This window comes from Acartia tonsa, chromosome 3, assembly GCF_053477335.1.
Source record: "Acartia tonsa isolate MP-2025a chromosome 3, ASM5347733v1, whole genome shotgun sequence".
Lineage (NCBI taxonomy): Eukaryota > Metazoa > Arthropoda > Copepoda > Calanoida > Acartiidae > Acartia > Acartia tonsa.
This window is the reverse complement of record NC_137262.1, coordinates 34,344,533-34,488,711: the sequence shown is the minus strand read 5'-3', so window position 1 is coordinate 34,488,711 and position 144,179 is coordinate 34,344,533. Positions and strand designations below refer to the sequence as shown.

Below are 144,179 nucleotides of genomic sequence, written 5' to 3'. Positions count from 1 at the left end.
AAAGAAGAAAAGATGGCGATATAGTTAGAATAGAGATAGATAGAGTGAGATATATAACGATGGATTGATGAAGAGATAGTGAAAGAAATGTACAGAAAGAGAGATAGATGGATCTAAAGTGGGTTATAGGCGGAGATAAAAACAAAAAACGAGATAGTTAAGAATTTTAACATATTTATAAACTAAATGCTAAATAATAAAATTTATAAAGATTGAATGAACACAAAACCGTTTATAAAATTAAAGAGATGATACCACTTAGAATTTCTTCATTTATAATTTGCCGATTGAATAAACCAATCACGTGTTACCTTACCCAAATACTGGCGTTTTATTGGTTGTCTTTTGACAAAGAGACATATGATTGGTCAATTTTAGCGGCAAATTGTAAGTTTATAAATTCAAAGTTTCGGCATCAAGTACAGACTGGTATAAATGGATTTATTATAACTTGGATCTTACACCAGATTATCATGAACTCTAGTAAGGTAAAACTTGTAGCTGATTAAAATAACTATTACCATAAACCACTCCCTGTACCCCATCCTTTCCCCTCTTACGGGATGAAAGAAGTGACTAATAAGTGATGTCCGTGCTAGCAACCTAAATTGACTACAATACAATTTTCCCCTGTCATAATATCCACTTGTATTCTGTATCCATTCTGGTTCTGGTATATTTATCATATTTTCAGTTATATAACCATACATAGGAGAGTTTCAGTGATTTAGGGAGTGGAAAGTATAGAAAAAATTTAGTTTATGAAGAAAAAAAACTCTTTTACCGATCGAGTTATTCATTTCAAAGATTCTTCACATATGTCTCAGGATGGTTTCATGCAATTTTGATTCTAATTTAAGCCTTTTGATGTTACAGGCTATTTCATGTCTCAAATTAAAGAGCCCTTAGATATTCATTAATTTTTGGGTCTAGTCGTTTCAACCACTAACATTAATCTACAAAAGAGGTAATTTTGTGTATTCATTGCGGATGTAATCAATTTATCAACCATCGTCTTATCCCTTTAGATTCCTGAAAGAGGGGACATTGGATTGTACAATCAAAATTATTCATCCAATACTTAAATCTACATAATTTTGTTTATTGTCATTGGGGAGGAATATAAACTAATTGTCCATTTTCCAATCCCTGAAAATCCCTGGATAATTCTCAAGTTAATAGTTCAATATAAATGTATTCTTTTTTATCTTTAAAATGAATAAATTTTCATTCTTCTAAATAATTTCGTCAATTGTTGCAAATATTATATTTTCTGATATTTAAAGTACTTGTAAAAAAGGAAAATACACTTTGATGAAACCTTTTTTACTATGTAGTCTGTAGAAAGAAATTTTCCTTTTAAACTCCAATCCGGTTAATTTCCGCTGAATCAAACCAGTTTTTAGCATTAATGTTATTAATCAATAAAGGTACGGAAAGGGCCCGATTTTCAAGAAGGGTTAATCAATTGGCAAACCCGTAGCTTAAAGGCCGGGGCCAAATAGAGAATAAAAGTATTTACATAAATGAAAACATATTCTAATTATCTATCTATCTTTTGATATGGTAATCTAATTTCGGTTTGCTTTGTGAAATTATTTTTAAAAAAATAATAATTTGATTTTTTGCAACTAATTTCATTTTAGTTCCTTTTTCCTATTACCTTTCTTATTAAAAATTGCTTTTTTCTGTGTGTATTCTTTTTTTTTCTTTTTTCATCTATTGCATTTTCTAATTTATTTGTAGGTCCATTGAATTTATGTATATTTGTGAGTTTTTTTCTCCATAAAAGGGTTATTTTATGTTTTAAAGTTTCTATACAAACTAATAGATATTGTTCTTTATACTTTGCAGAGAACATTTAAATCAGGAAGGGAGGGAAGATTGGGCTGTTTATTACACTGGTCCCCAAAGTTTTATACTAATGTTATCTATTGATTGGCGTAGAAACTTTATACTTTTTAAATTTTGTATGATTGTTTGATTAAGGTAATTTTCCAAACGTTCCAACCACACATACAGAAGACTTAATTTTTGTATAATCATTAAGGATGTAGCTCAATTTATAGGCCATTGTCTAATCCAATTAGATCCCTGCTAATACATATTATTTTTATGCTTTACAGAGAACATTTAAATGCACTTTTCTTGGTTGTTCTTCAAATCAATTACAATTAGGTCCACTTTTGTAATACACAAAATCGAAGTTTCTCTATAGGTAATCATATCCACAGCAGGTCTCCAAGGTTCAAAACCTCTGACTAATATAATAATCCAGGTAATTGAAGTCAAATGGCTTTCTCTGATGGCTAAGAGAGGCTAGTCCACCTTTGGATTGGAAGGCCTGATCAAGAAAGTATAACCATTAAATGAGTTAATTCATTATCTACTCAAAATAAATAATATTTTATCAATTATACTAAATATGAATTATTATAGAAAGATCATTGATTATTGATAATTGAAACGCAACTCTAATCAGAATAGGGTGCCTAAAGTCCTTTGTAGATAATATAATTACCTGAAAGCGACTCTATGTTTTATTGGCCGTTTGAACATCCCTGTAACACATTACCCAGGTTAGATAACCAAATATACCTTTGTCTGTCTGACAGTGATTTGTACCTATTTTTTTCAGAGTACTTTACTACAATATCATGCTCTAGACATTATAGGCTCCTGTTGATGTCTTTGGTATGATTCAGTATAACCATGATTTTGCCAAAGACTTTAACTGCGCCGGTGGATGCTAGTGAAAAATATGATCCTTGTTTGAAGGGCAATAATCATTCTTGAAAGTACAGAAACTCTGTAATAGTTTAAAAATGAAAATTGACATAAACTTTTCTAAGAACTCTTCTGTATCCGTCTCCTTTTATGGTTCCTCTAGTTTTTATTTCCAATTTCTAATTGTCCATTCTTTGCAAATACGGAAACTTTAAGGGCCCTGCATTTCCTCATTTTTAACAAGGACAACATTATTCATAGGTAAGAAGCTTTAGAATCGAGAACGAAAGAGAGAGAGAGAGAGAGAGAGAGAGAGAGAGAGAGAGATAAAGATGGATAGATAGATAGATAGATATAAACAAAGATAGATAGATGATATATAGATAGATTAGATTAGATTAGATTAGATTTATTATTCTTGGGTGTACATACATAGAAAAAAAACTACAATCATAAATTAATTAAATAAATATTATATACATTTATATATACAGTCAAATTTTATTGATATGGTTGATTTATAAAAATATTTTCTTCCCAAATGGCAGTTTCCTAAAAACTAGGAGTATGCAGTAATGTGTATTCACACATTGTTTTCATACAGGCCATATAAATAAGACAAAAAAATACAAAAAAAGATAATAAGCAATAAATAAAATCATATTGGAGAGGAAAGAATGATAATAGGAAGGATTGATTAGGGCATACAAGTCTCACACCATTATTGCAATAATAGAAATTTTAAAAAAATTTCAACAAATAAGTTTTGATTAATTTATCAGATTTCAAACAATATTGAAAAGAAATATAAATTTATCTACATTCTACAAACTAGAATTAAGCTTGATAACAAAGATTCTTTTAGATTTTTAATCAATTTTTTTCTTGGTTGATTGTGGGTTAATAAATCATTATTACAATGGTTATTCCATAATTCTTAAAAATGATATTTAGGAAATCTTTCAATAGATTTACAGACAGACAGACAGATAGATAGATAGATAGATCTATATATAAAGATAGAGAAAGAAAGAAGTTGAGTTTAAAAGAAGATTGGGGTAAAGAGAAAGAAGAAAAAAATATTTTTTTTAAAAAGAAGAAAAAAAGAAAATGGAAGAGCAAAAATAAAACATAAGAAGAAATTCAAAGTTAAGACAGTGCGGGAAATATATACTTAAAGATATGCTTTGCAGAAGTATTAGTATTTAGGTATTTGTTTCATGTTTCCCGTGCACAAATAGCAATAAAATCAGTTTTTGCATTTGTAAAATTTTCAATCTAATAAATCACGAAACCTTGCATGCAAAAGTATTATTATTTTGCTATGAAAGAAATAATTTTTAGGTAAAAAAGTCTGAATTTAATCTTATTCTTTTTTCTATGCGTTTTTTAGGAGGGAGGGGAAATTGGACTGTTAATATCACTGATACCCAAGGTTTTATAGTCTCATTATCTTAGATGTTTTGAGTAAAAACTATGGATAATTTTAATAGATTTTGACAAGTTGATTCCAAACTGATAGTGCATGTCCTGTCATTTCAACCGATAATTTTAATCTAAAAAAGGGGTAATTTTGTATATCATCATAGGATATGTACAACAATTTATTGGCCCTTGCCTTATTCCTTCAGATCCCTGTACTTGTCAAATTGGACATAGCCCTTAGAGGCGTTGGGCGATCACGTTCAAATACTAAAGAAAATTCGCAAGTTTTAAAGTAAATTAATGTCTATACTTTAAAGTACACGCAAATGAAACAATGCAACCTTGCCGAAGGGCTTGACAAAAACTTGCTCTAACTTTCATACAAAACGAAATATGCAGTATTTAGAATGCTAATTACTATTTACTACATGTTTACAGTATGTTTACGAGATCTTGAGGAGCATACAGATAGAAAGATAGGCATCCTGTTACTTTAGTGTGTAAGATTGCTGAATTGTCATTACTACGCTACTTATAGAAAAAAAACAGGAATACATTAATTGGCCGATAAGTTAACGTATATACCCAATGATGATACACAAAATTAACCCTTCTGTAATTTGCATTTAGTGCCAATGAATAAGAAAACGTTATTTTAAACTTTGAGAATGGTGTAATAATGTCCCCTCCCCCCTGGAAAAAAAGTCTTTGTTTTGAAAAAATTGCTGGCGAATTTTACATATTTTTTGCTTAAACGTAAATTATATTATCCCCCTTGGCAAAACATTAACTTATTAAAATAAGAGAAAATTAATCATAAACGTAAAGCAACGGTAAAATTTGCAAAAGAAAAATTGCACCATAAAAGTAATAAAAAACAATTGGGCGGGGTTTGGACTTGGTTCTTTTTATGATGAAGAAAGATTGGGTTATTATATATTTAGGAATTCTTAAAACTTGTTCTACCCCCTCTCTTTTTCGTTCCCCCTTTTTTTGCGTAATATTGATTGTCTACGAGTGTTTATACAAATGCGCCAATTTTTCATTTCATTTCAATTAAGCTTTTTTTTAGGTACAGGGAAGGTTTTTAATTAATTTGGGAGAGCGTATCTAAACCTTCCCAATTTAAAATTCTTCCCCCAATTTTTTTTTAATATTCCTTATTAAAACTCAAATTAAAAAGTAGAAAGGCGGTTGACTTATCCCCCTCCCACCTTAAGAACACCTAGAGGCTTCTAGTGGGCGTTGCCCCTAGTCTTTCTTAAAATAAAAGCTATGTCTTGCATTTTTTTCAATTAGGTGTTTGATCACGAATTGCATATGGTAAACATATTTTTCTTATTTAATTGTTAACCTAATAAGATAAAAGTTATGCTTGAAAATTGTTTTAATAGCTATTATTATATATTGCATTTTTAAAAAAAAACATGAAAATTGAGATCAAAGTTTGCGTATCTTTTGTACTCATTTGCGTCATTTCTATCTTCGGAATTTTCTTACCCGTCATCCTTTTTATGCAGACAATCTTTCAATTTAAGCTATCATAAAGCTGATTACTATCATAAAATTTTTAAGAACCATTAGTAATTAGTGTTTCTTATTAAAAAAAAACTAGTCTATATTTAATAGAGATAAATTGATGTACATCCATAATTACCGTATCTTTAGATTAAAATTATTGCCATTTAGAAGCAATTAATAAGAAATACCCAAAGTCTTCATGCCAACGAATGGAATAACTTGTTTATAAAAGTTTGATTATCTTTTTATTGTAATTTACAGTCCATTGTCCCCTCCCTCGATCCCGTTTGGGTACCAATCCAATAAAACAATATGTATATTCCATACCTCACTTTTACGTCAGTTTTTTCTTTTGGTTCATGAGCTTCGCTTCTTATGGATTATGTCATATTTGTAAATTAAATAATGCGAAAAGATTTATGTAATCGAATTAGTAAATATTGATAAAAAGCATTATTCCAAGCAGTTGTACTTGTATAAGGAGAAAACTCGTTTCTTTTTCTTCATATTAGATTATTGTGTTGTAATGTTCATTGACCAAGTACAAAGTAATTTATGATGGCTACAGAAAATGGATATAGTGTATCTGGATATATTAACAGGAGAAATTTGTCTAGGAGAAATCTAGGTTGCTAACATGGACCATTTACCCCATCGTTATTTTAGCTATTTAAGAGTATCTCTTTATTTAGAGTACATGAAAATGTGATGAAACATCCAAGCAATAATATATTGATTCTGCAGATGTACTTAAAAATAGATCAAGAGTACATTTTGATGATATGAGATTAGATTTTTATCTCCTCGTATTATAGACAGCTTTCCATGGATATAAAAAATAAAAAAATATATGATTAAACAAGTTTTATTTGCCCCAAGGGGCCAAAGGCCCGGTCAACAAACAACAACAAGCAGAAAACAAAACATTTTCTCGAAAAGATAATAATCTTTTTAGCAAATATTGTTTCCACTTTGTTTTGTTTTGATACTATTCGGCTACTCGACGACAGGCAAATTTTGGGTATGCTTTCGTATAGCAAATATTTTGTACTAATTTGTGTTTTTTGAGTTTTTAAGCAAAAAAGAATATGATTGTATACGAACTTAAACAAAGAGATTTAATTAATATAAATATTTTTGATTTGTATTTTTTAAACTTGAGGATATTTTCCAACTACTTGGTTTCTCTTAACTCTGATCGACCAACCAATATAAAGAATTTTAAGGTATCTTTGCTTCTACAACAAGGATGACAACATCTATAAAAGCGGAAGCTCTGAAACGGTAGGGCAAAGGACCATTAACACAAAGTATCAGAACTGAATGAGCAGAATATAAAGTCTTAACAAATTTGTAAGTTTGTTGCATAACTGCTTAAAAACAGGATATTGTTTAAGGGCATACTAATTATTTTAGGACCTGATCATAGAGATTATTCTCTTATAACATTGTTACAGGAATCATAAGGCAAAGTTTAAAATCGATAGGACAAACCTAACATGCTTATTTTAACGAAAAGAGCTTACCTTGACTAACGGACGGACCCTAATTATAGAAAAGCTTTGCTTCTAAAACGGTTGTTTGTTATTTTAAATTTTTTTATTAAATCACACAAAATACACATAGATTATTATCAAATGAAATAAAATGAATTTTTAAGGTTGTTTTTTAAGATTTTACACATAAATAAGAATTTGTGATTAAATACTAATAATCAAATATTTTGAATAAATATTATTTAAAGCTAGTTAGAATAGTAAATATAATGATTTAGATAGAAAATATTGACAATAATGGTCTTTTACATGTCTTCTTATTTCTTTTTACTGGGGTAGAGGGGGTTTCTCGTTCTGAGGAGCCTTGAAGAAGGTCACCTAAAATACATTACAATGAAGTCCCTGCACCGTTCATAATTTTTTCATCCTAATTTTGCTAAGCATACAATAGCTTACACATATTGATGTCATTTTTTTCACGTATTCATTCGAAACCAATTAATATCCGGTAGGTAAGAACTGGTTCTCATCCATAAGAAAAAAATTATTGTTCTAGCATCTTATTCTTAGTATCCAGTTGTCTACGACCAGACATTTTTATTGTTGCAATTTCTCTTTCATAATTTTTAGTGGGTAATTTTTACGACATTTGTAAATACATTTGTTATATCTTACATTATTAATTCCTACCTCTCCCTTTTCAATTTTTAATAGTTATTTCTCGCATCGTATTATAGTTTTCTACGAATATAAAATGTACGTAAAATCATAAGATTAAAACCATTTTTTTAGCAACGTGATGCCAAAAGCACAGACTAAAAAAAATTGGTTTTAATCTTATGATTGTATATTTTTATGCATTGAAAACTGGATATAATACGATGCAAGACATATTTTTTCGTAGAGATGAAAACCGGTTCTAATCCACCGGATTCGAATGAATACGAGAAAGACAATTGTTTACCTGAGCCATGATTTCTCTTCCCTTCCTGATGTACCTCTCTGCAGGAGACTCCTTGACAAAAACAAAACATGTTTAGTTTACTTTCTTTGTTTTGCAAAAACTATATTTTATAAAAACCCATCTTTTTTTGCTATAATTGAAATCTGCTTTAACTGCTCTGATAAATAATTTTCTTTCGACGGTGTATTTTTTCTGGGGGGATTTCTCTTTGTTACCCTTCCCCAAATTATATTAATTTTTGGGTTCAAGAAGACATAACTGCACTGTAACATTCTCTTATTTGACCTACAAAGAGATAAACAGACCAAAAAGGCAAAAAAAACTTCTGAGGTGTGTAAGAAGCTTCAATGTAATTTTCTATCTTTTTACATGAATAAAGCTGACCTCCTGGTATGTATTGTTGTTTGCGGCTGGGAGAGGCAGTTCAATATAGACTAGTTGATATACATCTTTCTTTCATCTTTTAAATAATTTTTCTACTTATGTAGAAATCAATTATATACATATCGATCTACTTACATGGATAAAGCTCTCATCTTGCTAGTTATTGTTGGTTGCAGCTTGGTGGGGCAGGTTAACATATTTAGGCTAGTTGATATCTATCAATCATTTTTCTATCTGTCTACTTATGTATAAATCTATCTGGCTATCTATTTATCTATCTACTTACATGAATAAAGCTGTCATCCTGGTAGGTATTGTTGTTTGCGGCGGGAAGGGGCAGGTCAACATAGGCAGGTGGCTGCTGGGTGGTGGCGTATGCTGGGGGCAGGCTGGCACGACGCTGTCTTTGCTGCTGGTTGCGCTGTCCTGGTTAATAATAAAGGTTGGCAACATATGTACATAATGATAAATTCACTGAGTAAAAAAGTCGTTGATACTTCTTAGTTATTTATTGAAATATATTTCAGTGAACATTGCACCCTCTTCAGTCTTGTAGTTTAGCTGGATGTTAAAAGTAATATGTACATAAGTAGTAAAATCATGGATGTAAAAATAAATTCACGAAACCTATTCAATTTATGCAAATCCTACTATATAAACTAGTAGCAAGCTTTTTTTGTCTGTAGTGAAGGATATCGCTAACCACTGAACCGATATGGTTCTTCTTTACAGTGAAGCTTCTTTTAGATCCAGAGAACTATGTTGGGGAGGGTTCCACCACTCTCCTAAGAGAAATTGCCCCTGAAATAAATAAGCCCTCCCCCCAAAAAAGTTATATTTTTTCTTAGAATCAAACTTAAAAAGGGAGGGTGTTACTTTTTCTTTATAAATCTAAAATAAAAATTGAGTTATCTATTTAAACTACCTCCTCCACAAATGCCCCCTAGAGGCCTCTAGGGGCGTAACCGCTAGTGTATAAACACTAAAATATAAATGTCCTATGTAGCATTGTTACTAATAAAGTAAATTATTATACTAGATGCTTCTTTTAAGTGACATTGCCACATAAAAAAGTAACTAAAGTTAAAAAGTAGCTGAGTAAATCCCATAGTGTTACAGACTAAAGGATGGATTTACAGACAAAGAGAATTATAGAGTATCATCATATTTTCTTCTTATCATCTGATTTTATATCAGCTACGATCACTTTTTATATAGTCGACGTAAAACTATAAAATATCAGAATTGTAAATTAATTGTGCCCTTTTTGATGAGAATAAGAACAACTGCCATCCAATCAAAGGGTTGGTTGTCTACTGGCTGATAAGGTTACCTGCAGTGTGTCTAGCTCCACCACGACCTGGAAGAGGCTGGCCAGAACGAACACGGGTACGGAAAAACAGAGCCTAGAAAAATATGAAAACTTGTATTGCATTGTCATTTCTTTTAAAATAGATGTTATTCAAATTCCCCCAGGCAAAATTTAGGTTGGTGGATACACCTCTATAGGGCCAACACCCCCTTGATATAAGTCTAACCCTAAATATTTCCAATGTATCAATGATTTGACGCTTGTTTGACTCTTGAGTATGTTTATAATGTGATAGATACCAATACAGGGGGTGTATGTAAGGGCTGCTGCCGCTTCTACCACTAGCAAAATATAGTCACTTTGTATTTGACAAAAAGTGAGAGTGTTTTTGCCAATTTTGTTTATTGCTGTATTTTTGGCAATATTTTTTTTATCAACTGTCAAAATTTGTCATTTTCACACCAATGAAATATACCCAACTGACAATATAATTATTAGGGTTGGGCCGGATATCCGGTGAGGCCGGATATCCGGCCGGATATCCGGCCATTTTCAATATCCGGCCGGATACCGGATATTGAAACTATCCGGCCGGATATCCGGCGATATAATATTTTATATTTTGCAACAAAAATTTCTGCTTTTTAAATTATAAATGGCTGTAATTTTTTCATTATTAAAGTAAAATTTTTTCTGAATATTTTTATCTTTATGTAAATTTTATATTAGACATATAAAAAGCCTAAGTTTAAAATTTAAAGTCTCCAAGTCAATAATTGCTGTCACAGGAACCGTTTAAAGATTTCTGGACACCTGGAGGTTCAGGACTTGCAGGGCTATACCTGGAACCTGAAATCGACTTGAACACCTATATTTCGTATGAGGATGTACGACTATAGAATATTTAAAGGAAGCCTGCAAGAAATACCACGCTTTAACTGCTGAAAGACTGCCACAAGTAGACCCAATACCCCAAATTTGAAGCCTCCAGCTTCTAAAACAAAAAAGTTCTAGGCATTTTAAAATGACATTTTATATACAATGAAAATTTTGAAAGAATTGCAATGCTAATGTTAGAAATTTTGAAATTAAACTACGTGGCCTAGAAACAAAATTATAACCTTATTTTTGTCATAAATTTAGGCAACCAGTAACTAATTATATTTTTACAATAAAAATACCCATTTTTATAGTCAAAATCATTAAAAAAAATTAAGTTTAACTTGCGTTGTACCGAATGTACTGTGGCCAATCAGAAGGCTGAATCAGCTAAACAACCAATCACAGCTGAGCTTGTCTTAGTTTCCCCCTTTGTTTCCGTATGATTTTCGTTTAAAAATGCAATTTAAATCGAATTTTTTTCATGGATTTTGACTATGAGATGTGGTGTTTTTATAGTAAAAATGTAATCAGTTACCTGCAATCTAAGTTTCTGACAAAGATAAAGTCATAATTTTGTGTCTAGGCGACGTAATTTAATATTGTTTTTTTCTTTTATAAGCATTGTAAATCTTTCAAAATTTTCATTGTACATAAAATGCTATTTTGAAATGCCTAGAACTTTTTTGTTATTGAAGCTGAAGGCTTTAAATTTCGGGTATTGGGTCTATTTGTGGCAGTCTTTAAGCAGTTAAAGCGTGGTATTTCTTGCAGGCGTCCTTTAAGTATTTGATAACATGAAATGCTTTGTTAAGTAAAAAAAATGTTTTTACTTTTTACCTGAATGACCTTGCCAGGTTTGCTGGCATCCTGTGCCCGCCAGGAAGGAAGTATTCAAAAAAAATTCCAACTCTCTGTTATGTGTCATACCCATATTTCGAAAGTCACTTAGTTATAGCCCTCGACCTTTTATACATAGAAAATGCACAGGGAGTGGGGGGGGGGCATGCTTACAATGCCACCTCCTCGCCCAGATAGCCTGATATCTAGTTGCCGAAAGTGTACGCAGTTTCCTGGGTGTTTCCTCATCCTCGCTCAATATTTACTACTAGCTACAAATCTTCAAACTTCCCTTAAAAAAATCAAAAATTTGAATGTGTAAACGATTTATACAATATACATTATAAATTTGAATTTTTTAAATTTTGATTTTTTTTTTTTGAAGTTTGAAGCTTTTTTAGCTAGTAGTAAATATTGAGCTAGGATGAGGAAACACTCAGGAAACTGCGTACACTTTCGGCAACTAGATATCAGGCTATCCTCGCCCATCCTCCAACAGGGGTTAATATTACAGATTGAGGGTAGTAATAGTTTATTAGATTTATTGCTTAGAAGAAAGATCATTTAATAGTTACATAATTTTTAAGTTTTAACCTGAATCCTTATAATAAAGTAATAGGATGTCTATCTGTTTGTCTGTACTGAAGGATCTCGCTAACCGCTGAACCGATCGGGTACTCCTTTACAGGGTAGCTTCTCATAGGCCCTGGGAAGGTTTATAACTATTTTGGGGGAGGGTACCACCACTCTCCCAAGAACAATCGACCCTAGAAAAAATACCCCGTCCAAAAAACATATTTTTATTTAATTTTTCAACTAAATATAAAAATAAGGGGGCGTCAGCCCCTCCCCCTAAAAAAAAGTCCACCCCCCCAAATTTTTTTTCTTCCTTAAATAAAAAAAAAATGGTTATCAAATTCAACTTCCCCCCCCCCCTCAAGTGCCCCTAGAGGCCTCTAAGGGCGTAGCCGCCAGTTGTATATAATAAGATGCCAGTAATTTGGCCGGTTATCCGGCCGGATATCCGGTAGTATGCCGGATATCCGGCGTTGGCCGGATATCCGGCCGGATACCGGATATCCGGCATTTGAAACCAACCGGATATCCGGTATCCGGTATCCGGCCAAAAAACTATCCGGCCCAACCCTAATAATTATACCCCTCTTTTTAACTGTATTACACCCCCTCACACCTTCCTCGATTTTGGTTTTTAAGGGGTGTCAAAAAGAGTGAGGGGTGGTAAAACCCTGTGCACGCCACTGGTATGCTATCATAAAAAGCGGTAGGCTTATTTTCTTCCGTTCTCATTCTTTTTTATTAGAGATCGTCTGCATGCTAGGGTCGCACCCGCTAGAATTTAATATACCATACAGTTTTAATGAAAACAATACAAATCTATCTTTAAATATATTCAATCAATGATCTAAAAATACTAGAATTTATTTATGTAAATCATAAGTGAAGGCCCGTTAGAGAGTTTAATAACATACACATAACTATGTATATGAAGGGATAGGGCAATTCAGTTAAATAATAAATTAGGGGAATTATACCGCTGCTTGTCAGACGCGTGATATTAATTGTTAGATTAAGATTCGACTAGAGCAAAAAGTAGGCTTTGCATCATGAAAACATTAAGCAAGTTTAGTTCAATTAAAGGGCTATATTCTATAAAAATACTGAGTTTACATTTTCTCGTATTCATTTGAATCCGGTGGATAGGAACCGGTTCTCATGAATACGAAAAAACTATGTCTAGCATCGTATTATATCCAGTTTTCTACGAATATAGAAATGTACAATCATAAGATTAAAACAAGTTTTTTTTAGCCGGTGCCTCCAGCACCTCGGGGCTAAAAAAACTAGTTTTATCTTATAGTTGTACATTCTATATCCGCGGAAAGCCGTTTATAATACGATGCGAGAAATAACTAATACAACCCTTGTTAGCTGGTAGGGAGGAGACACTTAAAAATATGATTGTTACCCAAAGCTTTTAATCCACGTTATGTTTGTTGGCTTAATATAATTTAAGGTGATTTTATTGAATTTGATTGATCGATTTCCAAACCGTTATTGTCCAAGCTAATTCTGTAACCAATGAATTATAACAGCAGAAGAGGTATTTATTTATCTTCCATCGTCATATCCCTTTAGATCCCTGCCTTATTAGTACGTTGAATGCGTACATAGATAAGATCATGCTAATCATTTTTTTAAACTTAAACTAATTGAACTAGCTTCTTTTTATGCGAGACATGTAGATTATTTCTTTAAAACATTTACAAAAGAAGACCAAAAAATATATATTTTATGGCTATGTTAAATGTATAATCATTGTAAGTACGTATATATTAACCAACTTTTAATAAGATTATTAATATTTGACATTTTTTTTCAACTAAAATACTTTTTGTATTTTCTGTCCTTGTCTATAAATCTACATTTTTAGTCAGTACACATGTTTTTGCTAGGGTTATGCGCGAAGCGCACTCGAGTTTCGACACCCCTATTAAACTAAAATCGAAGGGGGGGGGGGAGGTGTGATACAGACAACAAAAGGAGGGAGTGTTGATACACCCCTTTATATGTACTCAAAAAAGACACCTGACTTGCAAATTAAGTGGAGAAAGGGAATTTTCTCCCTTACCTACTTGTATTTTTAGGGGGATGAAGACACTCTCTTACACCCCCACCTTTATGCACGCCTCTGATATTAGTTTATGAAAAAGCGCACCAATCACGCACTAGCTAGTTCAGACAAATAATTAAAAGCTGCAAAAAGTCGGCAGATAAGATAAATAATAAATAGGCATGAGAGAATGAAAAATTAGACGGGCACAGTGGAATATTTGTGGAGTTTTGATTTGAATTTGTAATTCCTTCATTGTTAATTTTTCTGTCTGTAACGTTTGGAGAAAATAGTATTTTTTTCGGCTGCTATTAAAGATCGTCACAAACAATTTTGGTAATAATACTAGTAACTTTAATTTTACTGGATGCTATTATGCCATGTATGGCATCGTATTATAGACAATTTTTAACGAATAAAAAAATCATAAAATTAATACCAGTATTGTAAGACAAAGCCTTTGGTCCTTTGTGACTAACAAAACTTTTATTAATCTAATATTTTTATTTTAATATCCGCGAAAAAGCTGTCTATAATACGATGCGATAAATAACTATTATAATGTTATTTTTCTACTGTAACTTAGTGTTGGATTAAGGCATGATTTTGCCAATATATATTGAATACTTTTTTGATTGGATAAATAAATAAATCTGTTAGGATATTATTGTTTAACTGTTACTGTAAATTAGTAGATGAGCTAAATCACAGCAACGGGAATAACAATAAGAAATAAAGCACAAAATTCATGGAACGACATACTGGATAAGTTTTTTTATGAGTACCCAATATTTCTAAGACAACTAATGAGAAAAAGTATTGATAAAACTTTGGGTACAAGTATAATTTACAGTTCGAAGTCACTTCCTCCATCATAGATTCGTCTTTTTAAGCTTAACACTTATGATCCACTATAACAGTTTAGGGCGGATGTGCTGTTTTAAATTAATTCCCAAGTTTGTAGAAGTACTTTGGAACCATATTGATGACTTAACAAGTGTGCCTTCTTATTATTATTATTTAACTGGCATATCATTCCTTTTTCTACGATTACATCAGGATCAGGGTTACTGCACCTCAAAAAAAATATTTTGCCTGTCTTATAAATGAGATTAACCTTATGAAACAGCATATAGTACCTAATAAAAATGATGTCAAACAATACAAATGACCAAAGATATGCCAATATACATTTTACCATTGGTCAATTACAATGTATACTGGCCTATTATTGATGACGGTTATTCTTATCTAAAAAAGTTCATTGGTGTCTAAAGTCAAGACAATCAAATGAATGAATTTTAGACCCATTGTCTTATCCACTCCTTGAAATTTTTCTATAATACGTGTAAACATGAATTATCAAAGTAAAAGAATAGAGGTGGCATTAACCATGTTTAACTCTGTCCACAAGGCTCCCCCTGTCCTGATTTTGTATAATAGTATAAGGTCTTTGAAATCAGCCAATAGCGTCGGAATTATAAACGCAGCCGAGTCCCTACTGTAGAACAATTTGGTAACAAAAAAATGGGTCTCCACCACTTGGGCCAGGTGGTCGTCTGGATCGTAATGTACATCTATATTTATACATTTATTCATGAATTGGTTTTAAGCAAATACAAATGTAAATGCAACGTTTAATTTTTTAGTGAGGATTTTTTTCTTTAAGATTTTAATTAGTTGTGAAATTAATATATTGCGCAATTTTATACTTTTAATTCAAAGTTTGCCTTAAATGTATTAAATAAAATTATTTTAAAAGACACTTAGCAAAATTGTATCTTCTGCTCATAACAATCGAAACACAAAAAGTCACTATTTAATTCTAAATGTCTGTCCATCTGTTTGGTACCTGGTCAAAGTGTCTAAAAAAATTAGCCTTGTGACGTCATAAAGATGGGGGATTATCCATCTCTTTCTTATTACGTCGCATGGCTGATTTTTGAGACACTATGTCCAGCTACCTATTTTGTTAAAAAGAAAACCATGCTTTGGCGCTCGTTTGCTATCTAAGTTTTTTTTAATTAGTTGATGATTCCCCTGACAAATGTGAGTATATTTATAATTCTACGTCTACTATGTTGTGTTTGGGATTTGCATTTAAGTTAGAGAAATAATATTTTCTCGCCTGCTAATAGAGATATGTTTGAAAATGCTTTTAGAGAATCTCACTAGTGAAAATACAAGTCAATATCAATGAATTATTTCATCTACCTGTCTGTTTATCTTAGTAAATTGTTTTATATTTGTACCCATTAATATTGCCATCCTTGTTTTGTTAAAGATTTCTCTCCTAATATTTGAGGCCCAAAATGGGATGTAATAATGTAATTACCCTGAGAAGCAGTGCATGCAGGGAAAGGACATTGTATTGTAAATTATATTTGTCCCAACGTTTCAAAATACATTTTCTCATTATTTGATTAAAAACTTGTATGTTTTTATCAAATCTGTCTAAACTTTTTCACCAATAATTATAATCTTAAATAGGGGTGTATCTCAGTTTAAACTCCATTGAATTATCCCTTAAAAGCCATGTATAAACAATAATACTGTAATCCTTCAATATAAATGTTTCTACTTAAAGATTTCACTAAAACTTTAGAGTGATCCTGGGCAGGTTTTTAACAATTTTTAATGAGGGTTCATAAATTTTATAAATGAAAAATTCAATAAAAACCACTCAAAAAAATATAATATGTTCGATTTAATATACTCCTATAGGCTTGGGGCGCGACCGCTTGTACTCAGAGAAAAGCATATTACGTGTTTAAATATGATTACGCAATTTAGAAATCCTATTAAGCATACCATTATAACTAACATTAGGAAAAAACTACGTTTTAAATTTACCTAGTTTGCTTTGTACACCAAAGCTTGTAGCATCATCATGAAGTTAGGCCTTTTAGTGAGAATCTTTAAGTGAAGCTTTCTAAATTTAGGGTCTGTCTGTTTTTCCGCCCCTAACGGATAGTTTTGATTGTTAACTTTAGCATATGTTAGAATTGTGCTATCGATTTAAACTTTCTGGTAAATTTTCAGAGTTATAAATAAAACTTAGTATCTCAAATAACAAATATGCTGTTACTTTTTTTTGTTTATGCGCATTTGTCCGAGTTTTGCTTGAATGGGGGCCCCGCAATAAAGCATATAAGCAAAGTTACTCTATCAATATGGCATGTTAGTCCCTTCTTTGACGTATAGGCTATGTTACTGATGATATTTTTTTTTGAATTTTTAAACATTCTAAATAAAAATTAGGGATATAAAAATTTGCAAAAATTTAAAAATTTGTTTTTATATTTGGATTTTAATTATATTTAATTTTTTTCTGACAATCCTTTATTTTACTGTATAATACTCTTATTTTCTTTTTTTTCGCGGGAAATGTAAGAGGTACCCTATATTATGAAATAACTCATTTTTTTTACTTTTTAGTTTATTCTTTTGTGTTTGATGTCTTGTGCCTTTGGACAGCCTTATACTGATTATTCTAGTGGAGAAAGTATGTTTTATTATTATTTAGTAGCGCAGCTACTCTATAAATAGGGCTTATACGTATGTGCGTCCATTCACCTTACATAAGGTAAAATACATAACTTGTTTATTTATTGAGAAAGTGAATAAGAATATTTTTTTTTTGGGGGGGGGGAACCTTTTTTTTAGAAAACAGTAATTTTTCACATCCACATAGTATAAAAAACAAGAAGCTTCAATTGTTGTAAAGGAGAGCCTTATCTATCCAGAAATTAGTGATATCTTTAGGTAGAGACACAAGACAATCAGAAAGACATCTTTCTACTTTAGTTGTATGAAAAATTTGGGTTGATTTGAGCCAGCCTAAACAAGATATCATATAATACATTTACATTTTTGTTATAAAGGTAATATTTAAGTTTTTGGACAAACAATTTTAATGTTTAGATTTGTATTGTTCGGCTGATGGAAAATGCCCGGCGGGATTCCAATGCTGTGGGCAGCCTCGCTCCTTCGGGGGCTGGTTTCAAGCCTTATATTGCCTCCCAACTAATTTTAGATGTGAAGATATTGGAAAATTGTAAAGATTAAACAAATACAATTACTTTGAATATTATTTTGTAATTTACTTTTAAAACTTCTTTAAAAATGAGCTGTGAAATGATTTTTAGGGTCAAGAAACTTATTTCGTATTCATTCGAATCGGGGGATTGGAACCGGTTCTCATCCATACGAGAAAACTATGTCTAGCATCGTATTATATCCAGTTTTCTACGAATATAAAAATGTACAATCATAAGATTAAAACCAGTTTTTTTTAGCACGTGCCTTCGGCATCTCGGGGCTAAATAAACTGATTTTAATCTTATAATTGTACATCTTATATCCGCGGAAAGCCGTTTATAATACGATGCGAGAAATAACTATTATCATATTTTTAGAAACTTTGAAAGATTTTCAATACTAAGATCTACGCCCCTAGATGCATCTAGGGGCACTAAAGTAAGGGGGAGGGGGGGGGGTAAGTAGACCCCCCATTTCCTTCTTAGTTAAAAAAATAAAGTATAAAGTAAAAAATCTTCCCTTGACCTATTAGAAGCTACAGAGTTTATGAGGAAAAAGGTAGGTATAGCAGCTGATACCAACAATAAAATTAATTCGGAAAAAAATCACGAAACCTACTCATATTTTCAGTTGTCGTTGGGGGTCAACGCATAGTTAAATTGACGACCTCTCCATCTGCTGCCCCCAAAATATTATTTTATATTTATTTCGCTTGGTGGTAATACCTTATTCCTGTATACATAGACATTCTGTTACTTTTATACATGGATTATCATAATGAAGTGAAGTTATCAAAAATTACGTTATTTAAGTGGTCTTTGGTCATCTTGAACAATAAATTTGAAACTCAATGGATAATTGAGAGTTACTTTTATTACCAATATTATAACATATTGGATACCTAGATAACTGTAAATGCAATTTATAGCTTATTGTTTTTTAGCTTTTCCACCCTTTTTATCTGGTTGCAAATGATTTTAATTTTATTTTTATTTGAATGAGATATTAACAGCTGCACATTTAGCCGCAAAATGCCGTCTTAAAACGTCTGATAAGTGAATCTGGTACCATCCTCCCAAAAAACTTATAAAAACATGTGAAGCGTCATTGTAAAGAAGAACCATATCGGTTTAGTGTTTGGCGAGAACTTTAGGTACAAACGGATAGACATATGTACAGACATTCTGTTACTTTTATATAAAAATTTGTTTCAAATAAATGTAGACTTTCCAAGAGGAAAAGTTATTATATATTAGCTACTCTATAGGCAGTGTTTGTTGTTCATAATCATATATGTATTGAGACGTTCAGAGCTATGGTTGTTTACCATGGCGTCAGCATAATTAAGACTTACAGGCGAGACTTGAGAATTAGACGCTTTGCCCTAGTCTTAGGCCTGCTACTCAAACAAACCCCAAACTGTTATACAGTATGTTATGTGATTTATAATTTGTTCATATGAAAAAAATCTTACCTGGAATAGGCAGCAGGCAGACAGGATCAGGAGGAGCATAGCGACGAACAACAGAACCTAAAACAAAAATAATATAACACCATTGAACATTTAACCCTTAATCTTCATTTTTTGTTACATTTACTTTTAAAAATACATGATATCTTCAATCTAAAACAAAGAATTCACTCAAACTACCGACTCCCAATCCATTTTTTTATGAAACAAAAATACTTTTAGTCCTTTCTGGGCATATAACACTGTGGTGAGTTATATACCGATGGGTTACTATCCCTGTGGGACTCTTGTAACTTTTTCCTAACCTAAACTAAATTGAGCATCATAAAGTATCTCAACGAGTTCATGCGATATGTGGAAAACCAGCAGATAACTTATTTCCATGCATAACAAATTGCCTACAATACTTATTTGTAAAATTAAAAGCAAACAAGAAAATTGATTAACTGATGGTTTAATTACACACCTCTCACCCTTAACTTATTTTCAAACATCATTATTCTTTTTTTAAGTTGGTTCACAGCAGCATCAAAATTTAACAAATTTGCTTTTATGATTATAAAGTTTAATTTTTAATCTTTAATCTTGTACGTTTTTTCTTTATCTTTTACAATTTTTATTACTTTATTTCTATTACTCTCTATTTTTTTTTAGTATTTTCACCTTTTTTTCACTTTTCATCAGTTTTTAAAAGCGAAGCTTTTCTATAATTAGGGTAGGTCTGTCCGTGCGTCCGTGACGAATAGCTTTTTTCGTTAATTTAGGCATGTTATAATTGTCCTATTGATTTCAAACTTTGCACGATGATTCCTGTAGTAGTTAGGTACGATTTAGAAAGCGTAGTATCTCTATAATCGTTACCAGTATGTCCGTACGTTCATTTTCAACATGTTGTTTTTAACACTTTTTTACAACAAACTTTTATATGATCTAATTATCCGATTGATTTGATTTTTGGTATACTGATTCCTGGGACAACAAAGTACAATATTATTAATATTAAGCGAAGCAACTCTATAAACAAGTCCTAAAATGTAAGTATGTTCTTAAACATTATCCTGCATTAAGCAATTTTTCAACAAATTTACTTACAATTTTGCTTTGACTTTTATACATTTATATTCTGATTATTCAGTTCTGACACTCTACCCTTTTGTCCTACCGTTTCAGAGCTTTCCTTTTATGGATGTTGTCATCCTTGTTTATACTACAATCATAAACAAATTGCTTTTTAGTTTTAGCTATTAATTTCCCATCCCCCTTATCTTGAGCAAAAAATGCATAGGATAATTTGTTTGTAATTGGTTTTAAATAGAGACATTTATAGATATAGTAGCGTATCACAAAGGATTGCTAATTATAGAGAAGCTACTCTTTAACTTATGTATTTTTAATCTAATAAATAATATGGAAGCTTGATAATTATGACAGTCTTTTAGTAATTTGTGCCTCTAGGGGCACTTGGTGTGGAAGAGAGGGGGAATGGGAAGTAGACCTGGAACCTTTGTTAGGCTACATATTAATCGAGAACCTTCGGTATAAACAGATAGTCAGACAGACTTGAAATTAAAATAATACCACTTTAATAAGCAGTCATTGACCATTTTATATCGACTATATAACATTTTAAAAGTTACCCAAACTGACATTATTTACTAAGTTTATTTGTGATTACTTTTATTTAAGAGATTTTTCCAATTTTTAACATTTACAAAAGGGCCTGCTTTATTGCTTCAAGATCCATGACAGATCTATATAGGAAATAAATGTCTATAAACGAGCTCAAGTTTTCCAAGGAATAAATGTTTAAAACTCATAGTGCTCCAATAATCCATAATAAACTCTCATTGCCCAGAACAATAAAACCCAATATTTTACTTTATTAAGAATAAATTCATTCTTTTTATTTCATCTTGCTATCTACATAATATTGAAGTATTTTAATTCTATTATTAAAAAAGAAAATTTATATTCATAATATAGTAAATTTAAGAAAACTTAGTTTTAAAATGAGTTGATTCTAGCGCCCCTCCCTAATGTGTCCAAATTTTGAAACAAAAATTAAAAACATTTTAACCCTTTCCTGACAGTTATAAAAAAATATATATTGGAAAATAAATTCCGCAATTTAAATTGCATTTTTGAAAGAATGAAAATGGCTTTATTATAAATACGTATTTGAAGATTAAATTAAGAAATCAAAAGAAAATGGAAGAAAAAGCAAGTGTTAGAGAGTTTTTTTTTAAAAAAAAAAACAAGAAAACGCTAAGACAGAATGTTAATACGTTCATAGTATCAAAGGCTTTTTTTATAAAATAAATAACTAAAACCAGCCGGACAGAAATTCTAACGTAAGTAGTTGAACTTGAAGTAATCTTTATGTGTAAGTTAATATATTTATCTCTTTCTATTCTAAATGCATAAGAATATTTTAAACTAGCAGATGTGTACCTAGCATCCAGGGGCTCTCAATTAAAAGGGGCAGAAACAGGCTAGAAAAAATAGCTCAAAATCATCTGAAAATGAAATAGCCTAATACCATCATGAGACCTATTTAAAGCTTACCTAAAATAGAGAACCCAATTGCTTCAGTAGTTATTGAGATCTTAACCTTCATAAAAAAAGTGGAAAAACATATTTTTGCAGACAGACTGACAGGCCAATTGAGATGCAAAGTAGATGCTCATCACCCTGTAAAATTTTACCAGGAAAAAATTCATCTTTCTATCAATCAAATGACAATCAGAGCATTACCGATAGACTGACAGACCAGGTAAATTATATAGTGGATGCTTATTTGTAAAGGAGAACCATATCGATTCTGCGTTTATAGAGATCTTTTAGTACAGACAGACACACACACACACCAAGATCCATTTACTTTATTTTAAGGACTATAGGCTAGACTTCTATTTTCAATAGAAGAAAAGTAACATTTCCCTACAGAAATTGATGTCATCTGGAGGGTTACAGACAGACTAACCGACTAAATAAGGTAGAAAGTAGATATTCATCTATCAGGAAAATCTTCTCTAGAAAAAATCAGTCGTGATCGTCTGTCTAATTTAGAATTTGATTAATAAAATTTTTACATTTTAAATTAAATGCCTTGCAGGGTATTTTCGACAGGCTGATGGAATAAGTAAATCACATATTGGATGCTTAAAGGTATAGGGTATATTCTCAAAAATTAAAACCGTCTATCTTTAATAGCAGATGGTGAATTATGTTTTACCCTCAGACGGACATTTCTAAATAAAGAGGGGAAAAAATATTATATTTAATAAAAAAGCAAGGTCAGCCAAAGTGAGGATTAGGGTGCTTTCCCATATTGAGTGCATATCGAGCATTGAAAATACACTTCCATATTTTAGAAATAAATTGTAAATTAGAAGGGATAGTTTTTTTTGCATAAGCCTAAATGCAGGGGGCCCTAACCCACCAAGGTTTACCCTTGATGTGCCCTTACTCTTGATAAGATATTAATTATAGAACATATAGAATTTCTAAGAAATTTTAAAGCTAAACAAGGATGACATCATTTATAAGTCCTTAGTAAAGCTAATAAACATGGAAATCTTTACAATAGAATTTATATAATATCTTTGATAGTAGATGCATATCAAAGCATTCCAACGGACAAAGTAAGTTCATCATTATGGGGATGTTTTTAATTCCAGCCATTGATCTTTTATAACTGAAGAGAAATTCACGTTTACTTCTTTACGGTTTCTTTCAGACAGACAGACATTTCAATTAGAGTTCAAAGAAACATATGATAACATCCATAAACTTTGTGAAGTTCATAAAAATCTAATAAAATAGACGGACAATATGGTTAAAACATTAGATGTCAATAGAAATATATACAGTAAACTTAAAACATAAAATACCATAAAATCTAATTACTAAAACTTTGGCATAATGGACGGACTGACTGACAAAGTTAATTAAATATATATGATGCTTTTTAGTCAGCGAAATCCTCACAGACAAATTTGCTTTTAATTTTTAATTTTCAGTAAATCATAATTCTGATTTTGTACCAGACAGACTTACAAAGTTCAAGTAAGATTTTCTGCTAAAATATTTTTTAGTAGAGATGCTACTCTATAATTTATAATATAATAATTTTTCCTAATAACTCGGACCCTAAGGCGGCCTGAGGCCGCTTCGTCAAATCTTAATAATTGCATTAGCCTTCTACCTTTCCAGTACGGATATTTAATATTCTCAAGAGCATTACAGACCAGCAAACAACGTGAGCTGTAGGCTAGTTATCGATATAACAAACTTTTAGTGATATTGTTACACATATATTTTAAAAATATTTTTTACAGACATGTCCTTTTAAAATAATTTGTGTTAAAGGATTTTTTTTCATGAGACGATTTAGTTTGAGTCAAAACAAGAAAAATGAGATCTTTTGGTTTTATTATTTACTGTGTAATTGTTTGAGTTAGATTTGTGACAGGGTTCTAAAGGGATGAGACAATAGCCGATAGATTAATGCACATCCCCAATGAAGATACACATAATTACCTGTATGTGGTGGTTTAGTGGTTGAAATGTTTGAAAACTCAACTTAATAAACCAGCCAATCAATCCTTATACTAAAGTAACAGGATGTCTATTTGTCTGTGTGTTTGTACTAAGGGATCTCGCTAACCTCTGAACCGATCGGGTTCTCCTTAACAGGGTAGATTCTCATAGGTCCCGGGAAGGTTTATAACTATTTTGGGGGAGGGTACCACCACCCTCCCAAAGAGAAATCACAAAAATCAAATTTTTTTTACGTTTCTCGATTTAACAAAGATAGTTCAACGAAACATAAACGTCAAACGCAACATAGACATTTTTAAGTATAAAAAAAACATTTAAAGTGCCACTAGAGGCCTCTAGGGGCGTAGCCGCTAGTATTCAATAAAGTGCCCAAAGTTGTTAAGCCAACGAATAATAAAACTTTGGGCACTAGTGTTATAAATAGCCCAATGTCCCCTCCCTTCCTAGTAATTGTTTGAGTTAGATTTGTGCAGTTAAAGAATTATTTTTTGGGCTGCAGTCTTTTACCCAATTGTATTGCAATGGCTATTTGACATGCAAACAAGAATAACAATATTCATTATAAATCAATTATAAATCTTGTTATATTAAGTGTATTTGTCTGTGAAAAAGGATCTCGCTAACCGATTAGCTGATATAGTTCTACTCTACAGCAAAGCTTCTCATTGGTCCAGGGATGGTTTTATATATTTTGGGGAAGGGTATCTCCATCCTTCCAAGAGAAATCGCTCTAGGAAGAATGACTCCCCCCCCCAAAAAAAAAAATCTTTCCTTTTCCTTTCTAAAACGAAAATATAAGTGAATTCACCTCATTTCTTCAAGTGTTCCTAGAGGTCTCTAGGGGCGTAGCCGCTTATCTTATATAATTGAGTATTTTACTTTCTAAATTGGATAGTCCACATTTTTTTGTTTTGGGAAATGGATATAGAGAGAAATTCTCGCATTCCATGGTAAAATGTTTTTCCTGGCTGGCTAATATAACGTTACTCCCCATCTCTCTTTTTGACTTTACCCTACCTCCTTCCCCTAATCATGGAGAAGCGTAGTGACCAATAATTGGGCACTATATTCGCAACCTAAATTGATGAAAAAATTACCATGTCACAATATGCACGTATTATATATCCATTTTTTATGGATTTCCTTCACTACTAGCTTACATTAAATGATTTTTCACCAAAAAAAGCCCCTATCAGCTAATTTTATTTTCAAAATCGACCTCTGATTCTTGTTGACTGCCGAGCCCTGATTTTTATGGCAAAAATATATAACAGAGTGGCTTTGGTCGTCTAATTTCAAGCAAGCACACATACTAACTCATATGTGCTAAAAAGGTAAAAAAGGTTACTGTATATAATTTACTTTTCGTGCACTTTAGAAAATGAAATATCCTGTCATTCAGAATCCACACACCCCTCCTTAACCGAACTTTAGATTAAAAAAATTTTCCAAACATTTGGACAATTGGGCGTTCAAATAGGACCTAGTGGTAGTTAGAATCAGTTGAGAACAAAATCCCAGCTGTTCCTTCTTGCCAGATATCCCCATTTTAAGATTTTAAGTAAAATTACACTAAATATCCAAATAAAAACTTAAATCTTCTTTCTATTTTTAGTATAATTTTAGTGAGACAGTCCCAAAACAGAGTATCTTTGCTCCTGTGGCCAAACTGACTGCCTTGAGTCCCTAACAGAGAGTGCCTTTATGTGTTAACACAAGTAGGGATTCGAACCCATTCCCAAACTAACCAAGGAGGAATAGCTGTGTATTACAGCATAAGGTCAGTATTTTCACCACTGACAGATGGAGGGCAAGGCCTATCCTAATAAGAAACAGGATCATTCACCCACAGGCACCAGTGGAGCACCTTGGAGGTCTGCACCACATGTTTTCTGGGGTGTTGTTCACCTGGTCCTGCACCCATGAATTGGGCAGTTTGAGACCTAATGGTGCCCTCAGACTCCCATTAACTCTGCCATTTATGACAAGCTTAGAATAATGTCACACACCTGGCCCCTGAAATGGTCTGTGAGATGCCCCCTGCCAATCACAGATCAGAACAGCTGCCATGGAAGGATAGCTGCAGGTGGTGGGCCGCATACCTTCACTCAAGATGCAAGTTAGCCCTATTCTGATCTTGATACTCTAGGCAATCATGGTAGTGTGCATCTTGAACTATGCCCTGAGTCTTGGAGGGTTCTTTCTGAGGGAGTTGGGGACACCATAACTGTTTGACAAACTCAAGCTGATGGTAATAATGTAATATACAGCTATTCCACCGTGGATAGTTTCAAACAGTAACTGTGTCCCCAACTCCCTGAGAAAGAACCCTCCAAGGTTCAGGGCATAGTTCAAAATGCACACCACCATGTCTCCTGGAGGATCAAGATCAGGGTAGTGCTAACTTGCATCTTGATCGAAGATATGCGGCCTATCACCTGCAGCTACCCTTCCATGGCGGCTGTGCTGATCTATAATTGGCAGGGGAGCATCTTGGTCAGCTCTAAAATGACCTCATGAAATTTGATGGGGACAAGGGCTGTGGCTTCATGAAAGCTGCCCTGGCCAGACAGTTGATTGTATGACTAGAGTGTTTCTTGTCTTAAGCTGCTGGTTGTGGGAGGGACCCTGGGCCTTCCCCAGGGTTGGCAGGGCTAGGACCACTTGCTTAATGTGAGTGGGGGCGACCATGGCTTCTCTCCCTATTGATCCATACCATCAGCTCGGGTTTGTCAAACAGTTATGCTGTCCCCAACTCCCTCAGAAAGAACCCTCCCAGGCTCAGGGCATAGTTCAAGATGCACACTACCATGATCTCCTGAAGGATCAAGATCAGAATATGGCTAACTTGCATCTTGAGTGAAGGTATGCGGCCCACCACCTGCAGCTATCCTTCCATGGCAGCTGTGCTGATCTGTGATTCGCAGGGGGCATCTCATGGACAGGGCACACGCCAGGTGTGTGACATCACTCTGAGCTTGGCCCAAAAGGCAGGGTTAAGTGGGAGCCTGAGGGCACCATTGGGTCTCAACCTGCCCAGTCCTTGGGTGCAGGTGAACAACACCCCAGAAAACATGTGGTGCAGACCTCCAAGGTGCTCCAGTGGGGCCTGTGGGTGAATGATCAGGTTTCTGGTTAGGATTGATCTTGCCTTCCATCTGTCAGTGGTGAAAATACTGACCTTATGCTGTAATACACAGCTATTACACCTTGGTTAGTTTTGGGAATGGGTTCGAATCCCTACTTGTGTTAACACATAAAGGCACTTTCTGTTAGGGACTCCAGGCAGTCAGTTTGGCCACAGGAGCAAAGATACTCTGTTTTGGGGCTGTCTCACTAAAATTCTACTAAAAAATAGAAAGAAGATTTAAGTTTTTATTTGGATATTTAGTGTAATTTTACTTAAAATCTTAAAATGGCGATATCTGGCAAGAAGGAACGGCTGGGATTTTGTTCTCAACTGATTCTAACTACCACTAGGTCCTATTTGAACGTCCAATTGTCCAAATGTTTGGAAAATTTTTTTAATCTAAAGTTCGGTTAAGGAGGGGTGTGTCCAGTTTTTACAGTTTTAAAAACCTAGAATGCAGGCTAGAACAGGGATCTAAAAACTTTTGTGCACTCAACCTAATGAACCAACACAATCAACATTCAGTAAAAGTTCCCAAAGTTATTAAGTCAACTAATAAGAAAACGTTATTATCATACTTTGGGGACCTGTGAAACAAACAGCCTAATGTCCCCTCCTTCCTGAGGCGGGGGTCAGGATTTTGAATTTTTAGATAATATCAAGATCTTATTATAGGGCTGTAAATAAATAGATAATATTCTACTGCAAAATATTATGCTTTTTTTTAAAGTGATGCTTTTCGATAATTTGATTGTTTACGTCTGTGAGGCGTGATGGATAGCTCTTATCGTAAGTTATAAATGAATCGTCCAATCTAGTGCAGCTGGTTAAGCGATTACTTGGATAATTAGGCATAATGCTATGATTACAGAAGCTTCATAAATCAAGGAGGGAGGGGACATTGGACTGTGTATTACTCTAGTCACCAAAGTTTAATAATAACATGTTCTTGTTCGTTGGATCAACAACTTTGGGGACTGTAATTGAATTTTGATTGTTTAGTTCATTTATTTGAGTGTTCAAACGTTTCAACCGCTAATTGTAATCTACAGAAAGGTTAATTTTGTGTATCAACAGTGGGGATTGTCGGCCATTGTCTTATACCTTTAGATCCCTGATAGACAGCACTTCCATATGATTATTCTTTCTTTATGATTGACTTAAAACTAATAAACTGATTTTGGATTTTGATTATTAAGCTTAGCTTTTATGGATGTTATCATATTGGTTTTTCTAGGATCCCATGGCAAAATTGCAAATGTTACTACTTGTTTGACTTGCATTTTTATTTACTTTTTATTTAACACATAATCTTAAACAAGTTTAAGATGATCTAAAATAACACTTGTTTATAGCCGGATCATAATAAAATATTAGAACCGACTATATCATTAAATTGCGGAAAAATTTGAGGCAAAATATTTTACCTACAAATGAAATATCTCTTCTTGACAGAAAGTACGTTTATCCACAACATAATAACAAGGATGACAACTTTAATAAAAGCGAGCACGACATATCAGGCGGACAAATGAACATAGACAAACATAAAGTGAATATAATTCGAATATTATATTGACAAACTAAAATTTAAGATTCTGGAGTGTCTGAGCTTATTTTATGATGTCCAATCGTCTTAGAAATCACCTTCTCAAAAATAATGGTAATAGGACAACTACACCATGAAAAGATTATTAAATGTTGTACAGATGATATTTTCTTAATTGTACCCCATAATTGTTTTATCAAGCATCATGCTAAGTTTGACAAAATTAAGAAATTTATAACATACTAAAATCAACCAACAGATATAACCTAATTGTAGAACAACTTTGAATATAAACGGCATGCATGAAAAAAAGAACTCTAGACAACACAGCTCAATACAACAACAATATAGACCAGCTCATTTAGTAATAATTCAAGATTAATAGGTTGTGATATGAACATGATACTATCTAAATGTTTATATTTCACTTCGTAGATAGAGACTGACATTTTGAAATTTTTGATCGGAGTTAAGTGAAATTTCACAAATAATACGAAGTAGCTTTCTCTGATTTTTTCTCTAGCTCAGGTTAGGTTGCTTTAGGTGATTGGTAGCCCCACAACAGAAGGCCACTTCAAGTTAAGGCCCGGCAGTATTGGTAGCCGCCTCACTTGTTGACCAATAACGGCATGCTTAAGAAAAAAAAATAAATTTAATCAATCAATCTAAATTGAGGTTCACCCAGAGTAAAGCTGCGACCAGCTGTAAGTGAAAAATCAGTAGCTTAGTCGCTTATAAATAACTAGCGGATACGCCCCTTATTGGTTCAGCTGTCAACGAGATCCTTCGCTACAGACAAAAAAAAAGCTTACCACTTTATAAAATAGGATATGTAATAGGATAAATAAGATAAGGCTGATCAACTGTTTTTATAAATAAATGTTTATTGTGCCTGGACAACATATTTTAGGTTGCATTTATTTCAAAGACAAAAATCTACTAAAAATGCTGAACAAATAGAGTTGTTTGTTGTACTTTATCATTTAGATTGGTTTTGAAAAAGTCTTATATCTCAATATCTCAATCATCCAATGCACATTCTTTTCAGTTCATCTATTTTTTACATCTAACGATTGCTAATTATGCCTCCGAAATTTAAGTAAGTAAAATTTGATAAATTTGTATGACAACATCCAAAAAAGTACAGCTTAACAAATAAGAAAGTCAGACAAACGAACGTAACAAAATATAGAGTAACAATGCATTTTATATCCAACATTATTTAGATATAACAAAGTAGATAGGTAAACAGATAGTTGGATAGATAGTTTTATAGTTATATCTAGATATGTTTGCACACTATTGATAAAATCTACACAAATTTTTGCAATAGCAACAAGGTTCAATAGGTGTTTCTAAAACAGTTTGGTTTGCTTCTAAAGTCTAAATAGCAATTACTTCTAAAAAAAGAGTAATATTTTGGCATGTTTTTGTAGCCTATAGACCTTCACAGTTTTAGTCAACACCGAAACTCCCTCTATATTTGACAAATTGGATTTAAAAACTGGTTTTAATCATATAATAATACATTTTTATATCCGTGGTTTATATCCGTGTTATTATACGATGTGAAAAACAACTATTAAAATAACACCTTCATTTAGATAATTAGAAAATTAGTTTTGAGTTTAAAGGAATGCACCGCTAAAAAAATACACACATTCATATTTTATGTATTTATGGTTAACTACCTTAGATCTTTTTAAATAGAATCTAAGACGACTGGCAAACATTATTGGGGTAATAGGAAAAAAATAAAGGATTCTGTAATTTATGATTATTCTATGTGTATCTAATCAAGTGCAAGTTGCAAGAGAATCTGGGATACTATCTACTATGATTATTCTATGTGTATCTATCTAAACTAGTGCAAGTTGCAAGAGAACCTGGGATACTATCTACTATGATTATTCTATTTGTATCTATCTAAACAAGTGCAAGTTGCAAGAGAACCTGGGCTACTATCTGCTATGATTATTCTATGTGTATCTATCTAAACAAGTGCAACTTACAAGAGAACCTGGGATACTATCTACTATGATTATTCTATGTGTATCTATCTAAACAAGTGCAAGTTGCAAGAGAACCTGGGATACTATATACTATGATTATTCTCTGTGTATCTATCTAAACAAGTGCAAGTTGCAAGAGAACCTGGGATACTATCTACTATGATTATTCTATGTGTATCTATCTAAACAAGTGCCAGTTGCAAGAGAACCTGGGATACTATATACTATGATTATTCTCTGTGTATCTATCTAAACAAGTGCAAGTTGCAAGAGAACCTGAAATACTGTCTACTATGATTATTCTATGTGTATATATCTAAACAAGTGCAAGTTACAAGAGAACCTAAGATACTATCTAATATAATTATTCTATGTGTATCTATCTAAACAAGTGCAAGTAAGCAAGAGAAGCCAACCACGACCCTTTACCATTGGAAGAGCCATGTATCCTGAAATACTGAGTATAATCATCTTAGGAATTTTTTTTCTATTTTGTAAAAATTTTTCCCATGCCCCCACCCTAGATATACCACACTTTTCTGGGATCTTGCTGTGTCAAGTATCAACTGTTGGGAATATCAAAGGATGACTCCATGCAAAATTTGAGCCGGATCCGGCCAAAACCGGCCGTGAATTTTATAAAAAAAAACTCGTTTTTTTCCGGTTTTTAGGGGGTATCTGTAAATCGATTCAACTGGAGCAAAACCGGTTGGAGGTACAAAAAATTTTACTTCACATGAAATTTAGCCAATGCAATTGCCTACAAAAATGTACTTCATCATCAACTTGATTGGACAACTATTTCCCCTCCTAAATGTCCATTAAAACCTCGGAAACGGCAAAAATCGCCAAAAATCACGCCTTCGGCGGCGAATAACGGCTAAACGGTCAGTCGGAGGCGAATGAAACATAAATAAAGAAATGTCCGCCTCAAAAAGTTGTTAAATATCAAAGAGATGCTTGAAGTCTCTAAAACGACTCCTTCCCCTCCTTTAAGGGGAAAAACTGAAAAAACGTCATTTTCAAAAGTATGCCCACTTCGTGGGTGTGGGGGGCACTGAACCCGTCACCCCTGGGTCACCAAATATAAAGTCTAGGCGGCTCACATTGCTGAATTTTCACCAAGTGAAAGTCTTGTGTCATTATCTCTTATGAGAAAAAAGTTATTAAAGAATTAAAATTTCAAATTGTGATTTTTGGATCTACTGCAGTTCATGGTAAAATATTGCTGGTAACGAATGCTTCCTGTTTCCTGGCAATGTTAGAAGATTCCTGGATCTAGCATAACAAGAAATATTTCTGGAGCCACCAATGTTTAACTTTCCTGGTTGCCAGCAATTTATGCATATTCCTGGCCACTGCCATGTTTGAAATATTCCTGTTAAAAAGCAATATTTCCCTTTTTAATTCCAACTTCCCTTTTATTACACTTACCCCACAATTAAAGGTTGATAAGATTCACACAACTCAAAAGTGGCTATTTTGGCATGTTTGTCTGATATGGTGGGGGTTGGGAGGGTAGTGGTGTTTTTCTGTTTTAATTGAGGGAGTTAGGAAATGCTATAAATAATATTGCTACGCTCTGCTACAATTCACAGTATATTAAAAACCTAAAACTGATCAAATGTAAATAATGAATTAGAGAGGGGGGGGGGGGGGACTGAGACAAATATCATAAAAATTCCTTATTTCTGATTTTTATCAACAGTTAATAATACAACGTTTACGTAGGTGTAAAAAGTAACAATGTAAAAGTAGTCAGGAAAAACTTTAAGGTTAATAGGTCCTGGGAAGGTTTTTAACTATTTTGGTTGATTTGAGGGTATCATCCACAATCCTCCTAAGATAAACCGCCACTAGATATTATTATAATTTTTTGGTTTATCGGTTAGCAAGATCCCTCTGAGTACAAAGACAGTCAAACACACACAAAAGCGGACACCCTGTTACTTATAAATAAGTATGAAACTCATTATGTAATTGTAACTTACTTTTCCTAAATATTTTACTTTAAATTATAATCCTTCGCTACTTTATATTGTAGATTATAGCAGTTGCGCCCCTAGCATCATGAGGCTCCGTTTTAAATTGATAGAAAGGGGGCAGAAAATAGCCTAAAACCATCATGTGACCTTGTGAAACTTCTCTAAAATGAAGAACTCAATCGAATCAGTGGTTAGTGAGATCTTAATTGAGAAAAAAAATATTGCTATATTGTCAACCTTGCTTGCTTGAGTTTACAAAGTATAAAAAGGAGGGAAGATAATTTGAATTTAAAACACCCGCCAAAAGTATCAGAGATTGAAATTTAAAAATGGTTAACCAATTAGCTTTTTTTGTCAAGAGGTTACGTTATCTTAACTCGAATACCCACCAATTAAAACCCCGTATTTTATAAGACGAAATAAAAATGCCATTCAAATTTTAACGTGAAAGTGTTCTTTCCCGTAAAGTTTATACAGCCTCAGGCGTTAATTGAATTTAAAAACTCGCGCTATGAAATTTTGGCGCGAATTTAATCATATGTGTGTAAAGGTTTATTGATTTAAATTTGAAAGTCTAAAAAAGAGAGGAAATAGAATAATTTGAAATAAAGATCTCCCGCCATAATCTAATTACTTACATGGTTTCATGGTCTGTACTTCACAGTTACGCCACTCTTTTTGTTTATTTAGGCTAGAATTGTTGGCGTTATCCTCATAGAATTTTTTTTTCAATTTTGATCCCCTCTCCCTGGCCGCGGCACTTTTTTTATAATTAGGTTAGTTTAGGTTATAGGGGCTAGTATTAAGTTTTGGTATCTATAGGCGTTCAAGTTTGTTGGTTTTACTGTTGGATTTCAGAGCCTCACTTAGAAAAAAAATAATTTATCAATACGATGAAAATTACAAATTTATCTCCCCCACTTTTCAATATATTATAAAATAAAAAGGCGCGCCAAAATTTTGGCGCAAAATTGGATATAAAGATAGAAACAGGTAAATGTAGTAAAGATCCAACTCTCCTATATCCTTCCCCCACCATTATTAATAAAATAATTGAAGCAACTGTCCCTTATTAATCATTGCTGTTTACCCCCTGAGAAAATGTGATAAGGGGTATGGGGTAAAACTCCTGTAAGCCAGTAATCATCTCTCATTGCTGGTAACCTGGAAAATTTGCAGATTGCCAGCTAACAGGAACCTAGGATTTAGGGGAATATGCGTGCTGCTGGATCCAGGTATCTTGTAATATTGCCAGGAACCAGGAAGCATTCGTTACCAGCAATATTTTACCATGAACTGCAGTAGATCCTGATTTTTTGATGGATTTCTTTGATGAATGACAGGCCGGTCAATTTTTAGGCCATTTTTTGCGGTTTTTGGGCCGTCACGCCCAAACGGTTTGAGATAATCTCACGGGACCTTTTGCCCAACCTAAGTCTGGTTATTTGTGAGGTCTAAGAAAAAAAATCAGACTTATGCAAAAGATTATAATTATAATCTTTACACAGAAAAATGGCACGAGGTGAGGGTTTGAGGGGGCAAAATGAGCCAACCAGCGTTTTTTGACGGCGCACAGCGACGTCGTGCTTCATCCAATCCGGGATTTTTTTACATACATTTTTGTAGGCAAATGCATTGGCTAAATTTCATATGAAGTAAAATTTTTTGTACCTCCAACCGGTTTTGCTCCAGCTGATTCGATTTACAGATACCCCCTAAAAACCGGAAAAAAACCGGTTTTTTCTAAAATTCACGGCCGGTTTTGGCCGGATCCGGCTCAAATTTTGCATGAAGTCATCCTTTGATATTCCCAACAGTTGATACTTGACACAGCAAGATCCCAGAAAAGTGTGGTATATCTACCCCACCCCCCCCCCCACAACCAACGACAAAATAATGTCCGTGGCCACAGCGCTCTGCCACCTGGCATGCCTAGCCGCAACACTCGGGCCCCTAGCCTGCCTAGCCGTGGGCGCTCGGTCCCCAAGCCATATAACCTAACCTAAATGAAAAAAAAAATTGTTTTGTCGCGGTTTTTTTTGTTTTTTTTACCCTTTATTGATTAAATGCTTTAGACTTTCTTTATTTATATGAATCTATGTCTCTAATCCATGATTTGAATTGCTTGATTATAACTGACCTAAGTTGAAGCTACCTACGACCAGACCGAGATATCGTAACTTATCTAGTGCATAGTTGTCACAAATATAGGTATATACACAGAGAAACAAACTTGAGAACGAAAGAAGAATTGAGAAATAGATATTTTATCCTTATAAAAAGGAACAAATGTATTTCTAGGTGTCCATGTATGTGCAGCACTGAATTAATATGTTATATTCTCCTTTACCGCGAAGCTTTTTATAGGTCCAGAGAAGGTTATACCTTCTTGAAGTCGCCCCTAGAAAATTTATCATAACAAAAATTGAGGTTTCGTGAATATAAAAATACATAATTCCTTTATTTGTGAGGCAAACTGTGTGATAAATATAGTTTAAAGATAAGACTAGTAGAGTCCACGATTACCTCTTTAACAAATAGATAAATAGACAGATAAATCTAGATATATATTTATATGGATAGATAGATAGATAGATAGAAAGAATCTAGATATAAATGGATAGATATGTAAAAAATAAATTGATAAATACATAGATAGAAAGACATTTCGACAGATAGATAGATAGTTAAACGGATAGACTTACAGAGAGATAGACATATTACTGATAGATAAAAAGAAAGACATATCGACAGATAAATAAGTATATCTTGAGGTAGATACACTTACAGATTTGATAGATAAATAGATATTTAGGTAAACATATAGATAGATAGATAGTATGCAATAAATTTAGTAGATTAGACTGGTGGTAGCCACGAATTGGCTTTAGAACCAAGGTGGTTAGTTGCAATTCACATTGCAGTATGGTCTTGGAATAATAAATATAGAATTGACACGAAGAAATAGGAGCACAGCTACTCTTGGACTAAGCTGTGTCTTTTATGTTAAAATATACAATCTCTTGTTCAGGGGGGGGGGGGGGTTCATTTTTTTCTATGGGCATTTTCTTTTATGTGGGAGGAGATTCCCTTCCTCAAAATAGTTATAACCCAGGGCTTTACAGTATAAACAAAATCGTTTCAGTTAATGATTTTTCTTCTGTTTGCTTGTTAACTTTTTTTTTATTAATGTATGTATGTAAATTAGTCTTTGACTTATTGAACCCAATTAACACCATTGCATTAAACAGCAAAGTTTTCTATTGTTATATCCCAACTCTTATGACTCTAAAAATCACCTTGGTGTAATATATAACAGTGATAATTGCCAATTTTTGTTGGGTTTAAGGGCAAACCTAAATTTTATCTTTTCTATTAGAGGAAACAAAAATAGACTGATCAATTGTTTTTTTGTCTAGCAAGTATACCTACTATACGGAAAAAATGCCTTTCATAAAAATGATTTTTCCCCTGCTATTACACTTAAACAGATGTTTTTGAGAAGGTTTCTTAATCCTAAAAATACTAATTTATAAATATAACATCATTTTATAAAGCTGAAATAGAAATGTATAGTTTTGTCTATGACAATTTGTCTCTTTTTTGGCTTATATAAAAAGTTATAAATAAGACTACTGCTGTTTAAAGCAATCTTTTTAATCATAATAATATAAGAGTGCATTCAAGGGTTAGGTAAGATTATTCTAAAAACAAAAAAAAACAAGGTTGACAACATCCATAAATAGCGAGGCACAAAATATAATGAATGGGAATACGGACAAGGATATTTAAAGATTAGTTAAATCAAGAATAGAAATATATTAGAGATTTAAAAAATCTTGAAATCTTTTATTTTTTTTATATTTATATTTTGAAGCATTATTGAAGACAGAGGGACAAAGTAAATTATACACTGTATGTTCATTGGAATCATCACAAAAAATTAGCCGTCTATTATTAAATAGCAGCGGGGAAAATGACATTTTCGTCATACCGTTACGGACTTAATGACGGACGGACAGACAAAGTTAATTACAGAATAGATTCGCTACTTTAAATGGAAATATATCTATTTATATGTACTTGACAGTCTATACTTTTTTGGGTTAGGTTAGATTTAGAGAAAAGAGGGCCTCACAGGGTTAATGATTAAATAAAAAAGTTACGGGTTGTTGGGGGAGGGGCTTCTTATCCCAAAAGCTAATAGGGAGATCTTTCGTTACACATTCATAAAAACATTTTTAATTGATTTTTTATTTTCTTTGGAATAGTATTCCCTAGCAATCTGAGTCTAATTATTATTGCAATGGGCAACAAAAACGGCAGTCTATATATGAAGTAATTTAGACATTACGATTTTACACCTTTTTTGCAACTGTTTGCCTCATTTTAAGTCCAGTTATTGTTAAGCACGATTATTTAGATTAAACACCATGGAGGAATATATTGACCAACATCTGAAGACTATATTAGCAACCTAGCAAGATGTAAATATTTGTTGAATATGAAAATTAATCCTACCTGAAGCCAGTTAGAGTAGAACCAAACATACCAAGTCTGGGTGTAAACATGAGCCTACAAGAACAAAAGTAATATTAAATAAAGGATCCTAAAATGGGTATAAATTGTGTAAATTAGTTACTTTGCTGTTAATTAAGAAACTGATATGAAAAAGTTTAAACAGGGCTAGCTTGTACTGCCATTCATAATTAAATCAAATTCATGATTCCTTTAAGTCAAATAATGAAAGAACTATAAAACCAGTACAATGTCTCCTCACTCCCTGCAATTATCAAATATTTAAGAAAAATATTTAAAAAACTGAAGAAAAAAACAATATCAACACCCTCCCAACCCTTAAATTTGCCCTATACTTTTTAGGTACTTTAATTGAATCTTGATTGGTTGCTTAATCTATTAGTGTCCAAACTATTTAATTCATCGTCTATTGGCTTATACCTTACGAAACTTGGAAATTCGTACGTCAATTTTGAGAAATGTGTGCTATTTTAAAATTTCCAAACAAATATGTACAGCATTGCATTACTAAAACCTATATATTATGAATTACATTTGTGAATGTAGAAAGACTTGGGAGGTTGAATAATATTTTATTCTAGTAAAAATATTATCTACATGGAGTCCCGAAAAAAATCCATATTATATACCAAGGTTTTTTGTCTGAAGAATAAAGATCTTATTAACTACTGAACCGATTTGGTTTTCTCTTTTAGGTATGCTTCACATAAGTCATGTGCTGGTTTTAGGCTATTTAATTTTAAGAATTAGATCGAAGCTTTTTTTCTAGCCCCCCTTTGCCAAATTAAATAGAGAACCACTAGATGCTAGGGACGTGTTCGCAAGTTTGATATAAATTAAGATATGAAATAGTAATCGTTTAATTTTTTTTTAATACTAAAGATAACATTTCAACCTCTGAACTACTTTGTATAATAGAGAGGTCGAGATAAGGTTAATCAAGGTAATGGAACGTGTTAAAACCTATATGCAACACCCTATATTATTAAATTTTACTGCATTTAAGACCCGCAAAGTCATTAACACATTAATAAAAAAGATCAAAAACTTTTATAATATTGCTTTATTAAGGACATACTTACTTTTTCAGGCTTGATTATGGAAATGCTTTCAACAAGTTAATTTAGAATATTAAAAGGAAAACACGAATTATCGCTCCTTTTTTTGGGGGGGGGGGCAGGAGGGGGGAGGGTTGAGTTCTTAAACGGTCCAAAACAAATAAAAAGGAAATGGCCAAACATATTGCTTCACGCCTAAATGTAATGCCTCGATGCAACTATTACTTTGCACTTTTTATGGGGGCATTTTTTGAGGTAGCGAAGCTACTCTCTAAAGGTACTTGTGTCTGGATGTCCTTCTGTTCTTTTGTCTGTCGGCAATATTTAATGGGTGGCGATTTTTTACTTTCAAAAGTTATCAAAATTACGCAATTTTATTACTTCACAATTTAATTATAATGAAATATATATGAATGTATGTTTTCTTCGGTTTGTACTAGAATAAAAAAAATATGAAAGGACAATATTCACATTTTAAAATTTTCTCATTTTTTAAAACATATTTCTCTTCTCTAATGTGGACTGTTTTATTCTTGTTGTAACCTATGCATTGATTATCATTGTATACAATATTGTGCATAATTTTCTTGCATCTAAAGTTTCTCTGGCTTTCTTAGAAAATGCTTTCGTTATCTAATATTATCATCCATTTATCTCATAAAGTAATAAGCTTTTTTGTCTGTAGCGAAGGATCTAACCGCTGAACCGATATGGTTCTCCTTTAGAGTGAATTTTCTTATAGGTCTCTTAATAATTTTATAGAAAAAAAAGTCTTTGTATGTTTTTAAGCCATTTTTTACACCCTTTCATATCCCTTCTAATATCCCTAGATAAAAAGCAATAACATAAAAGTTTAGTTTAAAGAGCTTTTATCTTAATCATCTACTTTTCACGAAACTTTGTTAAAAACGTATTTTTAAAGTAATTCATATTTGAAATTAATGATAATCAGATCATAAACAACTTTTATGATATTGATATTAGGTATTTAACTTGTTTTTTAATAAGCCATAAAAATAGCAATATCAATATTTGTTAATTTGATAAAAAACTACTTTTTCGTGAATTTATGAAGATCCTTGTTAGTTTTTAATTAATCTTTTAACAAGGATGACTACTTCATAAGTAACAAAGAACAAAAAAAACATGATATAGACAAACGGACAAAGTTAGTTATAGAACAGATTTTCAATTGTTATTACAAAGAAAAAAAAGAGCGAATATGCAAAAACTCAAAGAAATCACTAAAACTTTAAAAAGTATAGTTTATGTCTTTAAAGCAAGACCGACATACAAAATGATGCAACAATGCATAGGCTGGATGCTTATATGTATTTGGAATCTTTACTAAAAATTTCAGTTCACCATCTTAAATAGCAGCCGAGAAAATTACAATTCCCACATAGCGTTTTGGACTGACTTATAGATCGACAAAGTAAATTATAGAGTAGCTTTGCTACTAAAAAAAACAGCAGCTGCAAAAAAGTTAACACAAAAGTTTTATCCAAAAAGGTACATTTTGCCTCACCATATTTGTACATAATTTTAAGGATTTTATGGCCCTTGAAGATTCTTCACTATTAGAGTAAAACACTAGAGGGGGAAGGGATAACTGTATATCCCTATACTAATGACCTTGTGACGACTTACAATAGGGTCCTTGAAGATCAACCAATGGTGTCGGGAATATTAACACAGCCAAGTAGTAGAAAACAATTTGCTAGCAGACGAAAAAGGTCATTGGAAAAGGGGGGAGGTACTTTTCTGTATATACATTCCACACTATACATCTGTTGCTTCACTAAGAAGGCGAGCCATATTAGTACAGCGGTTAGCGAGATCTTTTAGAACTGACATACATACACACATGGACTTTAAATATTTTGATATTGGATGTAATTCATTATTAATTTTTTGCCGTTGGAACAAGGAAATATATGTCAATAAATAGCACATCATTGGAAGTAATATTTTAAAAATTACGAAAATAAATAAAAATCACTTAATATGTGTTTGTGTTGTCACAAGTGGACAGACGAACGGACATATACTAATAATAGAGCAGCTGTGCTAAAAAGTAAAACTATACCTCGCACAAAGCTAAATCATGTTCTTGTTCGCAAGGAATCTGCTCAAATCTTAGGTCAACATGGTTGAAACTCATGTTCCATCTAAAAATATACGTGATTAATTATCAACAAGGATGACAATGTTAATTGCAAAACAGAGCACAAAAAATTATGGAATGGACAAATTGACTAAGTTTTTTATAAAGCAGACGTTTATTCTCATAACAATGGGAAAAGAAGAGAAAATATGCAAAATCTCGAAGAAAATCACGGAACATCAAAAAATAACATTACATCATGAACGACAGACGGACGGACAAAACAACGTATAGATTAGATGCGCATATGTCATAGGAATCTTAACTTGACATTTCAGCATCTTTCCCTAAAAAGGACCTACTTTTAAATTACAGGGAAGGAGGGGATATTGGACTCTCAAATATACTAATACCCAAAGTTTTGCTTTAAAAAAAGCGATCTTTTAAAGCATAATTGGTTAGTTCAAACTAACAGTGTCCAAACGTTTCAACCACTGATTATTTTGACTGTCCGATTGGCGGACGTACAGACAACGTAAATTATAGAGAAGCTTCGCTATTAGAAATACCTCATAACAAGACACTGAACCTCTCCATCTTCAATATTATCATTCTCCAAGACAAGTACAGAATCATCAAACTGGACGTCTTCAAATGAATTAATTGGTGAGGTTTTAGTTTCAATTAGTTGGAAAATTTCAATTTGTAGAGCTCGTATAAGTATCAATTTACAATACAGTTTTTGCTTTTAAAGTATCTATGCCGTTTATTGATTTAAGTGTGATTATCAATCTCATTAAATTTTGGAATAGATCATTATTAATTACGGTACTTGTGGAACGCCAGACACAGTACTTGCCCTAAAAGATTCTAGCGATCACAAAAATCATCTCTTCCTTCTTATTTTGTGAAATAAAATGAAAATAAGTGGTTGGGAGGGGGGGGGGGGAGTATTTTTGTACGCCTAACCCTGTTGATGCCTATTCTTGCAGTGCCCTATCCCTTTGGGGCTACCCTGTATCCAATATAGCCTAAACTTTCATAAGGTAACAATGAACACCAGAAAAAAACTACTACACTCCTATATTTTCAACTAGCGGCTACGCCCCTAGAGGCCTCTAGGGGCACTTGAGGAGGGGAGAGTCTAATTTGATAACCCAATTTCTTATTTTAGATTTTACAAGAAATTTTTTTTTTTTTAATTTGGGGGGGGGGTGGGGTTGGGGTGTCCCACCCCCCCAAGAAAATAGTTATAAACCTTCCCGGGACCTATAAGAAGCTACCCTGTTAAGGAGAACCCGATCGATTCAGCGGTTAGCGAGATCATTCGGTACAAACAAACACACAAACACACAAACACACAAACATACAAACACACAAACACACAGACACACAAACATCCTGTTACTTTAGTATAAGGATTTGAAAATAAAGGAAAAAGGGAGGGGTTCTGTTCTCACTAGGCACTTTGAGTTAGGAACCTTAAAGAGCAGTGTAAGACATTCGTTAATTTTTTTCGTTCCTACCTGCGCCGAACCAGGTCCAGTTGTAGGTAGAGAACTGGATTCCAGAGGTCAGAGCTCCAGAGCTGGACAGGGTGCTGCGAACCTGAAAAAAAGAGGAATTTTAGCTACAATTAAAAGTCCTAAAACTTAATCTGTTAAATGATAATTTGCAACTAATCTTTTTGAAAGTAAAAATTTGTTTTGTTTTCTAAATTTGTAATCAAGGATAAGGAATAATAGATTCGAAGAAAAACTGTTTATTACCTTAGCCTTTCGCCAGTCAAAACTATAGAATTACTGTCAATGTCAATATAGAATGTATAGAATGTCAATATTGATAATTTTATTTCAAACAATATCATTTTCAATTCGTTTTTAATGATAAAATCAAAAAAACTGTATTTTTCAAAAATCGAAAAAAAAGTTTTCTTTTCTATAAATTATTCCTTGTGCCTGGTTTAAAATAAAAACAGCATTATTTATAATGCAGAAAACTTATACGTTTATCTCAATATTTATTTTTATCAGCGAAAAGTTAAAGGCAAAAAAGTTTGGGTATAGTCCCTTTCGTGGCACCGCCTCTTAAGAGCGTTTCGTCGTATTTTCACAGTATTTCTAGCTCCTGCCAATTGCCTAACCCTGCGGGGCAATCACCAATCAAAGGCTTCTGTGAAAATACGATGAAACGTCCCTGAAGAGGCGTTGCCACGAGAGGGACTATATTCAAAAGTTTTTCTCCTAATTCTACAATACATGTCCTAAATTCCTAATGAAGTTAAATGGATTTAGATTATTTCTATAAATTATTAGATACAATAATATTATAATTACGGAATAAGTTTTAGTCATTAACATTTTTGTTTTGTGTTATCTCTTATCTTTGGAATGCTTGTTTTTCATAATGCTATAACAAACAATAAGTACTAAGGAGAAAAATAAATCATTTTTTGTCTAAAGTAATTTCCAGCTTTTTAACCTTGTGTTTTATTAAATAGTTATTTATGGCATTTACAAATTCCAACTCTTTGGATTATTCCATTAATGAGAAATCCTGTAAAATCATGCATGTTTGCCCTTAATAAAAATTGGCTTATTCTAACCCAACCAAGTTTGAATTTAGAGCATTATTGTAGTATTAGTAGTATGTAAAAGAACTCTCTAACGATTAAAATTGAGAATACTTGAAAATAGCTAAATATATTTACTAATTGAGAAGTTTGTTTTTGTTTGTGTAGTATAGCTTTTTTTAGACCTATTATAGAAATCAAAAGAGTTATTTTGAAAAAACTATAGTTACATTTTTTTAAATCGTTTATTATTTAAATTTAATCAAAATAGAATTTGGAATTTTTTCAAAGATACGAAATAACTTATATAGAGAATGTATTAAAACTAACTAGTTTTGTCTTTTTTAAAAAGCGACATCAAGTTTAAATATTAAAATCATAACGTACAGAAAGGTGTAGTTTAACCCATTAAAGCCGAAATAAATTCAAGATATAAATTTAACTGCTTTGAAAATGGGTTTGAATTTGCATCATTTTTATATTATTGTAATATATACAATATCGACCCTATAAAGTTGGGTGGGGAGGTATCCTCTACTCAACTTGCAACTTAATTTCCTGGGGCCGTATCTATAAGACATTGAATAATATGTATTTGCAAGGGTGTTTACATTTATCATCCCCTTCCCGTAAATTCCATTAAAATTGTCTTCTGCATACGCAAACTTTAAAGCATATTTCTTTGTTGATATTTTAATTAGAATATGTTAACTTTTTTACACTAGCCTCCAAAGTATTGTAATAACATTTTCTTATTCGTCGGCTTTGAAACTTTTAATTAGTTGACTTTTTTTCGGTTAAGTGTCCTAACGTTTCAAAAATTATCTGTAAAAGGTGTAGTTTTATGTATCATCATTGTGGATGTACATCGTTTATCAGCCATTGTCTTATCCCTTTAGGTCCCTGAGTGTCTGTATTTCTGTGACTTTTACAATTTAATATTTCTCAATAATTACTTAATTTTATTTATACAAATCCTTATTCAGATCTTAGAAGTGTCTTTATTTTCTAGGTATTTTTTGACAAATTAAATCAAGAAGTTATATTGGCGGCTACAGAGCTCCAATTTAGTTAAAATTTTCATTGTGAAACAATGTATATTAAAACAAAGTAAAATTATGTATGTGTGTAAGTGAATTATAAAATTGTAATTGTATCTGTGTTATTATTTAATTTGATGCAATTCTAGATGAGAAAATGTGAACAACAAAAAAACTGCATTTCCCTTAGGGCTGTATCACACAATTGGGAGTCTAACTTAGATTCACAACAAAGATAATCTTTTTATGAGGGTGGGGGGATGCTATAATCTTAAGATTTTGTCAGAGGGGAGTTAGGAAAGCAAGATGTTAAAATTTTAATTTTGTTGAACAAACGAACATTAAGAAGGATATAGACGCAGCGGGAAAATAAAAGCCACAAGGACTAAAATAATCGTCGGCCATTTACGTTGGAAAATAACTGAAAATGCGTAAATTTTAAGATTCTACGTTTTGATATTGTGGTTTTTCATCATAATAAACCTAATTCAATAAACAAAATTATAATGCATGGCGTGGAAATATCCGCTGGATTAAAACAGGTTATCCGCCATACTTAAAAAACATGTATTGCATTGAATTACAGACAATTGTCACGAATATTAAAATAAAACAAAATTGGTTTTAATTTTCCATATTATTATCTGCGGAAAGCTGTCTATAATACGAAGCAATAAATAACTATTATGTTATTTAAAAATCGATATTTAACGACGAGTAATCAAAACTTTATAGTTACTATTTTTTAGAGATTTTTTACATTCCTTCAGACAGAATGGCTTTATGGTATATATTCTTATTACTCTAACAAAATCTCTTTTATTGTGGAACAACAATGCATTTATTTTACTTAAATCTGTGTCATTTTCACCGTTGCGGGGCGCACTAATTATACAATAAACAAGAATGACAGCATCTATAAAAGCAAAAATTGCTTAGATGGTCAATTCTTTTAATAAAGTATTTGCTAAACTCTGAACCAATATGGTTCTCCTTTACAGTGTAGTTTCTCGTAGGTCCTGGGAAGGTTTATAGCTATTTGGGGGGATGGTACCACCAACCTCCCAAGAGAAATCGCTGAATATCGAATCAATTATATTGCACCGCCTAGCGGATATTTTGGGTATACAGCTGATCTTAACATAGATTGAAAAGAAAACATTTTGCGTACCCATTGAGACCTCTAGGGTCGTAGCAAATATAGAGTAACGACGCATTTAATATTTAACAATATTTAGTCTCACCTATAAATTTTTATATAATAGTTTCCAAAATTACATATTTACATTTGAAGACTTCTTTAATCATAGAGATGCCTTAAATATAGCTTCAAGCTTTATCGTCCCAGAAATTAATATACTAAACATTAATACTGAAGTAAGGAACTACCCCAAGTGTAGAAAAGCATCAGCTTTAACAATGTCTTTACAAGATTTATACATGCAATTTCAACTTGGCAATTATTTCAATAATGAATACGTGCTTCAGGCGCGCAGAAAACTTGGTTATTGTTAATATAAATAACATTTCTTTGTAAATTAATTGATACATATTTTTTTGGAGAATACTTTTTTATTGCTTTTATTCTATAGTTCTCTATAATTACAATTCTTTTCATCTATATATAATATATCTTTATATCTTTCTATCTATCTATTTATCAATCTATCTAACTTTTTATCATAGAGAAAATAATAAAAGAGAGAAATCGAGGTATTTGAAGGACTAAAATAGGCAGTGGGCCTAGAGGCCTATATTGAGCAATTGCCGCGCTGAATTTTTAATGTTATTCCACCACTTTTCAAAATGGGAATATCTTAAAATTAAATATAATTTCAAGACAATTATAGTTGCTGTTTGAAGCATAAATCTAATTTTTAAGGGATGATATAGAAATATTTTGAATTATCATCCATTCTGATGAAACCTAACGAAAGAATATAAAATTATCATTATTAATTTTTCATGACTTTGCTACTGACTTTAATCATAACACTCATTATCAGCTTATAAGATTTATATTGCAGTCTATCTAACTTATATTTTTTAATAAATAAACGTTTTCACAAATTTAATATGAACATTTGATTGTAAATTATAATAATCAGTTTTTCAGTGCCATCTAGCTTTGGATATAGAACTAGAATATCAAAGCGTTCATCAATTTTTATTTTGCCTGTATTTTTCTTGTTTTGGATTTTTGTCACTAAAGGGCCAAACCCTGAGGGGTAAATAACATCACTTGAAAATGTTAAAAATATTGTAAAAACGAGTATTGTCTGAGAAAGAACATAGATAGCATTACAGATTATTCACTTATTTAGATTATTCAGTTATGAAATTTTTTATTTAATATTTAGCCTTAGTTTTAATGTATGTCTTTGAAGTAGACAACTAGCGAACCTGGTGGCTGAGAGCTAAACTATTAATTTTTTATTAGTAAACATTTAAAAGTTTTATCATGTTAATTAGATTTAAATATTACATTTAGGCTAATTTGAAAAAAAATAAATTTTTGATCATAAAAGGTGAACCCTCCTATTTTTAAACTAGGCGAAACATACTTTTCTGCTGCACTAAGACCGTCCGCGGCTGTTTGTTTTTTAAGATTCTAAATCAAATTGTATTTTAAATATTTTCTTTAATTTTTTTTAAAACATAATAAATTACAGAAAAATAATAATAATTAATAAGATAAAAATTTTTTTTTTTTTTTTACATATATAGAATAGGTTATGATTAAGATGCAAAAAGCCGCGGACGGTTTAGATAAATAGCAGACAAATTATTTTAGTAGGGGGGAAGTAATATTTTACAATGAAATTGGGGTGAGTATTCATCCTCTTATCCTTTTTCCTTATGCTTTTTATCTATCTGTATATGTACCTCATGGGGAACTCTCTCCCAGAAGAGCTGTGAAGCAAGTATATCCTGTTCAGCCCTGCTCTCCATGCTGATTAGCTGGGCCACAACTCCCTCGATATTGTTGCACTCCAGGCTGGCTCCAGCAAAGCTCTTGGCTCCCTGCAAATAAGACAAAAATCATTTTTTTTCATTATCAAAAGTTTTATAATAACGGTTTAATATGTGTTGGCTCAGCAACTTTGGAGACCTTTATCTTTGTAAAACTGTAAGAAAAAATAACATATAGATAAAGGATGCTCAATAAAGAGTCTTTAACATTGAGTCTTATCGTCCCAAGAATCATAGTTCCAAAACAACTGCATAAACAAGCAAAATAATCGACTTTTGCCAAAAAAAAAAAAGGCTCGGACTTAACAAATAACAAAATAATTCGCAGTTACATCAACTATCATTTAAAGGGCGAATATAGGTTTGATATGATATGGGCTTATTTCAAGCGTGCAATTATATAGATTATAAATAACTTAAAGACATTGACATATTTAACTGTATAAGTCTGTTTCTAGCCTAAAACCGAACTGCTTCGTTGATATAATTACGCCATTTTGCGTAACTTGTGTGGTTTTTTAAGAAATCCAAACATCCCTGCATCACACAAGGCTGCATCGGAAGGTTGTATTATAAAGCTTTTGTTCAATCATAGTCATAATGAAGACGAAAGGAATGGGAAAAAAATGGATGCTGCAACTTTTACTTTTGATCAAATAAATTTTTCATAACATAATTTTGTAAAAGTACATTGAAAAAGAGAGGGCTGAAAACTAACTTTAAAAAAATATTTCAAAATTAAAATATTATTTTTGTTTGCTAAAAGTTGCATCATGCTTGTGTCCTTACCCAGGCTACAAAGGGTAAATATATTTTACATATTATATATTTTTATATAAATAAATTGTATTCATCATGAATAAATCTAAAATCTTAGTAGAGAAAATAAATTTAAAAACTTAATATTTATCTTTATGATGAACTATAAAGCAAAATTTTTGATGCTATTTAAAATTTGAATAAAATACTATATAATTAAATAAAATAAACATTTTAATTATCATTTAAGATGCATGCCAATGAAATAATCAATTAAACTTAAGAAAACTAGTCAAAAAAAGTCTTGTAAAGGGCTAAAATAAACGATTTTGTAGGCCATCTCATTTATCATATGTTCAATTGAAACAGAAAATTGCAAAATCTACTTAAGGATTTTTTTGAATTTTTAAATTTGGCATAGATATTCTAAAAGTATGAAATGGCACCTTTCATATAAGCTCATATCATATCGAACCTATATTCGCCCTTTAAAGTTTTACGTCGATATAACGATTTTAACATGCGTAAACTAACGAATAAAGCTATCCATTACGGAGAAACTCGAAATGAAAAAAGCTTCACTTCTAAAATGGGCTTTTTATTATAAAGTTAACGTCTTTATATATTTTAATAGTTCATATATTGTTAACTTTTTGCTGCATCATGTAAGGAAAAATTCTTAATAGCTTAATATCATAAATTTTAAGGCAATTATATTGTAGACACTCGCTTAGCTTAAAAAATATTTGCATTCTAAAAACAAATTTTTCCTAATCATGTTCTTACAACTTTGTGACTATAGATTAATCTTAATTGGCAGGTACAAACTAGTATTGATTTTACCACCAACAATTTTATTTACAGAACGGATAACTTTTAGACTACGTGTCCCTTTCTTTGAAAACAAGGATGACAACACAAGCGAAGCAAGCGAACATGAAAATTATGGATAGACAATCGGACAAAGTGAGTTATCGAACGTGGTTATCTATTAGACAAAAAAGCGGATTATCAATCCTATTATAAAAAGTAGAAAGATTTTTTTGTCTGTAACTAAGGATCTCGTTAACCGCTGAACTGATATGGTTCTCCTTTACAGTGAAAATTCTTAAAAATCCAGGGAATGGTTATACCTATTTTTAGGGAGGGTAACTCCACCCTGCCGATAAATAATGACCCCCCACCTAAATGATATATTTTTTTCTGTTTTTTCTTTTTAAACATTAAGTACCCCTATAACATAACCTTTGCACATCAATATATAAATTTATATTAAAGCATCATAGCTTGACCGATAGACTGACGGACGGACAGACAGACATGATTATCTAGTAGCTTCGCTAACAAAACGGTAGCCTGTATAAAAACTTATAAAGTAAAAATAACTCAATTTCAATAAAATAAATGAAACAAGAATGACTTGGTAAAAATACTATCCTTTGTAAGGAGGGATCATAAACATCACTTAATAAAAGCAGGGCAATTGCTACATTAGACGAAATAACAATAGAAGTTAAAGAATACAGTGTACGAGCTATATTAAACTCTTCTCACCCTGTGTCGACTTTTTATTGGGTTCTTTAAATATCAGCCAATAGTGTTGGTAATATAAACACATCCAAGTCGATAAAAGAGCACAAAGGAAATTGGCTAGCAGACTGAAGAGGTCCCCGCCACTTGGGCCAGGTAATTGTATTTGTTATAATTATATACTTAAACATTTATTGTTTCAACCAATCGGAGGGTTGAAGCCAATTAATGAAAGAATGTGGTAATTTAACTTTGGGTACCAGTGTAATTTACAGTCAAATGCCCCCCCCCCCCTAGTGCCGGGGTTTTCTGTGCTCACTGGACACTTTTGATGAAAGTACTGATAATTATTCTCGTCTTTAGTTGAAATGATGACAGGCTACGTCAGTTTTAATCTGTTTTATAAGAATCTTTTGAAACATTTTTTTCTAACTCTAATGCATATACAATAAGAAAAAGTCGTTATATTATCATTAAATTTTAAATAGTAAGAATTCTTAACTTAACAATGTATTTTTATGGGGCATTGATAATGATAATTCGACCGTGGAAAGACTTTTTTGCCTCCAATCCAACACTTAATTTGGAATTATTTGGTTGGTTCTCTAGAGAGACTTTAACGAGGACAAAACCAACAGTTGTAGCGCTGTGAAATATTTAAAAATAATTATTACTGAATTTGTTCTAACTTTCTGTTTGTCTGTCTATTCTGAATGTTTAGTCTGTCTGTGTATATAATAGTTTGTCTGTGTGTTAGTCTGTCTGTTTGTCTGGCCGTCTGTTTGTCTGTCTGTGTGTTAGTCTGTCTGTCTATCTGTTTATATTTTGTCTGTCTGTTTGTGTGTCTGTTTGTCTGACTATCTGTTTGCATTTGTCTGACTGTTTATATGTTTGTCTGTCTGTTTGTACATCCGTCTGTTTGACTTCATGTCTGCCTGTCTGTTTGTATGTCTATTTGTCTGTCTGCTTGTCCATTTGTTTGTTAGTCTGCCTGTCTATCTTCTTGTCCATCTGTTTGTTAGTTTGTCACTGCTGTCTGACTTTTTTGTCTGTTTGTAAAAAAAAATGTGTATGCTATAAAGTAGCTTTAAAAAGTTGCTACTGGAAAAATATGTTTGGTAAAATATTGTTATTACAATTCTGTCGACGTAAAAGCAATTGTAAATGTAATAATTACAGCAATTAAAATGCATAGAGAACCATATTTATATTACCTTTCAGGGATAGATATTTCATTTAAAAAAAAACATGAACAAATACATGTTTTTATAATATGATAATCATTTTCAACCAATATTTGGGGAAAAAAATCTTTTTTCCTTTATATAACATATCCCTTTCAATCAACCTACGCAGTCTAAATACTAATGTAGATTTTGATATTAATTTAAGAAAAATGTTTTTCTCTAATATTTAAATTAAAATGCATGGTTTGTTTAGGTATATTTGTAAGGGCTCGGCAGCTATCATTTACGCTAATACCGCTGGTATCCTTTGATATAGAGTAGTAAAGTATTTTTTCTCTGTTCGAAGGATTTCGCTAACCACTGAACAGTTATGGGTATCCGTATCCTTAACAGTGAGGTCACTTATATGTACGTTCAGGACAGGGGTTTAACTATTTTTGGAGAGGGTACCTCCACCCTCCAAAGAGAAATCACTTCTAGAAACAATGATCCCCCAAATTTACTTTAAAAAAAAACTAAAAAATATTGAGGATGGACAAATTAACCTCCTCCCAATTATATTTTTATTGTACAGGCTTTGCTTTAAAAAGGGGGAAAGTAAGTTCATTGTACTGAATTGAATGATTATAAACTGTTCACGTTTATGAGGACATAATCTTAAAATGAGTTTATGATTATTAAGATATAAATCTTTATTTTCAGACCACCATGCGTTAACTATTAAGGATTATAGTTTTTATACAAGGTTTATTTTTGTTAGCATGACATGAACTTTTTTTATTTTAATAGGATCTTCGTTCATAGCTTCTAGGGACTTCATCTCAGGGGGATAGAGAAATCCACCCGTATTAATTGATATTGCTAAATTGGGGAGGGAGAGGTTTATTTTTTTGGAGACAATATTTAAAATCACCTTTGCCGTTTATAAGATCTTAGAAGACACGCACATACTCAAGACCAACATACAACTTATTACTTCATAATATGTGAAAAATACACCTTCATGATATTATAAATGTAAGACTTTAATACTACTACATAATTACTGTATAACTGTTTACTTTTCTTCTATTTATCTAAATCTTTGAATATTGATGCTGTGCTACTATTGAATACAATTTTTCTTGTTTAAAATGTTTTAGTACTTTTCGTATGTACGCTTTTTATAATTTAATATCCTATATATAACTTTATAAGATACAAATCTAATAACAATAATTAGTAACTTAAAGGTCACCTATTTATATGGTTTGGCATCCATATTCAGCCGCTTTTAAAGCAAGTTACAAACGTACAGATTATAAATATTGGATGCTTTGGCCACCATTATGACAGCTACAGCTTCAGCTGATAAAAATTATCAATCAGCCTCAGCTTTTTTTAAGGATTTAATTGACAGTAATTTAACATTCACAATCAAGACGAACGTTTTAGTTCGAAAGCAACTCTATTGTTCGAAATATCCGTTTCTATGCCTGTCTGTCTGAAACGTAAATTTCTCGGCTACCAATTAAAATGGAGGGATGAAATTTTTTGCAGATATTCTTCTGAGTAATAAGCATCTACTGTATATCTTACTTGGTCCCTTGTTTACTTTTGTTTGTCTTTTATTAAAGGGCTTCGCTACTTATGGATGTTGTCATCTTGTTTTGATAATTAGCAATTGCAGCCTCAGAGTTCATGTTTGTTAAACTTTTAATTTAAATAAGTTTATTCAATTAAAATATAAATTAACTATGATTGAATAATTACCTAAATTGGTCGTTAAAAGTCATAAAACTTATTTATAATTACTTTAATTTGAAGTGATTTTTGGATACCTATTAATAGCCTAAAATAGGAATTTTTGAATTTACAAAAAGCATGATTTTTAAATTGGTAAAATTTAATTATAAATTTTTGCAAATTTTAATAACTACAAATTTGAAGAAAAAAAATTATGGACGAGAATAGAGAAGAATTTTGCCATATATCCATCCAAGTATGACTTTTCTCTTGTTAAAGGCAAAGCTTTTTTATAATTAGGGTCCGTCCGTCTGTACGTCCGTCATTAATGGATAGCGCTCATCGTTAATTTAGTCATGTTGTAGTTGTCCTATCGACTTAAATTTTTTTGGTAATTCCTGTAGTAGTTAGATATGATTTAGAAAGCGTAGTAACTCTGTCCATACGTCCATTTAAAACATGTTGAGTTTTATCTTTTTTAAAAACAATTCTCTATTTGATATAATTATCTTATTTATTTGATTTTTGTAATGCTGATTCCTAGGACAACACAGTCTTAAAAATTTAAGTATGTCCTTATACAGTATCCTGTATTCAATCCGTTGCAACAAATTTAATTACCTACCATTTCAGAGCTTTGCTTTTATGGTTGTTATCATCCTTGTTTCTTTAAATCATAAGGAAAAAGGATAAGAGGATGAATACTCACCCCAATTTCATTGTAAAATATTACTTCCCCCCTACTAAAATAATTTGTCTGCTATTTATCTAAACCGTCCGCGGCTTTTTGCATCTTAATCATAACCTATTCTATATATGTAAAAAAAAATAAAAAATTTTTATCTTATTAATTATTATTATTTTTCTGTAATTTATTATGTTTTAAAAAAAATTAAAGAAAATATTTAAAATACAATTTGATTTAGAATCTTAAAAAACAAACAGCCGCGGACGGTCTTAGTGCAGCAGAAAAGTATGTTTCGCCTAGTTTAAAAATAGGAGGGTTCACCTTTTATGATCAAAAATTTATTTTTTTTCAAATTAGCCTAAATGTAATATTTAAATCTAATTAACATGATAAAACTTTTAAATGTTTACTAATAAAAAATTAATAGTTTAGCTCTCAGCCACCAGGTTCGCTAGTTGTCTACTTCAAAGACATACATTAAAACTAAGGCTAAATATTAAATAAAAAATTTCATAACTGAATAATCTAAATAAGTGAATAATCTGTAATGCTATCTATGTTCTTTCTCAGACAATACTCGTTTTTACAATATTTTTAACATTTTCAAGTGATGTTATTTACCCCTCAGGGTTTGGCCCTTTAGTGACAAAAATCCAAAACAAGAAAAATACAGGCAAAATAAAAATTGATGAACACTTTGATATTCTAGTTCTATATCCAAAGCTAGATGGCACTGAAAAACTGATTATTATAATTTACAATCAAATGTTCATATTAAATTTGTGAAAACGTTTATTTATTAAAAAATATAAGTTAGATAGACTGCAATATAAATCTTATAAGCTGATAATGAGTGTTATGATTAAAGTCAGTAGCAAAGTCATGAAAAATTAATAATGATAATTTTATATTCTTTCGTTAGGTTTCATCAGAATGGATGATAATTCAAAATATTTCTATATCATCCCTTAAAAATTAGATTTATGCTTCAAACAGCAACTATAATTGTCTTGAAATTATATTTAATTTTAAGATATTCCCATTTTGAAAAGTGGTGGAATAACATTAAAAATTCAGCGCGGCAATTGCTCAATATAGGCCTCTAGGCCCACTGCCTATTTTAGTCCTTCAAATACCTCGATTTCTCTCTTTTATTATTTTCTCTATGCTTTAAATGTATTCAATTTAATATTTTTTAAAGAATGTTAATAGAATATCTAGTTTGAATGAAAGAGTTATATTAACAAATATAATGTATTTCAATTTTACAAACAAGGATGAAAACTTTTTTTGAAAATCTAAGGAGTATTACAAATAAAGGATGTAAAATATAAGTGAATATTATGACAGGGCAAAATTGTCGTAAATTTAGCTTGCCAACATGGAACTTCTTTATTGGTCATATAGTATGAGGCCGGTAAGGGGTTGGGGTAAAGGGGTGAAAGGGAGGATTTTTAAAAGGCTCAATTGGATGGGCATAAAAACTACTCTCTTATGTTTAATTCAATAAAAAAATACTATAGCAGAGGGGGGGATGGGTTTATGTGCTCGCTAGGCACTTCAAGGTAAAGCACCAAATAAATGTATTGTAGAGGTGCTAATCATCTAAAAGTCCAGCATGTAAAGTAGTAGACACATAATACACACATAAAAAAATATTTAGATTAAAAGATATTTCTCAGGTTTATCAAAATAATAATATCACATAAGATAAAAGCGACAATCACGTCCATAACAAGTAAACATAAGAAATAATAGAACAGTAAACTATAATACAGCTTAAATTGGAAAAGAACAATAATTTTGGATAAAAATATAGTGAAGAAAATTATGACATATTAAGTTAATGTTCAATTGAAGACAATAAGAAACTGCTGCAAGCGTGTATGTGTCTGTGTACTGAGGTGGATTCTTAAAAAACTTTTGCCCCACTAAAAACATTTTCCCCAATTAAAATCTGCAGTGGAGCAAATAAAAAATTTAGTAATATTGATTCTTAAAAAACTTTTGCCCTACTGAAATAGCGGGGCACACTGTTTTTTTAGTGGGGGTAATTTTCCCCCATTGAAAGCCAAAATCCCTATTGTTTTAAAAGAAGGTGTATTAATTTTTTTACTTTTTATTTAAGATAGCTAGCCGGTTCTTTTAGTAAGTAGTAGATGTAAAATTTTTCATAGAATTCAGATATGCAATCGGTTTTTTTGTAGACCTCTTATTTTTTAAGTAATTTAAGTTTTTTTTAAAAAAATTAAGTCGATTTTAAGGTACTAAAACGCAACAAAAAAAAGGGAAAAAATGGCCATTATGAACAAAAATAGTAAGATCTTTAATTTGACACCTTACTTTTTGAATTTTGCCAGGTAATTATTGAAAAAATTGATTTTTTTAAACCCATGAGAATAAAAACTTTGAACTTAATTTTATCATTTCACAGGTAAAAAAATATGGGTTCATATATACCTTTATAATCAGAAAAATATTATGAATCCATTGTAAGCAAAATTGAAAAAAAGTAAAAAAAAATACAAAATGAAAAAATGGCCTATTGTATTTTGTTGTACAGGCAACACTTTTGTCATCCCCTAGTTACCCCCTCTTTACCCCCTGCCCATTTTTATTCTCAATTCAAAAAATAAGTTGAATGCCTGTATAATATAATATAATATTTTCATATAATTCCTTTTATTGTAGTTTATAAACTATATTATAAACTTTTTATTTCAATTTTGCTTAGAATGGATTTGTAATATTTTTCTCATTCTATCAGTATATATAACGCCTATTTCTTATGCCTGGGTAATGATAAAATTTAGTTCAAAGTTTTTATTCTCGTGGGATTAAAAAAGCGTTTTTTTCAATAATTACTTGACAGAATTGAAAAAGTAAGGTGTCAAATTAAAGATCTTACTATTTTTATTCATAATGGCCATTTTCTTTCTTTTTTTTTGTTGCATTTTAGTACCTTAAAATCGACTTAATTTTTTTTTAAAACTTAAATTACTTTAAAAATAAGAGGTCTACAAAAAAAACCGATTGCATATCTGAATTCTATGAAAAATTTTACATCTACTACTTACTAAAAGAACCGGCTAGCTATCTTAAATAAAAAGTAAAAAAGTTAATACACCTTCTTTGGAAGATTTTTTAGGTCTGACTTTTGTTTGAAACTGAGCGCGGTATTTGTTCTTATTAATTAGATAATTAAATTATTGCATTACATGAAAGTTTTTTCTTTTTATACTTGTCAAATGTATTATGTGTACAATTATTTTAATAGATATGGTAAAATTTTAATAGATATGGTAAAGCATCAAATAGTTTCATAGAAACCGCCATGAATCTTTTTAGAACCACAATGAATTAAATCTGTGTTTTGTATTGTTAGCTAAATTTACCAGACGTTTTTCGTTTTACTGCAGTTTAAAGAATATAAAAAGGGCATCGTTTGTGATTTTAGAAAGGGGTGAAAATTCGACTCGTGTTTCGCTCTTACTCTACCAAAGATCGTTATACAAATTTTAGTTCTTATTAGTTTAAAATAAAAAATAATTTGAACATAATATAATAGCTAACGTCCAGAAAACTGCATTTATCATGGGAAGGAAGGGAAATTGGACAGTAAATCATAATGGTTCCCAAAGTTTTAATAAGTTCTCTCATTGACCTATAAATTTGTGCATCTTTTATAAGATCTTGGTTGTATGGTTGGTTTAGATTTCCATCAATAATTCTAATCCACTGAAGGTGTAATTTTGTTTATCATCATTGGGGATCTACATTTATATATCGTCCAGTGTCCTATCCCTGATTAAACTATGCCTAGATAATAATGGATTTATTATTACTTGGATCTTACACCAGATTATCATGTACTCTAATAATATGAAACTTGTAGCTGGCTAAAATAATAATACCCTTTTCCACCCCCCTTTCCCAGTCCCCTCTACTCCTACAATACGAACGAACTTACTATTAATTGATGTCCATGTTAGCAACCTAAATTGACGACAATTGTTTCCCTGTCATAATATCCAGACATATAATATATCCGTTGGGTAATCTAGTTTCATCAATGATGATATTACATATTTAAACATTTGAATGAGGAAAAATAACTGTTATTCCAGTACGGCTTCGAAACCGATTAATATCCGCAGGTTTATAACTAGTTCTAAGCCATATTGAAAAATCATGTATCATACCGTATATGATAATATTAATACCTAATTTGTCAGTTTGGGCCTTTAAGCCTACGGGACTAACTCAATATTTATTTACGAGGTCTAAAATATGCAATTGTACAGTATCATAGAATGTATTCTTTTTGATGTGAAATTGTTTGAGGCAAATGACATTTTTTTAAATAGTTGATGTTTAAAAGATTAAAAGATGTTTGAAGCTTAAATTGAATTGAAGTAGGGTGTAAATATGTAGTTTCATTTCAAGAATTGGTGGATTGCAATTTACAGTACATGCAATAGATGTTTAGCCTATGGAAAATTGTTTAATTATTATCTCAAAATCAGATTGTAATCTGGTGTTATTAGTGTCAATACTAAGTCAGTCAGAGCCACTTTCTTATTAAAAAGTCGACAAAAATCATTGAAATTACATATTGACAGAATGTCAACAGTTCTGACAAGGACCAAGTTAAGACTGAAACTTGCTTTTTTTACAAAAGCATCCTTTTACAATTGTATGCTCAATCAGTTTTAGAGGCGTTAAATACCATATATTTTACTAGCGGCTGCGCCCCTAGCATCTAGGGGCTCTATATTCGAAGGGCAGAAAAATAGCTCAAAACCATACCCAGACTTATTAAAAAAAAATAGATAGCCTAAAACCATCTCAGAGCCTATAAGAGGCTTTATTGAAAAGAAGAACCATATCGGTTCAGCTGTTAGCGAGATCCTTCGCTACTAACAAAAAAAGCTTATTACTTTATATTATTGGATAGAGAGAAAATAATACACATCCCACTACTTTGATAAAAATAGAGCTAATAGAGCTGGAAAAAAATTGATTATTGAAACTTTTTAGACCATATGAAAAAGAAAAAATATATATTGATATATCGACGGTTGAAGAAGGCATAAATTAACGGGACGGGGGCTAGCATTTCCTTTGATTGTTACTTGAATTAAGTTAAGTCAGGATATATTGAGTACTGTGTACCCCATAGGGTTAAGGCACCGAATATATAGGCCTATTAAAAAAGGATGGAGAGGGGGAATGTATAGTTCTATCGAAGGAAAGCACCTTGTATTCATCACAGCTAAATGAATGAACTAAATGCACAAATATAAATAAAAAATCTTGGAATGTTATTATTAAAACAATGTATGCATTAAGACTTTTTAACCTAATTTTTTTCAATTTATAAATTAATTACATATTGCAGCGTTTTATATTAACATTGTAAATTACTTACAGCTTTTTGACGACTTTTACTTATTCAAAATAGATTTAAATGCAAGGATTTTCTTTAGATTTACATAAACGTATGCAATTATAGACGTTAAGGGATGGGGTAAAGGGGGTGTTTAACCCCCTCAAACATTGAAACCCCTTATTTAGCACTCCCTTAAACCATCGTAACCCCTCAAAATAAAAAAAGCCTGGACGTTCCTGTATGCAATGTACGTAACCCTTTGACTACACAACCTTTAGCTTAGTTTTACCTGTGCTTTGACTGGTGAATTGTATGTAATTTACGATTGAATATTGGCTACACTCGAACCCGACACTTTTACACTATTTAACGGAAGCGATTTTATTAATTATATTATGGTAGCAGGCTTTTAGACGAAAAGGAAAAACTTTTAAAAAATACTTTTGCCTTAGTTTTAACTCTTATCAAAGCTTTTAAATTTATGGTTAAGGATAAAATTGCAAATGTTGCAAAGAAGATAATCCCAGGGATCTAAATGGATAAGACAATGGCCGATAAATTGATGTACATTTTCAATAATGATACACAAAATTACTCCTTCTTTATATTACAATTGGTGCTTCCAACTTATGGGCACTCAACTAAATGAACCACACAATTAAAATTGAAGCCAACAAATCTGAAACATTATTTTAAAACATTGTGGACTAGTGTAATAAACAGCCCAATGTCCCCTTCCCTTCCTGAGATAATCCACTATTTTGGCGCAAACCATCCACATTTTTTCAGTAGCGAAGTTACTTTACAAGTTATCCTTGTCCGCATGTCAGTACACTTTTTCTTTCAAATTCCTCATCTCTTTTTTTAAATATTATTACTTTAAATGCAGCATGGATATCCAATTTTTAAAATATAATCTACCCTTCCAACCCATAGCAACCCCACGAAATTATTTTCTTATGAATTAAGGACATTGTACATCTAAGACATGGGTTTTGGCCCACATCCCCTAAAAAATGGATAATAATCTTGTGTTTATCCCCAAACCACCTTTACTGCATTATTTTTTTTAATTTGTCCTGAAAAACCTAAACTTTGATTTTTTTAAAGAAAAGGTGGGAATAGTCCTTTTTGTTGCAACGCCCCTTAAGGAGCGATACGTCGTATTTTTAAATTGGCTTTTGATAGGTTATTTTTAATTTTAGGTTAGGTTATGTTAAATTGGGTTTAGTGATTGCCTCACAGGGTTAGGCAATTGGCCCCGCAGGGTTAGAGCCCCCCGCAGGAGCTAGAAATAGGAGAAAAGCTACTGTGGGAAAAAACGAAGAATCGCCACTTAATGAGTGTTGCCACGAAAGGGACTATACCCGAAAAGGTTTTTAAAATATTTCCCTTCGTTTTTAATTGCACTGAAAAGTGATTAACCTTTTAAGTATATCTTGCTTTTTGTATATTTTCTTATTTTGTAATTAGTTCTTGGTTTGCTTTGAATATCATGATCCTTGCTGAACTATATGCATTTAAGTCTAGTTATTTTTTAAAACATGCTTTGCAAACATACATACATACAATGAACATTTATAATACATTCAAAATGCAATATGCAGATTTTTTGTTGACAATATTTAAGGAAATACTTTAATGTTTACAATTAATCTGTGAGAACTTTTTTGAAAGTTGATAAATTATATTAGTAAGACTTTAAATTAAAAAAGAATAATAATTAGATGGCTTATGCATGAAAGATAAGATTAAGAGCTGTCAGACAGACGGAGAAACAGTGCGACTTCTATAGATTATGCTTTTGTCCAATGAAAATATATATTTTAATTATATTATAATAAAATTAGCTCATATGGCAAATAATATCTTAAATTAAGATTAAAACCTTTTGGCATTATTTGGTTAGGTTAATGAAATTCAAGTTTAGATATTTTTTTTCTATATAGACACATATTCTTTAGTTGTTGTGACGTTAAAAAAGCATTTAGCTATCTAGCTTTGATTGGGGGGCAATAACTCTCTACCCCAGTGACATTGAACATTTTAACCCTAGAGTAAAATTTTTAGAGAAACAAAATATTTTCTGTTCGCTTCTAACCATTTTAATCCCACCCTCCAATATTGAATTGTCCCCCTTTAGGAGTTAATGCATATTAATCCCCAAAAAAGCTTGGGCGTTCTTGATATTTTTTAGTATACATATGCATGTAGGCAATACACTGTGGGCTAGAATTAAATCAAGACAAAAGTAAGTGCCGAGCCCTGGGACCTATGTATGGTGAAAATAGACATAAAACCATGATGATTCCAGGTAAAACCAAAATATTTTAGCGGGGGCTTTTTGAGAAAATTAGATTTGAAAATTTCAAATTCAATTTTCACCCCCTAGGAGTTGCCGCATAATCATGACCAGAAAAGCAAATATTATTTATTTTACATTTTGAACAACTTTGCTTTTATAAAATCTTTCATAAAACCTCTCTATATATGATTTATTTTGGGCTGAATTTTCGTGACCTTTGCAAAGCAAGTGATAAAAATGGCCATTAATTAACTCCCTCTTGAATAACATATACCTTGATAAACTTGTAGCAGCTGTAGACAGGAGAAGCAGGTCCTTGAATCCACATAGAATCACTAAACAAATAAGACAGAGTTCAGTTTTTTAAAGACAAAAGGTCGTCTGCGTTTAAATCAAACAATTACAAATCTCGTTCAACTATTTATGCTATCAAGATTATAATTGATTGATTTGAACGCAGACAACCTTTTTTGTTTTAAAAACTTATCTCTGAATTTACAAATATGATTAAGATTTTAAAGGCAATACGACGTACGTGACATTGTGCGCTTTGCCAAATCAAGACGACATGCACTTGTATGCAGCTTTATAGATATGCTTCGAGATTCTTGCAGGTGACTGGCGGCTGCCTTAGCAGTTTCTTTATTTTTTAAGTGATCAATAATCCACTGAGACCTTGTACTGTGGCCCTCCAACACCCTACATTATCTACCCTATCTGCTGACGGACTGATCGACATAGTGCATTATAGAGATGCTTCGCCTCTAAAAACAATTTTACCTTGATTTAGCTTCAGTAGAATTTTCCGCCGGAATGGATTCGCCGGCATAAAAGAATCCCTCAGGGCATTCTAAAAATAAGATATTTTGATAGTTGGGAGATAAAGAGTCTATGGAGTCTGGTAATAATAGGACCAGGGGCGGGAGAGGACTGTAAATTACACTGTTTGCCAAAGTTGAAAACCACGTTATCTTTTGGGTTGGCACAAAAAAAGGTTGAGTACTCTAATTGAATTTTGATTGGTTGGTTCTAAACTAGTTGTATAAAATATTTTCAACAAATAAATTTAACTACAATAGGGCTATGGCTATTTCATTTAAGAAAATTTGATACCATTGTATATGTATATGTTTTTTGGCCGTTGTTTTGTCCATAAATCTTTTTTTCGTTTTGCTACTTTTTAGCACTCCAGATATTTTAGAGATTTTGCCCAACACATAAACATATTCATTGATAAATTGCTTTTAAATCCTTTCTTGTGTTAAATATAAGTTGAAATATAAACCTTTTAGAAAAATTTATAAATCATTTTCAAGTATGGATTCAAAGCCGATTAATATCCGGTGGATTGAACCGGTTATCGTCCAAACTGAAAAATCATGTATAGTATCGTATTCCAGACAATTTTCCACGAATATTAAAATAAAAATCATAATATTATTAAAGTTTTGTTAGTCCTTGCCTTCAGCTGAAAAAACTGGTTTTGATCTTATAATTTTTCATATAAATGTCTATAATACATACAATGCGATAAATAACAAGTATTGACCTGACCCACCCATTATAAAACGCATATTAAATCTATATGCATTGCAGATATTCCAGGGAAGGAGGGATACTGGATTATAAATTATACTAATACTGTACCTAGAGTTTTTTATTCGTTGGCTTGAAAATTTTGTCTACTTTGATTAAATTTTGAATAAATGATTAAAATTCTACAATCAAAACTTTTTATGACACAATTTAATTTTTCAGAATTTTTTTTCCCGTATCGCTTCTAACCCGATTGTATCCTGTGGATTAGAACCGGTTCTCAGCCATGCTGAAATTTTTTGTCTAGTGTCGTATTATATCCAGTTTTCTACGATTTAAAAAATATACAATCATAAAATTAAAACCAGTTTTTTGCCCGTACCCGGAATCTCGTGGCTAAAAAATGGTTTATATCTTTGGTTTTATCTATGGTTTTATCATAAGCTGTTTATATTACGATACGAGAAATAATCAAATTGTTGGTTAGTTTATCATCCATTGTCTTATCCCTTAATATTCATGAGATTTAAAAGAAATGCATAGTCGCACCTGGTATAGGTAATAAATGTAAAAAAAGAATATTAAGCTAAAAAATATTATAAAAGACCTTTATAATTCTTTATGGTTACTAAAATCAATATTTTTACAAATATTTATTTTATATACATACTAGCGGCTATGCCTCTATGTGCTTAGGATGTATTCGAAGTGGCAGAGAGGGATAGAAAAAAAAGCTTGAAACCATCCTAAGACTAAAATATAGAAATAAAATAGCCTAAAGCCTAAAATAGAGAACCCAATCATTTCAGTAGTTATTCGGATCTTAAGCTTCTGACAAAAAACCTTACTACTGTTACTGGGGATTTTTGATACTTTTAATTTAAATCTGTTCACATACAAATGGGTCCAAATTTTATAGTCGAAGTTTTTTTATTAAATTTGGATATTACAAACAAAAATTTTGATAGTTGTACTAAATAATTAAACTTTTAACAATAATACTCAAAGCTAGTAAGTTAAAGAATGTGAGGGATTTTTTATTAACTATTGGGAACTATTATCCAACCCTCCCCCCTCCAATCCAGAAAAAAGCGCAAACTGAACTCAAGACTTATCATTGAAATATTTGGTATAAATAGTCGAGAGAATTAATGACCTCATAACTTTGAGCTAATTGTAAGTCTATTATAAACCAACACTAGATATACGTTTGTAATGCATAGATTAGTAATAAAATTAAAATAGATTAAGTTTTTAAACCATTACGACTAAAGAATAATCACAGTTTTATTATTTACAAATAATCCTTATAAGAAAGTATCAGAATGTATGTCTGTGTGTGTGTGTCTTATGCTTAAGAACTAAATGCTGAACCGATATGGCTCTTCTTTACTAATAATCTTTTATCCCAAGAGAATTCAGCCCAGAAAAAAATGTCCCACCCCACTAATTAAACAAATAATTAAAAGTGTCCCATAAGGCCACCAGGAGCTTCGACGCTAGTAATTAATAAAAAAAATTTACTGATATAAGAAGAAACTCTTTTGATTTAAGAATAGAAAATATGAAGATAAAATTAGTTTTCCATTGAACTAAACCTAGATTTATTAAATCAGTGAATCTAATAATTTTATGTCTAATGGTGTACTGTAAAGTTGCATGAAAGTAAAAAGTAACACATTTGTATTATAGAATGTTCCTACGAAATAACTTTTAAAGTTCACTCATGAAATAGCCCAAACTGAGCATTAAACAACAAAACTTTTGATTTCATCATTCTCAATTATAAAATATAGCGTACTATCCTTTATGTCTGTGTGCCTTTGACTGTCTATCTGTCTGTATCGAAGGATATCTTAAACCACTGAACCTATATGGTTCGTGTTTACATTTCTTAGTTCTTGGGGGGAAGGATTATAGCTATTTTTTTTAAGGTAACAGTCACTCTCTTAAGAAAAAACATCCCTAAGAATATATCCATCGTAAAAACTAAAATTGAAAATGTGGGATTTTTCGAAGGACTTCTAAGGGCGTAGCCGCTAGTTTTTATATAAAATAATTAGATAAAAATAAAAAAACGTCATCAATGTGTATCTGTCCCTCAATAGAAAAACCTAACCAATATTTTGGTTAACCTATCTAGAAGATAGCTTTAAATAAATATATTTATGTGTTTCTTATCTTAATTGGTCTGGTATACATTGTAATTTTAAAAATACAACACATAATTTAGCATATTTAAAAACAGAACACATGTATTTCATTTAATCGCGAAAACCACATTCTGAGATGCCCTAAATACTCTAATTGTTTTATTTCCTCTATTTATATTAAAGTAAAGGAATAGAGGGGGTTATGAGCGCTGCTAAATGTAACTCAGCCCCCAGGGTGTGTACCTTGTTCCGTTTGTATTGGGTCTTCAAAATAAGCTAAAAGCGACCAAAATATTATATAATTATAAAGATTACAAAGCAATTTGCTAGTATACGAAAAGGGTCTTCACAATTTGGGCCAGGAGGTTGAAATTCTTAAAAGTTAGAGATTTTTATTCATTAATTTACAATATAACCAAGATAGTATATTATTTCATCATAGGGATCAAGGGGAATAGGGCAATAGCCGGTACATTATTATAAAACTTTTGGGACTAGTGTAATAAGCATTCCAATGTTCCATCCCTCCCTGATCTTGTCATGATTTATAAAAAAAAATCCGCACATTTTATAACACTGCAGTTTGTATGTAAAATGATTCATTATTAGCAATTCAAATGGATTTTTTTAGAATTGAAGCTCCCAGTAACTCAATTCGACGTCGCACTGAGTAGCAGCAGCTCACAAAACAGGCAGCTGACTGTTCAGATAATCCACCACAGCCGTTGACATAGCTGTTGCTGCAGTCATAGTCGCAAGAGCTATTAATAATTTTTTAAAAATCTGCAGAAAGGTTCCAAAATTAATGCTGTTTAGATTCTTGCCTTTTGCTCGAAAGTCACAGTTAAATCATTCTCAGAGATAGATAGGGGACAATGGACTGTTTATTACACTTGTCCCCAAAGTTTTATAATAAAGTTTTCTTATTTGTTGGCTTAACAAAATTGGGGACTTTTACTGAATTTTGATTGGTTGTTTTTTTACTTGAGTTTTTAAACGTTTCAACCATTAATTGTAATCTACACGGGGGTAGTTTAGTGTGTCATCATTTGGGACATACATCAATTTATCGGCCATTGTCTTATCCCATTAGATCCCCGACTCATTCTCCATACATTCACTTGCAACAAAGAATGAGTTATAGAGTTGCTTAAAAAGGGGTTTGGTGTTCTTTTGTGCGATTACATAATGGATCATCCAGTTTTATTAGCCTGGGTAAAAAGTTAATTATAGCATCCCAACAATTTCATACATTTTGAAGCCAACATTTTTTTTGACTAAGAGACACTTTATAATTTAGGCTTATTCAGTAAAGGAATAATTCTTAAAACTCAGGTTTCTCAAGGGATAAGACAATAGATGATAAACTGATGCATTTTCCTAGTTTAAACCAACCAATCAAGACCTAATATAAGTCAAATTACAATCAAATGTCCCCTCCCTTAATGAAAAAAATGGAAGGAAACACTAAAAGCCTCAAAGACAAACATACCAAGCTGTACTTATTATAGAGTAGCTTCGCTACTAAAAATCCTTCTAAATTTGACCTGGTGGTTTCTAAGGTTATTCTAAATCTGTAAGTAACAGTAGATATAAGATAAAATATGTCAAAATTGTACTGTGACAACATAATTTTTTGACTTTAGAAATAATTTGCTAACCCATTGATAAGAAGAAACAACGACGCTGTCATGCCAATCTAAATTAGTTGCCAAAACAAGGATGACAACTTTCGCAGATGCAGTGTACAACTCTCAATATATTATAATTTTTGTTGGTTTGTCTGTTTATAATATAATACATTTCTGCCTGCTAGACCAAATATTAAAATATTTTTGGAATGGTATTTGTAAGTCAACCTACCTATAATAAATCGATAGTATAAATGTATAAAAAAACAAATACCTGGATCCCCCTATTGTGGACCTTTTTCATCTGCTAGAAAATATCTTTCTGCTTTTTTGTAATGACTGGGCTGTATTAACATTCCCGACGCTGTAAGACCCAATTAAAAGTCGGCACAAGGTCATCGGGAAGGGGATATACAGAACTATTAAACCCCTGTTCCCTCTGGTGTTATACTCTAATCTACCTATTCATAGAGGTAGGGGATATTGGCAAATAAATAAGGCAAACACTTTCTCTTAGTGTTTTATTTTGGTACTTTAAATAAATCCTGATCCATCGGTTCAAATCATCAGTGTCCAGACTTTTCATCCAATGATTTTAACCCCTTAATATACCTGCACAGTAGAAGATCACCCTAAAATCTTATAAAGAATTTACACTTGATAAATCAGATTTCTGACAAATATTTTTTTGTACTCAAATGTTTTAGTTATAGAGAAGTTTGACTGCCAAAATATGTATCATAAAAGAATTCAAAGTTGCAAGGTCAGGTGATAAAAAGGGCTTTTTTAAGGATTTTAAGGATAAGACAAAAGACAATAAAATTAGGTAAAACCTGCATTATGTTAAACAATATTACCCCTATTGCAAACCAAATTTTATAGAGGAAAAGTAACTAATACTAGATTAACCTAACCAATCAAGAATTTAGGTGAAAGAATAATGGAACATTTTAACAAATATTTGGGACTAGTTTAATTTACAGTTCAATGTCCCTTTCCTTCCTGGCTATTTTATGTTTATAATTTGTAGCTATATATAGGTTCCACGACAAACGTAGGAGTCCCAAACGTAGGAGTGGAAAAACATCGGAGTGGACAAACGCAGGAGTCCTAAACGTCGGAGTGGGACAAACGCAGGAGTGGGACAAACGTCGGAGTTGACAAACACAGGATTTTTGGGACAAACGTCGGAGTGGACAAACGCAGGAGTCCCAATTTTTTTTTTCGATTTTGAATTTTTTTTTCATTTTTGAATTTTTTTTCAATTTTGAATTTTTTTATACACCCCCCCCCCTCCCTCCCTCGGTCCCCTTATTTTTCTTAGTTAGGTTAGGTTAGGTTATAGGCCAGGGGGCCGAGCGCTGCGGCTAGGCAGGCTAGGGGGCCGAGCGCTGCGGCCATAACCATTTTTTGTAGATAGAGGGATATAAAAAAATTTCAAAATTGTCATATTAAAATAGCGGAGACTCCTTCGTTTTACTTAAGCAATGTCCACTCTGACGTTTGTCCACTCCGACGTTTTTCTCACTCCTATGTTTGTCCACTCCGACGTTTGGGACTCCTGCGTTTGGGACTCCTGCGTTTGTCCACTCCGACGTTTGGGACTCCTACGTTTGGGGTAGGACCTATATATAGTATTTTTACTTTTATAAGGTTGTTTAAATTTAGTAGTAAACTCAGATGATTTTAAATTTAAACGATGTTAAATCCAATAATGCTTTTATAATTCTATTGGAACCCAAACGGGATTCTCAGCAGTTGTTAGGGGGTAAAACTTATTAAAATTGACGACCTTTATATCTGCCTCCAAAATATTATTTTATATCTATTTCGCTTGTTGGCTAGGTATTCCTGGTTATGTACATAGTACATTCGTAACAACTCTTTAGGTATTAAAATCCGTCTTTCTGTCAATTTAAATGCAGGGAGAAAGGGGACATTGGACAATAAATTATACGAGTACTCAAAGTTTTATGGACAGGTTCTCTCATTCATTGGCTTAAAAACTTAATGTACCTTAATAATCTTGATTGGTTCGGTGTCACATCTTTTCAACCAGACATTGTTCCTTTTCATTTAAAGTTTTGCACCACTAATGGAAATTATTTCATTTTACACTAGTGGCTGCCCTCCAAGCATCTAGGAGCACTGTTTTCGAAGAAGTAAGGAAAGTAGTAAAATAACTTAAAACCAAACTTAAATATAGAAATTGAATATTCTAAAACCATCCAGGGACCTATAAGAAGCTTCCATAATATAACCAACTCAATAGATTTAGTAGTTGTCGAAATCTTGAGCTACAGACAAAAAACCTTACTACTTTATATAATAGGATATATTTTTTTGCATGTATATGTAACATATTTTGTGCATGAATCATACACAATCAAAGTATAGACGTACTTAAAACAAGGATGACAACATCTATAAAAGCAAAGCTCTAAAATCAGATGGTAGGACAAACGAACAATAATTCTAAAAATCAGAATTATGATTTATAAACAAAATTGTGTAAACTTGTTGCAAAATTGCGTAAATTCAGGAGTCTGTTTAAGGACATACTTACATGTTTAGGACTTGATTAAAGAGATGCTTCACTTATAATTTTGTACCTGATTGTTCTAAGAATCAGTATTTCAAAAATCAGATGTATATGAAAATTAACAAAAAGAGCTAACCGTTACGGACGGACAGACAGACCAACCTTAATCATAAAGAATAGATTCATTTTTAACAAGGATTACAATATACAGAAAGTAAATTATAAATATTGATATATGTGTTCTTAATATCTATTTATCCCGTATCATGATAAAATTGGTTAAATATTAATGTAAGATAATAGAGAGTGCATGAATGAGCAATATATACCTCTCCCCTAAAGGCAAGGACCCTATTCCTATTTTGTACTTAGTCTTTGAACTCAACCAATAGCGACGAAAATATAAACACAGCCAAGTCCCTAAAAAAGAACAAAAGAAATTTGCTAGCAGTCAAAAGGCTTTGCCAGTTAGGGCAGGTAACTGTCTAGTTTATACATCTATAATTTTACATTTATTGGCCAAATGAAGGTACTCAGTAATATACACACAAGTCATATTCATTTATTTATACCATAATCTAGGTATATGATGGTCTAAAACCAGCAGACATCTTCAGGCATAAGAAGTTGAATGAAAATTCGATTAACAATAAAATCAATAATTACAATAAACAACATATACTCTATTATAGATTAAAGCTATTGGTAGAAAAGTTTACACTCTGAAGGTTTGTACAACACAATCAACATTTAATCAAAGTTCCCATAGTTTTGATGCCAATTGATGTGCAATCGTGTACTGTTTACCATTCCTGAAAACCAGGTAAGAATAATAAACTTTCTCGTATTCATTCGAATCCGGTGGATAGGAACCGGTTCTCATCCATACGAAAAAACAATGTCTAGCATCGTATTATATCCAGCTTTCTACGAATATAGAAATGTACAATCATACAAATGCGAGAAATAACTATTTTAACATTTTTTATACATATGTTTTCTCATTCGTTGACTTAAAAGCATTTGGTACTTTTATTTAGTTTAGCATATACAGAAGGAGTAATTTTGTTATCATTGGGTGTCAACTTCAATTTGATTTTCATTGTCGTATCTCTTAAAATTCTGTATGAAAACTACAATTTTTTACAATATTTGACTGAGTGGTCCATGATAAAATCAACCCTTTACAATTTAAGGTTTTCATTTAAAAATTCAAAAATTCTTCTTTGGCAAAAATAATTTATAAGTAATTTTGTCAGTCTTTATGTCCCTCTGTTGTTGAATATTAAAAGCGGTTTTGTAAGCCCTGGCCTCCGGGTCCTCGGGGCTTACAAAACTAGTTTTAATCACAATTTTTTTTTATTTCAATATCCGCTGAAAGCTGTATCTATAATACAAAGTAGCTTGATGTCTGTCCGTCCGTCCGTCTGTCCGTCCGTCTGAAGCTTAAGATCTCGGTAACCACTGAACCGATTGGATTCTACTCTTCAGGGTATATACCTATTGGTCCTGTGGTGGTTTTAAGCTATTTTCTTGGGGGATGGGACACCCCCAACCCCCTCAAAAACGAAAATTTCCCCCCAAAAAAAATTTTAATGTTTTTTATGTTTTTATATATTTTTATTAATTTTTATATTTTTTTATACTTTTTTATATTTTCTTTATATTTTCAATTATTTTTCTTCTTTTTAAATTTATTTTCTTCTTTTAAACTTTGTTTTATCAAATTCAAAAAGATTGTGAAAACTTCCATCTCCTGTGGGGGCGAAGCCCCAAAAAGACTAATGGCAAAGAAATTTTAAAAAACAATATAAAAAAAGAAAAATTTTAAAGGTTTTAAATAATATAAATCAATATAAAAAGTTATAAAATGTTATAAAGAGTTATAAAATGATATAAAGAGTAATAAAATGTTATAAAATACAAAAAATATGTAAACTAAATTTTTTAAATTCTCCCCTGAACCTTCAGAAATAAAGCCCCTAGAGGCTAGAGGCGAAGCCGCTAGTATAATATAATTCGATAAATAACTATCATAAGCTACATTCGATATTGTGTCAAATATAATTTTGTAACTTTACATGAACAAATAATTTGATGGACGTAATTTCGGGGGCAGTAAAGTTGCCGCCGCTAGATTGGCAGATATCCAGGGATCACAAGGGATAAGACAATGGGAATAAATGAATACCCCCCCCCCCCCTGTAGATTATTATTTAACAAATTTTGCACCCTGTTAAGTTATCCAACCTATTTAAAATCTTATGTAAACCACAAAAGTTTTAAGCAACGAATAGCAAAAAAAGTTTGTAAACTTTGAGTGACGGTATAAATTATAGTGCAATGTCCCCTCCCTCACTGCATATATCTAAAGGATTCATACAAAATGGGATACTTTTTTAGTTGTAAAAATATTTTTCTAATTCAATTTGAATTTGAATGGAACAGTACTCTTGTAAAAAGCATTCGAATTTCAACGTTCAATTCTAAACAAGTAAAACAACTCATAGGTAATATAGCTTAATTATATATAGAAAATTTCGTTAAATCGAGAACAACCAAGAAAGGAGCAAAATTTCTTCTATATCCTTATATAAAAGTAACAGGATCTGTGTCTGTCTGTCTGTGTAACCGCAGAACCAATATGGTTCCCCTTTACATTGTAGCTTCTCATAGGTCCTGGGAAGGTTTATAAAGCACAAAATTATTTTACTTTAAAACATAGAATCTCAAGTGGGAGGGTCAACTTCTCACCCCACCCCAACCTCAACCTTAAGTGCCTCTAGGGGTTTATCAGATAGTATATAAGTCTTATTGTTTAGTAGGAGTTGTTAGATATTTATCTTTAAGCAAACGAATAAACACTAAAAAGTGTATACTCTACCACTCTAGCGAAATAAAAAATCTACCAAAATCTAGCTGTATTTAGGGAGCACCAAAAAATGTGAAGGTTTTTATGCCTAAGGATCTAAAATGATGAATAATGATATATTTAATTTACATAATATAAAAAATTACAATTTGTTCATACATATTATATAACCTGTATGGGGTTATAAGTGTTTCTATTGGTATTTAATACTGTCAAATTAAATTCTTGGGTCTTTAAAAGATGGTTTCCATCAGGTATAAGGTAAAACCAACAGGCGAAATAATTCTAAAATAACATTTGGAGGGCAAATGGAATGGTTGTCAATTTTACAATGTGTTGCCCCCAACGACAGCGGAAAAACTTGTAGGTTTCGTGATGTTTTTCCGAATTGATTTAATTGTTGATATAAACAGACAATAATGAATACAAGGACAAATCAATTATAGAGTGGATTTTGCTGTTTTAGAGCTTTTAGATACAACTACATAAGCTTGAAATTAAGGCTTCAATTACAAATAGAGCCGTTTGGGAGCTTTTGAATATTTCTTTTTATATCAGGACTGGATATAAGCTTGGCCATTAATTTTTTGACAAATACAGCTTTTTTGGAGTTTTTAGTGAGAAACACTTACCTCTCTTCATATCATGTATAAGATCTGAGTGGATATATGCTTGGCAGGTTGACACCAAGACTCCCAAACACAAGGCTAACTTCATCTTTTCACTTTACAAATTCACTGAAGAAAAAAAATATTAAATAAAAATCTAGGAAAAAAATTGTAAATTGATTATATTTTGAATTCTTAAAATAAAGTATCTTAATTCTGTTCGTTTTGCTACTTAAGTGTAGCAATCAAATTTGAAAAAGGATAACATCCATAAGAAAAAAATCATGACTGGACAAGCTGACAAACTAAGTTATAGAGCAGATGTTTAGTGGCAATGAAAAGATAGGGAGAAATGTATTGGTATTTGGCACAGGGAACCTTTACAATGATTTTACAGCCGACGATCTTGAATAGCTGAGAAAATTTAGTTTCATTACAAATTATAGAGTAAAAAAAAGTTACTATTTGAATTTTTTAAAATAAATACTCAATTGAAAACGATTATAAGAGGTCAAATGAACACTCGAAGAGATAATAGTTATAATTCTTTATCTTTTTATTCTATTTAATTAAACAATTTACATAACCTATATTTTATCAAACCTTGGCTTTAAATGAAAATGAAAGACCCTTCTTAAGAAAACAAGGCGATTTTGCCTTAAATTTGCGGTTTACAACACTTTTTTTTGTAAAAATAAGAATGTATGTATGCTTATTGCGTCGTATCTTTTTTTCCCGCGGATAGTAACATAAAAAATGATATGATTTTTAGTTTATTATTCGTGGGAAATAATACGATACGATACATGATTCTTCTGTAAGGTTTTATTCCAGCGAAAATTAAACGGATTCATAGCCATGCTGGAACAAGTCGTAGCCTTTTATCAGGGTGGAAAATGTATATGATATTTATTTAAACTGTAAGAGTAACAAAAAAAAGAGTTGTTTTGCTAGTAAATTTACAGAATTTGACTTGATGAGTGAGATAACAAGTCTACTCCTCCCACAATGAAATCAAATTGAATTCGTCAAAATTAGACATAATTTACCAGACAGAACGCCCTTTATCCTCAAATACAATCTATCCTTCCAAATATAGAATAAATTTTTATCATTTAAGTAAAGGAATAGAGGGGGCATGAGCTATATATAACTCTGTCCACAGGGCGGAGAACCTGTCTCGTTTTTATTTGGATATTTAAAATCATCTAATATCAAACGAACATAATAATAGCATAATAGCAGACGAAAAAAGTCTCCACCACTTGGGGCAGGTAGTTGTCTGGATTATACATCTACACTTATACATTTATTGTAGCGCATATGCATATGCAACGCCCCTAGAGAAAGTGATTAATCCCCCTTCACTTTTAAGTTTTATTTTAAAAAGGGATTTTAAGTGATTCGACGAATAATAATTAACCATTTCATAGATAAAAATTAATAGTTGTAATGTTTGGAGACTTCTAGTATAAACCACACAATACAAAATTAGTCAAAGTATTCATAGTTTTTAAACCAACAAATGAGAAGGATTTTTTTTATGGGACATAAACTCCTTGGACCTAAACTAAGCTAACGAGATATTACCGGACAAACACACAACCTGATACTTTATAATATGGGATGAAGTCTAATATGAAGACCAAAAATAGTCAAAAGCTTCCTCTAAAAGCTTAAATCATGTATTATTTTTTTTAATTGACAGGCAGACAACCTTAATTTCAAATTACCATATAAAACTTCACAATTCAAATTTTTCTAGAAATTTCTTTTATAACAACAAAAACGCACCTGAGTCACAAAAATAAAAAGTTATTGTTTGTTAAAATATAGAGAGAAAACTGGGCCTTATCTCTAATAGTCATAATAATATTTTGTCATACATTATCCTCCAATAGGGGACTCATATTCAGTGATTCAAATCGATTTTATTCTGTGTTTTTGGTCTACACTTTCGATTTCATAGGAATCTTCAAACAATCGACGATAAAATGATGTACAACCCTAATTATGATTAACAATAATGCCCCAACTGAAGATTGAAATTAATTAGAGGAATATTTAGGGCACTGCTAGTTTGTACAAACCAATCAATATTTAAGAAAAGTCCCAGAATAGACCTATAAGAAGCTTTACTGTAAATAATATCCACGGATTCCACATAGGTAGATATTTTGATACACATAGACAAGCAGAGGAATCCTGTTCCTTTTACATAAGAATAAGAGAAATAAGACAAAAAAAATGAAGTATAGAGGGGCACGAACTATATGTAACTCTACCCACGGGAGGGGGGACTCAGTGCTGACTTTCTTTGAATATCAGCCAAAAGCGTCGAAAATCTCAAAATAGCCAAGTCGCTAGTTGTCTGAATTATACAGCTATGAATATACAGCTATCAATAATATAAATATCATCATAAAGCACAATAATTTTAGGTCGAACATAGAATTTAAAGTTCTAATAAAGTATTCTAATTAAGTTTAATTTCTGAATATAGTTACCTGTTCCTGGGCTTACCTAAGCTAACCTAGCGGAGCTGTCCGGGGTTTATATGATATAGCGAATAAGATAATTTATTAATACTTAATTAAAGTTGTAGCAAAACTGAATTTTAATTTGTCAATAGTCCATCTTTTTTTTGTACTGGTCCTATTTCGATTCAAGTACATGTTTTTTTAGCAAATTGTTTTATCCAATTTATTTGTCATATTGTATGAGCACTATTGTCCTTAAACTAAGCGATAAGAATTATTTTTTTATGCTCCACGAAGGTTCTTAAAAATAGAGATTTTAATATCAATATTTTTTTTCAAGTTTAATTTTGGATTTATTTTTCTAGTGTAAAAAAAAGACTAATTAATCCTAATTACTTTAATAGTTTTAAAATGTGTACACTTTATATGTTTTTACATAAGTTTTAAAGAAATGTTATATAGAAATTAATAATATTAAAACTGAAAAAAATGTTGATGAATTTTTTTTTCGAATGTAAAGCGTTTTATTGTTTTTATTGCGTTGTTTCCCGATATTTCTAGAAGGGAAGGTTTTATTATCAGTTATTACTAATTACTTTTAAATAGTTAAAAAATAAGTTTTACATTTATATAATTTGTCAATATTAGAACATAAAAAAAAAAACATTTTAAACGTTCTTCTCTCTTGTAAAAAACAATGCCTAATCTTTGAAGGGGTTTCAAAGGGTTTTGGTAGAGGGGTAATATTCCTAAAAAAACTTTAGGGTGAAATATTTTTATAGAGTATAATCAAGACTATAATCTGTTGATAAATTTGTAGGGTTATCATCCCACCCAAGTTACTTTGTTTGCACGACCATTGTCAGGAAGTTCTACTGCTTAGTAGTTGTGCTGCTTTATGCCAAGGCATTTCTCCTAATTTTACTGTTAAAGACACAAAGTAAGAAGCAGCAATGGTTCCAACTTTCTACGTAGTTTGGGCTCAGATTCGAATCTATCACCTTGTGTTATGTGATAGAATACTAGCATCAGCGCCCCTAGTTTAAGGGGCTTTTAATTAAAGGGGGTGAGACGGTAATAAAAATAGCCTAAAACCATCCAATTCTTAATTCTAAAAATAGACAATAACCATCCCAGAACATATTAAAATCTTAAGATACAGACAAACAAGGATGACAACATCCATAAAAGCAAAGCACAGAAACGGTAGGACAAACGGACATTAATACTTGTATAGTGTCAGTGAATAATCAGAATATAAATGTATAAGAGTCAAAGCAAAATTGTAAGTAAATTTGTTGTAAAACAGCATGATTCAGGATAATGTTTATAGACATACTTACATTTTTAGGACTTGACTATAGAGTTGCTTCACTTATTACATTATACTTTGTTGTCCCAGGAATCAATATACCAAAAATCAGATCAATCGGATGATTAGATCACATAAAAATTTGTTGTTAAAAAAGTAAAAAAATCAAAATCTACGTACGGATATTTTGGTGATGATTATAGAGTTACTACGCTTTCTAAATCGTACCTAACTATTAAAGGAATCACCATGCAAAATTTAAAATCGAATGGACAATTCTAACATGCCTAAATTAACGAAAAAAGCTATCCGTTACGGACGTACGGACGTACCGACCCTAATTATAGTAAAGCTTCGCTTTTAAAAAGCTTACTACTTTATATATTAGGATTTCGAGAATTATATCTTTTAAAGCAGACATATTTAAAGAGAAGCTGCACAGCTGATAATTACTTTTCGCACCCACTCCCACAACTTTTTAATTATTGGTTTTTGCACCTCCAATTAATCAAAACAATATTTAATGCATGTACTTTGCATGGACTGTAATGTACTATTTATACGGTGCACAGTGGGGCAAAGACAGGACTAATATAAGCTTTTATTTTTAACTTTTTCACTAGGTATGTCGCACAGTTTTTTATTCAACTTTATTATGCGATAAGTTATTAGTTCGACAACTGTCCATTAAATTAGACACTTTCCGTCTCTAAGTTCAGCTATCTATCTTTACTCGCATTCGAGAAAATCGTGTTTTCCAAAATATCCGTAGAAACAAACACAGTCGGACGGACAGACAAAATGTGTAGATTTTATGAAAGAAATTTATGCATATATAAAACCATCCAATACATGTTTTTTTGCACGGTTTTAAATATTATTCATATTTATATATTAAAAAACAAAAATCGTGTTTAGTCTCGTTCGTGGCAACGCCTCATAAGGGGCGTTTCGGTCGTATTTTTACAGTAAAGTTAATTAAAAAGATAGATAGTTCGATAGACATGTGAGCTGGCTCTATGGACTTCAAACTTTTATGATTCTTGAAGCTTCGAGTCAGTTCTTAGTAAGTTTAAAAACAAAAAATATTGCTTCATCGGCGGAACAGTGTAATAAGTAAAGCATCTCTAATATCATGTCTTAAAATATTCTACAGTCATACTGTTTGCTGTTATGGATGTTGTTATCCTAGTATCAATATACAATTATACCTCATTGCTTCACTAATTTGATATGGGTCAGGCATTTTAGTAGTGTGAATTCAATTATTAACATTGCATTAATAAAACAATGGGATAGGGAAAGAGCAACTGATAAAAAAAAACAGTTCCAATCTAATAATCTCAACATTTATATTATATCAATTACGATAAATAAAGATAAAAATATTTTTGAAAAAAAATTATGCTTAATTTAACTAAAAAAAAACAACTTTTTCTGGATAAGGGTGTCCTTACCCCACGTATATAGCTCAAAATCATTGGGGACTTATAGCATGGTCTAAGCGGACGGACAGAAAGATATCATACTACATTTTATTATAGCTCCTATCTATCTAACTATGTATTTTTGATTAGATAGCTTTTCTGTACCTAACTATCTATCTATCTAAGAGATAACCACCTCTATATCTTTATACTAATATGTATTCAATTAGACACTAACTTTATATCTATCTATTAATATATATCTAATTAGACAGCCAACAGTCTAATTAGATATCTGAACTAAACCCCGAACCACTTCATTATGCAATCTACATTTTCCTGGATATTTTGTCTACGGTAGTCCATAAGTGTACAGCTTTACAGTACATTGTTTCTATTTGTTAAAGCAACACGTATGATAAAAGAAAAAGATTCTTTTTAAAGTGAAATGCTTATATTTCAATCAAAATCTATATTTTTTTATTTTTTACCGATCCACGTCATTATGCAAATCAAAAGAAAATCAATGAGAAAACGTTGGTTTTGCACTTTTCTCCACTTTTAAAAGATGATTCTGATAAAATAACAATTTTTTAAGGGATTTATGCATTAATTATAATGAAAAACAGTTTTAGGTAGATTTTAATGATTTTTCTAAATAAGAAATAATTGAAAAAAAGAAATTCTATCCTTATCACTTTAGAGGACAGCTGCTGACCCCCAGTCTTATGGATGAAGCTAAATACATGTTAAAGATAAAAATTACCCTGAAAAGTATACAAAAATGTTTTTTTGATGTGTTAAAAAAATCCATTTTAAAATCTTGATTTTGAGGATGATGGCCTTTAAGATGCTCTTACTGGTGGTGAAGGTGAGCTAAATGTTATCTAAGTACATGACCATTACAACAACTTGTCTATTAACCTATGTACCATTTTTTGTAGTCATAGCAGCCTCCAGTGGAACCTCTCGACATGAAATATAACCATTATCTAAAAACTACATTATTTACTTTATGAATTTTAGTAATTAAAATTGCAATTTTTTTCTTTTTTAATATTGCTTGGCTGGAGGCTGCTATGACTACAAAAATTGGACCATAGTTCAATATATAAGTTTTCTTCAAGGGCATGCACTTTGATAACATTTAGCTCACCATCACCACCAGTAAGAGCATCTTAAAGGCCATCATCCTCAAAATCAAGATTTTAAAATGGATTATTTTAACACATCAAAAAACATTTTTGTATACTTTTCAGACAAATTTTTATTTTTTACATGTATTTCGCTTCATCCATAAGACTGGGGGTCGGCAGCTGTCCTCTAAAGTGATAGGGATAGAATTTCTTTTTTTCAATTATTTCTTATTTAGAAAAATCAATAAAATCTACCTTAAACTGTTTTTCATTATAATTAATGCATAAATCTCTTAAGAAATTGTTATTTTATCAGAATTAATTTTAGAAAGTGGAGAAAAGGGCAAAACAAACGTTTTCTCATTGATTTTCTTTTGATTTGCATAATGAAGTGGATCGGTAAAAAATACAAAAATATAGATTTTGATTGAAATATAAGCATTTTACTTTAAACAGAATCTTTTTCTTTTATCATATGTGTTGCTTTAACAAATAGAAACAATGTACTGTAAAGATTTACACTTATGGTCTACCATAGACAAAATATCCAGGAAAATGTAGATTGCATAATGAAGTGGTTCGGGGTTTATATATCTATATGTTAATTAATATAAAACTAAAAAAACACTCCCCTAGATATTTTTTCTGATTAGACACTAAACTATCTCTCTTTTAATATGTACCTTATAATTAGACACTTCCCTATCTATCTAACTATATACCTTTCTAATTAGATACCTTTTTCTGTATCTTACCATTAATATGTACCTAATTAGACATTATGTATATCTAACTATCTATATAACTAAATAAAAACCCTCCTGACCTAATCATATGTATCTAATTATCCCTCCTGCTGAACACATGTCCGACTCCACCCACATTTATTTATGCCAATAACTGAATGTGCCAAAAGGTTGGCGTACAAATAAATCAGCGAAAAAAAACAGCAAATTTTTGCTAAATTAATTATGCCTGAGATGGGTTTTTAATAAATGCCGCGTTTTTTCGACAATTTTTTAGACATTGATTGATTGAACGAAGACGATGGGAGAGTATACAACTTAAGAATTCAAAATTTTAAAATTATTATTTTAGCCATTTGTATAATGTCTAATACAACTTAAATCCATTTTCGCTGCATATTTATTAATGCATCTTTTTAGATCTGTATTAGACATTATACAAATGGCCAAAATAATAATTTTAAAATTTTGAATCCTTAAGTTGTGTACTCTGTTTTAAACCTTATTTCATCTTGAAGATCAATGCCCCGTACGATTTTAAGAGAGTATACAAATTAAGAAATCAAAATTTTAAAGTTATTATTTTAGCCATTTGTATAATATATAATACAGCTATAAAAAGATGCATTAATAAATATGCAGCGAAAATGGATTTAAGTTGTATTAGACATTATACAAATGGCTAAAATAATAATTTTAAAATTTTGAATTCTTAAGTTGTATACTCTCCCATCGTCTTCGTTCAATCAATCAATGTCTAAAAAATTGTCGAAAAAACGCGGCATTTATTAAAAACCCATTTCTGCTGCAACATTACTGTTATAGGGTAAATGTCAGCTAGTTGTCAGAGTTTTGTAGTCTGTCCTGTATATTCTTAAACCTACAGCTGTAACGTCAGACACGTGGCACCAATAGAAACAGTTAGATGTATAATGAAATAGCCCTCTAAAAAGCCAACGAATCTTCAGGTCTTGTAGACAAAGTTTATGTGATTAAAGTGTTATTTTTCTGCCTTCTTTGAATTGAGAAAGATTAGTAAAATTTGCAATCATCCTATTCTATAATATAGTAAGCTTTTTGTCTGTAGCGCAGGATCTTGCTTACCGATGAACCAATATGGTTCTCCTTTACAGTTAAGCTTCATATAGGTCCCAGGATGGTTTTAGGATTTTTTATAAAAAAAAATTATGTATAGTTTTAGGCTAATTTTCTGCCCTTCCATAAACCTTCGAATACAGAAGCCATAGATGCTAGAGAAGCAGCTTCTAGTACAGCTATATTTCATATAGTTTTTGCTAGTTTGTGAAAACATAAAAAGAAAAAAGGTCAACCCTATTGTTAAAATAAGTAACGTGAAAACTATTTCCTTTATTATTGACAGTACACATAACAGATATCTTTATTCGGAATACATTTTCAACCGTTATTTGTTATTGTATGTTATCTGGTAAAAGTGAATATAGGATGTCTGTTTGTTTCATTGTATAACCTATTCCTAATTCAAAAGTATGAAGAAAAAAAAACATATATAATTAACACTTAATGAAGCTGTTGTGTAATTTTAGGGATAAAAAGCTTTTTGGTTGTTTATTTTCTTTCAGCTGGCTAATGAAACAATACCCCATGCTCTCTTCTGACCATAGAAGAAGTATTTGCAAATATTTGAGGACTATATAAACAACCTAATTAAATTGACAACAAAAATTCCCATTTTAACTAATTTATGAGTTTTAAAATAGCCATGAGATTTCTTTTTAGTATAGACACGAATTCCAAATGAATTGAAACCCCGGTCGGCAGCATAATGTATTCAATAATACATTTGTGTTGTACGTAGTAACAGGGATCTTAAGGGATAAGACAATGGACGAAAAATAAAATGTACAACCTTAATTATGTTAAACAAAATTTCCCCTTTAAAATTATTGATGGGCACTGCATTTTTTGTAACAACCAAATAAAGTCCCCAAAGTTTTTAAACTAACGAATGAGAGAATAACAATTAACAGACCATTGTCCCCTTCCTCCCTGATGTAATATATTAATGCATAAATCTAATGCAAAAAGATATTGTACCTTGTGTACTTGTAATATAGAAGTACACTCCAACTTAATAATTGCTGTTGGACTTATCAGATTCATTTTTGGATGTATATCCGTTTGTTAGACTGTCAGTCAGTCAGACGAATGGATACAATAGGATGTATACGTATACGAATCTCCATACAAAATTTCAGCAGTCTATCTCTGATAATAGCTGAGCAAAATATTTATCTCCTATAAATAATTTATGTATTTCAGAGCATTTTAGAGTTTAAGAAATAAATTGATTCTATACAGCTGTCTATTTTGATTGTTAGAAGTGATAACACATCTCAATGATATCTCTAGAGCATTTAAGACAGAAGGATGAACCAAATGAGTTATAGAGAAGATGTGCATTTGCATTGCTATAGGAAACATTTAAGCCGTTGATCTTGAATAGAAGTGTAGAGAATCATGTTTCCTCCTAAGCTCCTAGACTGTCGTACTGGCGGTCATTTTGAATAATTGAATATCACGTTGCAATTAATAACTAAACCCGTAAGTGTCCCTTTATATTTTTGCAAGTTGGTTGAAACGCAAACCGTTTTATGTGTAAAAAAATATAACTTAAAGGAATATAAAAAGCTTTGGAGTTTCCTTTTAAAATATAGTTTGTGTAGGTTTTGGCTGGCTAATACATGGTAGCCGAAGATACAAAGAACTATTTTTAAAATTAATAAAATTACCATTAGAAGAAAAAATACCCTCGTCAAATAGGCAAAAACCTTTCCAGGACCGATTGAAAACTTTCCTAAAATTATAAAAATTGCCGGTTTCAGGTAACTTAGCTAAAAAACATAAGTACGAATGTATAATAAGTACGGATTTTTATAACTGACAGTTTTTTTTTATTTTGTCTTAATAGCAAAAAGTCGAGGTTTCAAAATTTAATAACCACCAATAGTAGTATTAAAGATTTATTTTTAAACTGATTTTTATGTTGGCTGATATCCATCATGGATTGCAAAAACTGTGAGCTATATATTGTTTGTTTAAAGAACATGATCAGATAAACATTATGAATGGGTGTCTATACAAAGTAACAAACTAAAATTTTGTTTTAGCTGTCTTAGATATTTAGATAACTCAAATATTGACAACATCTACATATAAGTAGCGCAGAACATAGAAATAGTGGATTAACGAACGGACAAAATTAAGTTGTAGAGTAAATGTTCAGTGACAATAAAAAGGAAAGTAAGAAAAAAGGAAAAGAAGGACATAAGTACAGAAGTATGGATTGATGAAAGAACAATCATTTATAGATAGACAAAAAGACCAAATAAATTGTATATTAGACGCTCTTTGGAAATGGAAGCCTTCAGCAACAAAAGATATATGGAGGGGGACAAAGTGTCTCAAAAAACAGCCATGTGACGTTTTAAAATTAGGTAGATGAAAGGAGAAGTAGGAAAGAAGACCCCTAAAAAAGAGATGGATAATCACTCATTATTATGACGTCACATGGATTATTTTTCAGACACTTTGTCCCCCTCCCAAAGTTATCCAATTACATTACAGAGAGACAGACAGACAAAGTGAATTATAGAGTAGCTTTTCTACTGAAATATATAAAGTAATTGGGACTTATCTTTGAGCCAATTTACATACCAAGTTATCCAATGCAATGCAATGAATTATATAAACAAGTAGGCAGCTAACCAGGTTTGTTCCAGACGAGAAAATATTCTTAGATTGGTTAAACTAGGTAAATTACAGCAGAATATCGCCCTCAAGATGCCTTAAACTGTGCTGTCAATTTACTAAAAAAAAATCTTTAGACTCGGACTTCGGAGACTATTTTGCATTCTGTAATTCCTTATGGCCTTCAGAGATTAAAATACTGTCTGCAGATTTGAATTAAGACAGGTTGTGTGCCTTCCTTGTAACTAAATTGGCTGTATGTAAAAAAATTCATACTTAATTAGAAATACTTCTAAGGGGTAGATTCTAAATTTGTTTTACCCTTATCGTTTCATTAAAGACTTGTAAAACTGTAACATCTAACAGAATAACATCTATTTGACTACACAACCTTTACCTAAAATTCCATAATGTCCAAGAAAATTAAATTTTAGGCTTAAAGTGTTTATCATTTAACAGTTGATATTTGTATAAATATTGAATCTTCAATTTTAATTTTATGATAAACTTTTAAAAATTTAATTATTATCAACCGAATGAGAGTACGTATAAAAACTTTGGGTACCAGTTTTATCTACAGTTGTATTTCCCCTATCTCCTTATTCTCCATCTATTACATAAAATGCTAGACTTCTTAACACTTTAATGTAAGAACACCTTGAGTTTTGAATTAAAGTCTGGTTTAAATTACCTGCACGCGTTGTACCATGAGATTCCATGGCAGCACAGGGATACAGGTATGGCACCTGATCAAACTGTTCCTCCAATAATCTTGACTGTTGTTTTGCAGGGATCATCGGGGTTAATACAATGGACGATAAATTGATGTACACCCAAACAGTGCATTACAAAATTACCCCTTATAAAACTTTGGGGAATAGTAAAATTTGTTTTACCCCTTTCACCCTGTAATACACCATTGAGACCTACCGAAATATGTGTGGTTGCAATTTATATGGTCATTTGAATTTTTAATGAACACAGTAAAAGTGTCTGACTGATAATGACGTAACAAAAAAAATTAGCCAATGAGAGGCCTTTATTGACCAATAGTAAAATTTATAGTGGCCTCTCATTGGCTAATTTTTTTGTTACGTCATAATCAGTCAGACACTTTTACTGTGTTCATTTTTAATTCTTAAGAGTAAAGCTGCTCTTTAGGTCAGGTACGTTCTAGATATCAGTGTGTTTTGACTTCATAGTCTATGGCTAAATTCAAGCTTTGAAACTCATTAGACATAAAGTAGTTTTTATTGCATCGTATTATAGACAGCTTTCTGTGGATATTAAAATGAAAACTTATAAGAGTAAAACTATTTTTTTATTCTATATATGAGTTTTCAGTATGGCTAGGGGCCGGTTCCATTCAATCGTATATTAATAGGTTTCGAAGTCATTCTGTAAAAGATTTTAAAAACAAAAATATTTTTGGAAATAATTCTATATAGTAAATAAATAAAACAATAAATTATAGGAATTATCTTTATTGAATTCATTTTCAATTTGATAAAGGTACAGTTTATATTAATTGACTAGAACAAAATTGGGGACTTTTGGAGAAAGAGTAAAGAAATTTATAGGACTACGATGTTTCAATAGAAAGAAAATAATAATCCTGAATTGGTAATTTTTGACCAAATGGTTGGTGGTCAGAAAAAAAGATGAAAGAGGGAGGGTGACTTTAAAAAGTCTTTTGATTTGGGGGCGCGGGGTTTTAAAAAAAGGATTTTTAAGGTAAACAGAATAAAAAAATGTTTGTTTTTAATTTTAGTAGCAAAGCTACTCTATAAATTATTTTATTCTGTATACCTTATTAACATAGGAATAGGACAATACACACACATACATATGGAATAAATAATTAAATTAAATAAATAAATAAAATAAATAGGAGTTATAAAGGTACAAGGTATAGGAAAATATCGACAAATTTCAAGTAAATAACTATTCTTTAAGTTTTTTCTTTTGCTTAAGAAAAAAAATAGTTTTAATGCCCTTGGACAAAGTTCCAGAGATCTTTTGGACGTGTTTGTTGAAATTTAGAAAAATGCTTGTTTTTTTTCCATTGAAGTGCACAAAAATTACAAATATTGCAAGAAAATACAAAAAAAAAATACAAAATTGTGATACGGTACCGAAATAATCACTAGGGGTATAAAAAACTTAACAGCTTTATTAATACTGGTGAGGCTTTTTAATTTGTTAGCTGGGAATTTCTGGCCAGGTAGTGTGCGAAAATGCATAATAATGCACAAAATACTTCTTAGTGTACTGTACAGGTTTAAAGTGTACACTAAAACAAAATGGCGGTCATTGCACTCTGGCAAATGAGAATATGTTATTTCCAACAGCTGATTTTAAAAACTAGTTAAAGTCAGCTGATTATTATTAAACAGCTGACTTTCTGAAACCAGTTCTTTAGTAGTGAACTGGCACCCAGTTTCCGTAGAAGATGGTGGGAGCATTGAAAGCTGGCTGGGTGTAGGTCACTTGCTTCACTGGCTGGGCCACAGGTGCTTGTACATTCAGGCTTCTGAAAAGGAGAAAAATAATTAGTAATAAGTTTTTTTACTTTTTTTCTACTTTGAAGAATACAAAATACAACACTAACAGCTACATTTAATCAAAAGATTCATAATTTGATGCTAACACTTAGAGCATACTTTTTTCAATAAAGATTGTGAAAATATATTAGGAAATAATGTGATTTTAAGTGTAATGCTATAGCTTTCATAAATTTTATTTTATGAAATAAATATGCTACTTAATAATAATAATATTTTATTTGACTATAATTTTTTTGCTTATTATCAACATTTTAGAGATAAGAAATTCAATTTAAGAAAATTATACATATTTTTACTGTTAATCATGAGTTCAAAGAAATTTTTATTGTACATATTTTTTTTTAATTTATGCATTTTTGTATATACTTCAAATTTACTCTTTTATTACATATAAATAGCATTTTTAACGTTTTGTGAAGATTTCTAGAATTTAATTTGTCCATTTTCTTTTTATATTCGAAAAAAGTGATTTATTCGGCTGCTATTTGAGATATTTTTCTTCAAAGGTCTCTACATATATTCTTTTTTTTCAGACTATTTTTTTCATTTTTGTTATTACAAAATATGTAAAAGTGTGAAGAATGAAAACAATGTAATGAACAATTAACTGTGAACAAATTTAAATACAAAAATGTGTTAGATGTATAACACAATATTTCAGAGATGTTTTAGAGCGTTTTAGACATTTTATAATCAGAATTGTAGCTTATGTTTCAAATATTCAAAAAGTTGCATTATCTAAAAGTTTTCTTTTTCAATATCGGTATGTAAATTTATATAATGTACTACCTAAGGCTTTAGGTTTTCCTTTATTTTGAGTTAATTAATCGATCCAATACCAGAATTATTAAAAAGCTACCAAAGACAAAATTGTAGCTTACAACATAATATAATAGTCCAAACCACTCTGGAACTAATAACTCTAATTATGACATTTATGACATTTATATTTTGAAATGATAGCCTGATATCTAGTTGCCGAATGTGTACGCAGTTTCCTGAGTGTTTCCTCATCCTAGCTCAATATTTACTACTAGCTAAAAAAGCTTCAAACTTCAAAAAAAAATCAAAATTTAAAAAATTCAAATTTTTAATGTATAAATCGTTTATACATTTAAATTTTGATTTTTTTAAGGGAAGTTTGAAGATTTGTAGCTAGTAGTAAATATTGAGCTAGGATGAGGAAACACCCAGGAAACTGCGTACACTTTCGGCAACTAGATATCAGGCTATCTTTGAAATGTGCAAGGGAAATAAGTGTGTTTAATTGTTGTACTGTAGATCAGGGAGGGAGGGGTTATGGAACTGTAAATTACACTGGTGCCCAAAGTTTGATGAAAATTCATACTTAATCCTTGGCCTACAACTTTGGGTACTTTTATTGAATAATGAAAAATTGGTTCAAACTCGTTGTGTCCACACTTTTCAACTTTTTAATCTAAGGAGCGGTAATTATGTTCATCAAAATTAAGAATGTACCATTGTCTTATCCCTTGATATCCCTGATGGTAACAGTGTTGTAATTATTAATTATCTGTTTCCTTAATTATTTTAATTGTGCATCTATACTTTACTATAGAAAAAAAAAAAAAAAATAGTAGAAATGCGTCCACAAAATACTTTTAAACAAAAGTTGATAAATGTTATCACCCTTGTTCAAAGTTCTGATATTTCATAAAGTACCTCAACTATTTTCAACAACTAAAATAATCATTTACCCAATAAGGCCATCTGTTTTTCTTTTTAGCATGAAAGTGCCCTGACGGAGAGGATTTTAAACTATAAATTAAATTGGTAACCAAAGTTTTAAAACTAAAATATATCATTCGTTGCCTTAGAGGCTTTGTGTACATAAATTTATCGTCCATTGTCTTATCCATTAAGATCCCTTATCATAAGATGCATTGTTATAAACTTAGGAACAAATAAATCTAAATTTCCTTCAGATGCATTATCACTTCTTGATCAAAGTAGATAAAGAATTGGTCTAAGTGGTTTATTTTTTAATCTTAGCTCAAAGCCCGTGTTGGAATGTGATTTTACAAGAGCTGTAATTTTTTGTAAGTACATCAATAACAAGGAGAACATTTGTATAATGGGATAGCTTCCGTAAATTATAATAGGAAAAGGCAAAAAATATGTGGAGATATAGAGAGTAGATAGATAAATAGACAGATTAAGATAAAAAAACAAGAATGGAAGTAAAAAATACAAAATATTAGAAAGACAAAAATGAAAATAAAGGTAGAAAGTAAGGCAAAAGTTAATAGAGACAGGCTATGGTTTAAAGCAGAGCTCGACAGCCGCGCGCCAACCACCTGTAAGCCTCAGGGAAATTAACGTTTTACATTTTTTAAAATCAGCTGGTAGTCTGATCCAAAGCCTTATCCAATTATGATAATCATTCTTTTCAAAATGAATTCAAATCATTCAAATGGGTTAAAATTCGAGGCTTCGTAGCGGCTGACGCGCGGCAGCCAAGCCCTGGTTGAAAGTACATATAAATCATGACTAAATCTATCACATTTAGTGCAACACAAATCACTACCGAGTTTGCAAACTTCAACAATAGACATATACAATGGATTTATTAAAAATGAATACAACATTGCAAAAGTTCTTTAAAAAAAGGATAGAACCTTAATAAAAACATGTACTTAAATCTTAAAAGTAAAAAAATGAAGTAGTTTTTTTTACCATAATCATTTGATTGGTTCGAGAAGCAAAATAGTTTTTTTTATATTTACTATCCGTAATTATTATGTCCATTGGATACCCACGCATGCATTTATCATGTATACGTGACAGTATAAGTCAATATTGTAAACAGGGGCCTTTTTATCCATAAGAAGCGCAGCAATTGGACTTCAAAATAGCTTGCATAGAATAAAATCGTAAAATTGTTAATCAAACAATAAAAAAATCATGACACTTGTATGTTATCTTACGTTCTTTTACTTTGTGATAGACATACAGACGGACGGATGTATAGATATAACATAGTAGCTGCGCTTAAAAACCAAGATGTCAATATTTAAACAGTAGCAATAGCAAAGCCCAGTAATGAATATCATATTGGTTGATAAACAAAATACAAGTTGCTTTAGCAGCCATCATAGACGTCCTATTTACTCCATATACATACCTTTTCCCAGTAAGTTAGAGAGTGGGTTTGCTACTAGAAAAAAAACAGGTCGCAAAGATAACCATCTAAAATTGCCTTTAACTCTTTTTCCGTATTTGAAACACATGGAGCTTTACGGTAGTTGATAATAAACCCTCCTACAAAATCTTCAGATTTTATGTTTAGCTGCTACCCAAATGATTTCAATTTCACTGTTTATTAGCGCATTATATAGATGTGTAGGATGATAGTTGATAGTATAAGGATAATTAATGGAATATTTTGGGCACTAAGGTTTGTATTATGTTGTTATGCAATATTTATCCCTGAAATACAGGTTTTTATGAGTGATGGTTATGCCTGGTATAATTGGGTTGAGATTTTTAGTTTGTGTCTTTTATTCATAGTTTTGGACTAATATCTAATTGTTGTTTTATTTTTGGGGTAGATATTGTATAACATGTGTTATTTAGACTTGGATAAATAATACCTAATTATTAGATAATGATGTACCAAAAGTTTTATGACCGAACGTGTTAATAAAACTTTGAATATACTACATCCTTGTTTTAATAGTTCGTTAAGGCAAAAAGTTGATTGAGTTTTTTCACCAACAGAATATTGATAAGTGTCTGTCTTAGGGTAATTAAGATACTAACAAGGATGACAACATCCATAAGTAGCGAAGCACAAAAAAATAAAATCATGGATGGTAATACGTACATAGTAGATTTAAAGATTTATTGGAGAAAATAAACACGAAACCCTGGTTTATTTTGTATATGATGACGGTCAAAGTAAATTACATAAAAGATGCTCATAACAATGCAAGGGGAAAAATTATTTTGATACTTATATCCCAAAAAAGTTTTAAAATTGGATCAAAAACACCAAAGATATGGGGAAATATGTAAAACATATAAAAAAAAAAGCAAAAACCTGCTAAAAGGCAGTCTGATCGCCAAGCTTGTTTTCTTAAAACGACAGGAAATTAAATTTTTAAATCCTTAACTTAAAAAAATTTGGAAATCGGACCATAAACACCAGGGATATGGAGAAAAATGTGAAACATACAAAAATAGCATAAAACCTGCTTAAAGGCAGTCTGACCGTCATAGTTGTTTTCTTTAAAGGACAGGAAATTTAATTTTAATATCTATAACTAAAAAAATTTTGGAAATCGGACCATAAACACCAAAGATATGGAGAAAAATGTGAAAAATACAAAAATAGCCTAAAACCTGCTGAAAGGCAGTCTGACCGTCATAGTTGTTTTCTTTAAAGGACAGGAAATTTAATTTAGATATCTATAACTGAAAAAATTTTGAAAATCGCACCATAAACACTGAACATATGGAGAAAAATGTGAAAAATACAAAAATAGCCTAAAACCTGCTAAAAAGCGGTCCTACCGCCATCGATGTTTTATACATAATTGTGCTCCTTAATTATGGGAATGTTGTCAAAAAATTTCAGCATTCTATCTTTTATAGGAGCTGAGTAAATACCATTTCCCCCATAGCGTTACGGACTGACGGACTGACGGACAAAGTGAATTATAAAGTAGCTTCGCTACTAAAAAGATAAATAAAAACAGTATACATCAAATTAAAAATAGGTTAAATTTTAAAAATGTATGGATTAAGGCATAATATATCCTAACTTTTTATGATGAGACCAATTACTTTTCGGTCAGTCAAAAGGAAGATTACATCCAAAAGTAATTAAGCTATTTGAAATCATGAAAATTTACAGCCTGTCATAATTTACCTAGCTTTTCCAAAATGAGCCTTCGTCGCCCTTTTAGTGTGTTTTTAAAGCTTTTTTAATCTAATAAATTGAAGAGATGGTTCAAAAAGATTTTTTCTGCTATTTTAATTTGTTTTTTCCATCAACAAAGAGGTATTTCAGCATAATGCCTCTATTGACAATGTCAATAAGAATTTAATCTAAAAATCAAATGGCTCAGAAATAGCTGAGACAATTGGAATGTCCGGTAATCTAAAACACAGTAGGCAAATTTTCAAGGATTTTATATACAATATGGGTTTATACCAAACCTTTAAAATAAAGATTTCAACAATGTCTTTAAATTTAATTAGAAAAGAGAGATAAATATATCTGTTATATAAAGATGTAAAGGTTTTTAATCTTAAAACATTGGGTGCTATATATGTAATCTTGATTGGTGCAAACTTTCAGTATCCCAACTTTTCTGCAATATTCATAAAAGTGATTATAATGTTTATCATAATTAGGGGTATACAACAATTTATCTTTCACTGTCTTATCCCTTTAGATTCCTTGATTTTATTGACTATTCTTTACAATGTTCTTGGCTACTTTCAAATGAGAAAGACAGACATTTAAATTCAATATGCAAATACATTTAATCAAACTTTCATTTTGTTCTTTGGTGGCTTGCCAAATCTTAGGGAGCTAAGGGATAGGGGAAAGAATACAGATTTGGTCCAGCCGTATATCCGTCCTTTTGTGGACGATATTTTAGACTTTGCGGGACGATTTCTGTAACAATTAGGTGTATGTTAAAAAGCTATTTTGATTGCCTGGGCAATAAAGGTACTAAGAAAGAGAGGTAATCAGGCTCCACCAATAAAAATATCCTGGGAGAACTCGGCGGACCTGCTATTGGGTAGAAACTGTACACATTTTGGTATGAAAGGCCTTATTTTTTTATTTCTTCCCAATAAAAAAGTCGGCTATAAACGGTCGAATTTCTTAATTAAGACCCATAGATCAATTAGTTTCCATAGCTTTCAAATTTCGTTCGGACGGTTTATACTAACAATACTCTTTAACTTTTTATAGATTCATATACATTTAAAAAATTGAAAAAAATAGGAAAAGTACTATTAAACTTAGATAATAAAATACGAGTATATTCCCTTTCCATTTTTATAAGTGCAATTTTAATTTTGAAATTAATTGTCACGAATACGATGCATTTTTTTATTTTTTTATTTCGTCGGTTCATATATTTTAAGGTGTTGAAGCAATAATACCCTCTAATATAATCAAAACCCTGTATCCGAATATTAGGCATTAATTGTTCTAAATGTTGACAAGATCTTAAAGTACATACCACGCACAATCTATTTAATTTTTTAGAAGTATCTTCTGTAAACTAAAGGAATACAGTTTATACTCAGGTAGTTAACATATGCTATACCAGTTTTAAAAAAACAATTATTTGGTATCTTTTTTAAAGATAATATTGTAGTCTTAATTTTCTCAAATAAAGTAAAAATAATAATAATAAAGTGACGTGCAATATTTTTTTGTAATGTTTAAAAAATATTTAAATTACAAAAAAAATCTCATAAAATAGTTTTAGTTAATACTGAATAAACGATGATAAATTCTGTTTTAAAACTATCTAAAAGTTCTTTTTTAATTGCGACAAATTTTTTTACTATACAATATTCTTCTTGTCTAATAATTCTATTGCCTGGGCCAACCAAACTAGTATCAATCTTATAATTTCTATTTTATCATTCGTATATTGTCCATATTGCTATGCGTGGTTTTTCATTATGGCCCAGAACTGGTTATAATTTAACAGATGTTTATCAATTTCAAAACCATAATGTAAATGATATAACGTAAAGATTTTATGGATATTTTAATTCTTGTTAATCAACCTATTAGCCGCTTTAAAATGGTGTATCTGCATATAAGTTCCTAGAATTGCAGACTAGGAACCATGGATCTAAAGGGATATGACAATGGCCGATAAATTGATGTTGATCCCTAATGATGATGCACAAAGTTACGCCTTATGTAGATAACAATTACTGGGTGAAACTTTGAACACTCAACTAATCAAAATTCAATAATAGTCACCAAAGTGGTTGATTCTACCAATTAATAAACGATGTCAGTAAACTTTGGGGACTAATGTAATAAACAGACAAATGTCCCCTCCCTGCCTGCCTGCAGGAAACAGGAAAATAGTTATATAAAATACATGGAAATTATCATAAAATACAAAGGATATTAGCAATATAGACTCAGTATTTGCAAATTGATTGGATTGGATTGATAGGAGCGAAGCTACTTTGTGATGGAAAGGACATTGAGTTGTTAATTATACTAGTCCCCAAAGTTTTAAAACAAACCACTGAACCAATCGGATTCTACTCTTCAGGGTATATACCAATTGGTCCTGTGGTGGTTTTAAGCTATTTTCTTGGGGGGCGGGGGGGGTGGAACACCCCAAACCCCACCAAAAATGAAAATTGCCCCCCCCCCAAAAAAAAATCTGGGGAGACTATGGTGCGCAGCACCAGAATTTTTTTTTTTTTTTTTTTAATTACCACACGGGGCAAAGCCCCTAGAGGCTAGGGGCAAAGCCGCTAGTAGAAAGAATAAAGAAGTTGAAAAAAGGGGAAGCAACCAAGGGGAAAAAAGAGAAAAACGAAGATAATATAAAAGGTGCAATTTAAAAGACACATACAGAGTAAAAGTTGGCATGCTTTGTGATGCATATTCAGTATAATCTTTTGAATTAGATTCAGGTGCCAATCTTATTTCATATTTTGCATGGTTGGACATAACAGGGTGCTTTAGTTTGAGAAAAAGAACTGGCAATGTGAGTTATGTTTGCTTATACTGTTATTGATTTCAATATAGTAAATATTCCAAAAATATTTAGTTTTACTGTGGAAAAGTTTGAGGCAAATTAGTTTGGTTTGAGATAAATATGCATAAACTATTTAAATTTAAATACTTCTATAACATTTTTCAGAAAATCATAAACCACCCCACCATGTGTAGGACTTACAGACCTTGAAGCCCCAAATCTTGACATGCAAGCCTACAACTTTCAGGATTAAATCCCCTAATCCCTTAAAAATTAGGTTCAGCTGTGTTTAAATATGGCGCGGAAACGTACAGGGAAAGGGATAGGAATGTTTTTTTTACTTTACTATATTCATATCAACTTATTCAACAAAGGCATGCATTTATTAAAAAAAGAAGTGTTACAAAATTAAAGTAATACCCAAATTTTACATGTTTGAAAGTGGAATAGTTGAGCTCTTTATTTTGCCTACAAAAATGGCGTAATACGATGCAAATGACCAATGATAGGCCAATATACAGACGAAACTACCAACAGCAGGCCAGTATACATTTTTATTTTCCAATGGTAAGCCAGTATAATGTTATTTATATTGGCAATATAAAAAGTTTTAATAAATTGTAATTGATAAAATAAATTTCTCTTTATGTTGCAATATGAACATTGTCCATTGCAAAAAAATATAAGATGTTGAAAAAATATAAATGATATGATGAACTAATGGGAAAGAGATAGAAAAAATAAAAATAACTTCTAACGGAAAACCAAAAAATCATTTTCAAAGACAAAACAAAAACAAAATGCTTATAAAATTATGATTTTTTTAAGACGAATATATTAAAGCAATTGCAATGTGATTAGTTAATGCTTTTTTTGGATATGTAAATCTTTTTGCAATTTGTACTTTATAGATTACTCAGATTAAAGATAAACCAAGTAGGTTTAAAACACCCCAAAAACATTTTTATACAACGCACACATTAAAGTAGTTTGCAGAAAAAATCCAGTTTGCAACACTAAATATGTTGCTACGAGTTCTCGTAGCAATAAAAAATATACTTCCGCAAATTGTGTGCAAAAATTTGTTGGGCGATTTTTAGAGCAGACAGACATAAAATGTGGGGTTTATTGAAAATAGGGGTGGCGCAAAAGAGAACTTGGATTTTGCTATTATTTTGGCGCATTTTTAGAAATAAAATTTGTAGATTTCTTGTGCCAGATTGAGATTATAAAATTCGTTAAAATTAATACATAACCTGAAGGCTTTTGGATTTTAAATCCTATATATGTATAAAATTGTATTTAGAGGGGGAAGAGATTAAATAACCATATGTCCCTAGTCCTACCCCTTGATCCTTTGTCGACCTCAAATGGGTCTTTGAATATCAGCCAATAAGCTAACAAAGTCGGGAATATTAACAATTAATACAGCCAAGTCACTACAAAAGTGCAGAAAGCAATTTTTATATTCGTAGAAAGCTGGATATAATACAAATGATAGACTAGTTTTTTCGTATGGATAAGAACCGGTTCCTATCCACCGGATCGGATGAGTAAGAGAAAGTAGTTTAAATATTTGATTTAGAATTATGAGCAACTTTATGTATTGCTGTTTTAGTTAAAATAAATTAAGACTAATTAAAATTTTATTTTTAGAATATCTTTTTACATTGACTTGTTATAATTGCATATAATGTGAGAAAATTTGAATAAGGAGTGATAATTATATTTGATAATTAAAGCCATAAATTTGCATTTCTCATTTATGTTATATCAAACAAATTTTCAGGGCTCGGAAGCCGCTGCCGCAATAGTAGCCGCATTCAGCTGCAGTTGCATTTGATAAACTTCCACTGTCAGCTAAATTATGAACATTATGCCAACCAAAAAAAGGTTGAAGAAGGGGTTAAAATGATTCAAAGTGATATAAACAGTGTTTTTAAAAATCCCCAATTTTAAAATTATTGAAACATTTCACGTGTTAAACGGTAAAAAATGTTATATTAGCGATGCAAAATATTATTGCAAAGTCGCTCTTTTTGCAAGAAATGTATCCATACTACCAATCCTCCGGTTTTTTTTTACAAAAATTATTTAGATGAATACTAACCCTGCGGTCATAACCTTTAATGTACCCAAACTGTATTTACAAAATATATGAAGCATAAGCTTTTGTCTTTAATAGTAATTGGATGTGGGTAATGGTATGTGTGTGTGGAGGGGGAGGATTCACCCATGGTAAAATAAAAGATTCTATTAAATTTAAAATTCATGGGAAAATAAAACTAAGGACAATCAGTATTAATTATGTATGCACTTTGGTTCTAAACGTGATTGGCAGGATAATTAAATTACTTAAACATATAAAACATAATAAAAAGAAATTAAATTTATGTACATCCCCTAAAATCACTGCTTGTTATAATCAACCAATTAATACTAGAGAAAAGTGCCAAAAATTTTAAGAAAACGAATGATGGAACGTGATTTTTAGAATTTAATCTACTTTACTTTTGCTATAGTAATATTTATAGTAACTTTTTACTACGAGTAGTAAGTTATTGTAATACAATATTTAAATTCTAATATCAGCGGACAAAGAACCATTCCATTTTTAAGGAGGTTCCAATAATGCTTATGGTCATAAGTGGGGCTGACTATTGGCCAAGGCATCCCCTTACTAGTTTTAATATCATTAGAGTAGTAGAATGTAAAATCTTAATATACCAATGTCTGGAAAATACCTACTTGCAAAATGAATGTACTATATATTAAGTAAAAGAACCGCCAAAATTAATTTGCACAACCTGTTTCTCACGTGTACTGTGCAGGTTTTCATTATCTTAGGTGTTGACAAATTAATACAAATAAAACCTTTTTGCTTTGGTCGGCCTAATTTTGAATTAATACTAGAGCATAGACAAAAACTAACATTGAATATTGAATCAAAAACTTCTGATTAAGAAACCTTATTGTATAAACTTATTTTTGTATCTTAAGGACTTTTTCTACATAAGTTGGCTAATACCTCTAAAAAATATACTAGAAATGACCAATGCCAAGTCGAGGCCTAGTGATAAAAAAATTATAAGGATGTTCAGCACAAACACACATATTGAGAATTTGAGACATCCAACTACTCCAGCGCATACTTTCTATTCTACTTAATATTATTTCTATAGTTTTAGGTCAATTTAGTATTATCAGATAATGATTGCAATAAATCCGCGAGACTAAAAGCAAACTTGTCTTGCACGAAGTTCAGTCATTACCACGAAAAAAAATTGTTTGAATAACAGCTTAACAATGACAATTATGTCCATAAGTAGAACAAACTTTTAATGAACCTTCATAATGAACAATTCACAAATCTAAAATTCTAAGTCCGAACTATTGATTAATAAATCATGTACCAAAAATAGAAGTGGTTTTATAGAAACACGGTCTAGCAACTAAAATTGTTGTTTTACATCCTGTTAAACACACATAATGAAAACATAGTAAACTTGATTAAATCATTACATGCACTAGCTGACAGATACTACTTTAAGTATTTTACTATATTTGGAATGATCAATTTGACAATAAAAAAGGTATCTAGCTATCTTTCAATGCAAATATTTCTATGTATTTTGGCGTGAAAACTTTCAGTTCTTAATTTTGTAAAATAAAATAAGCATTGTCCAAACCAATCATTGTTATCTACAAAAGGGTCAATTTAATTATTAAATGTACATAAGTTTTTTCCCATTGTCTTATCCCTTAAGATCTCTGATCTATCAGCCAATCTTACCTGGAGCTAAAATGAGTGAAGGTAGGGTAGGTGTAGGTATTGACAGGGGCAGGAGCCTTTGCCCTGGTCCTGGTGGCGGGTCTGTATTTACGGAACCTGGCGAACCTGCGAGCGTTCTCCTTCTCCTCGGCGGCGGCCTCAGCCTCAGCCTTGAATAGATAGATACATAATTTATTATGTAGAAGAATAGTTATTTATCGCATCATATTATAGACAGTCTTCTGAGGATATTAAAATGAAAAGTTATTACGATGCTACACATGATTTTTCAGTATGTCTGAGAACCAGTTCTATTCCATCGAATAATAATTGGTTTTGAAGCCATACTGGAAATAAATTTAAACTTTTGCACCATTAAGATAATAAATCTTAATATTGTATTATTTTCTTTCTTACGACAATTACAGCTTACTATTATAAAGTCAAATACATACTGCATTGTTTTCTGCATTTAATGCTTTAATTGCTATCAACAAAGAAATAATCAAAACATTAGTTAGATAGATTGCAAATCAAATAATGTGAACAAAAAGAAATTTTTAAAAAATGATTTTAAATCTGATTATCACTTTGCATTTATACAAATGAGTATTGTTAAAAGCAAAGCTTTTCTCTATTTAAGGTCGATCCGTCTGTTCTGTACGTTCGTTATTATCTATTATCGTTAACATGTGCATGTTAGAATGTCCTATTGAATTAAAACTTGAGATTATAACTTCTGGAATATGGATTACTAGAACCACTAGTTCTAATATTAAGGGCGAAGCATCTCTATATAATCAAGTTTTAAAATGTAAGTATGTTCATATTAAAAATCGTGTATTCAAGAAATTTTTGGATTGGTTCCAAATTCATGTTGATCATGTTCGCTTGTCTGATTTGATTAGCTTCGCTTTTATGGATGTTTGGATATTGTCATCTTTGTCCTGGTTAAAGACTTAATCAAGGATAACTACTTCCACTTTAATTAGGTGAATTTTGATTATTCTCAATCCTTAATTAGAGTTCTAAGCAGAAATTTGAAATGACACATATCAAAATTTATTTAAAGTGACGTCATAAAAATGAGAAATTATTCATTTCTTTTATTAAGGGTTTTCTTTGCCACTTCTCTTCTCATCCTTCTTTTTTATGGCTGATTTTTGAGACACTTTGTAAAGATTCCAGAGGAATTCATCTTAAACTCAACATAACTTTTTTACAGTATTTGCACCATATACCAAACAAGGATGACAACATTCATAAAAGCGAAGCACTGAAACGGTAGGACAAACGGACATTAATACTTGTATAGTGTCTGAACTGAATATTCAGAATATAAAAGTATAAGATTCGAAGCAAAAATGTAAATACATTTGTTGAAAAACTGCTTGATACAGGATAATGTTTATGGACATACTTACATCTTTAGGGCTTGATTATAGAGTTGCTTCACTTAAAATATTGTTCTTTGTTGTCCCAAGAATCAATATACCAAATATCAGATCAAACGGATAATTAGATCATATAAAAATTTGTTGTTAAAAAAGTAGAAAAATCAACATGTTTAAAATGGACGTACGGACATTCTGGTAATGATTATAGAGTTGCTACGCTTTCTAAATTGTACCTAACTATTACAGGAATTACCATGCAAAATTTTATATCGATAGGACAATTCTAATATGCCTAAATTAACGAAAAAAACTATTTAAAAAAGTAAAAAAATCAACATGTTTAAAATGGACGTACGGACATTTTGGTAATGATTATAGAGTTGCTACGCTTTCTAAATCGTACCTAACTACTACAGAAATCACCATGCAGAGTTTGAAATCGATAGGACAATTCTAACATGCTTAAATTAACGAATAAAAGCTAACTATCTCGGACGGACGGACGGACGGACGTACGGACGGACGGACGGACCGACCCTAATTATAGAAAAGCTTCGCTTTTAAAAAGGTAATAGCTAGCAGCCTTAGTCGTGAACCCTTCCAGCATAGTTTTATGATTTGCAGTGGCGCATAACATATAATCGCAAAAATAATTAAACCTATAAATTATTCTTCTTTTTGCACATGCATATTTTATTCGCACCCTTTTGCACTGGGAGGCGGTTTCCCTAAAATTGCCTAGCCGAACACAGACACCCTTCCATATGTGGAAATGAATTAATGATAATAATAAAAGCTAGGGACTCCCCTCCTCATCTTCCATTTATTTTCAGTTTATTTAATAAATAATAGAACTGTTCAAGAATGTGCTGTTATTGTTATCAATAACGTAAAATAAGGAAAAGGATAATTAATTATTAGAAAACTATAGGCGAATATAAAAAAAAATATAAAAAATATCCCTCCAAGAAATTTAAACTTTTTGTAATTTTTTAACATTAATTTAAATGTTAAGTTTCCAATCATAGACCCTTGCATTCATTTTCATTTGCATACTGCATGTCATAAAATTTTAGGTGTCCAAAGTATTTCCAAAGATCATTAGTTAGACAGTTAGATAAACGATGGCCTCAAGGATAGATAGTTAGCTAGCAGATAGATAATTGTATACCTGGATTGCCTCCTGGACAGATGGAGCCTCGGTAGTGATAATTTCAGGTACAGGGGTAGACACAATTTCAACAGGGACTACGGTTTCCTCGGCAGCTAAACAATCAAGCAATTCGTCATTTATTAATCAGAGAATGTTTGTAAAATGATGGATGCAAAAAGATATAAAAACTCTACAAAGAGTTAATTCTAATAAAAAGTACAAAATATTTTTTTTTATAATTTTGTATTCATCATAAGGGTATTATTGATAAAAAAAATTAACGGATGTTATCTAACAAATATACTAAATAATTTACTCTTATAACTTTGACTCTAAGGACACTTTAATAGCATATACTCTAATACGGTACACAACGTTTATGCTGGAAGAGAGAGGGAGTCAGTCAGTGTGGGAAGCTTGTGATAATTTACCTGGTGCGGGAGCTGCGGCAGCGGTAGTCTCTGCAACTGCGACAGCTTCGGTGGTCTCGGCAACAATGGCAGCTTGTGTGGTAGGGGCAGCTGTCTCTTCAACAAGCACGGGGGCAATGGTGCTAAAGGTCTCTGGGAACTCAGCGGCAGCTGTGAATTAGCGGCCATTGTTTTATGAATTCAAGTGATTACAGTAAATATTTACAATAGAATATGCATGTATCATAAGTAGAAGTAAGTATAATGGTAATAAAGTAATGTACCCCAATTATGATAAACAAAATTATTGGAAAAGTATGCACACAATTATTTTGTACTACCCAATCGAGATTTTAAGCTAAGGAATGGTGAAATCATAAACTTTGAAAGACACTAGCATTTAAAGCTTTCAGTTGTTCCCATCTGTCCCTGCCAAATGTACAGACAATTTTCCAAGAATATCAAATTTAAAATCATAGGATTAAAACCAGTTTTGTTAACACTAAAGGGCTAAAGTCCTAGGCTAACAAAATTGGTATAATTTTAATGATTTTCATGTTAATATTTGAGAAAAATTTTCTGTAATACGATGCTATACATGGTTTTGATACAGCGGATATTAATCGATTTCGAAACTATATTGAAAATATTTTTAACAAAATAATGGTATTCCTGTAGTAGTGTCGATAAGAACGACGGGTGGCAGGGTGGTGGAGCGGGCGAATGGAGAGGGCTGAAATGCGGAGGCAGGCCCAACAGTTGTGGCGGGCTCCTCGGGGAGGGCGGGCAGGAGTGTAGTAGCTTCTTCTTCTTGGATAACGAGCCTAATATATTAATTTATTGATTGGTTGGTAAAGAATTTTTTCTCTCTTTAAAGGAATAATTAAGGTTTGATATATTTTTGATTATAAATTGAAAAAAAAAAACAATATACATGCAAAAATGTAATGTAAAATTAAATATATGTAAGTTTGTTCTGGCCCAAAATATAAAATAATTGAAAAATATATGTATAAAAATCACATTTTTTACTAGAGGGGGAGTAGTGGTAGACCTAGCTCTGTAGACCTCAGGTACAACAGCTTACCTGATAAGAGGGGGGTGGAAGTCATAGATCTGGCTATGGAGACCTCAGGTACAACAGCTTACCTGACTAGAGGGGGAGGAGTCGTAGATCTGGCTCTGGAGACCTCAGGTACAACAGCTTCAACTTCTTCAATCACACGGATATCAACATCATTGGAATCAAAGTCATTGGCATCATCAGCATCGGCAACTACTTCTTCTTCGACAACAACGATAGCCTCAGGCTCGATACGGGCCTCCTGAAGATGAATGATTACAAGCGAAGCTCTTTTCTCTAATTAGGGTCGGTCTGTCCGTTCATTACAAATAGATCTTTTCCATAATTTAGACATGTTAGAATTAACAAATCGATTTCAAACTTTTTGATTCCTATAACATAATATAGATCATTATGTATCAAAGAACCTTTCAAATCTTACAAATTAGCTATGAATCTATCAATGAATCTTTCTAATCTATCTTTTAAAGCTGTAATTTCGTAGTTGACAAAGCTCAATTAGATTCTAGAGACTTTTCACTATCTTTCTCACTTCCAATCTATCTAACTACCTTGGTAAGTTCATAGTCAGGAATTTCGTTGGTGACAACGCTGTCATCAATGAGAACCTTGGGGCTTCTTTCTTCAGCAGCTTCAGTCTCGGCAGCAGCTTGAGCTTGGGTGAATACAATTCTTGACTTGTAGCTGGTAGCCTGCTGATATTCAATATTTTATTAGAATTTATCTTTGAATGACGACTATAGTCAAAATATGTCTTTCTGAGTAATAAATCTATAGTGAAGATATATAACCAGACAACTACCTTGATACCCCTGTTGGCGTCCTTTTTCATCAGCTAGCAAATTGTTTTATGCTCTTTTGTAGCAACAAGGCTGTGTTAATACTCCCGACGCTATTAGTTGATATTCAAACACCCAATTGAAAGTCGGCACAAGGTCCCAGGGAATGAGGTATCTCGCTCCCCCTCTTTTGTTTTACTCAAATATATGAGAATGTGTATGAACATATGAAATTGAATAAAACAAATCATGACAGACATGAAGAGAATAAAAAAGGATCAAGGAATGAAGGGATAAGAGAATAAAGTGGGAGGGGACGTTGCATTACATGACAGACCGACCAATGTAATAGAGTAGCTTTGCTTATCAAAAATGTAAAAGTATGTGTACCTGTTGGAATTTAGGGAAGGCCTTGTAGGGAGAGGGTTGTTTGTAGGCGGGGGCAGCTGGAGCGGGGGCATAGGGTGCAGGTGCGGGAGCCGGAGCGGGAGCATAGGCAGGAGCGGGAGCAGCCGCAGCTGGAGCAGGTGCGTAGGAAGCAGGGGCCTTGTAGGGGGCAGCCTCGGGAATCTAAATATATAATCTGGTTAACAAAAAATATTCGTAGTGTCCCTAAAAGAATCTAGTCGTGTACTTGAATTCACCCCTTCTTATTTTGAAAAAAAAGTTTTAACTGGATAGCATTGCAGGATTAGGGCCCCTCGCAGGGGTTATGCATAGAAACACCCCCACTTAATTTCAGATTATATACAAAAAAAAATAAGGTGGAAGGTGTTTCAGTGCCTATTAGGCACAAGAATTAAAAAATAAAATATTAATAAGCATTTTGTTGATTTAAACCTTTGATAACAAAATTTCGAAGATAATTAAACATATTAAGACGTCATACGATAGCTAATAAGAGGGCAGTGTACACTTTTCAGGTTATTTGATATTTCAAAAATTTACAATTTTTCTTCAAAATTTTTATTTTTACTTTTCCTTTTACAACTAAAATAGAATATAGAGGTTCGATATTTCCCCCACCCCTCTTCTTTTCCAAGTGCACCTATAGGTCTCTAGGTGCGTAATCGCTAGTAACAAGTTATATTTTTAACACACTGACCTTAGCAACTCCATCATAAGCAATATCGGCAATGTAACCACCGTCAGGTCCATTCACAGAGTAGACAACTGTCTGGACACGGCCGTCAGGTAACAGAACCTTGTAGCTGCCAGCGGTGTTGTCTGCCTGTCTGCTCTCATCTAGATAGATAGATATACAGTTTAGAAGGATAGAAAGATAGTCAGATAGAGTCATCAATAATATATAGAAAGAATTAATGATAGATAAAAGAAAGAGACTTCAATGAAACAGAAAGAGTATCGCAATGGATTTTTTCATACTTGTTGTTTGCATGTCTGTTTAGATAAAGATATACCATATACCCTTTTGGCATCTAGGCCTTAGAATTGATATGCCTTTAGAATAAGGCCCCCTACGGGGAAGATACAGGCCTATATCTATAAACAAGAACAATAATGCCCATAGGAGGTAATGCCTATTATCCTACCAAGTTAGGTAGTAATGTACCAGGAACATTTTATTATTCTATATTATATTACTAAAACAAGCTAATATGTTTTTTTTTCATGATGACGGATGACGAATCTAAGAACTTTGTCAAAATTATTGTTTATTACAAGAATATATATTAAAGTCTATGTTTTATAAAAGGTTAAATTATAAAGAAGCTACGCGACTAAAAAATGGAGCATTAGATTGCAATTTTTTCTAGCAGTCTTATGGCATCCGAGTGGAATATTGATGATAGCAAATTTTGCAATCATGTTCGTAGGAAGCACAGCAACAAAAAGTTAAAACATTTTTAAATCATAATATCTGAAGGAGGCGAAACAAGTCCCCTCCCCCCTTTAAGCACACCTTGCTGGGTCATCTAGGTTCAGTTAAAAAATACGAATCTAAATCTATTCATATAAAAGTACTTCAAGTTCGGACTATCAAAAGGTTATTTAGTTAGTTCGTTAAGATATCACTAACCACTGAACTAATTAAGTTCTCAATTTAAAGGAAGCTTCACATTGGTCTAGGGATGGTAGTTGACTATCTTTTTAAATTTAAGTCTTAGCACGGTTTCAGACTATTTTAATGCTCTAGTTTATTAGCCGTTAGTCTAGGTATATAGAAAATCTTTACTGCCATAGAGAGATGAGCAAAAAGAATGACGGATGAATAGAAAATATGTTTTATTCAAAGTTTAAGGGCATTGCACATTTTTATAACCTATCCGAGATAAATGATATCATTGTATGTATTTAATAATAAAAGTACACTTTCAAAGGAAAATAATAATTTGAATAAGATCATTTAGAATCTATATAAGAATAATACGATGGACAATGCATTGATAACCCCCATTAAAATTTTTAATAAAATCCGCATTGAATAAAAAATATTTGTAGAAAGTTTTGACACTTCTTTTTTTAACCTATCTATCAAAGTTTAATAAAAAGCCTAATGTTTATAGCCAACCAATAAAATTTTGGGTAGCAATGTAATTTTCCGCCCAATTTGACTCCCTTCCTGTTATTTACAATAATATATAATTCTAAAAATGTAATTAGTTACAGTTTTTTAAGGTCTGGTTACTTTCGCGACAACACCTCTTCAGGGGCGTTTCTTCGTATTTTTACAGTAGCTTTTAATAGGTTATGTTAGGTTAGGTTAAATGATTGCTCTGCAGGGTTAGAGCCCCCTGCAGAGGCTAGAAATAGGAGAAATTCTACTGTAAAAATACGAAGAAACGCCCCTTAAGAGGCGTTGTCACCAAAGGGACTATACCCGTTTTTTGCTGATGATATAAGAGCATAACCCAAAAGATTTTAAGCAGTGGAGTGTCCTTTGAAAGTGTGTAGAAACCAGAGCAGGTATAAATGTGCAAATTTGCGACCTTGTATCATATATCATATATGTGTGCGTATGTGGGGAGGGGGGGGGGGTGCACGCGAAAAAGGCGTCTTAGGAAGGCGCGTTTTGAGCACTTTCCGTACGTACGGGTAAGTCTTGAGAAAAGACTGGGGTTTCTTTCAAATACATGTACTAAGAGTATAGTTTTCAGGGAGGAAAGGGGATTTGACAGTAAATTAAACCGGTACTTAAAGTTTTTTTACGGTGTTCTCTTATTTGTTGGTCTAAATAATACTTTGGGTACTTTTATTGAATCTTAGTTGGTTGATTGCAACTAGCTTTGCCAAACTTTTCTACCAATTAATTAACTCTATAGAAGGAAAATTGTGAATATTACTTATTCATCGTCCATTGTCTTATCCCTTCAGAGACCTGAAGAATTTGCCTCTTTGTTTATCGTAAGATCTCTACAACAGCCAAAGTAAGAGGTTTACAATATTGAGGATTGCTTATGTATTGTGCAGGCTTTAGGCTATTTTACGCAAAGAAGGACGAATTGAAAATTGTCTCACTTTATATTCTAAAACAAAATTTTAAGACATGTATTTAGTATTTTATGCTTCAAGTTTATTGGATAATATTTTTTGTACTTTTTCATACTGTTATTTACTAATTAATAAAATAAATAAGTAAAATTTGGCATCATAAATATATAATTTACTTATTAATCTGTTTTAGAAACAGTGACAAAATTTACAAATGAAAATAGAATTAAACAATCATTATAGTAGTGAAAGAGTTTTGGATTTTTTATTACCATTAACTTATCCCTTTATATAAGGGATCTTAAGGGATAATATCATGGACGATGATAACCTAATAAATATTTAAGAAAGTATTCAAAGTTTTTCAGCCAACGAATGAGAGAATGGGTACATGTATTGTTTACAGTCCAATAACCCCTCCCTCCCTGATTTATAAAAGACTTTTGTAGCATAGCTGTTGTTATATAACTAGGTTTTTATGAATACTTGACCACATGTCTCTATGAACTATTGCTTAAATATACATACATACAATTTGTATTACACGTCCTTGAGATCTATTTTTGATTGGTAGTTTACGGGTTGAGGGAGTTTTAAAAAAACTGCATTATATTTGTTTATAAATAGCTAAAAGATATTTCTTTTTTCAATTAAAATAAACGCTGAAGTAAAAAAATAGATATGATTAAAAACTACTTACATTAACAATGCCTTTTATCATTAAATATAAATTTTGGTATTCTAAATCTTCTCAAATTTGCTATTATGGTGTTGGTCATTTTGTAAAAACATCGTTTAAACCACTTTTTGCCACCTTCCTGTTCTATCTACTAAAAGGGTGTTTACATCATGTATGTCTGCCTGTCTGTTTGACTATCTATCTATTTGTAAAAGTCTACACGTTCAGACACATCAATTACCAACATATTAGGTTGTACTATATGTGCCGTGTCGTAGCCATTTCTTTGAAAATGTTTGAACTAATTGTACTCCAATCTTATAAGATTCTTGAAGCAGAAAAAAAACTAGGGATCTGAAGGGATAAGACAATGGTCGATAATAAATTGATGTAGATTCTCAATGATGATACACAAAATTACCACTTCTGTAGATAGTGGTTGAAACGTTTGGACACTCAACTTAACAAACAATCAAAATTCAACAATTTTATAGTAGTTATTATAAAACTTTGGGGACTAGTGCGATAGGGGGGAATAGAGGGGTGTCAACACCAACCTTAAAATTGAAATTGGAAAATCCTTCATTAAAGTTTTTGATGTAATCGTTGCTTATCTGTAGGGAGTAAAAATGGTTAACAAAATAAATATACATACAAATCGACCAAAAATTTATATTATAGAGAAGCTCTTCTGAAAAAATATTTAGTTATTAATATTTTCCATAGGTTATCTTATTTTTTAATCTTGCTGTATTGCATTATAATTGGTATTCATTAAAAGAGATGATACAAAAAAAAGGATGACAACATCCATATTCCATATAAGGGAAGCTCTTAAACGGTAGTTTAAACGAACATTAACACGTGTAAAGTGTCAGAACTGAATAAGCAGAATATAAATGTATGAAATCTAAACAAAATTGAAGGTAATTTTGTTTAGAAACTGTTTAAATAGAGGATACTATATAAGGACATACTTATATCTTAAGAATTTGTTTATAGAGTTGCTTCAATTTTAATAGTGTACCTTGTTGTAATAGGAATCGATATTCAATAATTTTAAAAAGGACGGACGAACCGTCCCTTATTATAGAAAAAGCTTCGATTTAAAAATTCTATGCATGTAAATGTATAATGTAGATATCTAGTGCAAAACCATTCATCTAATTGTATTGTATCTTGATGGGATACATGGAAAGGTTAATAGGATATTATTAAATCTCACCATTTAATAATATGTTTAAAACTAGAGTTGGGCTCGATATAATTATCTCGCTATTGGCTAGGTTTATTCAATGTTTTATTTACTTCCTTTTGGTTATCTGAATTCTGACTATTAGCCCTATTCTTCCATTATCTTCTCCCTGACGATTTCTTTCTTTAAACTATTTTGAATCTTAATATTCTTTATTTCAAATTATCGTCCTAAAGGGTTAAAATGTTTAGTTAACTGTATCGTTAGTATCAAATTATTTTAAAGTTTTCTTTTATTTACTATATTATTATTTTTAATTTTCTGTTTTATGGATAGAAATTTAATACTTCAATATAATTCAAATAGCAACATGAAATGAAAAAAATGAATTTATTCTTCATACAGTAAAATAATGGGTCTTATTATTCTGGTCAATGAGAGTTTATTACGGATTATTGGAGCACTATGAGTTTTAAACATTTATCGCTTGGAAACTTGACCTCATATATAGACATTTATTTTCTATATAGATCTATCACGGATCTTGATGCAATAAAGCAGGTTGTTTTGTAAATGTTAAAAATTGGAAGATTTCATTAAACAAAAGTTCCCGCAAATATAAGTATTAAATGAGAAAAATACTATGGGAAAATCAAGTTTTAAGAAACACCTTAAGAAATATTTTATGTTCTACATAAACCCAATATCTTGGGTAAATGAAAATGATTAAAGGCAAAAGTGTTCCTACAAATAAATGTACTTTTAAAGATTTTAAAAATTTATTTATTATTTTTATTAAAGTTGAAAGTATATGCTAATTTTAATACTAAATTTAAACTTTCTTTTTAGATTACAATAGTTAAACCTATTCTGTGCTTTAAATGTCATTATTACTCTAAGCAATTTTTTTGATTGTTTTGAATAAATATCCATTTAAGATGCTCTCATAAGTATTCAAAAGGGAAAACTTATCTTAGTTTAATAAATTTGAATGAGATCTCTGATGCATATTTTAAAGTTTGACTTTTAAAAGGATCCCCCTTTCTCCTTATTAAAACAGAGTAGCTACAGTAAAATTTACGTCACCTTCCCAAATAGAATTTAGTTTCACTATAATATCAATAGAATGCTTATAATATGTAAGCCATGACCACTATGTTTGAAATTAAATGTCGACATTGAGTCAGATATAGCCACTTTAATTAGTACCATAAACATCATATTCATATCGCTATACTGTATGTTTAAAGTACTAGAAAATTTCAAAAGTTTTTATAACAACGTTTTCCTATTCGTTGGCCTAACAACTTGGGGACTTTAATTGAATTTTGATTGGTTGCTTCACTAAGTTGAGTGTCCAAACTTTTTAACCCCTAATAGTAAAATACAGAAGGCATAATGTTGAGTATAATCATTGGAGATGTACATCGACCAACTCAATGGCTTTTTTATTATTGGAGGGGAGTTATTTGCCCCTTTCAACCTCATATCACGTTGTGATAAAATATATGATAAATTTATCATTTATTTTTCATGGTTAGAAAATCAATGAATGTTTTATTTTCATTAATTAACCATTACTTCATGTTGTGTTTCTTTGTAACATTTACTGTAAAAAAAACATTTAATTAGTCAAAAAGTCTAAATCTTTGAAATAAATCACACCTATTCTAAATGAAATTAGTTAGTGTAAAAGTTTGTTTTTTGTAAAACTTAATCAAGATTTAATAAAGGTCACATTTTAAAGGCATTAATAAATTTCTTATATGAAATTATAAAATACAACATCCCAAAAAGCCATTTTGTATTTTCAAGACTCCGTATTTCTTAAATTTACATCTTACTGTAACATTTTATGCTGTAATTAGTATCAATAAATAGTATTATAATATACTTAAAAGAATACTGTTTTTAATTATGACTAGTTGTGTTTGAAATAGATTTTTTACCGTACATCTATTTACGTGGTGTGTAAGTTGTTTTTATGGTTGAAATATTTCATTGTAGGCCAAGCATGGTAAAAATCATAATTAAGTACTGAGTGGTCATTTTTAGTAAAGGATGCTTATCTTTGACTAACTTTTTCTTAAATTTGTTTCAATTCTTAAAATAAAGAAACATGATTTCTTTCTCTGTGTGTGTCTATCTGTACCGAATTATCTCGCTAACCACTGAACCGATATGGTTTTCCTTTACAATAAACGTTCTCATAGGTTCTGGGAAGGGTTTAAGTGATTTTGATTTTGGATTAGAGTACCATCATCCTCACAAGAGACCTTTAGGGGTTTATCCACTAGTTAAAAGTGTCAATTTTCATTTACAATTCATGGTGATTACAATCAAGTTTTGAAGTTGAAAAAAAGCAGGAGAAAAAGAACAAAGAAGACTTTTTAATTTGTAAAAGATCTTTTACTACGCTTCAGATAAATGTGTATGTCCTTGTTTTTAGAAACATTAAAGGGACTGTGAACGTAAATTTTTCTCATCTTAATATCAAATCTTAACATTATCTCATTCATAATATCTCACAGATAGAGCAAAACGCGCTTTTGTTTGCTTAAAAAACGGCTTTTTCCGACGATTTTTATAAGGTACGGGGAAAGGAAGAAATTTTCCGTATTATATAAAATGTGCATTAAATTGCTTTTTTCTCCCATTATAGCTAAAATTAAACTTTTTCACATAGTTCTAGATTTTTCCTAATAGTTAAGCTGACTTTTAACATAATCCTTGCTTTAATCCAATGTATAGTTACTTAGAAATTGATAAAATAAGCTATATTTTTTTATTGAAAACCAAATACAATAACAAAGCCAGAAACAGGTTTTTTATTAGTATCCAATTAACTTTAAATGGCCCATCTCTCGCCCACCTTTAATTACAAATTTGTAAATAATAAAGACGCAATATTTCTTTATAAACAGTCTGATAAAAGTGTTAACTAATTCTCCAAAGTGGGTTGTTTATTGTTCAACACAATAAGAAAGGATATTATTATTTTATATAACCTATGAGATTCAACCCTTTGTAGACAGTGAGGTATTTTTTTTGTCAATAATACGAATTTAAAATATGTCTTTATTACCTAATTACTACGTTATAAAAAAACGAATTGGCAATTTTATAGCATAAAATAAATCCTTAACAGTAAGTAAATTGTTTCAACTATATATGACAAGTTAAATATCCCTACAAACATTATAAGAAACAAAAACGTTCAGATTTTCCCTGTTTTTTCCATTTTCCCTCTTTAAATGCCATAAAATCAAGGCATTATTTCTGGATATTTTTGTGAATAGGACATTTTTGGTTGATCAGTGTAATGAAATGTGCTTAGTAAATGTTAAGATTTGATAATCAGATGAGAAATTTTTACGTTCACACTCCCTTTAAGAATTAATTATCCAAAAGCTAATTATCTTAAAAGATGAAATTATAATAAAATATTTTGAACATTTAAGGAGCTCTTAGTTTGAAGGGATAGGAATGCAGAAAATGGTCTAAAACCATCCCAATACTTACAAATAAAATACAATTGTCTTAACCACCCTAGCTTTCCTGTAACTGCTCTAAAATACTCAATCGGTTCAGTGGTTAGCAAAATCTTAAAACACTCTACTTTTTTATAGGCTACTGCGATTTTTTTTAAAGGCTTCTTTTTAACTCAAAATATCTTTCTTGTTATTTAATGAAAGAAAACCAAAAAAACAGCCCACACATTGAATACATAATACAAAAAATGCACAAGTTCCATTTTCACGAATGATTTAAATTTACATGGCTTGGAATATACCATGAAAGAACATGCTAAAAACTATTTTTTCCTTCAAATTTGCTAATAATCAAACCAATTTCTTTATTATTTATTTATTACATAACATTGTAAAATTATTTGATAAAAAATATTTACTTTTTGAATAAACCTTTTTGCCAGTCAAAAAAAAGAAGATACATTTTAATTTTTGTTTATTTTGTTAAACCAAGAATTGAGGCAAAAAAGTTTTTTTAAAGAATATTCTTGCCATGTATGATTTAATTTTATTTTAACAATGCTTTACATGAATAGAAGGTCTCTGAAAGAGACCAATAAAATTTTACAACTCAAATAAAAGTATAATATGTCCTATTGTTGCTGGACCATTTTTCTGTGCAAATGATTTTTTATTGCGGATTTTTTTCTCATTATATTGTTGGAAAATTAAACAAGAACGATTATGTTCATAAGCAGAACAACAATAATAATAGTAAACCTTTATGCAGTAAAATAAATGCAATATCATTTAGAAAAATAGATAGTTATGGAGAACTTTAAGACTTGCATTTGAAGACAAAACGTACGGACGTGCCTTTGTAGTGGAATTTTTTAGCTCAGGTATCTAAAGGGATAAGACAATCATCCCCAATGCTGACATACAAAATTATGCTTCTGTAGATTACAATTTGTGGTTAAAACTAACCAAAAAGTCCCCAAAAGTTCAACGAATAGAAAACGTTAACTTAAATTAAAAAAACTAACGTAATAAAAAGTGCAAGGTCCCCTGCCTCCCTGGGTTGATCTCCTAAAAATGAAACAATTGCACTATTATGTCTGCACTGTTTTATAGAGGGCTCGGCAGCCACGCAATAGGAATAAGCTTCTCAAATTTAAATCCACTTGTGTGCAAAATAAAATAAATTCCAAAAAGAAAGATTGTCAATTTAGCAACAGGTTTACACATCCAACTAAATTTTAGGTTATAACATGACGATTTACTTGAGGCTTATACGAGGCTTACGCGCGAGCCCTAGTTTTATGGTCATAAAAAATAATAACCAAATAATAAATGAAGGCTAAAGTTTCAATAGCGATATCTAAACCAGAATAATACAGAATTAATAACTATGATTATCGTAATTGGAGATATTGTACATCAATTTATTTCCCATGGATTTATCCCTTTATATCCCTGTTATGTAATTGTACGTACACAATTAGATTCATGATGAAAATAAATAGATTTAGTAATTATTCTTTTGCATGCGAAATTTATTTGCAAATAAACAAAAATAAATAAAATTAAGTTAAACTTCTTTGTCTATATCAAAATTAATATAGAAATGGTAAAATTCTTTATTTTATAAAATGAACAGAAACAATTACTCCCCCCCCCCCCCTTTCCCACTCCTAATACTTAAAAACTACACTAATCTCTTTTTGTATTTAACTTGTAAAAGAAGGGGAGAGGGGAATTAATTTACACTAGTACCTAAAGTTTTACGACCACGATATCTTATTCGATACTTTGATGAAATTAATTGCTATAGTAGTGTCCAATCATTTTAACCAATAATACAGAGGTACTAGTCATGATTTGGGGTTAAAAAAATTTATCATCAATTGTCTTATCCCTTAATATCCATGAGGAACCTTTCGTAAATTATTATAATCTAATAGAGTTTTATTAAAAGCTTTTTCAATCTAATTTCAGAGGGTTGTCATATGTTGTACAGTAGTAAATAGAAGAAATTCTCTAAATTATTCTCTAAAAGAAAACTGTAGATTAGTCAATTTATCAAAATAACTGAGAACAACTTTTTGTCCCTTTGTTTATTATTCGTAAACATAGTTTGTGTTTTAAAACAAACATTGCAAAAAAATGTTGCAAAAATTAGATGTAGAGATTTAGAGCTTCTTATGTAGAAGTAGAAGCTAATAATTCTAATTTGTATGATGTGTTCTATATCCATAGACGTCCAAGGGGGGGGGGGGTAATTGGGCGATTACCCCCCCCCCCAAACGATTTTCATTTTTCCCTCCCATTTAAAATTTACCCCTATCCTGTGGGTGCCGTAGTTACCCCCAACCATTTAGGAGGGGGTATTTACCCCCCCCAAACAATTTTGGGGGGGTAAATACCCCCCCCCAAAATAAAAAATCTCTAATAAAAAAAATTTTTGCGCATTTTTAATACTATACACTTCATAAAATTTAAATTACCCCCCCAAAAAAATTTTACCCCGGGGGTAAATTTTGGGGGGGGTTAACTAAATTTACCCCTGCCAACAGATTTCAGGGGGGGTAATTACCCCCCCCAAGCAAATTTTACCCCTGGGGTAAAAATTTTGGGGGGGGTAAAAAAAATTTGCCCCATTTTGCCCCATTTTACCCCCCAAAAGACGAATTACCCCCCCCCCCCCCTTAAAATATTTTTACCCCCCCCCAAAAAAAAGCTTGGACGCCCCTGTCTATATCAATTAAGTTTTGCTATATTTTTTCCATATTTTTTTGTTTGTATGTATGCACACACCAAAGAATTTTTAACCACAAATAATTCTATAGTGTATTGCAAAAAAGTTAATGATTTTGTTTCAAGACTATATGCATGAAAATGAGAAAATTGATTATAAAATTAATCAATTGCTTATAGTTATTCAACTGCATAAATGCGTTTTAAAAAAAAAGAAAAAAAAACAGCAACTATTTTATTTACATAAAATTAGGTACAATTATAACCATAAGTAGAGTAGCAATAACATGTCAAAGACAATACAACTTTTAGTAAAATTGGACTACCACATTTATAGAATAACTGCGCGACTAAACAAGCAATGCCTAGTGAAGGAATAGAAAAAAAGTAACTAAATAATTATTATTGCTACCAAAAAAATGCTCCAAATTGGTCAAATTGCCTTTTAAAAGCCATATAATATAAACCCAAATACCCTAACTTAAATTTAATCTATCTATTACCAATGCAGGGGAAAAGATATATCAGACTGTAAAATATTCTTTTCCGCCGATGATTTTAATCTATAGAATTGGGTACTTTATATTCCATAATTTAGGTTGTAAGTCAATTTATCGTCCATTGGTTTATCCCTAACGTAACAACCATCCCCTCCGTGGCGCGCCCCCCCTGTGCAAATTTGGGCTCCGTGACAGAAAGACGGACATGCAAAGGTCCAATTAGGTTGGGTTTTGGACAGCCCTAGGCAACAACTAGGGTAATAATAGCTTTGCAAATTTTGGCGTTTTTGCAACCCATAAAAAAGTTACCTTTTTCCTTTTTTTTACAAATCAATGGAGATACCAAAAAATTGTTTGTAGTTTATTAGAAAGATATAATTTCAATATTTCTATCCTTTTAATGTATGTCTGTATGCGCGTTTTGTATTAAAAGATTTCGCTAACCGCCTTACTGTTATAGTTCCCTCCTTACAGCAAAGCATCCTATAAGTCCTTATAATTTATTATCAGGGGAAGGAATCATTTTATGCACTCAGAAAAGAAAAGAAAATGTTCACATTTTGCCTCTAATATTCAATTAGAAAATCAAATATTGGCTTTTTTGTTAAAACGTTTTAAATTGAAGAATTTACTACATAGAAGTAACACACAAGGTTTAGCCTTTCATTTTAAATTCAAGAATTTGGGCAAAAACTTAACAAAATAGAAATCATTTAATTCAACTTTATTACCATTATTGATAATGTGTGGGGGGTGGGTGGACTTTCAAATGTAGTTACACAAAGAAAAAATGATATAAAATTATTTTGGAAATTTTAATTTTTAATTTAGGGTGATTTCTCTTCAGAGGTTGGAGGTACATAGACAAATCCACAAACAGACACCCTGTTACTTTTATATAAGATTTAAAGATCAGCATTAAATAAAAATGATTTTTTTTATTATTTTTTCATTCAAAATATACTGTTTATTATTATCTTAATTGCAAAAAAAAATACTTAAGTCATTTTAATTGTTGAAATGTAGACTTTTCGTCCATTTAAAAACAGCAGTTGCAGATTTTTATCATTTAAACGTGCCAATTGCAATGCTTATATTATATTGGTCAAACATAACTGTGCGAATATTTTTGCAATACGCTAGAATTGAACGATGATAAAATATTTCCTATTTTCATATTTTTCATCCTTTTTTTGTTTGAAAAACTAAATGGATATTGTCACAGGATAATTTTTGTTGTTACTTTAGTTTGCTAATATAGTGCATAATTATTGGTCAATGGCTAGGGGAGGCGCTGGGTGTAAAGTCATAAGTGGTGATAGAGTGTACTAAATTGTTAAATTACCCAGCTGGGATAATCAGATTAGGCGAAAATCTGTTGCAATATCCAAGTAATTATATATCTATTGATCAACCTAATTTTTACCATTTGTGCAGTTTTTATATTAAAATAAAACTAAAATCAAAAAGTCATCATTAAAGTAGCGTTATATGAGTTAGCTAAGTTTTTGGCAGTTTTCAATAAACGTAAAGAATTCACTTACATTAAAAAGAATACACAGAACTGCAAAGTCACAAGAAAATCAGGAATCTAAAGGAAAAGACAGTGGACGATAAATGTTTACTCTTATTGAAAAACAAAATATCGATCTAAAATATTCGTGGAAAAGTTTTGACACTGCAAAATTGTATCAGTCAATCAAGATTAAATAAACTGTTTTCAATGCAAACATTGTTTACTAGTAAAATTTTACAGAAAAATTACAACTTTTTGTTTATCCTATTTCATAAAAAAATTGCGATTTCTAATTTATGATTGTTTTAGTTTTTCAGAATAACACCAAACAAAAAAATTTTAGAACCTATTAAACTTTAAGAAAAGCAATAAATAATGACTATAAAAAGGTATGAATTATAACCAAATTATAGAAAGTATGAAGGGAAATTACAAAATTACAGACGCATTGTTTCAAACGTGTTTTATGTTCCATTCATTACAAACTTATTTTCCTAACAAAGAAGACAAATTTGTTTATTGTTTTCTTTTTGCTTTTTTTGTCCATTTCTTAAAGTTGGGAGGTTTAAAATGTTTTGCCTCTCTTTAAAATGTATATGTACCCAGGGATGGGAGGGAAGGGACTTTGGAATGTTTAATACGCTAGTCCCAAAAACGTTTTCATATTCGTTGGCTTAACAACCTTGGAACTTTTATTGAATTTTGATTGGTTGGTTCATTCATTGGTGATGTACATCAATTTATCGGTCATTGTCTTATCCCTTTAATGTACCCTGAAATGTAACTCGTATTAAAAAGTATCTTTAATTTAATGAATTCATCAAGTACCATAATGAAAGCTTGGATCCTAGGGGATAAGACTGAGGTAAAACTTTGGGTACCAGTATAATTTACATTGCAATAATCCCTCACCCAGTAATAAAAAAAGGTAGTTTATCCTTATGTAAATGATCTATTCAGAGAAGAGAATTATATTCAATTACCCAACTAACACAAGTCAATAATTATGTCATAAATTCAAATACATGACTTATTTATTATGACTATTAATAATGCTTTTTATAAGGTCTTAAAATGTCTAGCGGCTACGCTCCTTGATGCCTCTAGGGGCAGTTAAGGGAAGGAGGAGGGGGGTCGACCCTCCACTTCAGGAATTTTAGATTTTAAAAGAAGAAATAGTTTGTTTGTTTTTGGGGGGGGGAGGAGATACTTCGGAACAGATACACAGAAAGGAATACAGACATCATGTTACCTTCAGAAAATCATTTAAATCTAAAAGTGAAAAAATCTAAAATCAGTAGTAATATCAATTAATAGCTGTTGCGCCTTTAGCGTCTAGGTGCTATCTATGTATTAAAAGAAAAGGAAATTTTGCTTTCATAAGTTTACTCTCATTGTTAAATATTGACAAATAGAAATAAAAAGTACATAAAAATGACAAGAATAGTTTGATTAATCACAATAAAAGATGAAAATAATTTTTCTTTGTACCTCTCCACATGAAACCTATTATCAAATTGAAACCTTAAGCCACAATAAAAGTGACTTTGGTGTATACAAAAAAAAACAATATCAAGTCAATTTTTTTCGTGTTTTTAATATAAAAAAATGACCAAAAAAAAACAAAATAATATTTTTTCTTATTAGATTGGGTAAGAAATACTGATTATTTTGACATTTTAACTTAACAAATTAAATGATAACTCCTATGAATATTTTGCTAAGACATAGACGAATATTTATCGTATTTTGAAAACACCATGACTATGGAAATATTTTGCATTTATGACTGGGACATTTTTATTGTTTATATACTTAGCAAAAACAGGATAATTATCAAACAATTAAAAATTTGGCAAACATTAAAAACATTATACTATACAATAATGTAATTGCGCTCTTGATAAATTTGAGAAAATGTAAGAAAATTAGTAAGTTTGAAATTTCCAGTATGATTTCGAAACCGATAAATATCCGCTGAATTAGAACCGGTTATCAACCGTACTGAAAAATCATGTAATTCATATTATTACAGACAATTTTCCACGAATATTGAAAAATAAATCATAAAATTATTTCCAGTTTTGTTCGTACGAGCATTCGGCCACTCCGGACAAACAAAACTGGTTTTAATCTTATATTTTGTATTTTAATACCCGCGGAAAGCTGTCTATTATAAGATACGATAATTATTTAGAAATGCAGAAATCGTACATTTAAAGACTTTAGACAAAAGTTCTACAATAAAAAAGGTACAATTCTAACCTGCACTGAAATCAACTCCAGCATAATCGTCTTTGACTGCATACTGATAGGCGTAGTTGGGTGACTGGTAGGGGGAACCATACGCGGGGGGTCCGTCTCCCCTCACACCAACAGTTTGTACCAACAGTAGGGTGGCTGCGCTCACAACTACAGTTTACGCGGTTTTGGATCAATTTTTATTTAATAATTTCATTTAACAATCATATTTTTTTAAGTTTAATACCTATATCTAACATATTGATAAATTCTTTTTGCAGCAAAGCTGTTATTCTGTCCTTATGGAAGGCTAATTTTACACTCTTTTTGGTATAAACCTTACAAATATCTTCTCATTGGTTAAATTTTCAGCTCTCTCATTGGATTAATTTCTAAATTCGCTCTATGATTGGTCACAAAATTGTTGTTTTTTTAATTTTTACAATAATGGCATTTTTATCATTGCTTCATTCTATCTTTTTAATATAAAAATGTTTCTTTTTATCCACGATGAGAAATGTAGGTATCATGAACTTGCCCTAAGGCTTATTTTCTTTTGCATTAATTTAAGCTTAATTAAACTAATTAGAATGATGAAATATAACAATGGAAGGGTCATTTATTACGCTTAGAGCTGAAACCATTTATTTTATACATGATTGATGACAAAGTGTAAGGTAGCTATTTTTCGCCTAATAACACTATTCTAATAAATAGAGTGAAATTTGTAAATGTATAAAAATTAAATAGATTATAAGACTACCCTAGTGCACCTTTAAATTTTTAAAAAGTGAAATAAGACTTAAATTATCCTATAATTTATATCATTTAGGAAAAGTGCTATTTTAAGCCCATAAGCACTGACAGACTTAAATTTTAAAGATGTTTAAAAATTAAAATTGCGGATTAGTAGACCAATATGATGCACCTGTAATAATTTGATTTTATAAATAGTACATGAAGCTGGTTTTAATAAGAAATAAACAATGTACAATGTTTAATTTGGCATTTATAAATTCCTTTTTATCCAATTATAAGAAAAATTATAGGGGTAAAGTTTGAAGAAAAAAATATGCCCATTTAAAATAACCACAAAAATGGCAGTTTTTAAGATTGTGGTTCTTTTAGAGCTGAATCAATCTTACTTCCCAAACCCACGTTGCCATTGAAACCATATACTTTTAGGTTTAATACAAAAAAGCAAAAATAATTGTTAGCCAAAGAAAATTGTATCCATTTGTAGCACAACAAAATACTAAATAAACGTTTTAGTAACTTACGTTTCCAACTAGTATTAGCATTTTGGGTTTATGTTATTAGTACTAAAACTGAAAATTTAGAATTCATGCATTATATATGTACAATTCTAAACATAATTGATAAACAAACCCAAATTGTGAAAAACAAAATTACCCTTTCTGTGAATTAAAATCATTAGCGAAAGTTTAAACACAGAAGGTTAGTACAACTCAATCAAAGTGTAAAAAAGTTATACAAATTTAGCTAATTTTTGAAAAAGAAATTACTACATTTTACTAACATTTATGTTCCATTTTTGCGCAGAGCAATTTAATGATAATGTAACCCGAGCATTGCTAAAAAGGGAGCACTACTAAAAAGGGTATTACTATACATACAAACAAATTATCTGGTTTTAGAGTCACATGAAAAAGGCTAATAGAGTTTCTTAACTAAGAGTTTTGCTTACTTTGGGACATAGTTATAGGTGGAGTTAAGAAAATTATTCCCTAATATCTTGTGTAATAAGGCCTTTTAAGAGTTTTTTTTGGGGGGGGGGAATAAAAAACATATTTTGTGTGTGTAAAATATCAAATATTACATGATATAATTTAGGAGAATTAAGAATTTCAATGGAGTAATTAACCCCCACCCAACCCCCCAAATGTTTGCAGTTGACTTTCCTAGTGATAAGGAGAGGATATAATCTCCAATATAATTCAAATAAAAACAAAAAAATTAGTAGTGGGAAAAGTGGTGAATTATTCATAGTCTATTATCCTATTCATACTTTTTGGCATTTCCAAAAAAAAGAAAAATACTCTTTTTAACTCTATGTAAAATGTAAGTATGATATCCCGTGGTAAAAAAATTCGCGTGGGTGTAATTTTGTGCTTTTATGCACAGAAACTCAAATTAATTTTAATGGTCGCACATTTTCCGCGTGCACCCCCAAGGTTACAAGGACTGGTGAATGGAGGATAAAACAATCTTTCCATGCATATTCTCTAACTAAAAAAAAGTTACAAGTTGATTCCTGTAATCATTAGGCACAATTTATAAAGCGTAGCATCTCTGTAATCATTAACATAAAATTTGTAGCTTTTTATCAAAAATTTTTCTTGTTTGATTAAATCTTTCTATTCATTTGATTTTAAATGGTAATTACTGAGATAATTAGGCATAATATTATAAACGAAGCATAGTTAAATATAAAAAGTATAAATTTTCTTAAATTTTACAGGTTTATTGTTCAACAATCTGATTTGTTGAGCTTCGCTATCATGGATAGTTGTTATTCTTATTGTTTAATTACTATTTTAATTGTTCTGTTGAAGTTTATTATTAGTTTAATGTGCAATTTCATTTTATCCCACGCAGAATTAAACAAAAATATAAAATCAAAGGGAAGTAAGAAAAATATCAAAACATTGTGACTTCGACCTTTGCCTCTAGGGGCTTTATTCGGAAGCAGCTTATAGTTCCTAATAAAGAATGACGTTATAAAATACAAATGACCAATGATAGACCAGTATACATTTTACCAATTACATTGTACATTGGCCTATCATTGTATGACTTCATTTTTTATTCGGCACTATAAACTGCTTACTTTATTCACATTCTTTTATTAATTTTTTTCTTTTTCTTGAAACCATATTGATAAATGAAAAATTGAAAAATGATTAAATGGCCTAAAACCCGCCTTGAACTGATAAAAACATTCTCTAAAAATTGCAGAACGATCAGTGTAGCCATTTATTAAATCATACTGTTTAATACATACAGACAGACAGACATCCTGTTACTATAGTATATACCTAGAGATAATACAAATTGGCAAACTTAAATACAATTCTTTTAAATAAATGGCATCTTAATAACTACAATTTTGGTTTTGTATTGCAGCCCCGCGTTCTTAACCCTAAAATTTCCGCTGCTAATTCCTGCTCAATATTTCAAATTTAATGTCTGTATCCCCTCGTCGCATGATTAATGTACTTTTTCTGACTTCTTTGCGGTTATATCAGATTTGTTGGTGCATTCCCTCAAAGTTTCTATTGAGCACTTAACCCCTGCCCCTATATTTTATTTTAATAAACTACAAATAATGGGATGTTTTTTTCTTAATGTCTAACCCTTTAGTGGAGGGGGAAATTGTAAGCCAGCGCGGTCTTTAACCTAAAGTCTCCTAACCTTACCATGATACATAAAATGGGGGGAGGGGTACTATGTTCGACTATGCATTTTAAGGGAAACCGCAGCTTTGGTTATTGTTCGCAACCAAGGAGTTGAAATTAAGAAAGGTAAAATAGTCTACCAAAGACAAAAGTATAAAACTAAGGGAAAAAAGATTAATTTATGGTTTATTGTCATATCCATAAATCTGAATTCATGATTTACATTTTGTGCATAAAATTCAAGAAATGACAGACAGCCATCTAGCTATCTAAGTTTTTAATATCTATCTATTTCATTATCTATCTCTGGCTATTTCTCTAACAATCTCCCCACATTACTGTTTTGTTCGTATAAGTATATCCATCTACAATATATCTATTAATCATTGTCTATCTCACTATCTATCTATCCCTTTTTAATGAGTATTGTGCATCGAACTATCTATCTCTTCTATCCATCTCTCTATATGATTTTTGTATGATTATTGTTGTGTGCATATATGCAGGACATCCAACTGTCTTAATCTATGAAATATGTCAGAGTTCTTTAGACATTACAAAAAAACAGAATGTACAAGAGTCATAATAGCAAGATGTGTCTTTTAATTGCCTAAAGAATTCTCACAACAACATTTACTATTTTTAATGTAAGTATGTAGAATGTAAGTTGATATATTGTCAAGGGCAAATTTGTCATCAATTTAAGTTGATAATATGGACCCAATTTAGTGATCAGTTCATTGATCGTTATTATAGCCAGCTTCGAGTATCACTTCAATAGAGTATATGTAAATACAATGCAGCATCCAAGTAATAATATATTGATTCTTTTATTGTTACCGTTCTGACATGGCAGCAACAGTAACTTTTTAACGTCTTTATTATGACGAAACTTAAAATAAACTTGACCTGACATTCTGAAGTTTAATGGATTAGCTCATTAACTTTGAAGGAAATGAATGTATTCTAATTCTTTAACTAAGCATAAAGAATTAAAATTAAGATAGAAAGATATTTAGATAGCAAGAAAGATAGCTAGACTCAAAGATATATAATAGTTACAGGATGTCTGAGTGTGTGAGCAGATTAAGATCTCGCTAACTGTTAGACCAATATGAATCTCCTTTGCAGTGAAGCTTCCAAGGAAAGAAGAGGATTTTAGCAATTTTTTTTGAGGGTGAGAGAAAGCGCCGCTTGAAAATTGTCTTAAAAACTTTTTTAAAAACACATAAAAGTGCAGGGTTCACTAACCTCCCACCCATACATACCTCAAGTGTTCCTAGAGGCCTCGAGGGGCGTAGCCGTTATTATGTCCTAAAGCAATAGACAGACACATATCCCATTACTTTTCTATATGATTTATTGCAAGGAACTAACCCCTATTTGCATATAATAGTAAAAAGTGATAACATAAACCATATACGGAAGAATGTTATTTATATCTGCCATCTAAGCTAGGATGGAGAAAATGTTTCTTCATTACACTAAAAGGTAGAATTAATTATCTGCGTCCCTTTCACCTCCCTCGTTTTACCAGTTTTTAAAGACAGTATTTAAACATATCCCAAAGGCAAAACCAATTTTTCTTTAAATAAAAATAAAGACCTGTATAATGACATTTATTAAAAGTAAAAAGTATTGCTAAAAGAATGAAGTTCCATTAATTTTGTCATAGATTAACTTATCCCTATTGAAGCAATGGTCTAGTATGTATTATTAATAAGCTGTCAATTTATCGGCAGGGGTTTTTCAGACTCGCTCATTATCATAACAATGTATAGGTATATTATTACTGGGATGTTGCACCAGATTTTCATGTACTCTTATAAAGTGATATTTGCAGCTGGCTAAAATAACAATACCCCCATCCACCCCCATTTACTTAATCCATTCCCCTCATATTGGATGGACGAACTGCCCATAAAATGAGGTCCATATTAGGAACCTAAATTGATGACGATTTTTCGCCTGTAAAATATCCACATATATAAATAAATATCACATCAATGGCAGGGGATGTGTAATCTAAAGATTATAATTAATATTAAAGATAACTTTCATATTTAATTTCAAATGACTACTTTTGAAGTTATCAGCTACACCCGAAGCTTCAAGGGAAATACGACATTTTTAAGTTTTAAAAATCTTCTTTTTTTGTTGTAGGAAGGATTTTTTTCAGAGACCATTTGTAAGAAAAAAAAACTATTCCTATGATATCAAATTATTGTGTACTGTAACGAATTATTAAATCATTTAATTTAAAAGTAAACAAGACTATAATTATTTGTGAAAACGAACCATTGATAAAAAAAATTATTGATCACTTATATAAAGTAATCAGGGACAAGGGAATGATATTCTGACAACTCTAAAGGAAAAATTTCCCACATCCCCTTTCATCTTGTCCCTTCTTGTCCCTTTCATTTTGACGTCACAAGGCTCATTTTTTCTGACACTTGTAGAGCTTCGTTATTTTAGCCAGCTGCGAGTATCACTTTGTTAGAGTACATGAAAATCAGGTGCAACATCCAAGTAATGATATATTGACACTTTAAGTAAAGTACAAACAACATTCCACAATTCAATTTTTTTGTGCCCAAAGCAAATGGTTTTCTTTTGTAAAAAAAATTATTAATAAATAAAGATTCAAAACTAAAATTTAAAAATAGAGTTTTTCAAGAGAGTATTTGATTTTATACGATGGATTATTTTTAAAAAAAACTTTTATGTTTTATTGTAAAAAATACATGCGTGCAAAAATAGATGCAAAAAAAGTCCACTTGAATTTAGCGCTGTTAAAAATGACCATTCTAGCAATCTAATCTAAATCTAGCAAAATATATTGCTTCTTTTGATAAACCCATTACAGTACACTATATACAAGCGAATCTACTCTATAATTTACTTTGTATGTTCATCTGTCGGTCCGTACCGAGGGGATTGGGATTTTATTTTAAGATAGATTGCAGTATTTTGTCAAAATACCCTTTTCCAAAGAGAATCCAATATACAACTTACTTGGTCTGTCGGTTATGCTACAAAAAATAAATTGGCGTTATCCTCTTAGAATTTTTTTTTCAATTTTGAAAATTTGAGTAACCCCCCCCCCCCCCCCCCCCGACAACGACGAACAACTATTTTAGGTTAGGTTAGGTTTTAGGCTTGGGAGCCGAGCGCTGCGGCTAGGCAGGCAAGAGGGCCGAGCGCTGCGGCTAGGCAGGCAAGGGGGCCGAGCGCTGCGGCCAGAGGTCATAGTTCGCTGTCGAAAAAAAAATTCTAAGAGGATAATACCGATAAATTTACACAATATGACTTTTTCCCTTTTTATGACCACTGAACATTTGCTCAGCGATAAATTTTTTTTATGCTTCGCTTAAATGAATAGTGTTATCCTTTTTTCCAAGGCCTTGTTTGAACGGTTGGGTGGGGTTGTTTGAACTGCCTTCCCGTAGGGTTGGGATAAGAGAGGGCATTTTTTTTACAGTACTAATAAAATGAATAGAACGTCCACCAACAGATAAGAACAATCAAAAAAGAAAAGCTTGATTTTTTTCTGAAGCAAAAATATCTCTGAAATGACTGGACCAAAAATGGTTGTATATTTCAGAAGGTCTCTGTTTTGAGCCTGTGTCGATTTTTTATCACTAAATTAGGTGCGTACAGTATATAACGGCTCAACATCGCTGGAATTCATATGAACCAGAATACAATATCAATCATTAAAAAAACCAAGATCTACTGTTATTTTTCATGAATAAACTTCCATCCCTGCGAAAACAAGTTTTGACCCCCTGTAGCTTTTATAGCGGCAACACTTGTCAAGGGCCAGGGCAATGTGCGCTTTTTTTGTTACTATCAAAATCAAGAACTGATTTTTATCCATTCGTACTGACAATCTTGAAAATATTTTGATTGAAAAACAAAGCAAAATAGTATAAAAAATACTTTCAAAAAATGTCCTCTAATATATATATATTTAGCATTAACAACAATGTAAAAACATATAATAAACTGAAAATACGAAAAAAATCACTTTATATTGGCGAAAAAAGTATGTATATATAATCCTCTGATGATTGTGCTAATGACCTAGAAACCAAACTATGTAAATCCTAGCTGTTGCAAATATAAGTTAGTAAATTAACATATTTTCAGAAAAAAAGTAGTCAGTGAAAGTAAAAAAAAATCACCCCTCTGTAGATAAAAATGATTAGCTAAAATTTTTGAACATTGCCAGTTTGTTGTCAATTAAAAGGTTTAATAAAAGTACCCAAATGAGAGAAGGTGTTAATAAGACTTTGGGTACAAGTATAATTTACAGTCTATTGTATCCTACCTTCCTTCTAAATTCACAATGTTTTTGTTTTTAAGTATTATGTATATTGAAAAGTTAAACCACTAATACCATATAGAAATATCGATAAATCTATTTAATATTCCCTAAGCCTTCCTTAAGCCTTTGCAAATAAATTCTGCAATGTACATTATTGACATGGATAGATCAATAGATGATAAATATATGTAGTTAGGTTAATTTTATTGTAATACTAACATACTATACAAAGAGGAAATATTTGAATCTTTAATATAAAGAAAATAATTATCCTCTTTTAACCTATCCCCATATCCTATTTATTGCAAAGTTTTTTTTCTAACTTAATTGCAGCTAGAAGAAAATTCACCTTGACCCCTCAACCCAGCAACACCCTTTCAAGCAATTCTGAATCGTTAGTTAAATAAATTTTCTAAAATCTATTTTGGCTCTTTTTTGTTTTTTTCAAAAAATTTAAATTAAAACCAAAATAATATGAAGATAAGATTCAATTTATAATAGTTTTATAATAACCCTTTCTTATTCGTTGGCTTAACAACTTTAGGAACTTGTTTTGAACTCTTATTGGTTGGTTCATTAAGTTGATTGCCAAAAGGTTTCATCCAATAATTTAAAGTACAGAAGCAGTAATTTTATACATCATCAATTTATTGGCCATTGTCTTATCCCTTTAGATCCCTGGAATGTTTAATGCTGCGCCACTTATGAATATAATTGTACTTGTTGCCACATGATTGAAACATCAAGCAAAGTAAACAAAAACTGATAATTTGTTTAGAAAATAAACAAGCCCACCCAAAGCAAAAAAATAACAATATTCTAAAAAAATTATTCACCTTTAAAGATATGTGTTTTAGATACCTAAACCCATAATGAATATAGATATTGCTGGCACTTTTGATTTTTATTTGCCTGAAATTAAAATATGAAGATTTTTTTAAAAAATCAGTATCAACCCTCTGTTTCAATAGACTTATTCTCATAGATAGCCAATTAGGGTCAGACCCAATAGACAGTACTTAAAACTTAAAAACTAATTCATAGCAGACGAAGATTTTTGTGTTTGTTATACCTGATTCAATTACTAATACGAGCGACGACATTTTTGTTGGAAATATTTTTTTCTATCCAAAGCTTTCTATCCACTTTCTATGGCTTACTTATTATGTGGTTCGGCGAATCAATTGATCATCTAGTCTTTATATATGCATTGTTGTTTTTATCCGCATACCATTTCTTTCAAGGTCTTAGTAGAGCCCTCATTATAATATTAAAATCCAATCATTGGGCAAAAAAAATCGCCATTAAAATTTGCGAATTGCATTTTTGGCCAAAACACCCCTCATTTTTTAATCTTCCTACTTCCAGCATAAACAAACAAAGATTATTATGGGCTGCTAAAAAATCATCTAATTAATCTACCATTAAACTATAGCATAACATAACTTTAAAGCCACCACAATAGCAAAGTAAAATTCTGGGGGAAAAAGTAAAATAATAGAAGGGGCATGAGCTATATGAAACTCTACCAATAATAAATGTTTAAGAATAGATGATTAATAAAGGCAATTTCCTGGCCCAAGTGATGGAGACCCTCTTTGTTTGCTAGCAAATTGTTATTTGTTTTGTTTTTTGTAAGAATCCGACGCTATTAGCTAATTTCAAAGAGCTATTAAAAATCGGGACAGGATCCCCACCTTGTGAACAGAGTTACATATAGCTCATGCCCCTAATTTTTCTTTTTTTTTAATCTTGGAAAATTTAAATCTGATAAGAATATAAAATCTATAACAAAGATTGCCTTAACTTAATAACAAATTATAATTTTAATTGACACTATGATAATAAAATAAAAAATTTAGTCGAAATGCTATAAAATTAAGATTTCAATTAAAGGCTTAATGCACTTTTACAGTTTAATAAAGTATTTATACCATTTTACTACTTTAGAGTTCCAATTAAATTGCTAAATTCAAATCAGTAATATGTAGTCCTTCTAGTTTATTTTTGCAATTGTGTTTTTTATAATTTGTACGGGATACTAAAATACGGATACTTTCTAACCATTACTTAACTTAACCTAACCAAACTTAAAATAAGCACAAAAATATTTTTTTTTCTTCAAAAATTGTTGATTTTAAGGTTTGCAGCTAATTTCTTTAATGCACTAGCTATTATGAACAAACAAGATTTTGCTGTTTTCACAGATAACAATTTTACTCTCAATTTGTCATTTATTATTGGAGACATATGGTCAATCTTATAAAGCTTACTAAACGGTTACTGACATTTTAGATAATTAGAGTCGCACACTTTTACTATTAAGTTTTTTTATAACTTATAAAAAGTCCTATTGTAGATATTTTTGGTGTAGTTTTTGTTCGTTAGATTGAAAGTTATGAAAGAAAATTGAGAAAAAAAAAGTTTGTAGATTTAACAAAATGTCAGATTTTCTGTAAAACTTTATTTTGTAAATTAGTTTTATTCTGTACAGAAATACTTGAAAACTAAATTAGTATAAAGTTCCCATAATTTATTTTGTTTTAGATGTAACTTTTTCCCTCATATAGTATTAATCTAAATTAAGATAATTTGAGTTAAATTATGCCATTTTAAAAACTGTTTCTGTGTTTCAAAAAATAAATATTTTGATTTCATATGACAAAACATAGACGTGCAAGTGTGGGGGTAAAGGTTTTTTTTCCCCATTAATCTTTGAAACCCCTTATTTTAACCCCCCTCAAAATTTGATAATAAATTAGATTACCCCTCTCAAACCTTTGAAACTCCACCCCTCAAAATAAAAGGCTTGGACGTCCCTGTGACAAAATATAGCTTTTTTTTCATAATTTAGATCATTTTAAAAAAAATATATCTATTTGCAACCAACTTGTTTGACCAACATTTATCTGCATGTTCCAACATTCCATGGATAATTTTGAAGGTGAAGGGTTGAATATCACTTTTTGACATCTTAAAATTTTCTTTTTATTTCACTTTTTTGATAATAATGTCACATTGAGGTTACTATAGATGATACAGAGAAATACCTATTCAAACCTTAATTTTGATCCTATAAACCCAAATATAGTAAGTGCCTAAAAATCATCAAAAATTGATCCAATCCAAAAACCGTGCCTCCGAAAATGCTCCACATTTTGTGATGTTTTAGGGGAATGGAAAGAAGAGCTACTGAAACAGTGCAAATTTTGCGTCCAGGTTTTATAAATTTTTGCCGTCGCTGCCTTTTCTCGTGTTGCGAGAGGGGTGCTGCAAGGGGTTGAGATATTTTGACTCCTGGATGGGAGAAGGATATGGAGCGGGAAACTTGAACGCAGACACCTGCGTCGCGAGATTCAGGGGGTAGGAAGGGAGGGGCCAGATATGGTGACGCTTTATAGTGCAGTTTATACGCATGTACATGGATAAATATAGAAATCTTGCCTTTTTTGACGGAGATTTTTACGCAGGCGCCGCGAGACTCTCAAAACCTCTTGCCTATGGATATGTGTGTGTGTTCGTTTGTCTGAGTGTGTAAATGTGTACTTAAAATGCATGTAGCGCAGAGAAAATTGGATTGGTAAATACATTTTGCCATCATATAGTTTTAAGTATTAATTGAATGAAAGTGCATTTGTTTTAATAAAAATATATTACTTTTAGGAATAAATTGATGAAAAAATGTATGCTGTAATTATTTTTAAAAATGATGAAAAAAATTACAAAAGTTATATCACTTACCCCTAAATCCCCTTTACATTAGAAGGGGTGGAAGTATAAGCGGGGGCACATCATGTTTTGGTTAACTTTGGAGGGTAAAAAAGGGGGTGAATTTGACAGACTTAGCAACCATACTTTTTTAGGCATCTTGGTCAAAAATACTTTTCATTATTGCTTGTTTGAATGCTAGAACAATATTACTTATTAAGCTGCTTACTTACATTCAATGTTGATTGAATGGTACAAATAATGCCTTTATGTCTCTAGATTTTACTGGATGAAGGAATACTGTTGTGTTTTTGTAGGATTATCTGCTTTTGCGATACTTCAGGACAAAACTGTCATTGTTCTTTAAATATTACATTATAGTTCAGCAACAGCAGTTTGGTTGAAATTATTACTCTCAATAAAAGACAAGGAAAAATAAGAAATAAAGTCAAAGATAAAATTGCTTTATGGTACTGATGAATAAATAGATAGATAGAATGGTTTACACGTTATGGATACAAAAATACATATAGTTATATTGATAAATAGGAAGATATATATCATTTTGATAAATAAATAGATATTGATAGATAGTTAGAGACGGATAGATAGATATATAGAATATAGATAGACAGAGAGATAGATATATAGAATATAGATAGACAGAGAGATAGATAGACTAGTCTATACCTGAGTGTTCCATTGTAACAAGACAGGGTCAACTAGGGCACGGTTAGTTTTTTATTAAATGAATAAGTTAGGGTACAACAGTTAGGGAGTTGAATCCATTTTTATAGAAGCAGAAATATAATCTATGATTATGGTTTGGACCCTCTAAAACTGTAATCTACCCTTCCACTTTCCCCTCTCTTGGTGAAGATATCTTCAACGCCGATACGATTTTTGAAATATAAGATTCCACTTTTGTTTCTCTTGTTGAAGATATCTTCACCAAGAGAGGCAAAAGTGGAATCTTAAATTTCAAAAATCGTATCGGCGTTGAAGATATCTTCACCAAGAGAGGGGAAAGTGGAATCTTACATTTCAAAAATCGTATCGGCGTTGAAGGTATCTTCACCAAGAGAAGGGGAAATAGAATCTTACATTTCAAAAATCGTATCGGCGTTGAAGATATCTTCACCAAGAGAGGGGAAAGTGGAAAGGTAGATTACAGTTTTAGAGGGTCCAAACCATAATCATAGATTATATTTCTGCTTCTATAAAAATGGATTCAACTCCCTAACTGTACAATGTTTGGCACTTTCGATATAAGTAAATGGTAATAACAAACCAACAGAATACAATAATACCTTCAGAAAAATCGATAAAAATAGTTTTCATACTAAATTTTGTTTTTTTATATTTTTTCTAAAATGTCATAGCAGAAGATGCAAAATGTCGTCTTAGTTTTTTGAAGGGATTCATCTTCTCTGAAATCTAAATTATCAAAATATTTCTTTTGGTAAATGATTATACGATATATGTCAAACATTTTATCAGAAAAAATATTTAAAATTATAAAGTAGAAACCTGAATAATTTTTCTTGTGGAAATAGTTTTCGGCAAATGTTGATAAACATATGTCTGCTAGCATTAAGATGTTTGTACTGTCAATACACGTTGGGTTTTATTTAAAGAATTTCTTTAAAGTGTTTTTTTTTTACACTGTATACCAATAACGCAATATTTGCTATCAGAAAACCCCTGACTAAGACTTGCCTACGACCCGATCTTTTAGGATTGCTTTGTGATTCACATTTTTGAAAGTCTTTCACCAGTATATACAGCAAATTCTCTATTTTTTAACTAACTTTCCGAATCATATACCTAAAGCATTTGAATTGACAAAGGTTATGCTAATATTTTTACCATTCAAGTTTATTTAATATTCTAATAAATAGCGCAACCCTCCAAGTTATGGCTACTTTTCATGAACATATGATCTAAAGAATAAGCTCTGACGCAATGTCATATAAGGATATTATAATATTCATTAAAAAAATTGTTATTTTTGCATATATGTTACATTTTACAGTGTTTTGTGGCTCAAAAGAAAGACAATTAAAATTTATTTCATATTATATAGTTTAAATTGCATAAGATAACCTAGAAATAGTAAAAAGTCCCTTTCTTTTTTTGTCGTAAAACAGAAATTAACAAAGATTTTTATTAAAAAACACCTTAGTGTAAAAATTAAAAATTTTAAATATGGTCACAAAAAGATTCAATTAGTTTATTAAATGTTTCATTTTCAGCAAATGACGATTAATCTCTATTACAAAGAATAAAGTGTAAAAAGATATTCTCGTTTTACTTTTAAGTAACTTAAAATGCATTTTAATACCTTTTAATGATTTATTTTTTAAAACATCATTTTATAAAATGTTATTGATTTTTAAAGTTATATATTAGAATGTTTGTAAATTTTGTTAACATTTTGTTTTAAATGTAGAAAATTGGTAATTCTAAACATCCAAAAAATGATTTTATTAAATTTTCATCACTTAAATTGCATGTTTGATGAAATTGCAAAAAAAATTTTCTAGGATTCTAAAAATAGCAAAGGGTGTTATTAGACGTACTTAGAGATACAATTGCTAAGTCATTTTGGCCAAACACTAAAATAAAGTTTTTACATCTGAGGGTCCACCCGTGAGGGGAGTAGATATATAGATAGATAGACAGAGATATAGATAGATAGATAGACTAGTCTATGCCTGAGTGGTCTATTGTAACAACAATGGGTCAACCAGGGGCGTAGATAGATAAATAGATAGACTAGTCTATACCTGAGTGTTCTATTGTAACAATAAAGGGTCAACCAGGGGCGTAGATAGATAGACTAGTCTCTACCTGAGTGTTCTATTGTAACAAAACAGGGTCGACCAGGGGCGTAGATAGATAGATAAATAGACTAGTCTATACCTGAGTGTTCTATTGTAACAAGACAGGGTCAACCAGGGGCGTTGTTGTACATTGAAAATATTAAAATAACAAGAGTGACAACCTTCATATATTCGAAACTAAAATACAAAACAAACAAAATTTAACAAGAAATTGTCCTTGGAGTCGGTGCTATGTAATTGACCATGCATATGATATTATTGATATCGTCCTAGGATTTATCAAATTTTAAACAATAGGTTGAACAACTCTTACTTTATAAATGCATAGCTATCAGTTAATCTTTTAGTACAGACAGATCTAGTCAAAATATAGGGAAGTTTTGCTATCTAAAATATTAAAATAATAATAATAGGTCTGTGTTATATTGTTATGGGCATACACACATACATACACACAGTCACACATACACACACACACACAAACACATAAATACAGTACACATTTTATACATAAAGATTAACATATTTCGACAGTGCAAGCCAATTCTGACAGTTAGGTATCCTCTATTTTTAAAAGCGAAGCTTTTCTATAATTAGGGTCAATCCGTCCGTACGTCTGTCCGTCCATACGTAACGGATAGCTTTTTTCGTTAATTTAGGCATGTTAGAATTGTCCTATCGATTTTAAACTTTGCATGGTGATTCCTGTAGAAGTTAGGTACGAGTTAGAAAGCGTAGCAACTCTATAATTATTACCAGATGACCGTACGTCCATTTTAAACATGTTGATTTTTTTACGTTTTTAAAAACAAATTTGTATGTGACCTAATTATCCGATTGGTCTACTTGGTATACTGATTCCTGGGACAACAAAGTACACTATTATAAGCGAAGCAACTCTATAATCAAGTCCTAAAAAGTTTAAGTATTTCCATAAACATTATTCTGTATCAAGCAGTTTTTCAACAAATTTACTTACGTTTTTGCTTTGACTCTTTTACATTTACATTCTGATTATTCAGTTCTGACATTATACAAGTGTAAATGTCCGTTTTTCCTACCATTTCAGAGCTTCGCTTTTATGGAGTGTTAGAGTTGTCCAAATAAATTAAAACCCTTTTATAGTAGTGAGGTATGTAAAAATAATTAAGACATGTTCAAATTTATAAACCTCCCAAGAAGATTTCTGTACTGATATGGTATTATAACAAGCGTAGCAAAGTTAAAAGGGTTGTGGTCCATTGAAGAGATTATTTTGTATCTATTTCATTTTTAAAAGTTGTTATAATTTAATCATATCAATAACAATGTTTAGAATCGACTTTAAAATGTTCTAATCCATAGCAAATGGCAAAACCTCTTTTCACTCTTATCCATTTAATACTACACATGTTATCCCTAACTAGCATGAAAAATATTACTTTAATTATTTTAATGTTTACAGTATGTCTGTATCATAGTATTAACGTCATTAGACAAAATGAGGCTTTAACATCGAGGTGTTTTCAAACTTATTTTTAAGTGAAAACAAAGATGACAACATCCATGAAATCCAAACTCATGAAACAAGGCAATCGGATGAACACTTATAGTGTTGACTTAAAGTGATCGTCTAAAGACCCTAGGACACTGTAACATCTAACAGACAATCAACTCTTTGATTTATTACACGACTTTTGCCTGTAAGTCCTAACTGTGGTTGGTAATTAGTGGCGCCAAGGCATTTCCCTTTTCTTACTGTTGATCCAGACTCGAACCTGACACCTACTCGTCAGGAAGAAATTTTTCAGGGAGGGAGGGGATATTGGATTGTAAATTAAACTCGTAACCAAAGTTTTATGACCACATTATCATATATTGACTGAAAAACTTCTTTGATGTTTTATTGGTTTGTTTCAAACTAGTAGTGTTCGAACTTTTCAACCAATACTTTTGATATATAAGATGTAAATATCATTTTAATAATTGGGGATGCATATCAATTCATCGACCATTGTCTTATCCTTTAAGATCCCTGCAATTTTCCTATATTATATGTAGAACACCTTACATACTTAATTTTTGCCCTAAGTCAAAAAAGTGCAAAAAGTTTGCGCTGAAAGCGTATTTTTATTAAAGATCAGACGGACTTTAGACTACCCCTTGTTATAGAATAGTTGCACTTTCAATAATTGCATTTAAAATCAATTTCATAATACAGTTAGCCGCCCCCAAAAAATTGATTATGATTATTTTTAAAGTTATTGTTTTCTGTTGTACTTAGCTAATTTTTTATGGCTTAATTGAAAGCTAGGTATTGCCAAAATGGTTGGCGGATTTTTTGCTTTACGAGCTTAACGTCTAAAATATGTATGTTTAAAATGTTTATGTCTTTATTTAAATATACGATAATTATGTCCAAAAGTAGAGTAGCAACGAAGCTGTGAGAATTGGTGCAAAAAATATGACGTCATTGGTCAATAACGGCCTCTCATAGGCTAATTTTTTTTGTTACGTCATATTTTTTGCACCAATTCTCACAGCATCAGTAGCAACAACAAATGTAAAATTTTAGTCGATTTTTTGCACGTCTTAGCCGTCTTTTTTAGGAAACATGATTTTATAAGCTACTATTTTTGTAAAGAATCCCAATTTCCCACGTCTAAAAAGGACATACAACGCCTATAAAACAGCTGCACTGCTAAAAATTGCGATGTTTAAAAGTTATGTTTGCATAAAATTGGCATAATATAATATTTAGGTTAAGCAACGCTGCTGGTTTATTAAGTTGTTAAAACATGGTCACTAACCTAAAAATACCTTAATTTCTGTAAAATGTGGCTCGGCAGCCATAGCAGGATTTAGTTCCTATTTCTATAATGCAAAATATTAAGCCGACAAATGCGTAAAAACATTAAAGCGAAGCTCTAATATCAGAAGGAAGGACAAAGGAAAATAACTCTAGTAAAGTGTCAGCACATAATAAGCAGAACATCTATATGTAAGTTTAACAAGATTGTCCATAAATATGTTGCAAAATTGCGTAGAAAAATGATTCAGTAAAAGGGCATACTTTAATTGGAATCATTACTTCAAACATCATAAAAATATGAATAGGAATAGTAATGTAAATATTGAAATAAATAGGACAATTCTAACATGTCCAATTTAACGATAAGAGCTAACCGTTGCGGACGGATGGACCGACCCTAATTACAGAATAGTTTTGCTTTTAAAAACGATTATCCAGCCGCAGAGGAACAGCAACTTTTTTTGCAACAACTATTCTGTAATTTAGAGTGGGGATATCGAACCATAACATTTTTTTAAATCTATGTTCTAAAAAACTTTTCTTTTACTACTTTTTCTAATCACTTAGTAACACATTGCCTTAAAACTATATTATCGTCTAAAATATGCAAAACAATGGATTTTTTTGCGATCTTTGTAATTTGCAAGAAAGCTTATTTTATGAATGAGAAAATTGCTAATGAATTCTGTCCAAAATATTTTTCTATTGTTTCTAAGTATAATACTCTTTGCCCGTTATTAATAATGTGAAGCTTTTCTATAATGTGCATATGTCTTTCTGTCCTTTGACAGTAATACCAGATTTTACCGATTTTTCTTAGAATTGCAGATGATATGGCTTCGAAACCTATTAATATCCGCTGGATTAAAACCGGTTCTCAGCAGTGCCGAAAAATCATGTATAACATCGTAAACACAATTTTTCCGAATATTCAAATAAATTTTTTACCAGTTTTGTTAGCCCGGGTCATCCAAACGATGCCACTGGAGGCTCCATTTTTCTGATAGGTGAATTGCATCATTATGTGTCAACTGGGATATGATGGGCAAAATGTAACACACTCTCTCTTTTTCGTGTTTTCTCTCCCTCTTTCTCTCTCTTTTTTTCATATTCATCTCACAACATTACAAAATAGAAACTTCAATTTTTTATAGTTTTCGTCATGGTTAGTTCGTTCGTTTGTACAATTTTGGATGGAGCTACGCTTTTATGGATATTTTCATCATTGTCTTGCATGTTTGTAACAATAAGTTGCAAAAATCAGTTTTTACTAACCTAATTCATTTTTTTTTAAACAAATATTTTAGAAATTGAAAAAAAAGTTGGGTTTTTTGAATATTGATATTACAGTATGTCCAAAAATAGTTAAGTTTTGAATGTTTTTTCTCGTATTCATTCGAATCCGGTGGATAGGAACCGGTTCTCATCCATACGAAAAAACTATGTCTAGCATCGTATTATATCCAGCTTTCTGTGAATATAGAAATGTACAATCATAAGATTAAAACCAGTTAATCTCATAATTGTACTTTCTATATCCGCGGAAAGCCGTTTATAATACGATGCGAGAAATAACTATTATTATATTTCTGTTTTCAATTTTTTCATTATTTGCAGTGAAAGTCTCAGTTATATTTATGGAGAATTAGCACAGTTTATTTGGTAGGTTCAAACTAATAGCGTTCAAACTTTTAAACCATTGATTTACTACTACAGCAGAAGAAGAAAAATTGTGTATCATTATCAGAAATCAACTTCAATTTATTATTCAATGTCATATCATTTAACCCTTAACAGTCGGGCCTCTTGCTGCACCTTAATCGGTTCAACGCCTCCTATCCTTATTATCTCAGTTCCTATTAGAGCTAGAGGTTAATTTTTTTGTACAAGTCCCCTGTTTGATAATAATTTTCCGAACTTAAGTGATTCAAAGTCAATTTTCGCTTCTTTCATCCTTTTATTCAACAACCTTTGTTTTTAGGTCCTTTTTTACTTAAAAATTTCAAACGGCTGTAATTTTCTTATTTTTGAAGCTAGAAGAAAATTTTTTGCAGAAAATGTTTATCTTTGTGTAAATTTTACATTAGAAATATCAAAATATAAATTTCAGCGGCCGCAGCTGTAATTGGCAGCTGTTAGACGCTTCAGTCGGCGGGAAAACGGCGGCGGATCTCTATGAAATATGTAGACATGTAAAAAAGCTCAAGTTTAAAATTTGAAGTCTCTAACAAAAAAATTGAGGCCACAGAAGCCTTTTAAAGATTTCTGGAGACCTGCAGGATCATACCTGAAACCTGAAATTGACTTGAACACCTGTATTTGATATGAGGAAGTCAAAAAAAATATTTTTGCTCTTTACCTGGATGACCCTGCCAGGTTTGCTAGCATCCTGTGCCCTCCAGGATGGAGATTTTCAAAAAATTCTAAATCTTACTTATGTTATACCCATACTTAAAAAGTCACGCAGTTTGGGCTCTTTATCTTTCACACAAAGCAAATGACAAAGAAAAATCCGGAGGGGGGGGGGGGCGTTCAACGCCCCCCTCCCCGGACCGTTAAGGATTTTACAGATACAGATTTTAATTTTCTGTATTTTATAAAATGAAAGATTGTCCATTTAATAACCCTTTTGAGAGTAACTGAATCTATATATATCTGTCTGTACCTAAGGATCTTGCCAACCGTAAACCGATATGGTTCTCCTTTACAGAGTAGCTTCTCATAGGTCATAAGGTTTATAATTAATTTTGGGAGGGTACTAAAGCCCTCCCATCGCCCCTAAAAAAAATTGCCCTCTCAAAGCGTTTTTTTCTTTTAAAAGCTAAAATTTAAAGTTATATATTTAAATAATATGATAATAATAATGTGTTTATTATTTTATAATTCTGCTTTTTGTGCTTATATTTATTAAATTTTCTATTTAAAACATAAAGCGATGATTAATTAATGATCAAAATATATAGAAATAAAGAAAATAAAGAGTAAACCACAAATCGATAAATTTTTATTAAAATTTTCTTTATAATAAGAACTTTTATTCAATAACTCTTTCAACCCTGTTATGAGATAATCACATAGACATTTTAATTATTACATTATGACATGGCGATTAAATAAATCAATATATTCATATTTATCTAATAATTATACAGTTTTAATTATTACGGGTGAACATTGCTGATTAATTTGGATAAACTAGGTGATTTCTCTTTGGCGGCCCAGGTGAGGCAGAGCCGCTGCTGGCTGGACTGTGGTTGGTGTTGGTACCACTTTAGCCTGCCGGTACCGCCAATTGGCGGATTAAATAAGTTATCCGCTGCGTGGTTCCACTGCTTTAAATCTGCTGCAAGCTCGCCTTCTCCGCTGCTTCTGCTACGCCTCCGCATCCATGACTCTCCATAACAACCTTTACAACAATGTTAATACGTGGCCGATCAACGAATTGATCGGCTAGCGGTTAGTCGGGCAGAGGATAATCAAGGCTTTAGTGGGCGTCTCAGCTATAATTGTGATCAATGGACATACTGTGTGACTACAAGATAAGAATAAAGAAGAATGAAGTAAAGGAAAAGAACAAAAGAAAAATGAAATAATCGGTTTTAGGTTAAAGTTAAGATTTTTGATTTAAATTTTAAGATTCAAGTGAATAATTTAACATTAGTTTCTACATTAAGGGTAAATCCAACAGTTTTTCGAGGAGCTTTCCTCTGCCGGATTAAATAAATTAGATTTTGTTAAGTTAATTTGAAAAGAATTAAGGAATTAAAATATCTAAAAAAATTGTACAAAGAAATCGAAAAAGATATGAGTTTAATTTAAGATTAATTTAAAATTTGATTAAATAAACAAGTGTCGGAAAAAGAATTAAAAATTAAGAGAAAATTTGCTTTGATTTTTGATTTTGGCGGCAGAGGTCAGCCCCTAGTAAGGAACTTATTTTGACGTAACATCTAATTCCAGGGATGTAGGTACGTGGATTGGACTCTAAGGACACAATGTAATCCCGACAGGAGGCTATGGCTGCAGGGAATCTCGCACTTAGTCCAAACTGATAACAAAAAATACAATCAAAAAATTTATCATTTAAGGTTTACAGTTAAAAGTATCAAAGAAAAATTTCAAGGAAAAATTGCATTATATGTCCCCGATTCCCTGTAAAAAGATTTATGTTCCGGACAAGACTTGAGGGCTAGGACAAAAAAGGCAAAAACTTTCAAGGATGAAGAAACTGATAAAAAACTGATGCCCTGTCAACTATGTGTCAAGGGTTGATGAAAAGCTGTCATGTTTTTAAGATTTGAGATTTGAAATTACTAAGAATACCAGTTCCCGCCTCACAAATGAAAAAAAAGGATAAGGATAAGAATAAACGAAAAAAATTGACTTGTTAAACTGCTTTTAGGTGGTGATTATGAATATGAGTATGATGTTATGTGTGTCTTTCTGTAAAATCAATAATATACAAGGTGTTAATTTTAATAATAAACATAACTATTGGTCGAACTAGATGGTATTTAAAATATGAAGGAATGCTTTCCTTTTAAACTCTAGGTATGTAGGAATGATTTTTAAATTTTCTGGTAAAGAATTCCATATTCTTGGAAAATAATGAAGTGGGGAGTTAAATATAAAATTCCTATTAGTTTGATCTATTGTGAAATCATACCTAAATCTAGTTTCGTAACCATGTATCGAGTTACGGGTGTTCCATGTGTTGTCAAATACTTTTGGTTGGAGATTATTTTTATATTTATACATAAATAAAAGGACATCATAGTCCATTTGCTTTTTAATTGGTAAAATTTCCAACTGTTTGAATAGAATCCTTGACGGAGTCCGGCGTGGTTTTTTTAATATTATGCGACAACATTCTTTTTGAAGTTTTAATATAGGCTCAAGTAAAATGTTTGGAACAGCCGTAAATACTATTAAGCAGTAACCTATTATTGATTTTACATAGGACGAATAAAGCAGTTTAAGATGTCTTGAATCTAATAGATTTTTCATTTGTTTTAGCGAAAACACTATCCTTAGCAACCGTTTATGCATCATGTTAAAATGAATCTTAAAGGACAACTTTTCATCTACCTGGACACCCAGGTGTCTTGCTGCACGTTCACTAGGCTCCTCCCTACTTAATGATATATGATCTAGCTTGCTGATTTTTTCTGGAAGGTTTTCTCCTTCATGATTGGTGTTAATATATACTGGGAACTGAGCAATAAGATTCCTTTCCTCTTCTGTAAAGTTTTGCTTTGGTGATTGAAATAAAACTACCTTGGTTTTTTTGCTGTTAATAATTAAACGATTGCTATTATACCAATCTGTGATCTGGGGAAGAGTAGTTTCAATCTTATTAAACAGTTCCTGTACATTATTTGCAGTTATCAACACAAAAGTGTCATCTGCAAATAAGCTCAGAAGTGCATCCCTAGTGGCAGAGTCTAGATCATTTACCATAAGGAGGAAGAGTAATACGCCAAGTGTCGAGCCCTGGAGAACACCTATAACAATATAAAGAATATCAGAAAATTCTCCCCCAAAAGCCACCTGTTGAGCCCTACCCTCAAAGTAACTCTCAAACCATCTCAAGACCACTCCACGGCAGCCATAATGCTCAAGTTTTTTCAATAAAATTGTACGATCAACTAAGTCAAAACATTTTTTTATATCTATTAATATCCCGGCGCACACTTTCTTTTCAGAAAGTGCGGCCGTGATACGATTGACAAGATCAAGAACATTATGTGCCGTGGAGATATTAGGTCTGAAACCAAACTGCCGTGGGGAAAAAAAAGATCTTTCATCCAGGAAGGTATATAGTGTCCTATACATAATCTTTTCTAAGGGTTTGCTGAACGTATTGATAATTGAAACCCCCCTCCATGCCTCTAAGCTACTTACTGGCCCTGATTTGTAAACAACGACATTTTTGCTTATTTTCATTTCTGAGGGAAAAATTCCCTTTGAAAAACTAAGATTATATATATGGGTAAGCGGCTTACAGATGTTGGCGGCGCATTGGACCAAAAGTTTGCATGATATATCATTCACATCCTTTGCAGTCTTAGGTATGCAACTCGTTATCGCATTAAATACCTGGAGTTCATCCAGGGGAGGGACGAATACACTATCATTTATTGGGGGGGGTAGGTAATCATGAAAATCTTTGGAAGTGTTGGGTATTTCAGGGGTGAGATTCTCACCTAATTTTGCAAAATGCTGGTTAAAGGAATTTGCAATGTCTTTTTTGTTTTGGATTTTTTTCCCATCAATTTCCAAATATTCTATCTCATTTTGAAATCTAGATTTACCCATCACTTCCCTCAAAACTTGCCATATCTGTCGACCATTTTTACCCGCTTTTTCAAGTTCAGATTGATAGTGTAAACGTTTTTTTTCCCTGCATGCTCTCTGGTAGTTATTGCGGTAGCGGCTATAGTTATCCCAATTTTCTTCTGTTGGTCTATTTAAGGCTTTTCTATACAACTTATCTCGGAAACGATTACACAGCAGAAGATGTTGATTCATCCACGGCGACTGCGGCATAGTGCGACGGTTATTGCGTATTTTTTCCTTTGGACAACAGCTGTTGTACAAAGAAATAAACACAGAAAAGAATTTCGCATAGGCTAAATCAACATCCTCCGTGTTAAGAACTTCTTCCCAATCTTGTAATGATAGTTCATGGTTTAAATTATCAATGTTTGTTTCCTCAAGGAATCTTTTTTCAAAATATTGTGGTCTTTTTGCAGGTTTAGGAATGATATGAGAAAATGAACTACTAAGTACAAGATGGTCAGATAGATCTGTTACAACTACATTAGAATCTACAAAGTTGTCTAGAAAATCCCTACAGAAGATCGAATCAATAAGGGAAAATGAAAAATTTTGGATTCTGGTTGCTCTTAATGTTAGAGATAAATAGCCGCTACTTATCATAATATTGAGAAAACGAGAGGCAGGACCTAAGACGTCATAGGATGTGAACAAATTAAGATTAAAGTCGCCCATAAAGAATGTTGGAAGATTACAATCGTCAATAACGTCCAGAAAGTCAGCAAGAACATTAAAAAAAGTTTCAAGATCCTCTGGGTTTTTATGTGGGGGCCTATAAACATTTACAATTAGGGCTTTAAAGTTGCCAAATGAAATCTTAACACACATAGTCTCAAATATGTGTGGTATAAAAAAATTCTTGAATAAAACTTTAGTTTGATATTTGTTATCTACATATAACCCAACCCCTCCCCCCCTCCCTTCCGGTCGTGGGGCAGAGATAAAGTTATAATTATTTAATTTTAGACTATCTGTGTTTGACTCCTCCGACAACCATATCTCCTGCAGGGATATGATCGACGGGCCCATCCCCTCTAACGAAGCCTTGTCAATTAAGTTCCTTAGCTGTTGGACTTTACTATTTAAACTCTGAATATTTATAGAAAATATTTTAAATAATTGATTACTTGAAGACTTGAATTTATTAAAAAGAGAATCTATATCAATATAGTCACACTTTATGTTAAAGTCACTAGAGTACTCTCTAAATGTATCATCGTAGAGAATACTACAGAGATCATAGTTGATATTCCCATTAAGCCCCTCAATATCATCTACCTGACTAGAACCCGTTGCTTATGGATGCGTCTGGAGGCCAAGGACACGGGGGAGCAGCTTCAGCTTTGGTTCCGACTATGCAGGCAGCATCTCTTGGCATGTGTTCCACTAAAAAAAACATAAATAATAATCGTGATATGTCTCTACGAGTCTTTTTTTCCCCCCCCCCCCCCACCCCATTAGTTAGAGAAAATTTAGAGATTAATTAGAGAGAAAAATTAGAGAAAAAATTAAAGAAAAATTAAATATGATTAATGGCTAAAGATTAGAAGAGAGAAAAGAATGCTCACGTAATAATTTACTTACTTAATCTTACTTAATCAGTCTTTTTTTTTATTAGTTTACGGCATTGACAGATTATTTAATAATAATATATGGAAAATTAACACAATAAGAATAATTGTATAAAAACGGCCAAGCGTATAATTGTGTTAGTTGTGTTACATGTAAAATTACATGTGAAATTTGTATAATATGTATACCAGTAGCATTACAACAATATTTTCAATGCTAATATTAGGAATCCTGGAGTCTTTGGTAGACTGTTTAGATTTTGGTGGCTGTAGACCTTGTCAAAACTGTGGTCGTTGTTGATGTTGTCGTACCTGTGGGAGCAGTAGCAGCCGTTGCTGTACCTGAGGCCGGGGCTGTCCTGGACTTGGATGGTGCTGGAACCGCGGCACCGCTGTCTGGGAGGGCAGGAAATTCGGCGGTGTCAGCGTTAGTAACGCCGATAGGATCCATGGTAGGTTGATCCTCATTGTCCCTCTCTATCTGGATACTGGGCAGCTTGTTGGCTTTCAGGTCCTGGAGTAGAGATTTAATCTCTGACTCGAAACCTTTAAAAAAGACATCTTTGTTAGACTGGCCGTTTTCTCGCATGAATTTAACGATTAGGTTGTCTGTCTCAATAATGTCCTTCAGTGGCGGTAGCGGGGTAATCAGGCCTATATGTGATCTGGCCATGCTGTTGAGTACTTTTACCCATTTCTGTGGCCCGTCTGCGGGCATAAAGGCCACGCTAGTGCCTGACAGCTTAGTTTTGGACGCAAGTCCGCAACTGTGCAAGTAAGTCATTAGGCTACGGTTTGTGTCCGCCAAATCGTGCGAACACTTGATGAATTTCTTACCGTCAAATGAGACTGCTGCGCTACTACACCACTGTGTCTTGTCCCTGGCACGTTGATCGATGGATTGGAGATGTCTTCGCTTGTTTATCATGAAACTGAAAAGTAGATGTCTTGAGTAAAAGCGAAAGATGTAGTTTCTAGGTCCCTTCACCCTTTGGCTCAGTGGATGACTATATTCGATCGTATTGTCATAGTGTATGTCCTTCTCCGGATTCTGGGCCTGTAAAACAGGTTTGATAATTATATTAAACACTTCATGACTTGTCGGGGTTTTTTCCAGCCAGGGACATTGAACATTGTTTACCCGAATAGACCAAAGACGGTCACGTTGCTCTCTATGAGCTAGCTGGGACAGGACATAATCGTTTAACATTGTTTGGCACTTTTGCGGGCCGATGCGTTATCAATGTAATTGTGAAAATCCTTCGTTAAAGACACTATTCGAATGGCAATTTGTTGTTCAGTTGACAATGTTTCACCTTCAATAATCGATCGAATATCATTCATTTCATCACGATGTTTTATGTTCAGAGCTTCTATGCTCTCTTTGAGGCCGCGCATTTCGCTCAAAAATGTTTTATTAAAATTGTCGCTGCTTACCTTTTGTAGCTTCTCAAATGCTTGCACTGACTGACTGACAGCCTGGCTTACAGCCGA

The 144,179-nt window shown here is 31.4% G+C and overlaps 3 protein-coding genes and 1 long non-coding RNA gene across 6 annotated transcripts; 1 reads left to right on the top strand and 3 right to left on the bottom strand.

Annotated features, from left to right (window-relative positions):
* Nucleotides 1–7,253: 7,253 nt before the first annotated feature.
* LOC145313969 (uncharacterized) lies at nucleotides 7,254–74,017 on the bottom strand. The gene is made up of 14 exons (XM_080153638.1): nucleotides 73,943–74,017; nucleotides 72,173–72,277; nucleotides 61,587–61,656; nucleotides 61,081–61,141; nucleotides 47,134–47,271; nucleotides 42,162–42,243; nucleotides 41,205–41,283; nucleotides 40,618–40,699; nucleotides 37,453–37,506; nucleotides 19,696–19,752; nucleotides 9,851–9,923; nucleotides 8,804–8,943; nucleotides 8,134–8,184; nucleotides 7,254–7,547 (listed from the first exon to the last, which is right to left on the bottom strand). The coding sequence occupies exons 2-14, from the start codon at nucleotides 72,255–72,257 to the stop codon at nucleotides 7,497–7,499; spliced, it is 1,023 nt and encodes a 340-aa protein (XP_080009764.1). The 5' UTR covers nucleotides 72,258–72,277; nucleotides 73,943–74,017; the 3' UTR covers nucleotides 7,254–7,496.
* On the top strand, nucleotides 16,965–18,273 carry LOC145313970 (uncharacterized). Its single transcript, XR_013877583.1, has 3 exons — nucleotides 16,965–17,088; nucleotides 17,619–17,685; nucleotides 18,105–18,273. It is a non-coding gene; the product is annotated as an uncharacterized LOC145313970 (long non-coding RNA).
* Nucleotides 74,018–84,446: 10,429 nt separating the features above from the next.
* On the bottom strand, nucleotides 84,447–128,684 carry LOC145313968 (uncharacterized). 2 transcript variants are annotated; one of them, XM_080153636.1, is made up of 11 exons: nucleotides 128,569–128,684; nucleotides 117,703–117,849; nucleotides 102,973–103,112; nucleotides 102,258–102,437; nucleotides 101,640–101,783; nucleotides 101,154–101,329; nucleotides 100,681–100,828; nucleotides 100,026–100,179; nucleotides 99,613–99,707; nucleotides 97,066–97,214; nucleotides 84,447–85,511 (listed from the first exon to the last, which is right to left on the bottom strand). In XM_080153636.1, exons 1-11 carry the CDS (start codon nucleotides 128,585–128,587, stop codon nucleotides 85,397–85,399), a joined length of 1,467 nt encoding a protein of 488 aa, XP_080009762.1. In that variant the 5' UTR covers nucleotides 128,588–128,684; the 3' UTR covers nucleotides 84,447–85,396. The 2 variants fall into 2 exon arrangements, with proteins under 2 accessions (XP_080009762.1, XP_080009763.1); XM_080153637.1 differs by having other exon boundaries at nucleotides 101,640–101,780.
* A 9,954-nt stretch (nucleotides 128,685–138,638) lies between these two features.
* Nucleotides 138,639–143,894, bottom strand: LOC145313967 (uncharacterized). Of its 2 annotated transcripts, XM_080153634.1 has the most exons (3): nucleotides 143,523–143,894; nucleotides 142,998–143,231; nucleotides 138,639–142,500 (listed from the first exon to the last, which is right to left on the bottom strand). In XM_080153634.1, exons 1-3 carry the CDS (start codon nucleotides 143,611–143,613, stop codon nucleotides 142,397–142,399), a joined length of 429 nt encoding a protein of 142 aa, XP_080009760.1. In that variant the 5' UTR covers nucleotides 143,614–143,894; the 3' UTR covers nucleotides 138,639–142,396. The 2 variants fall into 2 exon arrangements, with proteins under 2 accessions (XP_080009760.1, XP_080009759.1); XM_080153633.1 differs by having other exon boundaries at nucleotides 142,998–143,894.
* Between the last annotated feature and the right edge of the window lie 285 nt (nucleotides 143,895–144,179).

Bases quoted from the DNA above. Each gene is read 5' to 3' on its own strand.
- LOC145313969 (XM_080153638.1), bottom strand. From the start codon at position 72,257: ATGAAGTTAGCCTTGTGTTTGGGAGTCTTGGTGTCAACCTGCCAAGCA. The intron at 41,284-42,161 runs GTAGGAACGAAA...ATTCATTTGAAG, and splicing joins CTGGACCTGGTTCGGCGCAG to ACGTCCAGTTTGATGATTCT. The intron at 8,185-8,803 runs GTAAGTAGATAG...GTTTTTGTCAAG, and splicing joins AGGATGACAGCTTTATTCAT to GAGTCTCCTGCAGAGAGGTA.
- LOC145313968 (XM_080153636.1), bottom strand. The intron at 103,113-117,702 runs GTTAGAATTGTA...CTATCTATCTAG, and splicing joins TGGAGTTGATTTCAGTGCAG to ATGAGAGCAGACAGGCAGAC. The intron at 85,512-97,065 runs GTAAGATTGGCT...TCTCCTTTTCAG, and splicing joins TTCACTCATTTTAGCTCCAG to AAGCCTGAATGTACAAGCAC.
- LOC145313967 (XM_080153633.1), bottom strand. From the start codon at position 143,613: ATGATAAACAAGCGAAGACATCTCCAATCCATCGATCAACGTGCCAGG. The intron at 142,501-142,997 runs GTACGACAACAT...TGTTTTTTTTAG, and splicing joins GGCTGCTACTGCTCCCACAG to TGGAACACATGCCAAGAGAT.